A 121,896-nucleotide genomic window follows, 5' to 3' on the forward strand; every position below is an offset into this window, starting at 1 on the left:
AATACAGGTTGCAAACCCAGATTCCTGCAGTGCCAGTGGCTCAGTAAGAGAATGCATGGCTGGTGGACAAGGCACAGACCCTGACAATTCTGCCATGAGGAATTTGGTTCCAGTGTGTGGCCAGCACTTCTAATGTTTTATTTATTATTATTATTATTATTATTAGTTTAATGTTTATTTATTTACCGGAGAGTGTAAGCAGGGGAGAGACGGGGGGGGGGGGGGGGGGGCGGGGAGAGAAGAGGACCCAAAGAGGGCTCCACACTGACAGCAAAGAGCCCGATATGGGGCTCGAACTGACCAACCGTGAGATCATGACCTGAGCCAAAGTCGGATGTTCAACTGACTGAGCCACCCAGGTGCCCCTGATTTTTTTTTTAAAGAGACATACCACAGGGGTGCCTGGGTAGCTCAGTCAATTGAATGTCCAACTTCGGCTCAGGTCATGATCTTACAGTTCACGAGTTTGATCCCTGCGTTGGGCTCTGTGCTGATGGCTCAGAGCCTGGAGCCTGCTTCAGGTTCTTGGTCTCCCTCTCTCTGCTCCTCCCCAACTCATGCTCTGTCTTTCAAAAATAAGTAAATGTTAAAAGAGAGAGAGAGAGAGAGACATCCCAAATCCAGGTTTTCAAACAAAGCCACCAGTTTGTAAATATTGCCTCAAATTGTTTAAAGTACTGTTTGAGCCAACAGAATATGTCTGCCAGAAACATTCAGCCCAAGACTCTCATTTTGCTGCCTCCTCTTCAGCCTCCCTTAGTTTCCAGGGCAGTAGGTGATGGATTACAGAAGTACTTGAACTGCTAGTTTATCAGAACTTAAAAAAGGAAGAGGAGAAGTGCCATTTCAGAAACACACACACACATAGAAGCACATAGTCTGATGAGAAGATCCTGTTGGCCTTATCCTAAAAAAAAAAGAAAAAGAAAAAAAAAGAAGAAAAGAAAAGAAAAAGAAAGAGAGAAAAAAAATTGAGAACCATCACATCTTGGAGCAGATTAGGCCTACTATCAGACCCCAGCATCCAGAAAACACAACCCTCTTCTTGTGCTATTGCTAAATTAAGCAGAGCTCAAGGACAGTTATGGATCCTAGAACTTGACTTAAGTCTTCAACCCGCAATTACAGTGGTCCCCCCTCATCCACAGGGGATACGTTCCAAGACCCCCAGTGGTTACCTGAAACTGCAGATAGTATTGAAACGAGCCTATGTATACTGTTTTTCTTTGTACATTCATACCCATGATAAAGTTTCAGTTATGAATTAGACACAGTAACAGATTAACAACAATAACTAAGACTAATTAAAACAATATTATGCTAAGTGAAATAAGTCAGAAAGAGAAAGACAAATACCATATGATTTCACTTATTTGGAGAATCTAAAAAAAAAAACAAATGAACAAATGAAAAAAACAGAAACAGACCCATAAATACAGAGAACAAACTGATGGTTGACAGAGGGGAGGGGTGGGAAGATGGGCAAAATGGGTGAAGGGGAGTGGGAGACACAGGATTCCAGTTATGGAATGAATAAGTCACGGGGATGAAAGCCAAAGCATAAGGAATATAGTCAATGACATTGTAATAAGCATTGTATGGTGACAGATGGTGGCTTCACTTGCGGTGAGCACAGCATAATGCATAGTCCTGTAGAATCACTGTATTGTACACCTGAAACTAATGTAACATTACATGTCAACTATATTTCAATTAAAAAATAAAACTATAACAAAAGTTATGAGAACATGGTCTCTCTCAAAATATCTTACTGTACCCGGGTGCCTGGGTGGCTCAGTCGGTTGAGCATCCGACTGTAGCTCAGGTCATGATCTCACAGTTCATGGGTTCGAGCCCCGCATCGGGCTTTGTGCTGACAGCTCAGAGCCTGGAGCCTACTTTGGATTCTGTCTCCCTCTCTCTCTGCCCCTCCCCCACTCGTGCTCTGTCTCTGTCTCTAAAAAATGAATAAACCTTAAACAAATTTAAAAAAATATTTTACTGTACCATACTCACCCTTCTTGTAATGATGTGAGATGATAAAATGCTTACATAATGTGGTGAAGTGAGGCGAGTGGCATGGACATTGTGACATAGTCTTAGGCTATGACTATTGGTCTTCTAATGATTCTGCTTCCAAGCCACGAGTGACCATGTGTAACTAAAACTGTGAATCAGGGGGAACTACTGTATCAAGTAAGAAATACTGCTTGGAACTTGTTGCAGTACACGGTCTTCATTATTAATGTGCACATGCTTGTTTACTGGCCATGGATATATTTCATTCAAACGTGTGTTCTTCACTTCCTGGGATTTCTGATGACAAAGTGTTACTGATGCACCTTCTAGGTGTGTAGAGCACTCTCAGATTTTCAGGCCAAGTATGTGGTTGCTACTCTTTCATCTGTAGACTTAAGGGGATGGAAATTTAGATCCGATAAACCCCCTGAAATCTCACATGTCAGTATGGAATGGGGAAAAGCCCCAGGCTGGAGACTCAGCTTTTCCAGAAACTATCAGGTGACCATGGAAAAGTCAGTGACTCTTCGTTGGCCTCAGTTTCCAAAGCTATAGAACAAGGAAACTGATTGTGAAATGGCTTGCAGATCCCTCCCTGATGTGACAGTCTCTGATTCTATGACTGCCTCGTCACTGCCAGTGTCACTTGTGGGCTTCTGTGATGCCTACCAACATCTGCAAAAGTGGAAGCAGTGGAGAATGAGTGCAAAGATCTAAGGAAGAAGAGAATAGGATCAGCTTCCTCCGCATCCTCGCTTAACCATATCAGGCTTTGGGAGAGAAATTTCTGTAGTAAACCCTTGTCAGGTGCACCCACCTATTTGTACCGCGACCTCAGAGCCACAGCTGTCACCTTGAAGGAAAAGAAAATTGTTCTGAACGATTCTGGGAAGGGTGCTGGGGAGGATTATTTGTGATCACAGACAAACTCAGAAATATATTTGCTTCTTAATCCTTTGAATAAATGATTCATAGAATGCGTGCATTTTAAGGAATTGAATGCTTTTTGTTGTTTTCCCGGAACTCTCCATTTCTGAACAGTCTCTAGAGGCTAGTAATAAATATACACAGCCATAGAGTGAAGTGATCATGAGCATGCCCTGATGTGTCTGTTACATTTGCTTTAAAAAAATTCATTAATAAATAAACATATTCCATAAATATGCCAGATAAAACAAAGGTAATGAGATTCACTTTTAACAAGTCAATACTAAGAATAACAAATGATGACTTTTTCAGGGATTTTCCTGTAAGTTTCCTGAAAGCCTCATAAATCTCTTCCATCACCTACTTTTATCCTACTCCTGATTAAAAATTTACCCTCCTAACAATTAAAAATCCACAGTCAATTATGCAGAGTTACAGAAAGACATCACAGCAAAGAATCATGGGAATGAGTCTTCAGATAGTTCAAGCTCTCTTAATGTCCCAAATGACACAAGGCTGCAACCCTAGGTCTCTCCTCAGGCCGTGGTGTGGAGGGGGGATGGGCAACAGAGACGAAGTGTGATTTAGGAGAGTTAGAAATGTGTTGTGCTGAAATGACTTCCCCACCAGTACTGTCCTCTGCGCCTGCAATACCCCCAGTGTATGGTGCAAAGTAAGGACTCAAAGGAATGAATTACTTAAGTCAAAGTACAGGGTCACACTTGTTTTCTCAAAGTATATGGAGTATAGGACAAGGATGGAGAAGGGGATCCCATTAGGCTTCCACAGCTTAATTAACATACCCTCTAAACTTATAGCAGCCATGAGAAAAGAGAACAGATTTAGAATCTTTCAGACCTGGTTGAATCTAAACTCCATACTTAGAAACCAACTGTGTGACCTTTCACAAGATATTTAATATCCCTGAGTCTGTATTATATTCTCTTCCACCAGGTGGCTACACTAATGGCTAAATCACATGATGTTTGAGAAGTATAATAAAACATCATATGTAAATTACTTAGCTCAGCACTGAACGTAGTAGATGTCCAACACATGTTTAGGTTTTCCTCTCGACTCATCCTGGCACACTAACCTGTTGGCTTTTATTTTAATCCCGGTTCCTCTAGTAACCCAAGTAGGAAAAAAAATGTTTAACAACCTAATGAATTTTTTTCTCCTATTAATTTCATTGCATAGTGATTTACCAATTAAAGTTTGTGTTATTATTTGGTTTTGGAACTTGATGGTTAGAATCTAGAAGAAGGAACCATTCTAATATACAAAGAGTTTCTGTCTATACTGTGGTTCGGAGATGTGCATTCACCTTTTTAAAGACTGATCTTTGCTTTGGGAAAATCTTTAAATGGCCCTTTAACTGTGTGGATCTGAAGGAAGGTACACTATTATTGTTCCTGGTACTTCGAAATGACCATTGACCTGAATGCAGTGTTCAACACTGAGAGACATTTTGTTTGAAGAATTGAAACATTGCTAGAATCAACTGAGCCAAAGCCATTTAAGATTTCTTGCCTTTTTTGAGGGTTTTGAGGGAAGGGTACTGGGAATGTTTCTTAGCTCTGTGTAACTTTAGAGGGCATTGTACACATTGCTGCATGTAGTCTGGAGATTGCAAAAGAATCTAGATTGAAGAACTAGCAAAAGATAGAAAGGAATGGTGCTTCCCAACAAAACAGTCCTCTTAGCAGAACAGAATCCATGGAAAGAACTCAGCCTGGGCTTGACATAGTCCAACTTGGACCTGAGTATCAACTCTCCTAAATGATGTTATTAATTAATAATTAACTATTAACTCAGAATATACCGATATCAAACCTTTACACATCCTTGTGCATAGGAGTGGGATTTCTCTGAGGGAAGTGGATATTTCTCTGGTTAATTATTGAAGGAAGAAGAAGTAAATTCTGGGACAGGAACCAAGGACTTGGGAGTGGCGCTTAAACTTGAGCCACTGAGCAAAAGGCTTTTGCTCTCTCTGTGCCTCATAATAGCCTGACATAAACTATCCTACCAGTAATTCTTGGAATAGGGTCTCTTCTGGAGTCATGGCAGAGCACGGGAGCAGGCCATGAAGAACCACTATGTCCAGAGCAACAGCCAGGATCAACTGAAACAGTCATACAGTAGCTCTGAGAAAGATGCTGCCTGAGAACAGGAGAATTTATTTAAGAACACAAGCCAGACAGCACCAGGGGATGGCCTTGGCCTTGGGAAGGCTAAAAGCTCTTCATGCATAAACTGGAGGCTCAGTCAACATCCTTTGAGTAATAAAGGAAATCTAACCACATCATGTATTCATAGACTGCTTAGGCTTGGATATTTAGTCGACTCATGAATCACTTCCCTAACCATGCTCATTTCAACTGACTTGATTAAAATAGTTTCCAAACTAATTCTAAAGAGCAGAACCTGAACAAAATGGAAACCTTCTGTACCTAATCACCCAAATCTGGCATCCCATGTCAGCCCACCCAGTGAGCAAGCCTAGAGTTTTTGTGCTTGCTTTTAAAAGACTTTTCCCCCTGTGTTCTGCCTTTTAACACAAAGAACAAGAAAGGAGAAAAAAATATGTGGAGCCCAGTCCAGTCACGATTTTTATTCACCAGATACAAATTATTTATGCATTATAAATTCAAACCTGAATTATGCGTTAGAAGCAAAACTGGCCCTGTGTTTTATTCATAAGGGGAGATGGTGAGATCCCCCAACCCTAGCTCAGTTAGAAAGAAGGACATTTCTGCGAGGCTGTTCATCTTTTGCCTAATCACATTTGCAGACACCACCTCAGCAAAATAAAGCAGAAGAGAAAATCACTTTGGAGGCATACCTAATGCACAAGATAAACACAAGCTACTGGAAAGCTGGGTAGGATCAGAAACAAGGAGAGAAAAAAAGAAAGCACAGTACAGTTGGAACACAGGGAGGGAACCACACACCAGTCAGCAGGGGAAATCACTGCATTTCTTTGAGGCAGGTGCACTGAACATGTTTGTGTATTAAATCATTACTGAGATTTCAAGAGCCTATGTAAGGCAATGCCACAGATTGATTCGCATGCTATTTATAATTCCTTAACCATGTTTGATGTTTTGCAGTCAGAAAAAAAGATCATGGGAATAGTTCACTGAAAAAAAAACACAAAACATATTTATTTAGTTTTCTGCTGAATGAAGTGGCACAACTACCATTTATACTTTTCTCCAACACCATAAAAATGTCCCCATTTGTTATGCATGACACTGTATAAAAAACAGTAAGAAGACAATTCTTGCTTACCCCCTTGTGCAAGAGCAGAGGAAATGGGATGACAATCAGGCTCCCCACTAAACTTGTTCTGAGGTCCTATGCAAGACTCTGAGGGAGGAGACTATGGTAATGAACCTGTGAGCCTTCAGACTCACCCTTAGCAGCAGCCTCAAGACTGGGAACGAGATGCTCAAATTGCCCTTAAACCCTGTTTCTAATAAGCTTGGCCTGAGCTTCTTCATAAACTTTCTTGGAAATGGAAGTGAGAATGTAGAAGCCCTGCCTAGCACTCAGGAAGCTGGAGGCCTACCAGCTGACTCTGGCTCCAGCTCCCTTTGGAGCCCTGGCAGGAATTCCTAATTCCTGCCTTTAACAGGGGTGTGTCTGAGACAGGAGCCTCTGAAATTTCACAAAGCACTTCATTCTCTACCACAGCTCTGCAAAGCTTGTGGGAGCTCTGCACTACAGGGTCATAGCTGCATTTTCCCATTGCTTCTGGACAGAGTTGAAGAATCCCTATAGTGGCAAATAATCCCCAATCTTCAACCACCACCTTTGCTTGTGGACTCAGACGAGTGAGTTACTTCTTCTGGAACTCTTTTCTCACAAAATGGAGGGATTGTTCTGGGCTCTCTGAGGTTCCTCCCAACTTTGAAACCCTACCCCTCTAAGTTTTAGTATGAAATAAATCATCCATCACACTTTTATTAAAGTTCTAGGTATGTCTGCACATAATTTGCATATCCACACAGTTATGCATTTTGCACCAGGTACTTGGCCATATTTTCCCCTGCATACTCTCATGCAGCAAGTTAATACACTAGGGCATCACCAACTGCCTTAGAGGAGAGGTTGTCTTTGGGGGATTTCCATGACCGAACATTATGGGAAGGGTCACAAGGTATGTCTGCTAGCTCTGACTTCCATACCTTAACAAACACGACTAAAACAAATCTGCATGTGTGCCCACTTCCCAGATGAAGAGAGACAATGAAAAAATTGATACTCCAATAACATCATTCAGACAGATATTTGGAAATAGCCGGATATTTGATTTTATTCAGACAACCATTGTTGACAGGTTTTTTCACAGTATTTTGGCAAATGTTTTCAAACTCTTTCAAGACTAAGCCCCATGGAAATGACTGCACCATTCCCAAGCTAAACCTTTTAAGAAGTAGCTCTTCACATTCAGTAATAGTCCGTTTTTTTCCTCTCTGGTTAATTCTGAGTTATACTTTGTGTCACTATTATATGTAATGTCTTATTCTCCACTACATGCTGAAGTTGATTAACGCTGGTATGGTGCAACACTGTCCATCTTCTACCCAGAGGCTTGCTGAATTCTCAACCAGTTCAAAGTTTGCCCAATGGTTGCCAAAGCAGAAAGCGAGTATCCAAAAGTCCAAAGACTAGAGGTGAGCTTCCTGGGTTTTAATCCCAGATTGACCATTTAATTTTGGAAAAACTTTTGTCGGTATGCCTGCAAATATTTTATCTCCTCTATTTTGCCTTTTCACTATTTCTGAGTCTCTTGTCCTGATATTTGTTTCTACTTCTCTATAGCTTTGCTTGTTTCTCAATCTATCTTTTTATCCCATTGTGATGTTTTTAAGAGAATTTTATTTATTCAGCTGTATCAATTCTGTTATTCAACCATCCACTAATTCCCTTATTTCAACAATTATATTTTCAAAGTCAAAATTTCGAATTGATTCTTCTTTACAATTGCTTGTTCCTGTGGCATTTTTCAGTAGTCTTCCATATCTCTGTGGTGATGTTAATTGTACTTATTTTATACTTGTATTTATGTACTTGATCAGTTTTTGAGGTTTTTTTTAAGTGGTTAACATCTTTACTGCCTTGGAGGTGTTGGGGGGGCAGGTACTCAGGAGCTGTTGGTGGGGCAGGCAGCTTCCTCTTCACTATCACAGGCTTCTGGCTGCACAGGGTGGCACTGGCTCTGTGGACCGCAGCCAAGTACAGATCTGGGTGGTACGTGTTCTCCTAGGTCATATGCCTGAAGTTGAGGGTGGCCAGTGTGTTGTTGAAGGTGGTCTGCACCAGGAAGTCACAGGGTTTCACTGGCCAGATCTCTGCATCCTGACCACCACTACACCTCTGCCATAGCCCCAACTCCACGCCCACAGTCTTACAGTGAATCAGCCCATTGTAGTGAAGGAGTTGCAGCCTTCAGATGACTGGGGTTCATGCTGTATGACTGCTTATTCCTCTTGATCAGGAAGCCAGAGCAATTCCACTGGAGACCATCCATCACAGGTAGGCAGACATGGCGGCAGCTCCTCTCACTATAGTGGCCAAGAGGGAAAGAAGATTTTTAATTCTGCTTCTTCTGGGAGAATTTTGCCCATTTGTTGCCTTTTTTTTTTCTTTTTTTCATTATGCTTGTACTCGTCAAATCCCTGGCAATTTCCCCTATGATTTTATTTTGTTTCCTCTTAGGACTAACAATTGCTTTAGTTAGTGGTGTCTACCCAGAGAAGAAAACCTAGGATCTAGTTCCTGCCTTATGAGAATAGACTCAGGTCAAAGAGACTTTAGAATTGTAGGGGCGCCTGGGTGGCTCAGTCGGTTAAGCGGCCGACTTCGGCTCAGGTCATGATCTCGCGGTCCGTGAGTTCGACCCCGCGTCAGGCTCTGTGCTGACAGCTCAGAGCCTGGAGGCTGTTTCAGATTCTGTGTCTCCCTCTCTCTGACCCTCCCCCGTTCATGCTCTGTCTCTCTCTGTGTCAAAAATAAATAAACGCTAAAAAAAAAATTAAAAAAAAAAAAAGGGACTTTAGAATTGTAATTTCAGTTCAGACATCCCCTGTTCTCCTCAGGCATCCTACCATTCTCCAAGGAAACCTCATAGTTACTCAACCAAGCGTCTGCTCTCTGTAGCCCTGATTTGTAGCGTACCATCTTCTGTGTCTGTGATAATGACCTTGCCCTTAGGGAAAGTAGGGAAATTCCCGGGCCTGCCAATCTCCTGTACTTATCTACTGACTTCCCCTCCCAGCTGGGCTCCTGAGCTATCCTAGGGTAACTAATCTTACTACGTCAGACTGGCTTTCTTGCCACAAGGTTGCAATGGGGTTGACAGAGATCCTTCCAGAGAAGGAAAGGAGTTACTACTAGGAAGTTGTTCCCAGCACCTCTCCCATTCATAGCCATGGCCCTCTCCCACCCCAGGCCACCATTCATGCAACTGTTATTCTTCCCATACAGAAATCACCCATCATTTATCTCGACAAGTTTCTTGATGGTTTGGTCACTTGACCATCACATAATTTGTGCTGAAATTCCTTAGATACATATTAAGACTTCATTAATGTGAACAATGCAAAAGTGGTCTTGAATTGTTGTTGCATCTTCTGGAAGGTTTCCTTACCTCCAGTCACTGGCCCTACTCACCCACCTTTTCATGCTTGATATCACCAGCTAAGCCATTCTAACACATCACCTCCATCTGGGCATCTGCCCCTCAAAAATGTTTGCCCCTCAAAAAGGGCACTTTGCTGTATATGTCGTGAACTGAAAGTTTTGCAGGCTATCATATCAGGCCCTCCCCCAGTGGGTCTCATCCTAATATCCCAGACTTTTTTTTCTCCAGTCCCCCAAAACAAACTCATACAATTTTCCTTCCATTGTGGATTTCCTCTTCAGGACTATCCTTTTTTCTACATCCTACCCACATGCCACACAACTTTGTTCAGTAAATGGTTGCCTGAGTCTTCCCCATTGGGATTGCTCTTTCTGTCCCTTGGCTTCTAAAGCAAGGATTCAAACACTATTAATTGGGGACATATCATTGACTGCTCTTTAGTATTTTGAGATGTCCTCAATTAGATTATGCATTCCTAGAAGGTAGGAGTTTTTGTCCTGTCATGTACACCTCCCTTAGTCTTGAACATGGTGTTATGTACACACAAGGGAATCAATGGCTATTTTTCATTCATCAATTGATGGAGACCCTCAACAAATTCCACACATCACATAATTTGGAAGCCCGTAGGCCAGATAGAGGTCAGATCATTTTTTTTCTCTCTGCTCTCTCAGCATTACACCCACTGCCAAGATACTTGAAGCGCTATGTAATTCTATCCTTGACATCAGAACAGCTTCACTTCTATCGAAATCTATGAATAAGTAATGCCTTCTCTCTGGCATCTCATAATAAGAACCCCAAATAATGATAATTCATTTGTTGTGCCCTGCACTAAAGAAAGCAGTGCCCTTCAGGAAGGTAGATGTGTTTTAAAGAAGGTAGACTGAGTGAAATGACCTTGCTTTATCCAAATTAGCAGACAGGAAGCAAACAGGAATTATCCCAGATGAGACTAAGCTTGCAATTTTTGCTCAGTAGCAGATAAGCTCTTGAACAAATCTAATTACTTGATATCTAATCTGCAAGCTTCCATAGGTCACCCTTCATTACTTGGGAGCATCTTAAACTTACAAGACAATTGGAAATGCTGAAGTCCTGAACATCGTGATTACTCACAAAATACTTTATTATAGGAAGTTTACTCCTGAGCAACTTGAACTTTTCTATTTACAATCCTGATCCCTGCAGTTTCAAAGTCAAAATACAACATCTACAACTTTTATGGGCCTCAAATACCAATACTTTGAACCATAGATTTGACTTCAAAATCATACATGTGAGAGTTTAAAATAGCCTTACTTGAAAAATCATAAACACACAATTGCATTAACCATTTCTATCTTGGACTTCTGGTATGTTCAGCCTTCTCAAATACACAGGGAGAAAAGTTGGAAAATGTTAATCACTGTTACGTAATAGGAAAGAAGGAATCATTTGGAGCTAAAGGGTCTAGATTAAAATCTTATTTTGACAATTTTCTAGCTGTATAACTTGGGACATATTCTTGAACTCTCAAGGATCTATTTTCCTTTTCTGTAAAATGTGAATAATAATGCCTATCTCACAGGATAGCTGGGAGAGATAAATTAAATAACAGATATGGAAATGATTAAATAGAGCACTTTGTAAACTAGAAATTATTGCACATATGTTGGTCACCATCATCACTTTTCTTCATTTAAAAAGTCATAATGTCAATGTATGCATGACCCTAAATTAGGTACCCTTAATAGGTCAGGAAAGAGTCCCATTAAAAAACATTTATTTTAATTAATATACTTTATAATTCATCAGAACACTGTCTCTAATACTCAAGGACACTGATTTTCCACTTACCAGTATAGTACAAAACATTCAAAGCACTTAGTCCCCAAGGAGATTGTCTAGAAATCTTGACATGGTCACCTAAGAATAATTAAATAAATGAGCAGTAGAAGCCACAGCAGCAGTAGCTAGAGGCTTCCCGAATGTTGCCAAGTAGCAGGCTTTTGATGTGTAAATTTACTCTAGACTTTCCTTGTCAGGTTCATTGATACTTCAAGAGAAAGACCTCTTACTTTATGCAGAAACCACTTCAAAATTATCTCAGAAAGGCGAGAATGGTACATATTTTTTCAAGTGTAGGAGGAAATAAATCTTGCATCCTCACTGATCCTGCTAAGCAATCCACGTTTTTTTTTAGGGAATCTGCTTTGCAAAACTTCTTTAAGAAAGAAATTCCTATGAAAGAATAAAAAAATTATATTTCAAAAAAGGAGAATAAAAGAACAAAAGCTATGTATTCTGCGTGTAGAGTAACTTTATATGCAGAAACTTAGGAACAATTCCATTCCCTCTGCATACTTAGATGATTTGGACTTCCCTAATAAGCTGCTATGAGTTATTTCTAAATTACTATCTGATAAAGAGAAGTAAAAAAACATATTTTCCACTGTCTCATTTGATGTCAAAAGTGAAAGTAAGCAAATTAAAGACATAAAGTAAAATTATAGATTATGGTTAGGTATCTCCAATGGTCCGATGGGTTGTTCCAAGGTATATTTTATTTAATTCTCCTGGATGCTACTGAGCTGTTAAAACCAAAATTGTGCATTAAATTATGTTTCTTTCTATGTCCACCATCAGAATTCAAGTAATAATAATTCATAGTAAGAGTTACAATTTGTCATTTATAATGAGCCAGACAGTATGTTAATATACTTTTTTTTAATGTTTATTTATTTTTGAGAGAGAGAAACAGAGAGAGTACAAGCAGGGGAGAAATAGAGAGAGAGAGAGAGAGAGATACAGAATGAGAAGCAGGTTGCAGGCTCTGCGCTGTCAGCACACAGCCCAACATGGGGCTTGAACCCATGAACTATGAGATCATGACCTAAGCTGAAGTCAGACGCTTAACTGACTGAGCCCCCTGGGCATCCCTGTTAACATACTTTCTAGTATGGAAAATTAAGTGATGTGCCTAAGATCACACATCCAATAAGTGGAAGATTCCAAGTCATGTTGGTAACAATGCAAACAACCTGTACACATGCTGCTATGCATGAAGAAAGTGCTTAGATATTCACTGATTGTGGTTTGATGGAATACAATGGAAGTATACTTATTTATAAAAAGTCACCTGCCACATGGCTTCATTTTTATAGACTTGAGTTAAAAACCTGCCAAAATTGAAGCTTTATTGCATGTAGAATATTTGATTAAATACTTCCAGATAGTCAAACTAAACCTAGAATAGGAGACTTGAACCTAGATCTATCTCTAATAAGTAATTTCTTTTCTAACATCATTTTACTGTTGAACAGATAGATTACGTAAGGGACTGGTACATGAAACAAGGTACTAAGAAAATCTGGTTTTAATATGCAATGATTAAAAGGTGAAATAGCCCTAACCCTGAATTCCCTCACAGCTTTAGCTATGCCCTGAACATTACATTTATGCTGTAATTTTGTTTCATTTTGGTTTAAAGAAAGAAGCTTTTATGGGCAATGCCAATTGAGCTACTGTGGTCAAATATTTATTAAAAAGAAGATATTGATTTGCAGATTATAACTGACCACATATGAACCCTTCTTTCCAGTGACATTCTTATTTAAGGTATTGATTAAAGGCTTTTCATACAGAAAGCATTTTTCTTGTCAGTTCAGTCATGCTGGCTTTTGTAATAAGCTAATTTGATTTCCTTTTTTAACCTTTGTTTGATTAGGGGAACAGACATTTGCATTAAAATTCAAGAGAGATGAAGTCTATCATCGATCTTGACTTCCTCATGGACCTCTTGTACTCAGCGAAAGATGATTTAGAGAATGTCAAGAGTCTTGGAACAACCATAATGAGAGAGGGAAAAAAAAATCACTTCAGACTTACAAACCAGTAAGGGCTTATTTGACAGAAAGGGCAATTGCATTTGGTGGATATATTTTAGAGAAATCAAATTCAGGAAGTTTAATTTTGTTCTTAAGCCAAGTCATTAAGAGATCTATGAGATGAACTGCCATTAATAAAGTACACGCCAGTTAAACCAAAACATTTCAAAACATCTGAAGAGGTTAAACAAAACACGTACATTGTTACTTGCCACAAAGAAAGACTAAAAGTAAATTCTAATATGTCTTTATAAACATGGTCTTGGTGAAACACTAACTTCAAGACGAGTTTGTGATTTAATCCTCTATTGCTGTCTATTGCTGAAAATTGTAGGGATAAAACCTGTATCAGCCACAGTCCTCCACTAGTGTACCCCAGAATTAATCAGTTGCCTTGTACAATAAGACTCAAATCTATCTGCAAATTGTTTTGGTTAACCTGGCCTCTGGATCCTTTTCCTAGCCAGGAACCAATGTATTCTGGGGCCTCAATAGGTCAGATCCATTGCTCATTCTGAAATCCCTCCCAAAGATCTGTATCTGGATCTTTTCTGGAAGAGGAGGCTTCCATTTTCTGAGGAGCTCCATTTTCTGTGGGGATAGTTTTAATGCAATAAGAATTGAGCACCTACAATGAACCTAGTAGTGTAGTAGATGGGCAGTGGGATACACCGAAAGTATACCAGGTTTGTCCACCCATCCTTCGTTCTTTTTGCTATAGCTATTCGGAACATTTTCAGCTAATACAATGCAACAGTGAGCAAAACCAAAAGACAGGAAAAGGAAAAAAAAAAAAAAAAACTTGGCTAGAATCTCCCAACAATTGGTAGAAAAATTTCTGGTTCCCAGGATAATCGGACTATGTCTCCTAACTCCACTGAATGAATTTTCATGATTCTAGGTTTCTTGGAAGAATTTCTGGAGTCAGCAGCCATTGGTAATTTCTTTCTCTCTCTGGAAGGGTCATTGAGTTTATTTACCAGAAGTGACTTTCTATTACCCACAATTCTAACAGAGATGGTTTATCTTTCGTACCAAATTTCTAAATTTCACAGCTTACAGTTGTGGCTTGACTATCTTTTTATATTAATTTTTAATTAATGTAAATTAATGTTTTTCACCTTTAAGTTAACATAGGCAAAGATTCTAGGAAACTAAATTTTTAAAAACTTCATCCAATTTAGAAGTAGAAGATACTTGATATTTGGCATTAGAAGTAAATCTAGTGTTTCCTCTGTGAGTAATATTATAAAATTACATATATTTTAAGGACCACAGATGAAATGAGATGGTTTATATCTAAAATATTTTAAAATTAAGAAAACAATACAACTAACATACTTTTCAAATTCTGTGAAGTTGGGCCCTTTTACAGTAAAGATGGCACTGTTTTATTTGATGTCTAACAAATAATAGAGATGAAAAATATTCCATTTATGGCAACAAGTCTCCAAACTGTGTTAGTTGTATGAAACTCAAATATCCATAAAACACGGCAAAAGAATTTAAGGGAAGCATTTTCATATGTCCCATATGGGCAAACCATTAACTGTTCTTTCACGTTATGAATCCAAAAGTATCTATGTTATATTTTATATTGTGTTAAAATCAATATAATGTAATATAAAATTCATCCAGAGGATAATATATTTATGTATTCCTAAGGCATTTTTAGTTGAGGCATTTACTTGGGCTTTAATTTTTAAAATAATGCTACTCAGCTCATACCTGTATTGTTCCTCCAGGCTCATGGCAGGATCAACAGTCCTGGCACCTGGGAAATCCATCAGACACATCCCAATGGAGGTTTAGAAGGCAGACACGTCGTTGTTTTAGTCTTCGGTTGCCTTTCAAATTCATTGAACAGAATTCCTTATCTCATAACAAAGATTTTACTAGAATATTTTATGTGTAATTTATCAGAATAGCTGCCAAGATGTTCAGTTTCTTTTTAAAGGCAGGAGCTTTAGGGCAGACAAGCTTGAGCCTTAAAAAGCCTGATTTTGCATACTCTTTATTTTCCCTGTGGTCTCTGAAGTCTAGTTTATTGGTAACCGCCATGTTACTGTTCCTGTCTCAACTGGCTCATTACTCAAAGCCAATAATAATTGCTAAATATGACTAATATCACGTGGAAGGTCGCAAAGTTCACTGCTAACCTTCATTCCAGCTCAAAATGTTTTCAAGGTTAATAGATTGATTTTGAGCTGAGATATGATGCATTTATAAAATGGAAGAAAATGAAAAATTTGGCATCACCAATATGCGGATAGTTTTAAATGATTCATTTGTTACATTTGGACTATAGCCATGAAATTCATTTGATATATATCTCATAGTTATATTCTAACCTAGACACTAGAAAATAAATTAGTGATACATTTTAACATTAGACAATTTTACACACACACACACAATCCAGGATGAGAATTAGGGCACTATAACTTATTAAGTATTTCAGCTGAGGAATATCATGTATGTAAGTAGAACCTAACCACTTTTAAAGATTGAGACAATGCTAAAATACAGTTCAGTTAAAACTATAATTCTAAAAGGCTGGATGCTGATTGCTTCCCTTGGTCTCTTTGCTTGGAACAAAGACAAATAAATTCCTGATTTCATCTCAGTTCTGTGCTTCTTATACTCTGTGGGACTCTGGTTTTGGTCCATAGAAATCTCTTGTTTTGCCTACACCCTTGATTGGGCCTGACAAAGACTTCGGGATATCAGAGGGGTCCTTATCACCAGCCCTTCTCATCCCACCCAGTGCCTGGTTCTGGGCCCAGTCTTGTGACCAATTCCTGAGCTTGATTTCAGTTCCAGTTTCATGAGTCTGAGGATCTCTGGCCTCTGGTTCTGACCTGGATTTATGGTTTGACCCAGCTTTGCCAGAACCTGGCCCACCAAATAAAGGCAGCATTTCCTGAGAGTTTTCCAATTCTCTTTAGGCTTTATGGTCCTTATTAAGAGGAAGTCACCAAGGCCTGTAGTTTCTTCCTTTCAAATGTTGTTCAATTCACCATTCCTTTTAATTCCATAAGGTCTAGATTACTAAATGCACCTTTATTTATATACGTGCACTTAGTGTACCTTATATAGATTGTCTTTATTTTAAAGCTCTTCCTATCTCAATTCCTGATTAATTAGCCCAACCATGATTAATACCATGGTGGTCTTCCCCCCACCCAGCACCACCAAAAAGTCACCAGCGACTTCCCCTTTCCTTACACAACAGCACACAAACCTTGGCTTGGCTTGGATCCTAACTGTTGTGCCACATTCTTATTCTCACTGTTTTAGGAAACAGGTGGATCTGTGATCCGCTCTTGACTCAGCTGTCCCCCTTGCTAACTGCAAATAAGGAAAATCACTTAATTTAGCCAAACCTCCATTTTTCACCTCTGTACAGTGATGAAAATAAAATCTTCCTTACCAGTTTTTGTGAGGATTAGTCATGCTCTGCATAAAATTCCTAATGAGTTCCATGGCATGTGGCAAGGGCTCAGTGTACTTGTAAGAAGGCTTTGTTATTGGACTGCAGTTGTCACCCCTTCTAGAAGACTCTTTGCCTACTCAATGCGCACTCTGTCTTTAAGACCATGTCATATTCCACACTCTTCACAAAGGCCACTATGATTAGGCCAAATGTAATCTCAAAATACAGTAGTGTTTGATCACTTCCTATTCTTATCATTTCCTAGTCTTTCAGGTATGATAGTCTTGTCTTCCCAACTAGATTATAAGCTCCAAGAGGGCAAACTAAAAATTTTATCCTCTGTCACTATAATTTTGCTGCATTTTGGTCTTGCCTGGTTCCCTGCATTCAGTGTCCCCTTGTTTCAGGTATTTCTAGGGACCTTCAGAATGTGTCTCCAGGGTTCTTTAATATTTCCCTTTCGTGGTGTCTAGCCTTTGTGGGGCATAGCAATACCTGTCCAAGACAGCCTCATCCATACATTCCCATGCTGCCTTCAGGAAGCATATCCACAGGCACCTGCTTCCGCTGTCTGCACCGTCATTCACGTCATGTCTGCTGAGCACACTCACTGCCCTCCCTGAAGGTCATCATGTCCACTGATCATCAACTCATTACACTGGAGCCCCTGGATCTGTTCCCTGTGCCCCCTCCCCCCCCCCCCCCCCCCGCATCTTATGAGAATTTTTAGGACAACAGTCCTTATGTAGGGAAACATTTTTCCTGGGATATGAATTTAGTGGAAAGCAGCCAAGAATAAAGCAGAGTGAAAGACTCAGTATTCCCCTCATCCAACTTGTAATAAGGCTTTATTACTGGGTTAAGTCTGGATCCCATTGCTTTTTTCCTTAGGCTGGTTTACTTCCAGGAGCCCTCAGTACCTCAAACAAGTAGACACCTAATGAGCCCCCCTACCCACTCACCAGCCAGGTCTTATTTCCAACACCAGCATCAGCTTAGCAGCAAGATGGAATCTGCTTTAACTTCTTTAATAGCACTCTGCTGGACACACACATAAAATCCAGCTAAAGATCACTAGGCCAACTATCTTAGCCCAGTTATATAAACAAAATAATTTGGAGCATTATGTTGAATCTGTACCACAGAATTTTATTATTTTTTTAATTCTTGTTTTGAAACTGTTTTTCTCCTGTCTATATTTATTTTAAGTAAGAATAAAGGGAAATAATGTCTGTTATTTGAAACATGCATACAGAGGAATTTATAGCACAAGTTCAAATAACCAGGCTGAGGAAGACTAAACTTTGCAAAAGCACATGTTCAAAGAAATACTGATTTTTGCTTTATGCACTTTAGCCAGCTGACACCAAAATACTTCCAACTGTAGAACAAGAAGTGATCAAAGAATCTTGCTTAGGGTACTTCTGAATCTACAAAAAGTCTACTGGCCTGAAAATTCAAAACTGCTTCCTCACCATTTCGGTGTTATCCTTAGCTTCCCCTGGTCCCAGTTAGCTTCCTCTCCAGTCTGGTACACTTCCGGGTCTTCTGTTAACTATCCTTAACCTTCCCTGAGTGGATGATCGTGATCTTTGTAGGCAGCAGTAGAAGCATGGTGCTTAGAGGCCTCTCCAGCAGCACCGTGGTCTATAGGAGACTTTCTCAGATTCTGAAAGAGAAGCCAGAGAAGGGGATGGGTCATTGGAAGAAAATTTTTAAAAAGGAGAGAAAGAAAAGTACTAAGTTTCCCTGAGCCTGACCCTCTGGTTTTTAGTCTCCTAAACACAATGGTTTTACTTGGTTACTTTAAGGATTTCAAATCTGAATACAGCACCCTACACAAATACATATCCTAGACATGCATATACACACATAGGCACAGACTCTTTCAGAATTGAAAATAGTAAGACAAACCAACAAGAGATTAATTTCACAGTTATGGCCATTTTCTAGTGACATAAATTAAAAGCAGTAACAATGGAATTGATTTTCCAGATGATAGGATATACAGATGTGGCATGCACAGAACATTAAAGCCAGAAGTGACCTTGGAGATCACCTAATTTTACTTCCTCAATTTGCACATGAAGAAACTGAGGTCTCAAGTAATGAAGTAATTTGTTCAAAGTCAGGGATATGTTCAATATTGAAACTGGCATTAGGACACAGTTTTCTTTAAAATCTACCTTTTTTTTTTTTTTATTCTGTCCTCATTTGCCCAGTTTTGGGACTTACAGCTAAAGTTGTCTTCTTAACCCTGATTTTTGTAGTAGGAGGTTTGCAAACAACTAGCCTGCTCAAGTGTAAACATGTTTTGTTGGTTTCCACACATCCTATGCGTAATATGTTATACAATAGCTGAAAGACTTGAAAGAAGTCTAATTGATACTTTCCTTATTTCTAGTGTTTGGTACTTTCATTTAAGAATTCTCTCTCTTTCTATACATGCCCCTGCCTTGTCCCCAGTTTTGTGGAGGGGTCATTTCTGTGGCTTGAAGTTTTAGTAACTTAGAGCTATTGTCAGAAAGCTTATGAAAAGCAGTAGGAGGAAGCCCATTACCAATTGCCTGCTAGCCCTGGCAAATTACATGCCTGTTGCTTTTCGCTGCTTAATTTCATAAGATCATCCCTCTAGCACTCACCTTGGGCAGAAACTTAGGGAGACAATAGACTATCTAGGCAGATTCTGATGCCAAGGGGTAGGAAAAAATGGATGGAGCGGACAAATTACAGCGTTGCCTATTCAGTCATGAGAATGGAAACATGTCTGTGAATCAATGTGTGAAAAGGATATTTAATAGGATGGGAGAAGTCACTTTAACACCTGTTTCTTCTGCAATTGAATGTGCTAGTGCCAATCACTCAGTCTGGATCCACTCTCCAAGCAGAAAATGACCTCACCTCTTATTCTTTAAGGATTGAAGCAGCAGTACAAGGTCTATTTTTAACCAAACTGGGAGCAATAACCACGGCATTGACTGCTGGGAAAGTCTGTCTTAGAAGGTCTGGCCTGAGGCATTGAGGAATCAGAGCCAGGAGAGAGGTTGTGAGCTTGTATAAATACAACCACATGAAATGAGGAGTGCAAAAAATAAAAAAAAAATCTGAATAAGGAGTGAACTCATTTTACCCTGAAAGTTACTAAACCTAAAGTCATAAATGCCAAGATAAAGAGAGAAGAAGAGGCTCAGCCAATGCTTTTTATTACAATCTGTTATGGTAATGGAAAGTTTTCTTTTGAACTCTAGCTGTCTGTGTTGACTTTGGTAAGGTGGAAATTCAGGCCTATTTATTGGGAAAGAAGGATTCCGAGTAAGTCTCAGCAGGGCTCAGCTCAGAGCTTTGAACAGTCCCCCATGGAAGGGCACCCTTTGCAGGGATCATGCAATGAAATGTTAATATAAGCTTATTTCTTTTCTGCACTTCTCCAAAACTTGAGGCTTCCTCCATGAAAATTTGTGGAGATTGCATTTCATCAGAGGCTCTGCCTGAGCTCGGTTTTATTCTTTTCCATGCACCTGAACCAGCACTGTGGTGAGCAGTGCAAAGAACACAACATCATGATTATCTTGGCCTCAGAAATGCATTACTTACACTTTTAGTTTTTATATTTCTCCAGAGATGAATAATGCATCTAGAACACATTTCCAAACAGCTTACAACTTTTCTTCAATAAAACTCAGTCTTTTTATTGATTCCAAATTTTGGCTGATTCCTTTTTTTTTTTTTTTTAAGAAGAGTTCTCAATTTATTCATATAGCTTGACATGTACATCTTTAAAAATGCAGAATAATATCAGGTATGTCATATCTATCCATTTAGCATAAAGGTAAGTTCTTTTCATTTCTATTTTCATATGACTTTGTTTACTTTTCTTTCTTTTTTTTCTATTTAAATTCAAGTTAGCTAACATACAGTGCAGTCCTGGTTTCAGGAGAAAAACCCAGTGATTCATCTCTTACATATGATACCCAGTGTTCTTCCCCAGAAGTGTCCTCCTAAGTGTCCATCACCCATCTAGCCCATCCTTCCTCACCTCCTCTCCAGCAACCCCGGCTCTGTTCTCTGTATTTAAGAGTCTATTGGGGCGCCTGGGTGGCGCAGTCGGTTAAGCGTCCGACTTCAGCCAGGTCACGATCTCGCGGTCCGTGAGTTCGAGCCCCGCGTCGGGCTCTGGGCTGGTGGCTCAGAGCCTGGAGCCTGTTTCCGATTCTGTGTCTCCCTCTCTCTCTGCCCCTCCCCTGTTCATGCTCTGTCTCTCTCTGTCCCGAAAATAAAAATAAAAAACGTTGAAAAAAAAAAATTAAAAAAAAAAAAAAAGAGTCTATTATGGTTTGAGTCTTATGTTCACTAAGAGTTTCTTCAGTGAGACAGTGACAACCTTCAGGACTCCCAGGTGTAGATTCACTCAGTTATCATTTTACAGCACAGGGAAAAGACATGTACGCAAGCAAATAAGAAAGATGCAACATAGTAAGTTATGGTAAAGTAATATATAAGATATTTTGGGAGTGTTAGGAAGGTGGTAATTAATTGGGCCTGCAGGAGGGAGTTCAAGGAAAGTCTCATAGAAAAATAGCTGTCTGAGCTTGTTCTTATGTGTAGGGTGAGTTGGTGTTTCAAACAGGAAACATTTGCAAATGCCCAAAGGTGTGAAGATATGTGACACATTCAAAGAATAGCCACTAGTCTGATCTGGTAGGAGTGTTACATGCATGTGGTAGGGAAGGTGGAGGCTGGGCAGTGAGCAGCAAGAGGTGAAACTAGGTAGGTTGGAACTGAACCGTGAAGAGCTCTGTACCAGATGCCAAGGGCTCAAAATTTCTTTTACCAAAGAGCAGAGAACTCCTCTGACTTAACAGTTGCATTCTTCTTCGCGGTAAGTAGACATCACTCAATTCTTACCCGTAGGGGTTTCCTCTCTACAAGGCTTGGTAATACATTCTTCAAACTCATACACCTGCTTCTTAGTCTTCCAGGAAAACTGAATTGCACAGTGTCCCATACAGTTATGTGGAGCCATGTGACTGAGTTCTATGACACGTGGGCAAATGCAAAAGACGCCACTACCAGAAACCTCTGGTGGAGAACTCTGGGACTCCAAAGATGGCAGAGTCACAAGATGGAAGGATGGGGGGGATGTGCCAGAGTTGATGCATGGGAGGCCACCACCAAATAGACTATGATTCCAGTGAAAAATAAACTTTCTATGCCATTAAAGCTACAAAGAGTTGGATATCATCCATCCTGTAGTTAATCTATGCTAATTCAGTGGGTGAAGAAATTTTCAGGGAAAAACTAGCTGCTTGCACATGGTATATTCCACAGTATGAATAAATACCAATGGTGCTGGCTCGCTTTTCTCCAGAAGGACTCCCAGCGCATATGTCTAGCCCCAGATTACCTCTGACTAACTTATTGCCAATAGGTTTGCAGTGGTTACCTCATTCTTGCCGCCCTGATTGGCTACCTCCATAAGGCAGGGTAGAACCAGTTCCATAAAACCAAATCACTTCTCTCCTTGCTCCTCCTATCTTGTACACGTCATTCAGGGTGTCAGCTGTGTTTTATGACTTTCCTCAAGGCCATTCTTGCTTTTATTTTAATTTTGTTTAATGTGTATATAAATATATTTATTTAGGGAGTGTTTGGGACCTGCAGTCTATAGCAGGTCTGATCTCCATGCCTCTCTGGAGATGAGCCTGAATGAAATTTACAAAAAATTCTTCTTCCAGGAAAATCTGAGCCAGTTCTGAAGAAAGGAGAGTAGGAAAAGGATGAAGGGTCAAGGACAAAAACACCTCTCTTGGAATTCTTGCTACAACAGGCTTGTAACATATGGCTTTAATTGCTGTTTTCTGACCATGTTATTTAAAAAAATTTTTTTTCAACGTTTTTTATTTATTTTTGGGACAGAGAGAGACAGAGCATGAACGGGGGAGGGGCAGACAGAGAGGGAGACACAGAATCGGAAACAGGCTCCAAGCTCCAAGCCATCAGCCCAGAGCCTGACGCGGGGCTCGAACTCACGGACCGCGAGATCGTGACCTGGCTGAAGTCGGACGCTTAACCGACTGCGCCACCCAGGCGCCCCTGACCATGTTATTTGAAAAGAACTTTTGAATCCAGAGACTTGGGCTAATAATGACTAATATTTTAAGATTTGTCACAAAATATTTCCTTAACTGAGTGTAATGCTCAGGAATTTGAACTCATTTCACTATTTGATACCTTAAGTTTTTATATTCTCAGAGTCTAGGTGAGAGTGTAGCATAGCAATTCTGAGAGGGAGCTGAGAGCTTCTCTGAAGAGATCCAATTATTCAATATGCTGCCCTAAGAGTACTGTCATGTTTTCAGTATTCCTGCATTGAGCCTTATGATCTCACAAGTTACAATTGGCATCAATTTAATGAATTATTTCTTGAAGAAATCTGTCACAGCATTTTTACAAAAAGCGTTATTATTCCTGTATTTGAGTCTTCCACGAAAATTGTTTTCATTGGAGCCTGCTGAAAATTTAGACAAGATGATACAGATTGTTCGACAAAAATGAGAGTTCCCAGAGGAAGAGTCTAGAAAATGATTCAACATCATGGAGTTAGACTCCCTAAGATGAAATCTTGGCTCTACTACTAAGAAGATAGAGGACAAGGTCCAAGAGAGGTCCTCAAGCTCTCTGTGCCTCAATTTCCACCTCTATCAAGAGAGTTATAGCAGTATCTACCTCATGAGGCATGGATTTGTATCATTTGTTCACAATTATCCATTTCCTTTTCATCTTTTCCAGTTTTCCCTGTAGACATCCTCATGCCACTGATTGGATATGAGGGCCTTGTGACTTGCCGAGATGGGCCATAAATAGATGAACCATTTGCCTCATCTGAGCAGAGGTTTTTAGATGAGCTCTTGTGTTCTGACCTCCACCCTGAGACCATCAAGTCTCGTGTAGTGGCTACTTCTTCATCCTGGGTTCGGGAACGAGAAGACACAGGGAGCATTGCCAAAAAGAGTCCAGCAGAGCTGCAAATATCCAGAAATTTCAGAACTTTTAGGATTGAAAGTTGAAACTTTCTTATTTCTAACAAGTTAAAGAATCTAAAATTCAGACAAAGATTGTTCACAGATCCAACACACCCTTGGTCAAGTCTACTGATTAGATTAACATGGCCTTAGTAAATGATCTCAGTTAGACAAATGGCTCAGGGAAAAGACACTAAAGTTGCATCCATCTGAAGCTTGATAAGATCAAAGTATCTATGAAGGTATTTCTTGAAAAGTTATGGGTATGGTTATTGACTCACATGAAACTTGTTGGGATCAAACTGATTAAAAAGAAAAAAGAAATTTTGTAGAGAGCTGTTGCCAAAGTACTCCCAGCCTGGATTAGAAGAGACTACAACTATTCAAATCATAAATAACTCTTGGGTCCCTAGTCTTCTACAGGTGTGAAGCAATCTGAGATAGCCTGTCAGTCACAAATGGCATCTTTTCTGATACTCACTTCAGAAAAGGCCAAGGAGGATAACGGAAAAGGAAGAGTTGTCCAATCAAACATCGTGGAGAACACAGACTAAGAAATGACTCCCAGCAAATCAAGGAACAGTCCCTACCATTAGTGTAGAGGAACTTGCAACTTCTGTTCAGTGGAATATCAGAACTGTTATTCACCAGTGACTGGTATGTACCTCCAATTCTTCCAATTTTAAAAAAAAAAAAATTATTTATTTTTAGAGAGAGACAGAGAGCAAGAATGGTGGGGGCAGAGAGAGAGGGGGAGAGAGAACTCCAAGCAGGTTCCACGCTGTCAGTGCAGAGCCCAACAAAGGGTTTGAACTCACAAACTGTGAGATCATGACCTGAGCTGAGATCAAGAGTCGGATGCCCAACTGACTCAGCCACGCAGGTGCCCCCATTCTTCCAATTTTTTAATAAATTGTCCCTACTCCACTATTGTATTATATTGGGTTTAGGAGAATAAGAGGACTGACATCTTTTCACTTTACTCATAGGTCACTGAATCAAGAAGAGCAGCCAGCAGACATGATATATATTCACCAGATTCTGGACATCTGAGCCCAATGCCTGGTATTTTTGGGAAATTGGGGAGAGGTGAAAGCATCTTGTGAGCAGAAGAACAAATTGGGGCAGACTGCATGATTATTCATAATTATTTGTCTTCTCACTGCCATTGCCAGTCTTCTCAGTAGATGGAGTACATTTGTTCACTCCACTGGCTCTGGGTGTGGCTATGTGATTTGCTTTGGCCAAAGGAACCAGAATGAATGAGATGTTTGTCATGACTGAAAACATGATTTCAAAAGCACTGCAAGTTTCCATCAGTCTTTTCGCTGTCTCGGAAAGTGGCTTTAACCTGGTTTTCAGAATGAGAAGACATGTAGGACCCAAAACAGACCAGCAGTGTTGCAGCTGACCCCCAACCTCAATATAATATGAGCCAGAAATCAATATTTCTTGTTGTAATCCAAAAAAAATTATGTATTACAACAACAGAAGTTAATACATGAGAATGTTTTGAGCATTTGATGTGATAACACATGCTTAATGCAATGGCTGGCACATCCTAAATTCAAAATAAATGTTCAGTTCTGTCATTGGTGTCATCTCTATATCCCCATTCACCTATAACAGCTCTAGAAAGAGAATTGGCATTCTTCAATATTTGTTGAATGATTGACAACGGATTATTGAAATGTATAGCTTTTATAAAGTTAAATAAGGTGAATGAAATACAGAATCACTTTTCCAGTTCTTGTGAATCTAGTGATATACCCTATAAAACACAAGGGACATACTTTCTTGATATATATTTGAAATACCTTCACTGAAGAAGTATATGATATGAATGATAATTTTAAAACCCACCAATAAATATTTTGGGCCAATATGTTTTGCTCTTCCAAAATAGGAGAGTCAGGTTTTCTAGTATGAATGAGTTCTGGGACTGTAAGAAATGCTTCATTAGTTGCTTTGGTGACAAATACCCAGTAAACCTGAAACAGACTCAGATTCTGGTTAATGGGGCTTTCTGAGAACATCATTCCAGAGCAAGGACATAAAATTCTTTCGGAGATTTTTAGAGTATTCCCTCAAGCTGACTTTTGGAGATACTGTTGATGAGTTCTAAGGTCATTTATTTTTGGAACTTAAAAGATTCCTACAAATAATGGACAGCTCACTTTAAAGCTGCAGTAGCAAGGAAAGAAGGGTGATAAAAGTGGATAATAAAAATTATAAGGGATTTATTTGGGGCTCTTTAAAAATTAAGATGACTCCTTGGAAGGGCACATCCTTTTAAAATTTGAAATGTCCCCTTGGAAATAAAAAGATAATCCAGAGTGAGTGAAATACTTTCTTGAACCTCCCTCCTTCTGAGGCCTGCAAAATTTTTAACTAAGATGGGCGTAAAGAGTTGGTGATTTTCTTTTTTTCAAAATAATTACATTATTATTAATCATGACATCACCTAACATATAGTGAATTCAATTTGAAGTACTTTCGCATCTTTTTTGTCATTGTTCTCCGTATCAACCCCATGAGTCAAACTACACAGGCTTTATTACTGTCTCTATTTAACAGATAACAAAATACAGGCTCAGAGAGCTTTGAAGACTTGTCCAAAGTTGCATAGCCAGTAAGCAGCAGAGGTGGCTCATTTTGCCTCAGGACCATGTTCTTTTATCTATTATTAAATATCAATTAAAAAGTAGCAATTGATTTCCAGTATTTAAATGACAGAATAAACGTATAACTGCCCCTTTCCTCTGTCTTCCAGAAACATGAGAAGCAGAGCTGAATGCTCAATCACAGTTATCCCATCCATACATCAGACAAGATGGAGGTGAAGTCCTGTGCATGGCACACAGTGCTGCCAGTCTCTGTTGGGCATGAAGAAGTCTGAAAGAGCTCACTCTTGTACATGACTCTGCTGGGAGGATCTTTCCTATGACTTACAAGGTTCTCTTCCTCCCACCTAGGTACCACCTGCAATTGCTGGTCCAGAATGCCCATCCTAAAGAGAAATGATAGCCAGATGGAATCATCCTGGGATGTAGTATACAAAGATACTACAAGAGAAAAGATGGAAAGGGACAGAGCATGGGGGCTAGGGAGCAGTGGTGTGGTGACAAATTAAAAAGCATCAGAAATATGCCAGAAATGTGGCACTACAGCCCAGGCAAAAATTAGCATCAAGTCCATGTATCACCAAGAATTCACAAGGTAATGAAGCTATAGATTGATGAAATAAGAATTTTTCCATTGGGTTATGAGGGCCCAGGGAAGATAAAGTGAAATAATAGGTGGAAAAAACAAGCCCTTAGGGAAATATGAGGTTTACTTTGGAAGCAGCACCAAGGAGAATAGACACTGCTGAGAACACATAAGGACAGTGGATGACAAGAGTGAGAAAGTGAAATGGCAATAAACAAGAATTGGAAGGGAATGTAGATAAATGATCAATAAAGAAGACACATTCATTGGATCCAGAATTAATGAGAGAGGACTCTAAATCCTAAATGGCACATCTTATTCAAGGGAATACAAAGTTACATCAGATTGTCAACACTAAGACATAGCGTAGTGAAGTCCTGAATATCCAAGATAGAGATTTCCTAACAATGGAAACATTATATAAATAGCACAATTCAAAGAAAAAAAAAAGGAAGGTAATGTAAGGGTAGAGACTTCCTTAACTTTCATAGCCAGGCAGCAAAGCTGACAAACCAGCTAATACAACTTTTTAAAATATACAAATATAATAGAGTAATAAAAATCAAAACCAGCTACTAGAAGGAGTACTAAGGAGAAGTGGAAATTGCTGATTTCACCATTAATATGGTAAGGAGTCAAAGAATGCTGATCAAAGAAATAGAGGTCTTAAGTAAAGTATACCACATGCTTATTAAAACAAACCACTAGAGAAAAATTTATATTTTTTATATAATCAGCAAAAAGCAAGAAAAAACACAGACCACATAGTGAAATGTAGAAATAAAAAGGTCAATAAAAAAATAGAAGTGTATCATTAATTATGACAAAAAAATAAGATCCATCAAATCCACTTTAAGAAATGTATCTTCCAAATATATTCATATATATGTGAACGAGGTATGTACAGAGATGTCTACTGCACAGCTGTTTGTAACAGCAAAAGCCTGGGAACAATTTAAAAGTTTATTAATGGCAACTGATTCAATAAATTATACCACAAAATGGAATACTATACAGCAGACAGAAAGATTGACACAGCTTCAAAATCATAATGTTAGGTTTAAAAATAAGGTATAGAATACACAACCATTTGTACAAAAATTATATGCACACATAACATATAATCTGTGTATCTGCGTATGGTAGATACATACCATCTTTGGAAGAACAAGGAAATTTGTAAAAACAGATGTGACCAGACAGGGAAATTGGGTCAGTGGAAGATAAAGGCCAGAAGAGTACTTCTCATGTACTCCTCTACACTTCCCAAACGGTGTATGTGTGCAGAATCTGTCTAACCAAAATCATATCAATTACCAAATTGTTGACCCTATTATGCAAGTGCCAATTTATAATAGGTTGGGCATCAACATAATTCCCTACCTAGAACATCTCTGAGTATCCAGTTTGCTTGTGTCCCATTAAAAGATAAGATTTTATTTTGCCTTGGACTCACTTTTAGAACTTGACTTAGAAGGGACTCAAACGCAGATGTCACCATCATCTAGATAGAAATGGTCCAGATCACCAGCTAACACCTGCTTCAAGGGAAGGGTAGAGAATGCCCATCATTTGTGAGCATGCTGATCAGACACAAGGAAACTGAGTTAAATCAGATTGAAGTCATAGTTATAGTTAGACAGAGGGGTGATGTGTCCAGGAGCAGTCCAGGACAAGCTGTGAAGCTATTGTTAAGTACCCTTCAATTTTTAACTTTATAACTGAAGGTCCACTCCCACTGAGAATGCCCTCCTGCAGACATCATTTGAAGTGAGAAAACATTTCCTGCTTTACCTGTATTTTGTGGATTTTTTTTAGCTTTCTTCTCATAGATTATAATCTCTAGACCTACACCTGAGGGACAATTTACACAAGATTATCCACACAGAATGATCTTCCACAATTTGCTGTTTCAAGGCATGAAAAAAAAAAAAAAAGAATCACAACTGCCTAGGGAGAAAAAAGAATCATAAGGCCAGTCTCCCTCTTGAGAGTTGAATTTGATCCTTTAAGGCAAGCAATTCAATCTTTTAAAAGGCACATCTCTGTTCTAATCAATCAAGCTTTCATTTCCAATGGCAATAAGCTTCCCTAGGCACTCAAGAAATCAGAAACTAGAGCCTTAGTACATGAAAAGTCAATACAGTATTTTCTACTAAGTTGACTTGGTCCTACAAACCTACCCAGGATTTTCTCAGCAGGAAATCTGGTGTTTCAATATATCATGTGATGTCAACACCATCTATCAGTGCCAATCTGTCACATTAAATGGAAACGATGTGGTTTGCATCCAGGACTTCAGGAATAGAGTTTCTGATAAATTTGTGAAGAACCAAAGACAAGCAATAGCCCCCAGTGTGTGTCCAACCTCACATCTTGGGTTATATTGCTTTGTGAGGACTGTGTCCGAAGTTGACTGATGAGATATTCTGGGCATTAAGGGTTCTGATTCTAGTTACTTATGATAGCAAGTGGCTTTGCAGATATCATTGGCCAATAAAAGAGTCAGAAACCATGGGCATGATTCCAATCCTCTTTTTCTTCATTAATAAAGTTTTGCGTGAAGTGGTAGGAAGATTCATAAAATCTAAATGACTCACAAAGTGAAATTTATAGTACAAGCATTTCGTAATGCTTTTTTCCCCCAAGATGCCACATTAGAAATTTGCTCAGGGAACACTCAAATTTTCGCAAGACTAGAAAAATAATCTTCTATGCAAACATATTCCAAGGGCTGAATAGTCAATATGACATCCTGATGCAGTTCATATCTTAACACACTGGTATATGGGTAGTTAATGGAAGAAAAGTTCTAAGGCCTGGCTTCAGATCACAGGCCCACCCCATACCACCACCACCACAGTATGAGGCATGTAAGAACTGGAGGCTTTTTAACTTTCTAAGCCTGCAAAACAGGCATCAGAAGAGCTGGTCCACCTTTCCACATGCTTCCTGGGAGAACTGTGGCAATGAAGTTTGTGCTTATCTTTTGTGTGCGTTAGAAGGGATGTCATTGTTTTTTAGGTAGTTCTTAGTGGTGGTAATTCTGGACTCTTCATGAGCATTCTGCATCTAATGCTTTATATGGCAGTTTCCTAGTTGGATCTAATTATCTTTAAAAAAAAAAACATGTTAGGGGTGGGTACCTGGTGGCTTAGTCAGTTGTCATGATCTCACTATTCATGGGTTTGAACCCCACATTGGGCTCTGTGCTGACAGCTCAGAGCCTGGAGCCTGCTATGGATTCTGTGTCTCCCTCTCTCTCTGTCCCTACCCCACTCATTCTCTCTCTCTCTCTCTCTCTCTCTCTCTCTCTCTCTCTCTCTCTCCCTCTCTCTCAAAAACAAAAATAAACATTAAAAAAAATTTAACCATTTCATTGGTGTGCATAGTTAATGTATCTAACTTGATGAGTTTGGAGATAAATGCACACCCATGAAACCATCACCACAATCCATGCCATAAGCATGTCCATCACCTCCAGAACTTTCCTCCTGCCCTCTTTATTTATCTACATGTATGTGATAAGAACACTTAACATAAAATCTACCTTCTTAACAAATATTTTTAAAACATATAATACAGTATTAACTGTAAACTCCATGCTGTACAGTAGATCTCTAGGACTGATTCATCTTGTAAAACTGAAACTTCTGGATCTAATTTTTAGCTTAAAATTTCCCACCACTACAATCATGAAAATGTTTTATAGCTCAGGTAGAAACCAATCTTCTTTATGTGTTAACAGTGTTATCATAAAATAAAGGTAATAATATTGCATTTCATGACACTTTTAGATTAGTTCTGATCATTTCCTCAGACATGCAGTTATAAAAGTCCCTTGTTACACCTATGAATGTAGACTTTCTTTACAGAATCTAAACCTTCTCCTGCTGCTTTTTGTTCAATTAATACACAGTTACTTTAAACTGGTAGAACTGTTTAACAATCTAGGTAGCATTTATTTTCCAGATCTTTAATAGGGCAGATTTCATCAATGCCATCCCTCTGAACTGCTTGACTCGTGTAGATATGATATTTTCATTTTGCTACTGAGTCCTCCCACCACGCTACGCAGGCTGGAGAGAACGAATGCATAGTGGAGGGACCCTTGTGTGTAATTCTGTGGAAGGAGGCAGACTCTGCTGCTGTGCTGGCAAGTCACCCAAGGTGCACACAGCAAGGAAAATGAATCCATCCTGTGGCCAGAGTTGGAACTACCTAGAAATCCTCCCTGATTCCCTTAACAACTCTGATTAAGACACTAATAGTAGTGACTTTTCTAACTGTTCAGCAGCAGTGTGAGACTGGGTGCCCCAGGATTTCTTTCACTGGGTGACAAATGTCAAGAGACAGTCAGAGTCACAGTTGTTTTAAGGTCCCAACAAATCATTTAATCCGCGAGCTGTGTGGAAGAATGTCGTATACCCCGGGACACCAGTTTGTGGTTTTCAAACAGGACAAATGGGTGTGGGCTGAAAATGTGGCATAACCACCAAGATAGAACTGAAATTGCCAAGCAGGAGACACAACTACACGCCCTGATTATAATCTGTTGCTTGGTTGCTTCCTACAATATGAGTTCATGACAGTTATCTATAGCATGTGTAGCTGAAAATAAAGAAGGGTTTAGTGCATTGCTTCATCTACCCCTGCCAGTCCAATGACAGCAAAGTGTGCCAAGAGATGTGCTAGACAGACGACCCCAGAGCCCCTGTCCTGGCAGTATCATTGACAAGAGCAAGTCTTGCAAATGTTCTGGGCCTTGCTACCCTCGTTCATAAAATGGATATAACAATACCAGCTCCGTCTGCCTTGTAGAATTGTGCTGAGGATGAAGAAAACCAGTCAACAAGTATCCAAGAGCTCCCAGTGCTCCCAGAAGTGTAGACCCCAAGGGGGGCTTAAAGAGAGTTAAGAAAATACGTGGCCCAGAGTGTTTCACAATAGATTTTGGAAGAATTGGAACTAAAACCTGTGAAATAATGGTAAACCGTAGCGTAGTATTTGCACAAGTGTTCAGTTACAGAATATAACCTATAATTCCCCTAAGGTTTCACAGGCAAGGGAGGGTATCCATGGAGGGGCTACGGCTGGGCTGGATCCTGAAAGATGAAGCAAAGTTGGCTGGAGAAAGAAAGGAAGGACAGGCGTTCCCCATTAGAGAAACTGCACCAGTGAAGACTGGAACAATGAGCAGGGCTATTCAAGGGTCCATGAAGAGATTGGCACAAATGTTCAAGAAGAAAGGGAAAAAAAATTTGCAGGTAGGAAGAGATCTGATTAACGCAACAATGCAACCAGGTGAAGGAGGTATGTAAGCAAAAAGAGAAATAGGGGTCCAGGGGCTTTTCAAGCAACAGTGACCCAGTGTTTAAGGAAGATTGTATAGCAATTATTATGTAAGCTGGTAAGAGCTAAGAAGATGGAAAGTAATATGGAAAAGATTCTATTACCCACTCTTAGTAGTGGTAATGGAAACATGAAGGAAGAAACTGGAAAGACTAGCTGACTGGATACAATGGATACAGGTGCATGCTTATAGAGATACAAGGGATTAAAGCTCATGCAAGTGGTCAGCAAAGTCATGGGTCTTTGAAAGACAGTATACACTGACAAATTTATCGGAGGATCATTTCAAGTAATTGTTCCACAGAGAATTCTGAATGCTATCAATTCATCAATTACAACAATATTTCCTCACCACAAACAGCTATTCATTACATGGTTCTGTAAGTGGGTTTTTTTAATTCTTTCCAGCATCAACTCCTGCTCTCCAGTTTTGCAATAAATGTTTATCATTGTGTCCTTTTTCTGTGTGTTTTTTCCTAATGTGTGGATCTCTGAAGCTTGGAAGCACAATTGTTTGTAGAATCCATCCATCTTTTTTTGAATCAGTATACGATCTTTATGAATTTTAGTTACTGGATCTTAGTGGCAAAACACAATTCCAACTTAGTACACTAGATGGCAGAGAATAACTACTTTCTCTCCATCCCATTAAAAAAAAAAAAAATGAAAGCCACAGTATGGAAAAAAAGAAGCATTATGGCTCACATATTTCTGTTTGTCCTCAAAGCTTATATAAGAAAACTCAACTTTTATACATAACAGCTATCCACATTCCACTGAAAGTGATTGGGGGAGCGAGGGGTTCAGTATACTCAGATCTGAATAAGTATGCTTTGCTTTTTTGGGGTTTGGTGGTTTTGGTGGTTTTTGTTTTTGTTTTTTCAAGTTTTCTGTTTAATTAACTTTGTTTTATTTTGTCCATGTAGGAAATGGTGGAGGGAACAGATAATGAAAGTGGTAATGAAGACATTATGAAGTGAGACCATATTGATTATAATGCATTATTTATTAATTTATTAATTTATTAATTTTATTAATTTTTGCAGGGCAGGGTAGAGGGAGATCGGGTAGGAAGGGCACAGTGGGAATTTATAGGTGGAAGGTACACACGATCATGATGAATAGCAATGAGATTATTACCAAAAACCACACACTATCACCACCAAAGAACCTTTGCCAGCCATTCAAAAGTGCCCAGACACCCCAGGGTTGAGAAACATTATCAAAAGTTACTTTAAGGAGACATTTAGGTTATCTTTCTGCTCCTGGATACAACTGTACTTAATCAACTTAGTAGAAAGAAACTAACAGTGAACTTCAAACCTAATTTTAAATCACTTGGAAAAGTGGCTTTAGTCAACATCCTTTGTAAAACTAGGTTTAGTCAACATCCTTTGTGTCTATTTTGTGCAACACACTATACAGTGAGTCGTACCTTTACATTGTATAGTAGCTATCACATCTACCCCAAAGGAACTTAAAATCCACTGAAGCCTGTGAGACATCTACATATTTTTCAATAGTTGAAGAACATTCAATGTCCTCCTGCATGTTTTCTAACTGTATCTAGAAAGTAAAATAAATATTTTATTTAGCATAAAATTCGGGTGAAAAAGCTCCTAATGATATTTTTAGTTATCCAGTTTTGCCTCCAAAAAAGTCAAGGAAGAGACAGCTATTTAAAGCTAATAAGCTCCTATTGAAGACTTATTTCTACGCATTTCCTAAAATCTCTGGTCGTTGTGAATAAATAGCTTTTTCCTGACCAACTCTACTAGGAAAAAGCCTCCAGGTTATTTCAAGTTATGCCTGCACGCAATGGGACCTCCACATGCTTGCTGTCCCCCTTTGAACTTCCTCTTTGTGCTCTATTTCAAGTGGAATGGCTGTTTCTTAGATGAAGGCAGTGCCATGAGGCCCTACTAACAGGCAGCACGGAGTGACAGCAAGCTCGCTGAGAAGAGAACCGCCCAGCCCGCTGTGACACTTCGGAGCTCGCGCGACCCGGCTTGGATCCGGCGCGCAGCTCGGCCCCTGAGCGCGCGCTGCTCGGCCGCGCCCCGCCACCCGCCGTTCGCGCGCCCTCCCGGGACCGCGGCCGGGGCACGCGGCTTTCCGGGGAAGTCGGGGTCAGTCTCCCTGCTTTCGTAACCGACTCTCACCGTTATTAGAAGACAAACTACCGTGGCCTACGGTCGTCTCAAGTTTTGGTGTGATTTCACTTTCCAGCTTTCCTAGCAAGGCAAGATCATCTCTGTGAGCAGTATTACCATATATAGGGAGAAAAGTGTCTGGTGAAAAAAAGAGCTCCAGAGAAGCCTGAGTCAGTGGCATTAAGTAGGAGTGCCTGCTGGGAGGGACAGGACGAAATCTGCCCTTCAGCAGACATGATTACTAACCGTGTTAAGTCTGCAGATGATTCAAAAGACAGATCAGAAAACGGAAGTGTTGCAAATGCCAGCGCACTCAGGGAAATCCAACTGGCATGAGTTATAAAACAGTCAGTTAAAGTTATTAAAATTCTGGAGAACTTGAAAGATAGACTTTGCTCAACCTTGATTTTTAAAAATGATAATTGTTACTACCTTTATCCCTATGTTCGTTTCACTTTTTATTGAAAAAAAAAAAGAAATATTCTAAATAGGAGCATTCCAGCTTATGATCTACGACAAAATGTCTGTGCCTTTGAAGCATTGCTATACGTATAAAAATAATGCAAATATAGCCCTAAAACAACCTTGCTGGCAAGTCCAAACGTTTATTATAAATATGTATAGTAATGGCTTTGATGTTTGTGAGGTGATAGTTACTGGCAAACCAAAAACTAGAACTACCAAGGATTTTGACCAGAATGTTCTCAAGAGGAGGGAAAGGACTTTTGGATGAATGTTTGGAAAAGAGTAGAAAGCTTTTATGTCTGTCTGTTCCTGACTCTTCTGTTTTGCAAGCATGTGCGTACCTCACACTACCTCACTTTTCCACTCATAAAATGGTGGTAACATCTGTCTCTACTTATTTTTTAGCACTCTATTAAAATATGTAATTATGCCCCTAGGGTTTTTTGAACCCCTTGGAAGCAATAAATTCTCATTTTTAAAACTTACATATAGTTATATTATCAAGTGATAATAATTAATATACAGGTTGCATATACATATTTATATGGCTATATTGATTATCAGATTATAATAAGTCTGTCACATGGGAAGTTTAAACATCATACTAAATAGCCAGCATGAGCCCATGGGTTTATTCTTGGATTCCATAAAGCTGGGAAAAAAGGAGTATTTATTCTGTGCAAATCAACTAGAAAAATCCTTCTAAACCGCTGATAAGACTGAGTAAGGTGACATACATAGGAAGCCAAATAATCACCCAGTGAGCATCTTTTTTTGCATAAAATAGGGAGGAAAAAAATGTTTTCCTCTGAAACAATATTTTTCCACTACATAGACTATCTTTAATTTTTTAAACAGAAGTTAACATTCTCATTGGGGGAAATTTTAAACAATTCAGAAAGGCACAAAGATAAATGTGAGTATCACTTTATAGTTCCACTCTCCTGGGAGACCAGAGAGAGAATATCCTGCCAGACCTCTTTCTAAGGATAGACACACACTCCCCCACACACATGCATGTACATTTCCGTATGGTCATAAGATAATGTTCTGCAATGAATTTTATGTAACTTTATAGAGTAATATATATAGATCAACCCCATTCCTTGTATTGACTGCAGCCATTGACAGAATACACCACAATGTATTTAATCTGTCTCCTCTTGAAGTTTTAAGAGTCTCCTCAGTGGTTTCCCTGTTGTGGGAAATGCTGCTGTGAACATCTTTGAATTTTTGCTTACCCAGGACTAACTATCCCCGCAAAGGTAAATTACATAAGAGAAATTTCTGGGTCAAAGTTTATACACTTTAAAAATACTGTTATAGTTTCAATTGCTCTTCCTCCCTTCAAAAATATTTCATGTACCCACCTACTACATTGTATGTGTCTGTTTTCTGTAGCTGTTGTTTCTGCTCCTGGAGCCATTCTGGTTAAGGTATGATTGACATTTTAACCATTTAGCATTATGTTCTTATGATCAAAGACCCCTCCCCAAATGAATCATCTGATCCAGCCAATCAGTTCCCTTTCCATGGGCTTCCCCTAGCAGGCAAATGGAAAACAGTGTTCCCTTTGCTATTTGCTACACAAGCACCTAAATACAGAACTCTGGAAAAGCTGGTTGGTATCCAGAGCGTAGTTTAGACATGAGCCACCCTCCTCGCACCCAAATCTGAATAGTGGGGTTCCCACCCGCTTTTCTGACTGTGCTGAAGCAGTAACAAGCATGCAGAGAGAAGGCTGGCAGGGCCTCCTCAGGCCTGGAGTCAGGTTCCCTACCAGATGCAGGAAAAAGATAACGTGGATGAGATGAAGCCAACCATTTGTTCATCTAACAGCCAGTGCTTCCTCTGTCCACAAGTACATTTGGCACAGACAACTCTTCTGGAGAGGAAGCTAGGAAGGCCATGGTTGACAGCAGGTCAACCCGAGGGAGCACTGCAGAAATTCCCCCTCCGTTAACGTTGCTTCCTCCTCCTCCTCTCTTGATTGATTCTTTGTTAGACCAGGTTTCATGTGTTCTTTTTCTCTTTTTATTGGCTAGCAGTTCTACATGTTATTTTAATTCTACTAGTAATCATTATTATATTTTAACAAAGAAATGTGGGCCCACATTTCTCTGTCAGATTCTAACATCACATCAGAATTATGTTCTCTCCTACTTGGAGACCTCAACTGGGACATTTTGCAAGCTTTCACTTTTCCCTCCCTCCCTTACATTTTCCTTACATTTTCCTTACAGTTTCCTTTTCCAGGCTTTACTGAATAATCTGCCCAATTTTCCAGATGCTTTAATAATTATTTTACAGCATGACTTATTTTTCAAGATTACTTTAACTGCAACATACTTCATTTATCAAAAATTTAGATTTGGAGCACCTGGGTGGCTCAGTCAGTTAAGCATCTGACTTCAGCTCAGGTCATGATCTCACAGTTCGTGAGTTCGAGCCCCACATCAGGTGAGCTTGAGCCCCATTTTGGGCTCCATGCTGAGGGTGTGGAGGCTGTGTGGGATCCTGTCTCTCTTTCTCTGCCCCTAGTGGGATTCTCCTTTTCTGCCCCTTGCTCACTTGCACCCTCTCTCTCTCAAAAATAAATAAAAATGTAATAATAAATTTTTTTTTAGATTTGAGTTTTATTGAATTTGTCCTAGTGCTGCCCTTTCTTGTATATTGTAACTTTTTTATTTCCTGGGATTTTTACTGTGATTCAGTTTTTATTTATCCAAAAAGTGTACCTGGTTGGTATACTATTACATTGTGAATCTCTGAATATCTAGGATTCTGAATTATAATTCTTTTCCTTGTTAACTTGTAGCCCTGGTAAAACCTGGCATCCCTCATAGTTCCTGATATTAAAAATGAGCTTTTGAAAAACAATTCCATCTTTGGTTGGTGAACATTTTCAGTCTGCAAACACAATCCTTTCTCCAGCTCTGAAGAATTATATTTTATTAGTTCATTAATTACTCATTTTCCCTTGCTTCCTTTCCTTGCATTTAGAACTCTGATTATTTTTAAATTAGACTTCCAAATCTGTTCTCCAAGATGCTCCTCTTTTCTCGTGATCTTTCTCCTTATGTGTGTGCTCTGTCAACGTCATTTGGTTTTTGGAATTGTTTCTTCAGTGTCATTCAGATTTTCACTTTGTTAATTATGGTTGAAATTTTTTTCAAAGAACTATTTCTTTTTTTTTTAAGTTTATTTATTTTTGAGTTTGAGAGTGTGAGCAGGGGAGGGTCAGAGAGAGAGAGAGAGAGAATACCAGGCAGGATCCGCACTGTCAGCACAGAGAGAGAGAGAGAGAGAGAGAGAGAGAGAATACCAGGCAGGATCCGCACTGTCAGCACAGAGCCCAACTCGGGGCTTGAGCTCACAAACCCTGAGTCCACGATCTGAGCGGAAACCAAGAGTCTGATGCTTAAATGACTAAGCCACCCAAGTGCCTCTCAAAGAATTATTTCTTGATTTCAGAGCTTTTCTTTTTCAGGAAAGTGTGGTTGGTTTGATAGATGTACACATGTAAGTATGTATGTAGGCTCCATGCCCAACGTGGGGCTTGAACCAAGAGCCCTGAGAACAAGAGTTGTGTGCTTTACCAACCGAGTCAGCCAGGTGCCCTGGTTTGTTTGTTGTAATTGATGTGATATCCTCTCCAGTTTCACTGTGAATATGAATAAGAATGTTTCTTCCAGACTCTCTCCTGGTTCTTTCATAGAGGTTCATTTGTTCTAAACAATCACCTTGGTGCTTTCCTTTTGACCAGATGATTCTACTTATGTAGTTAGCGATTTGGTGCTATTGTCTAGCTTATTTAGTATTGTTAGCTGGTATGAGTCTCTGGTACTTTCATAATTCTTACAGCAGATTGCAAGATTAAAAGTCAGAGAAATGTGCTTCTGGGATTTCCGAGGAGGAAATGGTCTGAGAGTTGACAAATCAGAGTAATTGAGCCTTTCGTTAGATGGATTGGTGATGACAGCAAGGTGCAGGTGGTTTGCCTTCTAAGTGTACAGAGCAAACTGGTCTGGCATGCTGATTCTTTTCTATCAAGACAGGAAGCAATGGGGTCAAGGTGACAACTGGAATTGGATCTATTCTTCTGGCCAACTGGAGAGATTCAGACCGTTGAGGGCACTCCTTTAGACAATGCTTCTGACCACAGAGTCCAAAGGCTTCCCATAGGAGAGGTGAACAAAACCAGATGGTCTTTCTTGTAACCTGACTCTCCCGTGTGCAAACTCTGTATTAGTTTTCTATTACTACATAACAAATTGCCACAAACTTAATGCCTTAAATTAACACATCCCATTATCTCATAGTTTCCATGGGTCAGGATTCCGGTCATGGCTTAGGTGGATCCTCTGCTGGTCTCACAAAGCCACAATTACGATGTTGGCCACAACTGCCGTTCTCATATAGGGCTCTCGGTCCTCCCGCAAGCTTAGTCGAGTTTTTGGCATCATTCTGCTCCTTGCAGCCATATGACTGAGGTTCCTATTTTCTTGCTGGGAAGCACTCTCAGTTCATAAAGCCCCTTGTGGTCTCTTGTCGCATAGCCCCAAAAGGCAGTTCACAATCTGGCTATCTGCATTTCTCCAGGCCCGCAGAAGCACGTTTCTCTGACTTCCAGTCTCCTTCCAGTCTCTATAAGAGGGCCTTATAAAATGTAATGCAATCAACGGAGTGACTCTTCCATCACCATTTGCCATATGGCATCATTTAACCAAGGGAGTAACTACCCATCATATGCAAAGGTTCATTCCACATTCCAAAAGAGTAGGGATTATCCAAGCCATGTATACCGAAGGTGGGACTCTTAGGGGGAAACCCTCTTAGAATTCTGCCTTTCACTATCTCAGACATGTAAGAATCCTTTCCAGTTTCCACTGGAGGGGATGACATTTCTCCTTCTATGTTAGTTGAGTCATTTTAGTAAAGAACAGGACTGTAGGGGGTAGGGGAAAGGCCAGTTGTCAAGGTGTGTATTCAACATCATATTAAATTATCCAAATAATCATCTTAGCTTTCTACCTTATGAATTGATGTCTTTAACTTTTGTTATTGTTTTTACCTTTTAAAAAATGTTCTTCATACATTTCAACTAATTTGTAATGTAAATAAAATCACCTGAGAAATCTGAAGCAGTATATTTGTCCTAATTAATAGGCTTAATTTTTAGATCAGTTTTAGGTTTACAGAAAATCCAGCATAAAGTACAGAGTTCCCATATACCCTTGTATTTACCACTCTGCTCCAGTACATGCACAAACACACACACAGTTTTCCTAACATCTCAAATTAGTAGTGTGGTACATTTGTTGCAGTTGATGGGCCAATACTGATACATTTATTATTGACTAAAGTCCATAGTTTACATTAGGGTTTACTCTTGGTTTTGCCAAACACATAATAAGCATTTACACGTATGCACATACCTGACATGTATCTATTATTAAATATCATACAGAACAGTTTCAGTGCCATATATATATATATTAATGTTTATTTATTTTTGAAAGAAAGAGCGTGAGCCATGGAGGAACAGAGAGAGAGGGAGACACAGAATCTGAAGCAGGCTCTAGGCTCCGAGCTGTCCGTGCAGAGCCAGTATGGAGCTCAAACTCACCAACTGTGAGATCATGACCTGAGCCGAACTCGGACACTTAACCAACTGACCCACCCAGATGACCCTCAGTGTTGTATTTTTTAATAATTTTTATTTTAAATCAGATTTTTGTCCTGTGTGACCTTTCTGACCATTTTAGGCAAACATAGGGTGTACAGACAGCCATGTCATGGGCTAGGTAGGGTATAACAAGAGACTTCTGTGCCTGCACAGAGGTTGGCCTGAGATCGATGCTATTCAAACTGATTACTAGGCATGATGTATTTCAGTCTGTTTAAGAAGAACATAATCTTTGAGAAGGGAATTCCAAGACAAAGAGCAGTTTTGGTAATAATACCAATTTCGGTCCATATCAAAATCTAGTGGTACAGAAAGACAATGTGTTTTCAGAAATAAAATTATCTTGAGAATGCTCTTTTAAAAAACGCTGTCAAGGGGCGCCTGGGTGGCGCAGTCGGTTAAGCGTCCGACTTCAGCCAGGTCACGATCTCGCGGTCCGTGAGTTCGAGACCCGCGTCAGGCTCTGGGCTGATGGCTCAGGGCCTGAAGCCTGTTTCCGATTCTGTGTCTCCCTCTCTCTCTGCCCCTCCCCCGTTCATGCTCTGTCTCTCTCTGTCCCAAAAATAAATAAACGTTGAAAAAAAAATTAAAAAAAAAAAACGCTGTCAAGATAATGAAAGGACTAGGAGAAAAACATTTCTTAAGACTTATCTGATAAAGGACTATTACCCAAAATGAACAAAGAACTCTTAATAATCAACATTAATAAAACAAACCAATCCAGTTAAAAAATAGGCAAAAAAACTTGAACAGACACCTCACCAAAGATATATAGAAGATATATAAGCATATGAAAAGGTGCTCTACATATATGTCAGGCGGGAATCACAAATTAAAATAATGAGATGCCAATACATATCACCAAATGCTGGTAAGGAAGTACAACAGGAACTGTCATTCATTGCTGGTAGGAATGCAAAATAGTATAGCCAGTTTGGAAGACAGTTTGGAAATTTCTTACAAAACTCAACATATTCCTACCATACGATCTAAGAATCACACTCTTTGGTAGCAAAGAGTTTAAAACTTATTTCCACACAAAAAGAATGAGCTATCAAGCCATTAAAAGACACGGAAAAAATTTAAATGCATATTGCTAAGTGAATATGCTAAGTGAATAAGTGCTAGTTGAAAAAAGCTACAAGCTGTCTAATGCCAATAATATGACATTCTGGAAAAAGCAAAATTATGGAGACACAAAAAGAATGGTATACATGTATAATGGCATACAGTGGAATATTATTCAGCTCCAAAAAGTAATTCTATCACAGACTATACCAAGGATGAACCTTGAAGACAATATGCTGAGTGAAATAAGCCAGACACAAAAGGACAATTATTGTATCATTGTATTATTATTTGTATGAGACACCTAGAGTGGTCACATTCATAGGGACAGAAAATAGAATGGTGTTTCCCAAGTGCTGGGGAGGGAGTTCCATGTAGTTATTATTTGATAAGTACAATGTTTCAGTTTGGGAAGAAGCCAAAGTTCTGGTCATGGATGTGGTGATGATTGCACAAATGTTTATATACTTAATGCCACTAACATGCACACTTACAAAAACTTAAAGTGCTAACTTTTGTGTTCTGCACATTTTGCCACAATAAAAAATAAATAAATAAAAGGAAAGAAGATTGGGCAGTGGGAATGGACACCTGGCTTCCAAAGCCATATCTGGCTGTTCTTACTTGACATTTAGCTGTGGGGTCTTTGGATTTTCCCTTCTAGGACCTTAAATCTGTAGTCATTCACTCACTCATTCATTCATTCAACCCATGTTTAATGTTTATTAAACACACACAAGAGTTTAAGTCACTCTAAAACTGAAAGAGTTGGAAACTATTGATTATAGGTCAGATGCTATAGATCTTACTAAAATCATCAATGAATAGGAATAATTGAAATTGCTTTTCTATTAAAACAGTGTAATTATTTGCTATCCTCATTCAGATTTTTCACATTCAGGTCTAGATTTCATTCTTAAAGTGCCACAAATTTTAAAAACTAGCTAAATGACCTAACCTAGTAAATTATTTAGCAAGACAATTTTGTTTTCAAATATAATTCTACAGAGGTCACTAACATAAGAAAATATTAAAACTGGTACACTGCCTTCTTGTATAGTCTAAATTTTCATAATTGGGCCAAAGACATATCCATGGTGGAAGATTTAAGCATATTCATGCCCCTGACTTCCGAGGTTCACCTGAGCTTCTAGGAATTCAGAGCACAGCTTCAAAATCCATATATACTCCTACCCCTTCATTCTACATATTTAAGTGATCTGTGCCCAAAACACAAGTTTTTTCATTGTGATTTTCAAAAAGTAGTTCTAGGTTACAACTGAAAACTTGATAGTTTGTTCCTTTATTCACAATGTTTTAAATCTTGAGAACTGGAAAAGTCTACATGTCTATGAGGGCGGTATGGTAAATATGGTACAAGACTATGAACTTGGAGTCCAAAAATCTAGATTCTAGTTCTAGCTCTGTTGGTCACAAGATATGTAACTTAGGAAGAATCAGGTAACCTCTCTGATCTCCATGTTGTGTTATGTTTGACAGTAAAGAGGGGCGGCTGGGTGGCTCAGCCGGTCGGGCGTCCAACTTCGGTTCAGGTCATGATCTCGCGGTCCGTGAGTTCGAGCCCCGCGTTAGGCTCTGTGCTGATGGCTCGGAGCCTGGAGCCTGTTTCAGATTCTGTGTCTCCCTCTCTCTCTGACCCTCCCCCATTCACGCTCTCTCTCTGTCTCAAAAATAAATAAACGTTAAAAAAATTTAAAAAAAAAAAGTAAAAGATAGTGAGTAGGAGTAACTGGGTGACTCAGTTGGTTAAGCATCTGATTCTTGATTTTGGCTCAGTTCATGATCCCAGGGTGGTGGGATCAAGCCCCACATCAGGCTCCGTGTTGAGTGTGGAGCCTGCTTGGGATTCTTTCTCTCTCCCTCTCTGGCTGCCTCTCGACTGCTCACACACACTCTCTCTCTCAAATAAACATTATATAAAAAAAAGACAGTAAGTTAGGTTCCTATTTTTGACAATAATATTTTGAGTTATAATAGCTATCACTAAACTGAGTTTGAGTTTCAGTAATATGGTATGTACATCTAAAGCTTTATGTTAATAAATGTTCAAATTTTATTAGCCCAGGTGTTTTTAATTTATAGAAAAAAGTGCTCCCTCCTTCCCCCAAAAACTAGTCAAGTACAATCTGTCAACAGGTTCACTCGGCAGGAATTCCTACAGATTTAAAATAACAACTACCTGGGGAGCCTGGCTGCCTTAGTCAATAGAACATGCAACCCTTGATCTCAGGGCTGTGAGTTTGAGACCCACATTGGGTGTAGAGATTTCTTAAGAATAAAAAAATCTAAATAAATAAAAATAGCAGCTACTCTATTATCTCATTAGTCAGGGAAATACCATTTAATTTCCACAGTCAGGAAAAGATAATTTAGTGGTTCCTCAAATTTATGATCCTGCCTACTTGTCACAGTTCAGATTCCATAGCTCTTTTTTCTTAACCAAATTTGTATTTGAAATCCAAGGTTTTAAAACATTAAATGATTTTTTTATTGAAGTAGTTTTATTAACTTAAAAGTTTTAAGCTGCGTGCCTTGAAAAGTTTATTCCTTTTCTACAGTGAACAGACGCACAAAACAGACAAAAATAATTCCTATTTCATACCGATTGCTTTTGTAACCATCAAAATAATTAACATAGAATACACTCATATAAAATGTGAAATTCTCTTGCTTTGTCATGGGTGTGGAAAAAAAAATGCCTGTAATCAGAAATTTAAAAAGAAAACAAAAAACAAAAAAAACCCACAAAAAACAGTGATCCAAGACAGGGATTGGCAAACCAAGAACTGCCAAGTAAATCTGGCCTACTTCCTGTTTTTAAAAATAAAATGGTATTGGAACACAGCCATGCTCATTGTTTACATATTGTCCACAAGCGCTTTTGCACTTCGACCACAGGGGAGTAGTTGCTTCAGAAACCATATGGTTGCAAAGCCAGAAATATTTCCTAGTGGACCCTTTATAGAAAAAATTTACCCACTCCTGATCTGGGGACTAAGTGAGGAAAAAGAAAGTAGGTTCTCTCCTTTCCTGTAGTAAATGTATAATCAGAAGCTTCTAAAATATATTTTGTACTGAGTTGGAAAACAGGGTCCAGCCTAATGCTAATGAAAGCCTTAAAGGTCACCCTGTGGTCGGTGTTCTTTACTGCTGGATGACAGGAAGTGAGAGTTAGGTTCCTCTGTCTATGGGAAAAAAGAACAAGTAGCTCTGTTCAGATTTCTTTTACTTTTATTTTTTCTTTTTAAGGTTTTCATTTATTTTTGAGAGAGACAAAGCGTGAGCAGGGGAGGGGCAAAGAGGGAGAATGCAGAATCTGATGCAGGCTCCAGGCTCTGAGCTGTCAGCACAGAGCCCGATGAGGGACTAGAACCAATGAACCATGAGATCATGACCTGAGCCGAAGTCAGACCCTTAACCGACTGAGCCACCCAGGCACCCCACTGTGTCCAGATTTCTTAAGCAATATGATTTTTTTAAAGGACAACAGTAATATGCAAAAAACAATGATATATAAACAACAGAAACCAAAATGATGTATATCTTTGCCACAAATTTTTGGATGGGTTTTTGGACTGACTACCACTTTTATCCTGAGAAGTTGCTTCCTTCGGACCTCAGGTTTTGAGACTACAGGAGGTTTGCAGGGGTATTATCGAGGCATATTGCCTATGTCCCTCCTCTTTGCAGCCTTGCGACACGCTCTCCTTTTGTAGAAGAAATGGTTTAATACCTCCTGTACAGGCTGACGCCTTGGCCCCTGGATCTAACCAAGTGTGATGCTGGTCTGCTCTCTTCCTTACTCGCTTCGTAAGCCAATCAGTTCTGTTTTATGCTCCTACTTTGGGTTGGGTTTTATCATCAAAACAATGCTTATCATCAAAACAATGCTTCATCTGAATGGTCTCTTCAGCTCTAACATTTTGTGATTTTTCACTCCAGAAAGGTCATCTATGTGGGTGTGACACATGGTATTTAACATGAGATCTGCATTTAAATCTCAGTTCCAATATTTGTTAATCCTGTGAGCTTTAGATCTTCAGTTCCTACCTCTATAAAACAGAGACAATAATACATGCTTTCAAGACCATTGCAATGATGAAAGGCAATTATGTATTTGTAAAGCATCAGGAAGAGAAGAAAGGAAACAATAAATATGATAAAAGTGTTCGTCCAGTTCTTCTCCTCAACCAAATCAGGACTCATGGACTTACTTCTTCCTACTTATCCTAAGCATACTCATTCTTCTAGAATTAATTCAATTGCATCTGAGGAGTCTTCCTGCTACCCACCACTTTACTAAGCAAGATGCCAATTCCCAGTGATCTTATAACCCTCTGAGATTAGCACTTAATACTATTTATAACCCTTAAGAATAACTTTTCACTTTATTCAAAACAGCAGTACATGTTCATTACTAAAAATATGGAAAATGTAGAAAAGTACAAAAATGAATATAATAAATGAACAAGTCAGCCACTTCCCATTCTTACAAGCCAGAAATAAGTGAGAAATAATTCCTCCCCTTCCTCTCTCTCCCTCTCTCTGAACCTACACGTATTATTAGTGTGCTTTTAGTGACAAGTCAGAAAAAATCTGGACTCAATATTCATTTGTCTTAAAGAATATGAAATAATTGGCTCACACAAATCCAGAGATAAGGTGACTTCTTAGGCAGTGTAATGCCCCCGATTTCGAATCCGAGAGACCACCAGGGAGCCGATACCGATGCAAATGCACGAGGGTTTACTTGCAAGCTCAAGCTTGGGCCCAAGTATACCCGACACAGCGGAGCAGGGACTTGGACCCCTAGGCTAAGAGGCGTAGCAGTTTTATAGGGGCCGGTGGCCAATGAGATTGTAACACACACAGAAAGTTGCACAGTCATGTCAGTCCACACACAGGTGGCCAATTGAATTACAATTTATCCTATAGTAACTGTTTGAACTAGCCTATCACTCTGGTCAGAATTGGCATGCAAGTTTGGCGGGCAAAAGGCAGGGTTTACATTCTTTGGCGGTTAGGGGTTCCGCATTCCTATATGAGCCGGTTTCCAGTAAGGGTGTGCTCAGCGGCTTGACTAGGGTGGGGGAGCGTCCTAAGCAATAAGTAGGTCATGTGGGGGTTATACATGAGATGGTGGGTGTAGCACAAAATGGAGTTAGTCTTGCTCTGCTTGTCCAGGGATAGGGGATTTTTGTTAAATTCCTTGGGTCCCACAGCAGGACTATTCATCAATAACTATTGAAAGTAGTTTCAAGTTAGAGCAACAAGGAACCGGAACCAGGACAAATTTAATATTCCTTAAGTGCTATTATGAAGACAGAATGAAAAGCAGTCAACTATATCTAAAGAGTTAAAATAAGTGAATAAATTCAGCAAATTGGCCACATGGGGAACAGATTATAGAGGGTGGGCATTTGGTGAACTGCCGTTCGGCCACTGACCTACAGCTAATGACGCCAAGGCTGACTGATCAGATCAGCAGTGCTGCTATCTCTAGGGCCTTTCCATCTTCCTGTGTTCTCCTGGCATGTCAGCTCAGCCCCAGACACAGTGGCTGCCACAGTACACTCATCATTTGCAGACTCACGAACATGTTATAGAAGGATCTTGGTTTCTGGTGTCTCTTTTCAAGATGGAGGAAAGCCTTTCCAGAAGCCTCCCTACCTTCAAGCCACCTCACTGGGCCGAAATGAACCACATACCTACCTGTGCTCAACCAATTGCAGCCAAGGGAATTCACAGCCACCGTTGAGGATTCTTTCCTTTGGGTAGGGCTGGCACCTGCCTCCCCTGAAGCACACAGCAATGCAGAGAAGGATAGAAAGCTCAACAAACTTGTGTTGTTAGGAAACAGGGAAATGGTATGAGTAGGAAATCAATGGTTTCTGCTACCACATCTTTTTTATTTAACATACATTAATTTCCCCATGACAACGAATAGATTGAAGACCTGATTTTAACTGAAAACATAACTGTATGAAAATATCATAGTTTATTTAACAAGTTCCTTACCCTATTGTTAGACATTTAGGGCAATTCAATTTTTCACTATTATAAATCACTCAGTTCTTAGTCCTGTCAAATTAATCCGTATAAACCCATTGCCTTAAATAATGCTGTTCCTCTTACTGAAGTATTATCACTTACAGTTAAAGATGCCCTTACATTTAGTCACATGTCATCAATGAATCAGTAAATGATTGTTCAAGAAATAGGTTTTTTGTGATGCCTGGGTGGCTTAGCTGGTTACACGTCCAACTTTGGTTCAGGTCATGATCTCAATGGTTCATGAGTTCAAGCCCTGCTTTGGGCTCTGCAGTGACATGGGGAGCCTGCTTAGGATTCTCTCTTCCTCTCTCTCTGCCCCTCCCCCACTTGCTCTCTCTCTCTCTCTCTCTCTCTCTCTCTCTCTCAAAATAAATAAACTTTAAAAAAAAGAAATTCTGGATTTGTAATATATATAGACTCTTTTAGCCTTTATAGTTGCTGCTATGTTGCCTCACTTTTTCCTCTAACTAGCAGCACTCTTGGCCAATTTATTTCAACAAATATTTACTGATAATTTTGTCAAGCCTCATGGAATGAATAAGATCCAATGTCTGCCTTTCTGAGCTTGCAAGTAAGTTTTTCCCGGGTTAACTCTCAGCAGGTAAAGATCTTCAGATTATCAGAACTCTCTGATCCATGTATTTGTCTGGTATTTATTACTTATGATGTGCCAGGCCCTGTTCTAGGATCCAGAGGATGCCCTCATTAAACTTAGGAATATTCTTAGGTACTGAGAAAGAAGTCCAAGTGGATCTTTCAAAATTGTTGCTCCTACCTTTTGTTCCCAGGCCCTTTGTCACTTGGAAAGGAAACATCTGGCCTCCCTGCCTTTTTCTGAATATTCGGAGGAATAAATTCATGTGTATTTTCTCACCTTTGGCCTTGTCACTGATGTCATAGATAATGTGGCTATTTCAACAAAGGGCTCTGCCAGAAAATATAATTTGACAAACTGTATTTCCTGATGCAGTTTGTAGCTCACACACAAGGCAGGAAGTGCTGCTGCTCCCTTCGAATTTTTCTGGCTGTGGTTGTGAATGACAAGGGAGCATTTGAGTGCTGCTGACCCAGGCATTCTCTGGGGACTCTGGCTATACTTGGTCATGAGAGGCCACAGAGAACTAGGCTCTGGCTTGGGTCTTCTGGTCAGTTTGGAATTTTTCAGGATAGAATTTCATCCTTGTAAATGGGAATTTAAATGTAAACAGTTCTGCAGTGGCCCAAGTGAACCTGATTAAAAAATAAAAGATACAGGGCACCTGGGTGGCTCAGTCAGTTAAGCGTCAGACTCTTGATTTCAGCTCAGGCCATGATCTCAAGGTGGTGAGACTGAGACCCATCTCCACTCCAAGCTGTGAGTGGAGCCTGCTTAAGATTCATTCTCTCTCTCTCTTTCTCTCTCTTTCTCACTCTCTCAAAATAAATAAAAGATATAAACATTTCATTTTTAACGAAATAAAATTATAAGACTCTTTGTACCCTTTTGTAGTCCACCTAAAGCTATACGATTAATAAATTCCTATTTTGGCTCAAAGCAAGTTGGTTGAACAAAAAAGATCATGAGATGTGGAATTTTAGAGTTAGAAGGGCCCTTGAAAATTGTGTAGTCTGATGATAGTCAAACCTGGTGCCCATCCAAATGACATGGGGAGTTTTTCAGAATATAGATTCCCACCCACCCAACTGAATCAGATTCTCAGGGTATGGGGGCCCCCAGCCAAAAAACATTGGTCCAAACCTCTCGTTTCACAGATGAGGAGGTTTTGAACCAAAGAATAGTCTAGAGTCACACAGTCAGATTATGGCAAGAAGTATAACACATTTTGTTCATTCAAACATCAACTTGCTTTAGTTTATTACCCAAAAAAGGTCAGTGAAGACGGGGGAGAGGCACTCCTGGGAATCTTTTAAATCCTTGTAAAAAGATGAGAGGTCAATAATGAACAGCAGAGGGGAAAAAGCAAGAGCACATTCTGCAGAATCTCTCAAGGAAATGGTCAGTAGAGGTCGAGGAGGGGCGGGGGGTTGTCTGGGCTCACCGGTGCTGCTCCAGGACAAGCCACCCACCCCATCAACCCCACCCCAGCACCCGCTCCCACTCCACCCCCCTCCTTCCCTTGCACAGCACTGCAGAGCTGGAAGAGCGCCCGCGAATGGGATAAGCGGGACTGTCAAGTCATGATATGGGGGCAGGATCTGATGAATCAGTCCGCTGCCAAGAGAATCTGACTCATGACTTTGTAACAGCGACTGTACGCTCCCCACAGTGCTCCCAGCTCAGCACTCCCAGAAGGCAGTACCAGCGAGCAGCCCAGGGCTGGTGGAAACGCTGCGCCCGCGGGAGGAGACACACCCACAGCTGGAGCTCAGGCCGGTAGCTTCCGGCTGCTCTTTTCTATTTTGTGCATTTACACACAGACCCTGGTGCAATCCTTGCCCCCACCCCACCTCCAGCGTGAGGCTGTTTTTTTTTAGTAGAAAATCAGCAGAGGACGAATTATTTTAATGCACATTTTTAAAAAACAATTCTTTATTTATTTTGAGAGTGGGGGAGGTGCAAAGAAAAGGGAGAGAGAGAATCCCTGCTGTCAGGGAGAGGAGGATCTCTGCCTTGTCAGACACTTAACCCACTGAGCCACCCAGGTGCCCAGGCACATTTTTTAAAAGTCAGTCTTTTTTTTTTTTTTTTTTTTTTTTTTTTACCGTTTATTCATTTTTTTGGTAGAGACAGAGAGTGAATGGAGGTGGGGCAGAGAGAGAGGGAGGCAGAATCTGAAGCAAGCTCCAGGCTCTGAACTGAGAGCACAAAGCCTGACGCAGGGCTCGAATTCACGGACCATGAGATCATGACCTGAGCTGAAGTCGGATGCTTAACCGACTGAGCCACCCAGGCGCCCCTAAAAGTCAGTCTTAAATATGATTTATAAGGAGGATAAGTTGCTGGAATTGAGTTCTCCTGGGCAGTGGTTTCTGGAGCTTACACTTGTAGAAGGGAAATCAAAACTCTCTTGGTAATTAATGAACAAGTATAAACTTTTTCTGGAGTAAGGGCTTCTTGATGTTTATTGAAGTCTCTTTAATATTTAAAAGGGAAGCAATTTCATCAAATGAGGATACCTGCAATAAGATCGTGTCATTCTAGCAAATAGGAAGGATGTATTAGGTTATTTTCACTCTTGTGTGGCAAGTTACAATGCCTTAAAGCCACACATTATCATTGTGAAAAGCAAAACTTAGTAGTCTGAGAAGCAAAATCCACAAACTATAATACTCCACATTTTCTAGAAACTTTCTTTTAGATTTATTTGTTTATTTTGAGAGAGAGCGAGAGAGCGTGTGTGCAAGGGAGAGAGAGAGAGAGAACACACAGGAGGGAGAGAGAGAGAGAATTCCAAGCAGGCTCCGCACTGTCAGAGCAGAGCCTGACAGGGAGCTTGAACTCACCAGCCGTGAGAGCAGGACCTGGGCCCAAACCAAGAGCTAGATGCTTATCCGACTGAGTCACTCAGGGGCCCCTCCACATTTTCTAAGCCTTGTGTTAGTGTAAAAACTTACTAGTATATAACTTTAATAATATTACCAATAGCTACAATTTACAAAACACTATGTGCCAAACATTGTGCTAACATGCATTTTTAAAAATGTAATCCTTACCATAAGCTTTTGAGGCGGCAGATCTTGGTATCCGCATTGTACAGACATGATAATTGAAGCACAGAGGGGTTAAGAAACATGTCTAAGATGACACAGCCCTAGAATCAAATTCAAATCCAGTTAGTCTGATTCTCATGTTCCCATTTTTTTACAAATAAGCTTCCATGCCTCCACAGACATCCTTGGGACTCTGTCGGGTACTATAGGTGGGAAAAGCATAGTGTAATGGTTAAATATCCAGGCTTTGGTGTCAAGCACATGTGCTTTGCCTCCTGGTCCTGCTGCTGCAGAGCCAATAGCATCCGCCTCACTGAGCTTACCTGGCAATTACAAAATAATGATGTTAAGTGCATGAAACAATTCCTGGCTTTTAGATCTTGATTAATATTAACCATGATGACTATGGGCAAAAAGATGATGGTGGTGGTGACTACACAAGAGCCAGAACCTTGCCTGTTGAGAAAAGTCTCTTATTTCCACCCCCCCCCCCCAATTCTGAAGTCTGAGGTCCTAAGAATAATGTCATAATGTCATCAGATTACCAGTTTCTTTCTTCACTCACCATCACCATTATCAAATCAGGAGACGGCAATGTCATGCTAAAGAGCCCATGTTCTTTAGCCCATGCTAAAGAGCAAGGGCTCTGAAGCCTGGGTAAGGTGTAAATCTTGGTCCTGACACTTACCTGATGTGCACCTTTGGACTAATCATGAAATGTCTAGGGGCGCCTGGGTGGCTTGGTCGGTTAAGCGTCCGACTTCAGCTCAGGTCATGATCTGACGGTCCGTGAGTTCGAGCCCCGCGTCGGGCTCTGTGCTGACAGCTCGGAGCCTGGAGCCTGTTTCAGATTCTATGTCTCCCTCTCTCTCTGCCCCTCCCCCACTCATGCTCTGTCTTTCTCTGTCTCAAAAATAAATAAACGTAAAAAAAAAATTAAAAAAAAAAAGAAATGTCTAAACCCATATTTCTCAAGCTGTTTATGGAGAAGAATCCATTTTTTTCTTTTCCTTTCCTTCCTTCCCTCTCTCCTTTCTTCCTTTCTTCCCTTCCTTTCCTTCTTTCTTCCTTCCTTCCTTGTAATGTCCAATCCATTGTGGACCAATCCTTTTGCAAAATACAACAGAAATATCTTAGCAATGTCAAATTGCTATGAACATTCCTAAATGCCAGCTCCTAATTTCTGTCCTAACTTCACTGAGGACCATGAACAGTTTGCAGACCTCACTCTGAATCATGCTACTCTAAGTTTTTGTTTCACAATCTATGAAATTGGGACACTAATATTTATTTCATGTGGTTATTTTAAAAAAATTTTTTTTAACATTTAGTTATTTTTGAAAGACAGAGCATGAGTAGGGGAGGGGCAGAGAGAGAAGAAGACACAGAATCTGAAGCAGGCTTCAGGCTCTGAGCTGTCAGCACAGAGTCCGACACGGGGTGTGAACCCACAAACCGTGATATCATGACCTGAGCCGAAGTCAGATGCTTAACCTACAGATGCTTAACGCCATCCAGACGCCCCATCATGTGGTTATTATGAAAAAAAAAAAATGAAATGAAATAATGTAGATAAATTGCTTAGAACATATGTGCCTGGCATATCATGAGCGGTGAAGAATTGGGACTCTCTAGGAGCTCATAATCCTGGCCTGTGCCAGAAACAGGAATAGAGAGGCACAGGAGAGGGCTATAAAAAGTGGACACCTCGAGGGTACCTGGCTGACTCAGTTGGTAGAGCATGAGGCTCTTGATCTTAGGGTTGTGAGTTGGAGCCCTACATTGGGCATAGAGCCTACTTTAAAAAAAAAAAAAAGTAGACACCTCAAAACTTAACTACGAGTTAATTTTCTCCTTATCTCTTCGGGCAGCCCAATCTCTGTTTGGGAGATATATCCCACAAATCCAGTTCTTCTCATGATATTTTAAAAGGGGTAAAGTGACTAGCCTGGGCTAAGCCCTGAGTCATGCCAAAGGCTTGTCCAATCTGAACTGTCAGCCTGCTGCCTGTGTTGCTCAGTATAAACATTAACCCTGGAACATCGCTAAAAATAAGCAGTATGGACATCAATATGCTGTCCAAAAGCAAGTGCATTATGATCAGGATTTCAATTGTGGCTCAGAAGTTAAATAGCTCTCCCTGTAATGCCCAGCTAAATTAAATTGAGAAAATACTGTTGAAGTAACATATTTAATAACTGGGTAATTACTCCCTTGGTGGTATCCATTTGGCTTTAGGAGTGGGATAACTAGAGGTCCCAAAAGGGCTGGGGAGGAGCTGGTGCTGCCCTATAATGCCACCTAGCAGGACAATTCATATAATGTACAATAATAGGAAGATTAGGAAGTACAGCTGAATCACAGCAACAATTGTCAGCAGCCTCCAGGCAACATTCAAAGGCTCGGTCTCTAAGTGTTCAAATCGTGGTGCCAACATGAAATAGGACAAGGTCTCCTTGCTCGTGGTATTTAACTGAAGCTGACACAAGCTGTGATCAAAGCACCAAAAAGAAAAAAAAAAAACATAAAAAAAAACATAAAAAAGGAAGATGACAAATATCTCCAACATTTGTCTGATGACTCAAGGCCTGAGTAATATCCCCACAATTATGAAGAAAAGTAACTTCATGAAAAAAGCAGTTGAGGCTTGCCTAAAACATCAGAGTAAAAGTGAGCTCTCAGAATCCAGATTTATATAAAAATTGAGTTTATATCAAACTATATCCAATAAATACTAAATATTATTTCATCTAATAATATTTGTTACATTGCTAAATATTTAAAACACTTTCCATGGATTATTTATATTAGATAAGAAATCCTGGGGCACCTGGGTGGCTCAGTCAGTTAGGTGTCCAACTTTTGATTTTAGCTCATGGTTCATAGGTTCCAGTTCAGGCTCCATGATGACAGTGTGGAACCTGTTTGGGATTCTCTTTCTTCCTCTCTCTGCCCCTCCCCCACTCATTCTCTCCCTCCCTCTCTCTTTCTCTCTCTCTTTCAAAATAAATAAATAAATCAATCTTTTTTTTTTTTTAATTTCTTTTTTTCAACGTTTATTTATTTTTGGGACAGAGAGAGACAGAGCATGAACGGGGGAGGGGCAGAGAGAGAGGGAGACACAGAATCGGAAACAGGCTCCAGGCTCTGAGCCATCAGCCCAGAGCCTGACATGGGGCTCGAACTCACGGACCGTGAGATCTTGACCTGGCTGAGGTCGGACGCTTAACCGACGGCGCCACCCAGGCGCCCCAATAAAAAAATCTTAATGAAAGTAGTAATTTACCTTTCAGTTCTGACATGGAAAGCTACAATATTGAAGAGCATCTGAGATATTTCTGTCAAATAAGACCTAAAAACACTTCGATATGAAGTCTGACTTCAGCTAAGATCTCACGGTTTGTGAGTTCAAGCCCCATGTCAGGCTCTGTGCTGACAGCTCAGAGCCTGGAGCCTGCTTCATTCAGATTCTGTGTCTCCCTCTCAGTCTGACCCTCCCCCACGAATGCTCTGTCTTTCTCTCTCTCAAAAAAAAAATAATAAAGTAAATATTAAAAAAAAATTTTTAACTAAATCTAGCCAAGCCCTCTCTTACAGCCCCTACATAAAGATGACGCTGTAGGTTGGTCTCAAGTCATAACCACGGATCTCAAGTCTAAGCAGCTCTTTAAAAGCTATTACTTTTTCCTTTGTCCTTTAGTGTAGAAATTTTGCTTTTCACCTTCTGGTTGTTTCCTTTTGAGCCATCCTGTATGTCTTTTGTGCTTTGGGTTTTGCCTGTCACTCTCATTACCCCTTTTGAATCACCTCTATATTAATTTCCCCTTTCTCCAGCCTAATTTCTCTGCCTCTCATAGTTGACTTTCAAGTCTTCCAAGTTTCATAAGTTGGAAAAAAGAAGAGTTATCAGTATATCTATATTTTTAGTTTATAAAACAAAATATTATTAAAAGTCCTTTAAGGAGAAAAAAACTAGGTGATGTAGATTGCATTTTCTAAGCAAACATACAATAATATCCAAATATAAAATTTGGAGTTGAAAATTCTTTTAAATCTCTACTGGCAGTGTGGCAAGCTCAAAACCAAACTGCAAATCTACCTGTAAATAGAGTCAATATCATCTTATTTTACAAATGACGTTATGATTACAGAGTGCGGGGAAGGAATTTTTTCCACTAGTTACAGAAGGTTCACAATTTCAAAATATAAGTGCAGGTTAACCTGACACTGGTAACATCAAAATCTAATCACATCTAATCAAAATATAATCAAAGTGGAATAGCAACAAAGCTATTTCCTTCCTACCTATTTTTGCATAACATCCTGATTTACCAGCTGCAAGACTTTTAACATGCTTGAGACAGCAGTTGTAATTTACATCACAGGCCTGTCTCAGATTAGTCAACCTGTTGATAATGCTGTGGGCTCAAATACATGTAATCTTTTACAAAAATAGTCATTATTTCTTGTAACATCTGAAAAAAAGCTTTCTGCTTTGCCATCCTAGTGCTAGCCAAAATGTTTCTTTTTAATAGCCCAAGGGAAAGAGCACCCATACTTCTGAAAATCAAAAGGCCTAGGGAGGGATAAGAAACCATTTAACTTGTGCCTCAGGCTTGAAGTATGAATTGACTGCTTGGAGGCAAATAAGAATATAGCCTGTTTGTAAAGATCTCCAGAGATGATTATTTCACTTCAGTGACTAATTCCTATTGTTAAACAAAATTCACAGGAGTAAATTTTAAGATCTTAGTGGCTTTATAGAAGAATTCATGAACCAGGCAGCATTCACGTGAGCAGATAGAACAGAGCTTGAATAAGCTGTACAAAATGAAAGACTTTTATAGGCAGATGGGAGCAGGGAAGTTACGCGAGACAAAAAAGCAGACTGGTTATGGCAAGGTCACTTTTCTTTAGGACATGGCAGGGGTCTCTTGGGCAGATTACCTAACTACTGGTGATGTGGTGATTTTTGATTGACTGGTTTAAGATTCCATTTCTGGGAGAGCCAAAACTGTAATCAAGTCAAATCTGGGTTTGGTGACGTGGGGCTTAGCATAAGTGACTCTATTTGGGGGCCTGTTGCCTTGTTTTTAACACTACTCAACAATTCTTTGTTTTCTTTAACCAGAATCCAAGGGCTGGGTTTATACTGTGCTTCCCCACTGGGAAGCAGCCGAACTGTACATCACCCTGGACATCACTGCAGTAGACTTGACATTCACGAGATGTATGTCAGAGATGATCTGGGTATTCCAGTAGCACTAAAGCATTTAATTTTCATCAGGTGTTGGGTGTTTTCTGGCCATAGACACACAAAATCACCAGCCATTTAACTATCCCTGAAGCTTTATCTCTCACTTGAGCAATTTTAACTGGCGAGGGCATTTGCTTTTACTTTCTTCCCTACAGAACTACCTTCCCCCTCACACACCAACAATTTTACATCAGGATGTTTAATTTATTGTAAACTTCCACTTTCTGTAAAAAATATATATATATTTTTGCCTTTTACTGAAGTTACTGTTTTCAGTGACAAAGGGAGAACAACACTCAGGCTGTGCTGAGCTGCGGCTGCTGACTCAGTCCTGAACACTTGCCTGCAGGAATCCAAATTTCACCTCAGCAAATTTCACCTCCAGTTTCTAGTCTAGTGGCTAAACATCAATGAAAATTGTGAATGTTAAACTGGGAACACCAGTAAGTGACTCTGATATCTCTGGAGTCAAATTTCCTCACAACTGAGGCGGGCTCTAAAGAGCAAAGACAGCCACTAAGACCCCGATTTGATGTATTCCCATTTTTTTCTCACCTCTCTCCTATTTTTGCTTCCTGATTATATTCAAGTATAATCTCTTGAAAGATATGCTCCTCATGTGCCAATTTCGGTGTGTAGAGTGTGGTCCCCAGGGACAGTATGGCATATGTATCATTTTACACAGCACCAAAATGGTTGAGTGCCTCTACTTTACATAACAGCCCAGTGGAACTTGACAAGTATTGTCAGTAACCAGCCTCCACTCCCCCTGGTTCAATAAACCCATTTGCTCTGTTTTTCATTTAGCTTTTAGTCCTTTAACCTTCCCAGTGGATCCTATCTGAACTTTCACCAAGTTAACTGGGTCCCACTGCTCTGACCTGATCAGTGTTATAGATAGCTTTCTGAAAGGACCTAACCAGACCATACACACAAGTCATTACAGGACAAAACAAAGACCTCTTCAGCATTCACGGTACTGAACAATGCCCAAAGATGGTTGCCACTGCCCAACCAGGTCAATGAGACCGGAAGCGAGGTACATTTGTTGTATTCCAAGAGGATTTAACAAAAAAAAAACAAACAAAAAATTTAATGTTTATTTATTTTTGAGAGAGAGACAGAGCACGAGCGGAGGAGGGGCCAAGAGAGAGTGGGAGACACAGAACCCAAAGCAGGCTCCAGGCTCTGAGCTGTCACCACAGAGCCCGACTTGGGGCTCGAACCCACGATCCCGATGTGGGACTTGACCCACCAACTGTGAGACCATGACCTGAGCTGAAGTCTGACACTCAACCAACTGAGCCACCCAGGCACCCCAATATTACAAGAGGTTTTAAAAAGAAAGGAGTTTGGGATGCTTGGGTGGCTCAGTCGGTTAAGCGTCCAACTTCGGCTCAGGTCATGATCTCACAGTTCATGAGTTCGTGCCTCACATTGAGCTCTGTGCTGATAGCTCAGGGTCTGGAGCCTGCTTTGGATTCTGTGTCTCCCTCTCTCTCTCTGCTCCTCCGCTGCTTGTGTTCTTTCTCTCTCATAAATAAATAAACAATAAAAAAAATAAAATAAAGGGAGCTTAAAAATGTGCCAGCATTACTATATTCATTACACACAGTATTTCATTTAATGATTACATTACACATATTATCTCATTTCATTTACTGTCCATAAGAACCTTGAGAAGGAGGTCATTATTCTCTTCATTTAACAGATGAAAAAGCTAAGGCTTAGAGAGGGGGTGTTAAAAATCAGAATGAGAGTCCAGCTTCGTCTGACTTCAGAGTGCAAGCTTTCATACTAAATCATGCTGTATTGCATTCTACAGTGGGCAAGGAAAGACTTTTCCACCCCAGAAACAGCCCACTGGGGTACTCTGGTGTCCTACTTAAATTATCGAAATGGTATATGAATCCCCATAACTTTGCAGAAACCCACAGCTTCTATTTTACCTCTGCTTCCCCAGTTTAGTATCACTTGGGAGCGTGGGAGAGGGGAATGAAAATACACGACAAGGAAGAGAGAAAATTGATATGGTACCAAAGATATAAAGCAGAATTATTTTTGAAAATAATTTTGAGATGCATGAATGGGATTTCTAGGAGGCTATATTCGAATTAGTAACTTGTGCATGTGGTTTTCAAAACTTAGAAATCTTGATTATAGAAAGATTTGGCTGCAGTTTCTATATTAATGGAGCGTATAGGCATGCCATTTTCAGATTGCATTTATCAATGGCTCTACACTGTCACCATTCACCCATCTCTATCAAATCTGTAAACAAATGGTCTCTGTCTTGAGTTTATATAAATTATCTTATGCTGATGTTGTCATTTATTTTTTCCTTTTTTATTATAATTTTGCCCTCACTTTCTAATACATCAATATGATTTTGAGATCAATCCTGTTTTCCACAATGTTAGCTATCTACACAGATTACCTATAAATTAAAAATGAATCTTCAGTACTGCCTCAGTCTGACTCTTGTAAAAACATTTACATCTATGTGGTTGACTGAATCCCTCCTCACAGAAGGAAATTCAACATTTTTTTTTTAATTACAGTATAGTTGGCACACAATGTTACATTAGTTTCAGGTGTACAACACAGTGATTCCACAACTACATGTTATGCCATGCTCACAAGTGTGGCTACCATTTGTCACCATACAACACTATTACAATACCGCTGACTGTATTCCCTACGCTGTACTGTATTCCCTACGCTGTACCCTTCGCCCCATGACTTAGTCTTTCCTTAACTGGAGGCTTTCAACATTTTTAAAAAACAATTTTCCACTAATTGTGTACATAACTCATAGTTTATACACCATAAAATGTAGTCTCTTTTTTCCAAAAACTTATATTTTATAAGGATGTCATTATAATCACCAGATATTATTTAATGTCCAGAAGGGTACAATTGGTGCTGCATTGATTTGCTTCAGTCCAAAAGCCAGGGTATTGGAGAGAATAAGTTTTTTTCCCAGAGATATCAGAATTTACTCTCTTGAAAGAGGAAATTTATTTTGAAGTAGGTACTTATATTCAGTTTGGGTGGGAGGAAGAAGATGAAGTGATCAATTTATATTTTTATGAATATGTAATTTTAATAACTAAATTTAAAGTAAAAAAATTGCCTTCCTTATTATTTTCATTAATATTTATTTACTCTGATTATGGTTAAATTAAAATTAAAGCTCTTTGGTGTGTCCATTAATTTAAAGAAAAACAACAGAAAAGATGAAGTGCAGTGGACAAATCTACTCAAGGCATAAAGTTAGAATAAGATTGGAAGAAAATCCAGGAAAATAAGGGGAGTTTTATTTGTTGAAATGGTGTAATTACATGTTTCAATTTAATAATACAGCATTTGTAATATATGATAATTCTAAATTTATAAACACGCACAAAAGCAAGCCTACTATTTTGAATAATAATGTGTGTACTACCTAGGTTCAATAATTAGTAATCTTTTGTCATGCTTACTTCATCCATCTTTTTCTTTCTTTTCTTGTATTTTAAGACAAATCCCTGAGATATTCTATTATTTCACCATTTTTTCATGTCCTGTCACTCTTAAATATTTCCCTAAAAAAAGTTTCTTACATAATCACAATAGCAGTAACATGCCATCAAAAGAAATATTAATTCTTTAATATAATCCTCAGTCTACATTCAAAGTTCCCCGTTATCTTAGAAATATCTTTTTATACTTGGTTTGTTCATCAGGATCCAAATAAGTTCCACTCTGAATTTGATAGTTAGGTTTCTTAAATCCCTTCACCTTTTTAGGTTTTCTTTTCAAGATCTTTCCTTATAAAACTCAGATCAGTCATCCTGTAGAATATACCACAATCAAAGATTTTTCTGATGCTTTCTTGTAGTGTCATCTAAATTGTTTTTCCCTCCCCTGTATTTCCTATTAACTTAAAGTAATATCTAAATGTGATTAGATTCTGCATCATTTTTTTTCTCTTTTTTTTTTTGGCATAAATATTTTACAGGTAGTGCTCTGTACTTCACAATATATCACATTAAGGAGCACATGTCTGGTCGACACACTTTTAGTGATGCTAAGATGGACCTCTGAGTTCAGATGAAAGCAGTCAATGCTTCCAGTGTGTAGCTCTCCATTAAACGTTACCCTAATAGTTCTTAGACGAATCAATTATTTCAATAGAGATTGTCAAATAGTAGTTTTCTACTTTAATCATTCCTCTGTAGTTCTCAGCTGTCATTCTTCTTTAAAAAGAGCTTTGCTTAATAAACACATCAATTTAGATACCTTGTCAATTAATTTATACAGGAAAGGGAGGATAAATGATTAACCCTTTTGTTCTAATTACGTTTCCAGACTAAGAAGTTAGTTCTCTAGCCACCTCCAATGGCCTTTTCTTTTTTAAAAAAAAATTCTTGTTTGTTCAGTTTTTTAACTTTCCTGTTTTTTTTCTTTTTTAAAAATAATGAACTCATAAATTTTTATAAATTCAGTGTGTTTGAATCAAGTAGTCACTTTTCCTTTGATGATCAAATTGTCCCATTTGTAACAGTTGGAAGGGCCTTTTTAATCTGGCTCCTATGTCCTTTTGAAAAAACCCAACTAATGCTTGATAGTTTCTTTGGTTTCTGGTATGCACACAAGTGCACACACACACAAACAGTCTCACAATTCATCTCCTATATTTGCTATTTCAGGTTTGTAATCAATCATTTTCCAAGCTTCTAACTGGTTGGGAATTTCCAGTAGATAACAATTTGGATACCGGAAGTATTCCTTGCTTCCAACTTATTACTGTTTCTAGGCATGTCCAGTGTATTGAAGTAGGAAATACACATTTAAAAAATTGTGATGGGGCGCCTGGGTGGCTCAGTCGGTTAAGCGTCCGACTTCAGCTCAGGTCACGATCTCATGTTCCGTGAGTTCGAGCCCCGCGCCGGGCTCTGGGCTGATGGCTCAGAGCCTGGAGCCTGTTTCCGGTTCTGTGTCTCCCTCTCTCTCTGCCCCTCCCCCGTTCATGTTCTGTCTCTCTCTGTCTCAAAATAAATAAACGTTAAAAAAAAATTAAAAAAAAAAATTGTGATAAAATACATATAAAATTGACCGTTTTAACAATTAAAAAAATTTTTTTCCTAATGTTTATTTATTTATTTTTGACAGAGAGAGAGAGAGAGCACAAGTGGGGGAGAAGCAGAGAGAGAGATACACACACAGAAACCAAAGCAGGCTCCAGACTCCAAGCTGTCAGCACAGAGCCCAACATGGGGCTTGAACCCATGAAGTGTGAGACCACGACCTAAGCTGAAGTTGAACACTCAACCGACTAAGCCACCCAGGCGCCCCTTAACTATTTTTTTAAAATTTTTAAGTTTATTTATTTATTATTGAGAGAGAGAGAGAGAGAGAGAGAGAGAGAGCGAGCACAATCTGGGGAGAGGCAGAGAGGGAGGGAGACACAGAATCTGAAGCAGGCTCAGCTGTCAGCACAGAGCCTGACTCAGGGCTCAAACCCACAGACCCCGATATCACAACCTCAAGCCAAAGTAAGACACTTAACTGACTGACCCAACCCAGGTACCCTACCCCTTAACTATTTTGAAGTGTATAGTTCAACAGTATTAAGTTCATTCATATTGTTGCATAACCAACCTCCAGAACTCTCATTATCTTGCAAACCTGAAACTCTGTTCATTTGTTGTTGTTTAAACTCCCCATTTCCCCAGCCTCCTAGCCCCTGGCAACCACATTTCTATTTTCTGTCTCATAAATTTTACTCTAGGTACCTCATACAACATTTGGTTTCTTTGTGACTGGTTTCTTTCATCTAGCATGATGTCCCTCAGGTCCATCCCTATTGTAGCATGTGTCAGAATTCCTTTCCTCTTAGGACTGAATTAATATTCCCATTGTATTATGTATTATATACCATATTTTGTTTACTCATTCATTCACCAATGGACAGCTGGGTTGCCTCCCCATTTGCCTGTTGTGAATAATGCTTTTAACATAGGTGTACAAACAGCTTTTGGAGACTCTGCTTTCTGTTCCTTTAGATATATAGATATATACCCAGAAGTGGAATCACTGGATTATATGGTAATTCTATTTTCCACTTTTTAAAAATTTCATTTATTTATTTTGAGAGAGAGAGAGCGCTGACGGAGCAGAGAGGAAGAGACAGAATCACAAGCAGGCTCTGCACCATCAGCGTGGAGCCTGATGCAGGGCTCGAGCTCATGAACAAGATCATGACCTGGGCCAAATCAAGTCTGACGCTTAACCGACTGAGCATCTATTGTCCATTTTCAAAGAAACCACCATACTTTTTCCATAGCAGCTGTACCATTTTACATTCCTGTCAACAGTCACAAAGTTTCCAATTTTTCCACCTCCTTGCCAATACTTATTTTTCTTTTTTAGTAATAGTCATCCTAATGGGTATAAGGTGGTATCTCATTGTGGTTTGATTTACATTTCCTTAATGATTAGTGATGCTGAGCACGTTTTCATATGTTTGTTGGACATTTGTATATCTTCTTTGGAGAAATGTCTATTTGATCTCTTTGCCCATTTTTTATTGGCTTGCTTTTACTTTTGTCGAGTTGTGGAAGTTCTTTTTTTTTTTTTTTTTTTTCTGATGTTTATTTTTGAGAACGACAGGGAGACAGCATGAGCAGGGGAGGGAGAGGGTCAGAGAGAGTGGGAGACCAAATCTCCAGGCTCTGAGCTGTCAGCACAGAGCCCAGCGTGGGGCTCAAACTCACAAACTGTGAGATCATGACTTGAGCCAAAGTTGGATGCTTCACTAACTGAGCCACCCAGGAGCCCCTGGAAGTTCTTGATATATTCTGAATATTACTCCCTTATCAGATATATGATTTGAAAATATTTTCTCCCATTCCATAGGTTGCCCTTCATTCTGCTGATTGTGTCCTTTGATGCACAGAAGTTTTTAATATTGATGTTGTGCAATTTGTCTACTTTTACTCTTATTGCCTATGTGGGGTTTTGTTTTGTTTTTTTGTCCAACTAGTCTTTGCCAAATCCAATGTCATGAAGTTTTTCCCCTATGTTTTCTTCTTAGAGTTTTATAGTTTGGGGTCTTATGTTTATGAATCTTTGATCCATTTTGAGTTAATTTTTTATATAGTGTAAAGTAAGGATCCAACTTCATTATTTTCCATGTGGCTATCCAAATTTCCAAATACTATTGGTTGAAGATACTGTCCCTTCCCCATTGAATAGTCTTGGCACCCTTGCCAAAAATCATTTGGCCATATATATGAGGATTATGGTCTCTCTAGTCTGTTCCATTGATCTATATATGTCTGTCTTTATGTCAGTACCACACTATTTTGATTACTATATCTTTGAAATCAGGAAATTTGAATCTTCAACTTTGTTCTTCTTTTTCAAGGTTATGTTGGCTATTCAGACTCCCTTGAAATCCAATACTTTAGGATGAATTTTTCTATATAAAAATTGCCATTGGGATTTTGATAGACATTTTGTTGAATCTATAGATTACTTTGGGTTGACATTTTTACAATATTAAGTCTTCCAATTCATGAACAAGGGATGTCCTAAAATTTAGTTGTGTCTTCTTTAATTCAGCAATGTTTTACAGTTTTCAGTGTATAAGCCTTTTACCTCCTTAAGTTTACTCCTGAGTAGTTTATTCTTTTTAAAGCTATTGTAAATGGAATTGATTTCTTAATTTCCTCTTTTGGATTAATGTATATACATACAAAAAAGATACAACATACAAAAAACATACAACTGGTTTTTGTGCATTGATTTTGTATCCTACAACTTTCCTGGATTTATTTGTAGTTCTAACAGGTGTGTGTGTGTGTGTGTGTGTGTGTGTGTGCATGAGTGAGAGAGAGAGATCTTTAATGTTTTCTACAAATAAGATCATGACCTCTTCAAACAATCCTAATTTTACTTCCTCCTTTCATTTTGGATGCATTTTATTTCTTTTTCTTGCTTAATTACTCTGTCTGGAACTTCCAGGACTGTATTGAATAGATGTGGTGGAAAAGAACGCTCCCCTGAACATTCTTATCTTGTGATCTCAGGGGAAAAGTTTTCAGTTTTTTACCACTGAGTATGGGTTTTTCACAAATTGCCTTTATTTTGAGACGATTTCCTTCTATCCCTCGTTTGTTGAGTGTTTTTATCAAGAATCACATGGAATATTTTAAGGAATAAGATTAAGGATGAAAGCTACACTAAATAATTGCTTTTTAAGATGTTATTTTAATGTTGCTTTGTAATCTTCACAAAGTATTGAAATAACCATAATATTTGTTGTTAATAGTAAATAAGCATTTACTCATTCATTCAATTGTTTACTCTCTGCATGTGTCAAGTACTTCTGGGAACTGGGTGAGGTAGACAAAGCAGTTACTCTCATGGAGTTTGGACCTTAGGGGAGGAATATAGAAAATAATCAAAGAAAAAAATAAATAGAAAAATATCAGATAGTGACTGGTGCCATGTGGAGAATTAAAATATGACAATGTGATGGAGAGGGTCGGGGGGAGACTATTCTAAATTTTAAGGTAGGGAAGACCTTCTAAAGAGGTGATAGTTAAACTGAAACCTGATAAGAAGGAAGTAGACATATGAAGAGAAAGCATTTCAGAATGACAAAGACAGAAACTCCAAGATAAGAACACACCTGGTGAAGTCAGACTTCACGAAACAGAGAAGATCAACGTGATCAAAGTACAATGAGCAAAGGGGAGATGGTTTAAGATGAGGTCAGAGAAGAGTGGTAGTTATTTTACCTTAAATGTAAACAGAAGCAATATAATCATATATGTAAAGCCCTATGTTAAACACAAAAGCACTTAAGATATACTCACTGCCCTTAAGAAAGTTAGAATCTTATAAGGTCTCTAATAAAAAATATGTAACAGACCAATATTGGAATGTGTTTGAATAATCTTAGCTATGCTTAGATAAGCTATGCTTATATGCTTGTTTACATTGATATATAACAATTAGAATCTCATGTCACCCTTTCCTTTTTGATATGTACATATCAAATATGTATATTTGATATATATTTATATAAATATAATATTCATATATTATACAAATATATATTAAGTTATTTATACTTATACATATAAAGAGATAAACAAGAAGTAACAGAGGGAAGTAAAAATGTCACCTTACTATTATTGAAAATGCTGGTATTGAAGAACATGGCTTATATCTAGAATTACAGACTTATCTGCCTGGTCACAGCAGAGATGTAACTAACAGGGAAGACAATATCTCTATAAAGTTACACAAGGGATCAGAGATAGTAAAGTACAATGAACAAACATGTGAATCCTAGAGCCAGACTGCCCAGGTTCCAGTCTCGGTGCTCTTTCTAGTGTTTCAGTGCAACCACTTGCTTCCATTTCCTCACCTATAAAATGTGGAAAATACTAATGTTACTTCTTATAAGGGATTATGCCATAATATGTTCTGCATCTTGTTAATAATGCACACATAATCTATATCAAATATCTTTACATATCCATACATTCAGGTCCAATGCATTATTTTTTTTTTTAAGTTTATTTATTTTTGAGAGAGAGAGAGAGAAACAAAGTACAAGCAGAGGAGGATCAGAGAGAGAGGAAGACACAGAATCTGAAATAGGCTCCAGGCTCTGAGCTGTTAGCACAGAGCCCAATGTGGGGCTTGAACCTGCGAACTGTGAGATCATGACCTGAGCCAAAGTCGGATGCTAAACCAACTGAGCCACCCAGGCGCCCCCAACGTATTGTTTTTTTTCTATGCTGCTGATTGTTATATTCCATGGATATATTAGAATTTAGTTAATCAATTTTGTCTTTTCCTGAATGTTACATAGTCAGAATCATACTGGAGGTAACCTTTTTAGACTGGCTTCTTTCACTTAGAATTTGCATTTAAGTTTCCTTGGCTTGATAGTTCATTTCTTTTTAACACTGAATAATATTTCATTGTCTGGATGGACCACAGTTTATTTATCCATTCATCTACTGAAGGATATCTTTGTTGCTTCCTGGTTTGGGCAATTACAAAGAGTGATTATAAAACATTTGTGTGCAGATTTTTGTCTTGACATAAGTTTTTACCTCCTTTTACCTCTTTGGTAGACACCAAGGAGGGTGATATGGGCAGAGTATGTTTAGTTTTGTATGAAACCACCAAATTGTTTCTCCAAAGTGGCTATACCATTTTGCATTCTCACCAGCAATGAATGGAAGTTCCTATTGTTCTATATCCTCACCAGAGTTTGGTGTTATCAGTGTTTGGATTTTGGCTATTCTAATAGGTCCATAGTTGGGACTTGTTGTAATTTGCAATTCCCTAAAGACATATGACATGGAACATCTTTTTCATATGCTTATTTGCCTTCTCTATATATCCTTTGGTGAGGTATCTGTTAAGGTCTTTGGTCTAATTTTATTTTTTTATATATTAAAACAAATTTTATTTTAGAGAGAGAGAGTGCACGAGTGGGGGAGAGGGGCAGAGGAAGAGAGAGAGAGAATCTTAAGAAGGCTCCATACTCAACACAGACCCCAATATTAGGGCTCCATCCCACAACCCTGGGATCATGACCCGAGCCAAAATCAAGACTTGGATGCTTAACCAACTGAGCCACCTAGGCGCCCCTGGCCTATTTTTAATCAGGTTGTTTGTTTCCTTACTGTTAAGTTTTAAGGGTTCTTCATATATTTTGGATAACAGTCCTTTATCAGATATGTATTTTGTATGTATTTTCTCCCTGCTGGTGAAATTGAAGTGTTTCATTTCCAGAGCCAATGATCTGAGTACAGAAGAAAAACAGCTTAGTTGACATTTTAGGCATGTGGCAGCCATAAGCAGTTCTAAATAGGGAATTCTTGTGATCATAGAGTGAAAAGCCTATGACATCAGCCAGAAACAATGCAGAAATCCTAAAGTAGAAAAGCCACAGGGCTTATTCTTCTGAATGTTATATGGAAAATATTCCTAGGAAATATAATTAAAGTTTATTTAGAATTGTTATCTAATTAAAAATTTACGATTTTTGATTAGGAAAATTTTTAGATATAATTTGAAGGCATTTAAGTCCCAGTAAATAAATTGGAGATTTGAAATAACAAGGTTCTAGTTTCTCTTTGAAGGATCATTTTACCTTAAAAATTAAATACAAACACTCTTTAGTTGTATGGTTTGGTCACAAATGATTCTACTTTTTCTGTTCTACTTCCTACAAGTTAGATAACACTGCAGTGAATATCTTGTTATAACAAAATATTTGGACATTTATCTGATGATTTAAAAATTAGATAAGACTAACCAATATTCAACTCAAAAATCTAGGGCAAAAAAAAAAATTAGTCTCTTGGTCTGTAAAAGGGACTGATTGCATCTGGGATTAAAAAACTGATTCTTAATGTTTTGAGGTTAAGATCCCATTAAAACAAGAAATATCTGCAAAAATACAGAGCTGTATAAGTGAAATTCTATCTACAATTTTGGGAGTTAATGTATTCATGGGTTGCCTGTGTTGACATATCAACAACTCTGTCTTAAATAATATGTTATGGGGATTAATCTGGGGGAGGAGGGTGCTTTTACTTCCAAACAAATATACCTTATATACCTTTCTACCCCTAATGAATCTGGCCTAAAATCAAGCTATTCTTAACTCAAAATAGCAAATTTTCTCGATACTCAAAAGTAATTAAATAAAGAAAATAACACTTTTATAGTCACTTGCCATAACTCACTGGTAGCACCACCATTTCCCCGCACTGAATGACCCCGGTTCCTAAAAATAACTCCAGTGCTGTTCAACTGCTTATATTTGGCATATTCTTCATTCTTATTTGGGAAAGCACATTCCCTTCTCCAGCTGAAGAAACTCATGAAAAGAACTGCTTAAAAACACTGCTCCCTCTGGGCTCTTAAAAATGTTCAGCATCTGAATGCTGGGAGAGAATGCTCACACCCAGCAGAGGCAATACTGGATGGACTGAGCAAGAGAAAAATGGGGATGCTATATATGGAAGACAGGAAGCAGAACTAGTTGAGGAAGACTCACTCGTAAGTGACCCATCTTTACAGTCATGACCCAGCAACTGTTATCTAGAAAAGGAAAAGCTTGGGGCGCCTGGGTGGCTCAGTCGGTTAAGCGTCCGACTTCGGCTTAGGTTGTGATCTCGCAGTCCATGAGTTTGAGCCCCACGTCGGGCTCTGTGCTGACAGCTCAGAGCCTGGAGCCTGTTTCAGATTCTGTGTCTCCTTTTCTCTGACCCTCCCCCATTCATGCTCTGTCTCCCTCTGTCTCAAAAATAAATAAAGGTTAATTTTTTTTTTTTTTTTTTAGAAAAGGAAAAGCTTTAATAGCTAGCCTAGGTTATAAGGGACACATTGAAAATCAGGCCAGACTGTTCTGACATGTTCCACCCTACTTTTAAATAAGCAAAAAGTAAAGAACTAAGTAAAGCCTCAGGACAGGACAGTCAAATACACAGACACACACCATGTATACTGATGGTAGCTGTCTTGCTTCATGGTTGCTCTGGCAATTAGGGTACTGAGGAGTGTTGATGAAATCAAAGTCCCAAAGCCAAAAATACAAGTTGCAAAATAAATGAACTTCCAGTTTCTCTGCATTATATGATTATTTGCATGTTATTTATATATTTGGAGACAGAAAAAGAAGGAACTGGAAGGTCTGTCTCACTCTTTCTTATTTTTCAAAAAGCCAGTAATTCCCATGGCTGTTTTGTTTTGTTTTGTTTTGAACCAAAGCACACAGATTCACATTTTAATAGAGAGATTTTAGTTTCCTAGGAAAATAAATGGAGTTATTTGTGATTAACCCAGGGGAGCGTGGGTGGCTCAGTTGGTTAAGCATCTGACTCGATTTTGGCTCAGGTCATGACGTCATAGTTCATGGGATTGAGCCTGGCATTGGGCTTGGTGCTGACAGCACAGAGCCTACTTGGGGTGCTCTCTCTCTCTTTCTCTGTCTCTCTCCCTCCCTCCTTCTCTGCTCATGCTCTCTTTCTCTTCTTTCTCTCAAAATAAAGGTGTTTTTTTTTTTTTTAAAGCACTTCCACATTAGCATTTTAAGACATTATCAGAGACTTTTTATTCCTTCTCTCCCCATCCACTCATCTTTGTCCTTTTTGTTTTTTTAATGTTTAAAGAGAAGTTACGATCTAAGTGGCTGGAGATGACAAATGAGGAAAATATACCTAGGTCACTCTGTAGAAACAGTTCTTAGAAAAGTAAATGAAGACTCACCTAGCCGTTGTCCATTTGTTCCAGAAGCCACCACATACATTTATCATGGTATTTAAAACACAAGTCTTGTTGATCAACCAGGTTACTGTCAAAGATTTTCCTCAATTAAAGTTACTAGTAGGGCATTTTCATCAATACAAACTGCTTCATTTACCACACTCATCCCTACACAATTTTCCCTCCCTATCATTAATGTTAGAATTGGTTTTCACCTATAAACCTGGAACGTGATTTGCAATGTGTCCCTATGTATCCTCTTTGAATTTCTAAAACTATTTCTCATTCCTTATTGTCTGGACATTCTTATTTATTGGGCAACCACAGAATCTATCATCCATATCTTGGATGTACTTTTGGGAATTATGCATGGACAACAAACTGTGACTATCTTGGGCACACCAGGACACAAAGTCTCCCTGCTTATTTAAAAGTGATCGGGGGTTGGCGGGGGGGGGGGGGGGGGGGGGGGGGGGGGGGTGCCTGGGTGCCTCAGCTGGTTAAGCATCCAGCTCATTTCAGCTTAAGTCGTGATCTCACCATTCTGAGATCAATGGAGCCCCGTGTCCAGCCCTGTGCCTGCTTAAGATTCTCTCTTCCCCAGGGGCGCCTGGGTGGCGCAGTCGGTTAAGCGTCCGACTTCAGCCAGGTCACGATCTCGCGGTCCGTGAGTTCGAGCCCCGCGTCAGGCTCTGGGCTGATGGCTCGGAGCCTGGAGCCTGTTTCCGATTCTGTGTCTCCCTCTCTCTCTGCCCCTCCCCCGTTCATGCTCTGTCTCTCTCAGTCCCAAAAATAAAAATAAAACGTTGAAAAAAAAAATTAAAAAAAAAAAAGATTCTCTCTTCCTCTCCTTCTGCCCCTCCCTGGCTCTCCCACATGTGCTGCTCACTCTCTCTAAAAAATTTAAAAATAGAGGCAATCTGGTATATTGTGTGAGAGTGTGCCAGTCAGTAGCCAACACCAAGAAAAATTTGGTCTTAGATATACTTCTATTCCTACAATGCAGGTATTCATCCTTTGTTCTAATCCCGCAGGATGATTAGATGCACGTTGAAAATGATGATTATTGCATGTTGAAAATGATTTATCGATGAACATGTACTAAACTATTAGCCCACAAAAGTTTATACTATTTAGGGTTATTTCTACTCTCAAAGATTGAAAAGCTGTCAAGTTATCATGGGATGCCTACTAAACACATTCATATGTGAGAGGGTAAGTCCCAAGACTGCTCAAACTGCAAGGGAAAGACAGCTATCCACTCCTGAAGCCAACATCGGCTTACTCACTCCCAATCCTGTACTTTATAATCACGGGATTAAATACAACCTGCTAGTTCTAAAGGTCAGTAATCAAATTGTGATCCTGCTGCTTAAAAGAGATAATCAAGTTCCTAGAGAACCTTTAGTTTCTTTTGTGCCTCACTAAATATTAGTGGTTCCTTTCATTTATGTAAGCCTATCCTTTAATTATACATAGAAGTAGGATTAAATGCTGATTGAAAGGAACCTGAGTATCCAATAGTCTTTGCTGGTGAGCAACACTGAAACTTCACTTTGGAAAACAGGGTGAATAAAGATACATTTCAAAGAACATATAGTAGTGTGGTGGCAAAACTAAAGAAAAGGCCAACTTTTAATTATCTGACATAATGACTTATGAGATAGAAGACAATTCACAATAATTGGGAGACAGTATAGGCACAATATAATTTGAAACATAAGCTACCAATAGATGTTCTATCATGATTTGATCTGGCAATGTGACTTGCACTATTCCTACTTACTAGGATTTCCTGTTCAGGATGGTAAGACTTACCAACCCTTTCGTAGAGTAATCATAAATTTTATAGTTAGCTATCAATTGATTAATATTTTATGAAATCACAAGTAGAGCCATACTCTTGACCAATCACTGCTTTTCTCAATTACCATATTTCTTTAATTTCTCCTCTTCAGGGCTCATAACTTCTGTACATAAATTGCTACTCACACTTCAGTTTAGCCAAATGGTCTAACCTATTCCAAGGGAGAAAAAGGACCTTTTTATTTATTCATTTATCATACATTAGCTGAGCCACTATTATGTGTCCTGGAATAATGTTTGACCATGGGATTAGAGAGATGATTAAACTGCCCTTGAACTCATTTAGTTTAGGGTTGTACAAATCTAAACCTCATAATTTTCTTTTTTTTTTTTTTTTTTTAATTTTTATTTTAGAGAGACAGAGAGAGAGAGAGAGCATGAGTGAGGGAGAGGGGCAGAAGGATAGAGAATCTTAAGCAGGCTCCATTCTCAGCAGGGAGCTGTACGAGGGGGCTTGATCCCACAACCCTGGGATCATGATCTGAGCTGAAATCACAAGTCAGACACTCAACTGACTGAGCTATCCAGGCGCCCCTAAATCTCATAATATTCTTGTGGCAAAGAGTGCCTCCTCAAATCACATAAGAAAGAAAATTCTGGGAAATGTAGTGCAAAATCAGGCATTATCAATTATGCTTTATCTTTGAACTTCAGTCTCCCATGTTGAGACTAGGCCAATTCTTAGTAATTTTGAACACTGGTATAACCAAGAATCCAAGATTCTTTAAATCCAAGAATGTTGAGGTCTTGTAGCAGCTTTACTCTTGGGATAACAATAAACATCATTTAGCCTCATCCATTAAGTGGGAAAAATCAACCTCATCCCTTCGAGGTCTTCAGAGATTATCTAATCAACAGATTTGAATTTGCTGGTGAGCAATATGCAAACTTTCCATAAGTAGAATTATCTTATTTTATCTTATTTAAAATTGGCAGCCAAGGGGCACCTGGTGGCTGAGTCTGTTAAGCATCTGACCCTGGATTTCAGCTCAGGTCATGATCTTCTGGTTTGTGGTTCTAGACCCTTGACAGGCTCTGTGCTGGCAGCACAGACCCTGCTTGAGATTCCCTCTCTCTCTCTCTCTGCCCCTTCCCCATTCGCGCACACACACTCTCTCTCAAAATAAACCTTTTTTTTTTTTTAAGACTATAAAATTCACAGCCAAATGGGCATATCAGCTTCTAATTTCCCCCAAGTGAAACATTACTCAGTTTCATAAATCTCATTTGAACTCTATTCCCAACAGGGTGTTGCAGCTGGCCGGGCGGCATGGCTGTGACATTTTCTGTTAACAGGATGGCGGCCTGCCAGCAGCACACTCTGAATTACTAGGTTTCAATATGATGTTGGTTGGTACAAGTTCCAAGCCTCTTATCAAAATGTGTCCAGCCATTCTCACAATGAATGTTTCCCTTCCATTTTAAATGTTCCTCCTCCAGCCCTCCTCTCCACCTACTAAAAAAAAGTGAAGAGAAACAGACACTGTATTCTTATGGATGGAACTTTCCCTCCTTAGTCCTGTTCCCCATAAACGGACCTCCAGATTAATCTAACAAAAGCAGATCCCCAACTTACCAGTTTTTTTTTTCTAAAACCTTCCTAAAATCCATCTTTCTTGGCATTGAACTCCTTCCCGTCTTCACCTTCTCAAAGACCCAAGTCAAGCAAACTATCACTCCAGAAAACAGTATTGGTTTTAGTTAACTGCATTCCAAAAGTTAAACGTTTTTGGCCCCACGAAGCCTTGTAGGGTGGGTGACTATCTCGATTTGCCTGAGGCTGAAGGGGATGCCGGGACAATCCAGGGCAAAAGGGACCCTTGGGTGTGTCCTGGGGGAAGCAGAACCTAAGGCCGAAAAGGAGTCCAGCCGCAGGTTCCCTGCGGCCCATCCAGCCCTCCCTCTTGGTAAGGTATTACGGCTTGCCGGGGCCGCGCAGAGCTTTGGTGCAACACCAACGCCTCCGTCCCTAGGCATAAAAGGAAACTGAGGCACAGCAAAGGCCCGGCCGAGTCCTCCGCCCCGCCCCGCCCCCCGCGGCTCCCCCAGGCCCGCTCCCGCCCCGCTCTGCCAGCTCCTTTGTCCTGGGCCGCGGTCTTCCTGCCTCCTCCACCGCCTCCGCCGCCGCCTCCTCGCCTCGGGCGCGGCTGACGCGGCGGGGTAGGAATGCGTTTCCGGAGGGAGAGGACGGAGGCAGCGGCTTGGAGGAGCAGGATCAGCCGCGCAGAGAAGGAGGTGCCGCGGGGGTCGTTTCCTGCCAGGGGGCGGCTCTGGGCCGCCGAGTCTCCTCCTCCCGCCCCCAGGAGGAGGAGGAGCCGCAGCCGCCGCCGCCCGCCGCGCCCGAGACCCGGGAGGCCGCGCCAGCCCTCGGGAGAGACCCTGCGGGAGCCGCGGAGCAGCAGGCCCGAGCAGACCGCGCCGGGGCCTGGACGCCGCCCGGAGAAGGTAGGCGCCTTGGGGGGCGGGGCGGGCGGCGGCCTCCGGGCTCCCGAGCGCGGCCGGACCTCGGGCGGTCCGCCGCGCGCCGGGCCCTGCGTGTGGGACGTTGGGGCCGAGTGGGCCGCGGAGGCCGGGGCGGGGGTGCGAGCGGAATCCTGCCCGGGGCCGGAGAGGAAGTCTGGGCCGGCGGCCGCGCTCCCGGCTCCTCCCGGGGCCCTTCCTCCCTTCCCCCGGCCCGGGCGCCCCCAGGGCGCTGAGTCGACCCAGCGGCGCGGCGAGTGGGAGGGTCGTCGGCCTGGGCGCTGTCACGTCGGGGCTGGAGTCCGCGGAGGACCGGGGCCCGCGACCGGCCCCTCGGACACATGCCATTCGTAGCAACCCTTGTCTGATTCGTGGCCCGGACCCCGTTGAACGAACTGACCTCACGCGGTGCCCGGGTTTCTGTCCGCCGCCTTGGGCGCGTGCAGGTGAGAAGGCGAATGGGGGCAGGCCTCCCAGCGACTCGACGCTTTAGGACTTTGAACAGTCCTTGACGGTTCCCCTTTGTCTGGATTTCAGCGTTCGGTTTAGTAATTCGCTTCCAACTTCAGAAGTTGGGCCGTGGCCTTCAGGGCCTGTGGCCCGGGATGCATTGCCGGGTGGGCCCAAACAAAGTTGGCATCGTGGAGCCGCTAGGAGAAGAAGGCGCAGTGTTGGCATATATTCTTTTCCACTTCGTGTTTATGAAGGCCGCACTTGAGTGTCGGCTCCCTCTGCAGTGAGAGTCCTGGGCCCGGGCTCCCTGCCGCTCCGCAAGTTTGAGTGCCCGACCTGCCCCTGGTGCCTGTCTTACTACGTGTCAGTTCCTTTGCTTCCTAACGAGTTGTAGTTTTAAGAATATCAATATTTTATGCCCAAGTAGTTTTTATTTCACCAAATTTGTGCTTTTGAGTCAAAACCTAGCACCAGTAAATTACCCTCTTTAAGCTTTTCCCATCTGTAAATGGGATACAAGAATACCTACACTATAATAAAAGTAACTATTATTATAATAACGACAGTGTCAGCCATGCTTACCTGTAAGCACTTTAAGTCTATTTTCTCATTTTATCCTGGAACCGATGCAGTGAGGTAGGTGCCATTTTCACCCCCATTTTACAAATGAAGAAACCGAGGCACAGGGAGCATAAGTAATTTGCCTGTGATCATCCAGCTAGCAAGTAGAGAACCCAAGGGGGTCTAGCTCCAGAGCCCATGTTTGAGCCACAGGTAACTTTCCATAACTACAATATAGTTGTGAAAATCAAATGTAGTATGGAAAACAATTTAGAGTAGATAATAAATACAACTCCTTTTCATCTCTTCTTGGTGTATTAAAAATATATATATTTTTTTAAATCTGGGGATGTAATTAATAACATAATTAGCAAGGTTTCTTTGGGTCACATTCCACATAGATACTCATGTGGGTAGAATTACTGGGTTGTTATTTTTTGTTGTTTTGATGGTACAAAAATAACAATGCAGAATGAATTTTGATTAGGTGTTTTTCTTAAACTACACACAGCCTTTAGGTTATATTAATAGACTGCTTTTAGAAATGATTAGGAAATTTTAGTTGCAGTTTACCTCTTCTGCATTTGTGGAGAGCTAGGCTCAGAGGGGGTAGGACCAACTTAAGCGTTCCACTGCAGTGTTCATATTTTTAAATACTTTGAGTTCATTGATCAGTATTAAATGAGTGACGTAAGATAATGAAGTGGTACATAGAAAACAGAGGAAACAAGTCAGTATTTTGGGGACAGGTCTTTGAGGAAAAAGCCATTTACTTATCCTCTAGAATTTGGTGTAAAATGGAAGATGTTATTAGAATGCTGGTTAAGAAGACAGGGGATGTGGTTAATACTTCTGCAAATGGAAAGCAAATCAACTCCAAATTAAGGCATCTGTGTTGACTTCACAGATCTAAAATTTTAAGTTTTTGTAATGTTGACTCTTTTTAAAAAGAATGCTAAATTCTATATTATTATCATTTTGTAAGACTCTCAACATTCTGTACATGAACAAGTAGAGAATCAACAATACTGAAAAGTGCTAGATATAGTAATTTTAACAATCAGGTGCCTTTTTTCTTAATTTTCTGGTCAGTATAATTAAAATCTGGCTCAAATTTCCATCACTAAATGGATATATAGTTCTCTATATTGTTACCCATAAATTCCTAATACCAGGAGCTTCTCTGGGGACATCTTGTCACTTTGTAATAGAATTAATCAGTTTAATGTGATAATTTTAATGGGATGCTTGCCACATAATAGCTTTATTGTTTGACTTCTTGCCAGATAAATTGTGGCTTACAACATTAGTGGGGGGGGGGGGGTAGGGTAGTGTAATTTTCTACCTCCAGAAAATATTTTCTCATTAATATTCTGTTAATGCACTGGTTTGCTCTTAACTATACTGCTAGAATGATAAGATGAAACATCTTCTACTTGGTGAAAGTTGCAGAACTTTTGAATTCGAGATTTTCAGTTTCTGAATGTGTAACAAGTTGAATTTATCTGAGGATTTATACAGGCCCTTGTTAAATTTTAGGTTTCCCCACTCTGTGTGGAAAGTTAGGATGTGTCAGGTTGTGGGTAGAATCCTACAAGATTCTATTGTGCAAATATGTAAATATCTCTTGTTGTATTAGCAGGTCTGTTCTAACTTTGGTTATATATTGTGGGATTTTGTCCTTTTTTGTTGTAGTGGGGTGGATGGATTGACAGGGATAGGAGTAAGGGAGAGTGCATTATTCTTCAGGATCGTGAATGGTAGCAGTATCTAGAGATGTAGAAAGCTGAAAAAATATTTCAGTATGTACTTGGGTTAAGGGAGGTACAGTGCATAAAGCCCGGAACATGAGCAGCCTTAGCGTATTTCAGTGGGTAGGTGAAAAAAATGTGGTATCTCTCCTCCAGGAGCCATGTGCAAAAGGAGCCAAATTATACTTTGTCAATTTCTTGTCTTTTTAAAGATGGATATTATAAGACTTACAGAATTGTTTTATTTATGAAATAATATTGAGTGGGTGTTTAGAAGTCAGCTACCTTTAAACTTTTTGGTTTGTGGCCTTTAGTAAGGTTAACCATATTTAGCAGTATGCTAAAGCATTTGTATATCATCTTGAAATATGTATGTGTGAGTAAAAAGAAAGGGCTTCAAATGCCTACTGCATACCTATATAAACACATACACACATGGATATATATATATATATATCTTACTTATTGGACCAGTCTCATGTAGTCTCCAAAGTGCAGTTTCCTAGACTCCGGGGATGTGTAAAATAACTTACTGGAGCGTGGGAAGAACATATTAGATTTAATATTTATATATATATATATATATATATATATATATATATATATATATATTTTATTTAAAGTTTAAAATTTTTATCATGACTTACAATCTTAACTGCACTGCTGTAGAAGTACATGAATTTTAATATATAAATAAATATGTACATATTTTAGGCATATGTTTGTTCAAAAATCTTTTCAGTAATAAAAGTGAGTGATGGAAAAGCTTTGGAGATCATTGGCATAGGGAATGATTTGGATGGGGTACAAGCGCTACTGTATTCAGGAGGGGGAATTGAGATTTGGTTTTCAAGGTAAGAGAGGTGAAAGAAACCCAAAGTGACACGGGTTTTTGGGTAGGTGGTGTCATTTGCCAAGATAGGCAGTATGATCACAAGGGGGTGGTACAGGTTGACTGGAGGGAGAGGAAATGATGAATTATAATGCCGAGTGTTTTTATAAGTGACTATGGGACGTTGGTAGAGATGTCTAAGAGTGTAGTTGAACACACAGATTGGGAGCTCAAAATAAGAAGTCTGGCTGGGGGCTTCAGATTCTGGAATTCTTAGTCTACAAGGGCTAGTTGAAGCGATGGCCTGCAGATGAGACTACCAAAGGAGAGTGTGTAGAGTGAAAAGGGGCTGGACAGAAAGCCTGGGAACACTTACAAACTGTCCAGGGCTGGGTGGAGGAAAAGGAATCCAGGAAAGCATTTCCTGTCCTGTTTCTTCTCTTAATTCCTAATTCTTTTTGTGTGACAGTTTAGTGAGTGACTTGAGAATTCACAAGTTTTTCCTGTGGTTGACATTTTTGAGGTAAAGACAAAATGACTTAGTAGTCATTTTAGACTCATATTGGAAGAGCAGTTTGATGTAATAAAGGCTTTGTAATTGAGAGGTGGGAAACTTGGGTTTCGGTACAAGCTCTGCCACTGAATCCCTCTGTGACCTTTGTTGGAATACTTCACCTTCACCTTCCAGGGCTTTGGTTTCTACAGCTGCACCATACAGAAGTGGTCAGTATGTTTCCATCATTCTGTCATTCTGTGAGTCACCCAAGCAGTGTGGAGGGCAGCTCTCCTCCCGTGAGCAGCCATTTTCTTGTATCATAACCAGAGAGGACAGGTACTGTGCCAAATTATTGCTTTAAGAAAACCTGCCAGTGTTGACCAGCCAAATCTATGACTGTTAGTTCTTTGTGGGATGTAACTCTGTAGTATGTTACATTTTGATCTATCTGTGTATGGAGAGCCAGTTACCTGGAAAATGCTGTGCTGAGTGGAGGTGGAACAAGCAGTTGACGTGGACTTTGCTGTTGAGTGTATTGTCTAGTTAGGACAAGTTGTGTTTATTCTAGGGAAACATAACAAATACCAAAGAATACTTTACTCATTGTACTGTACCAGATAATTTTCTGTAATAGATTTTGGGGAAAGATCAGCATTGGCTTAAGTGGTTTTGGAAGGCTTTATAAAGGAGCTTGGAATGGTATGAGCACAGAAATGGGTGACAGATGGGTGACATATTCCAAGGACACTGCAGGTATAAGGCAGAATTCAGTTTAATTTAGCAAAGTGTGTGTGTGTGTGTGTGTGTGTGTGTGTGTATCTGTATCTGTTGAAGGCCTGGATTTTGTCCTCCAACTTTTGTCTGGTGTGGTTCACAGACGTGAGTATAGTTATAATAGACGTTTGAATTAAAACAACATGATATTGAGCATCACTGAAGGTTTGTTATTTGCTGTGCTAGAAACTTAAATAAAGAATCAGAAAAGGAGTAGTTCTGCTTATTGTGGTGTGAAGAGATGAAGAGCCAGTGAAGGCCAAAAAAAAAAAAATTAGCATTTTATTTTGTTGTAGGGAATATAGTTTCAGTGGATGAGGAAAGTATTCACATGAAAAACTTACTGGGAATGTACCATTTGAAGTAGAGAAGTCACATTTGAGTGTATAAATGTTTATTGAATGTGAGTAACTTAAGCTTTTGTACTCTTTGTGAAATTCAGAATAATAATTAGCTCTCCAATATCTTACAGTTAATGTACGATTTTTCTTTTTTTTAGAGAGAGAAAGAGAGTGAGCATAAGCGGGAGAGGGGCAGAGAGAGAGAGAGAGAGAGAGGGAGGGAGGGAGGGAGGGAATCTTGCAGGCTCCATGCCCAGCGTGGAGCCCAGCGCATGGCTTGATCTCATGACCATGAGATTGTGACCTGAGTTGAAATCTGGAGTCGGTCAGGTAACCGGCTGAGCCACCCAGGCACCACTGTATGACTTATTTCATATTATGATTTCAGTGCTTCCTAAAAGGGGTCATGGTAGGTCATATTTGATTGTTGGAGAAGGAGGTTGTAGTTTGAAAAAGTGCATTCAGCATTATATTAGGAAAAACAACAACAAAAAACACAATAGGAATGGATTTGTACTTGCTAAAGAAGCATGGATTTAAAAAGATTGAAAACTGTTTATTAAGTAGTCACTCGGGTTCTTATGTTTAGATGCCTATGACTAGTGAATGTGTTGGAGAGCAAGAAGAAAATTCAGAAATTAAGTAAAATGTAATCTACAGATAATCATAATGATGTGTGTTGCTAAGAGCTTTTACATTGATCATTGTATTTAGATATTATTCCCACCTAGTGCTGAGTACAATGGGAAATTGATTTCTCCCTTTGTATAGTTTGTTTTAAAACATGTGTTATATGTTTAAAATACATGTAGTGCTGTTCTTGTTCCACTCCACTACAGGGCAGAGATGAGCTGTGGCAAAAGATATGGTCAAAATTTATTAGAGTTTTGATCAAGAAAGAATGTTAGAGTGATCTACCTAAAAGTAGGTAAAATTACACAATTTGGGAACATAATTTACAATTCCCCTTAATGAAAATAATGTGGAACAACTGTTACTTTCAGTGTTTATTGATGCTATTATAACAGGATGGTTAACATTTCACTTTCCGCTAGCTGCGTTCACAATTATCTTTCTAAACTTGCCCCATAGTTAAATTCTCAAACAAAACTCTTACTAACTTACTCCTTTCTCCTCCCAGGGAAGGGCCAAATCTATAGCCACAGGGAGTGTAGAGAAGGAACAGCTTATTAGGCTGGTTTGAAAAATATCTTTTTTTTTTTTTTTTAACATTTTATTTATTTTTGAGACAGGGAGAGACAGAGCATGAACAGGGGAGGGTCAGAGAGAGGGAGACACAGAATCCGAAACAGGCTGCAGGCTCTGAGCTGTCAGCACAGAGCCTGACGCGGGGCTTGAACTCACGGACCGTGAGATCATGACCTGAGCCGAAGTCGGCTGCTTAACCGACTGAGCCACCCAGGCGCCCCAGGTTTGAAAAATATCAATTGCTAGGTAATGTTTTCTCTTTTGAGTGCAAGGAGGATCTTGGAACAATTCATTTCAGGCAACTTTCCATGCTCATTTTGTTTTGTTGTTTTTTTTTTTTTTTTCCAACGTTTATTTATTTTTGCGACAGAGAGAGACAGCATGAACGGGAGAGGGGCAGAGAGAGAGGGAGACACAGAATCGGAAACAGGCTCCAGGCTCTGAGCCATCAGCCCAGAGCCCGACGCGGGGCTCGAACTCACGGACCGCGAGATCGTGACCTGGCTGAAGTCGGCCGCTTAACCGACTGCGCCACCCAGGCGCCCCATTTCCATGCTCATTTTGGATCAGCCTTTAATAATACGGCTTAACAGTTTTGTTAAAGTCTTTAGTTTCCTGCTTGTGTTTAAGTTTGTCCTTCTTCAGTCTTCGAGTTTATTACATGCCCCCTCAGCAGTTTTTTTTAGTTTAATGCTTGATTGTTTTTTGTTTGCTTGTTTTGTCCTTACCAGGTTAACAGTTTATTATAAAAGGATATAACTCATAAACAGCCTGGTGGAAGAGATGCATAGGGCAGGGAAAAGGGAAGGGGCAGGGAGCTTCTTCCATGCCCTCTCCCTAAATCTCCACAGTTTACCAACCCGAAAGCTCTGAATTCTTTTTTTTTTTTTTTCTTCATTCTCACATAGGCTCTCCTTTTGGGAGGGTGGTGGTAGTCTACCAGTTACCTGTTTCCTAGATCACTATTGGCTCTATCGTAATGTGTCTGATTGGCTTGAATTATTTTGAATTCGGTGTGGTTTTTCTCGTCCATGCTTTGCCTGCCATGTTGATTCTGTTGCTCATATTTAAGAGTTCTATAGGGATTTCAACTTAAATTTCCTCCCTGAGTTCTCTATGCTTTTCCTCTAGTTTTGTTCTTAACTGTTTTTGACTGATTGTTAGAAGACCTATTTGAGATCTTCTAAGTCTCTTCAAGAACATAATGAATTCATCTAGATTTTCTCCTGGAAGATTCTTCACTTCCTTTAACTTTTCTTCTGTAGAAGTTTTTCCTGAATAAGTTCCATGCCCTTACCTGCCCACCCTCCCTCCCCCCCCCCCCCCCCCCGCCAGCTGATTTATCTTTGAGGCTCTTTATGTGCCAACATGCAGTATATCCATTCTTTATCTTTCCTGTGCACTTGTGGACTGGGTGGTAGGTGATGGTGATCCATCTTCCATAATATTCATGTTGCCTTGGAGAAGGTGGGTAGAGTACTTACTAGTGATGAATTTTGCTTCAGTCTATTCAGTTATTGTCATTTTCTTAAAGCATCTAGTCCCGTCATGAGCCGTTCTCAGGTTTCAAATCATTTTGTGAGCCTGTAGCTTTGGAGCAGACTAACCTTTGTTGTTGGAGCTCATTATCTTCAGGTTGATGCCACCTTTGGGTAAGAAGGGGTCAGTGCTCATAAAAAGCACTCTTTTATTCTGGGCGGGAGTAGTGAATTATAGAAAGGTTTCTAGTTGAGACTACTGTTCTATTTCTCTGCATTAGGCAGAAAAAGACTTCTAGTGAGGTATTAGTTGCATCTTCACATTGGAGTTTTTAGCCTTTTCTCTTTCCTATTTTCTCTCTCTTTCTTTTTTTCTTTTTTATCCTTTCTGCTAAGTTTTTGTTGATCATTAATTTTGGCTTATTGTTTGGGTCATAAACACTTTCATAGTCACCAGCACATACATCTTCCTGCCAGACAAAGGGAAGTAAAATGTTGACTTTCAATGTTCTTCTTGTAGGGGAAAGATGCTCTTGCCTCGGAGGAATGCATCCTCCCTCTCACCCTGAAATTTGATGGAATAGAGATCAGTAGCATTTCTGAGCACCTTCCATGTGGACTTCCCCATCTGTCTGCTCTCTGTGGGGAGATGTGGGAAGAGCTGTATGTGAGTTCTCTGAGGCTTGCAGTTTGGCTCTGTGTTGTTTTTATGGTCTACATTGATATTTAATACTATTCTTTTAGAATATTTTAGATTTTAGAAAAATCTAGATTTAGATTTTAGAAAAATATTTATTTTTTCCCTTTTAAAAAGCAGATACAGAAAATAATGATGGTGGGAGAGACTTGATGAATACAACTTTCTTATGTTTTTAGGAGAGATTCATGATATACTGTAATGTAGGTATCCTCATCTTTTCTACCATTAAGGGGAAAAGATTTTAAAATGTTATGGCATAGGGGCGCCTAGGTGACTTAGTTGGTTGAGCATCCTACTCTTGATTTTGGCTCAGGTCATAATCTCACCAATCTCATGGATTGTGGGACCGATCCCTGTGTCGAGGCCCATGTTGGGTTCTGTGCTGACAGCAGAGCCTGCTTGGGACTCACCCTCTGCCTCTCCCTGGCTCACATGTGTGTTTTCTCTCTTTCAATACATAAACAAAAAGTTAGGACATAAAAAAGGAAGTAAATTCTATTGTCTGAAAGAGCATTTGAAAAGTGAAAACCCTTAACTTTTTAAGTTTTATTTATTTATTTTGAGAGAGTGCATATGTAGGGGAGGGGCAGAGAGAGAGAGAGAGAGAGAGGGAGAGAATCCCAGCAGACTGTGCATTCAGTGTGGAGCTTGAAGTGAGGCTCGAACTCCCCAACCCTGAGATTAACCAACTGAGCCACCCAAGCACCCCACTCTTAACTTTTCTTATTAGAAACCTACTTATATTGAAAGCTTGAGCTTTTGAATCAGACCTAGGTTCATATTCCAGCTGTGTCTAGCTTTATCTGGTATAGTAGATATGTAATAAATGACTTGAATTTAATTGGTTGTATTGAATAAAAATGTACCCTTTGCAAATATTTTATAGGAAGAAATCTTTTGTGGATGACTTCTTTTTGTACTATTTGGCTTTGGGCACCTTATTTTAAAACTTGAAATAACTGTAACTCACCGTATTTTTAAAAGTAATTTTTCTGTAAAATGTAATTGTTTAATTTCTATAAATTTAGTACATAAAAAGTTACTGAAGATGTTATATGTAAATATAAATGCCAAATGAGTTATTTGTGACAATGTTAAAAACATTAAGTATATATTTAGAAGTTTGAATAGAACATAAAATCACACTTAATTTGGTGGATAAAGGTGAGTTTAGAGTGGAGATTAAAATAATTATGTGCAGTTTTTGACAATGTATGCAGTTCAGGCTATTAACCACGAAAATGTTATTGTTTGGGGGAGATGTTTAAGATGATTTATTGTTTAAGGAATGAATTATGACCCCTTAGATAAACTTGAATATGGTAAAAAAAAAAATAATACTAGGGTAAAATGTCTCCACAGAAATAAGATGCAAAACCTGTGGGTACACTCATGAAATTTGACAATTAAAATAACTTGTTAGCCTCCATTCAGTTTGAAGCACTGAGAAATAAACTCACAGAACATTATAAATCCTTTCCATTTCTATGCTTTGAGTCAGTTCTCACACTGGACAGATATTCTTTTTTTTTTTTTTTTTTTTCAATAATGACTTGAGTAGACCTTCAAAAACTTAGTTTCATGAAGCACAAATCCAATCTCACAGCTTGTGATTCAGACAGTCTGATCTCCATTATACCTGTGTGACTCTGGAGAAGTTATTTAACCTCTCTGTGGTTTGGTTTCCTCATCTGTAAAGCAAAGGTAATATCATTGCCAACCACAGAGTCACTTGGGACAGATAGCTGTTATTATTTTTTATCATTATTATTATTATAATCATTTGAAGGTGAATTAAAAGTGAGATAACTTTGCTACAAATTACCCTAAATCATCAAAACTCAGTGTATTGTGTTATTCTTGTCTGTGCCTGCTGTATACCTACTCTGACCCTGTAAATGAACAAATAGATCTTCCTTTTGTGGAACTACAAACAGGACTACAAACAGTCCATGAATGAAATCCCACTGGTGTAGAGCATTCAGATTCGTGTTTCTACTGGTAAGATGTCTTTTCAGGGAAGTTTCCTTCTTTTAGCCTCTCCTAGGTTTGCTTCTCCTTGACAGAAGCCTCAAGTCTTCTATTTGTATTAGGTATGTTCTCTCCTACCCTGATCTTGTGTAAGGTAATCTGTGATACTGATGTTCATAAATAACCTGTATTTTGCCTAATGTAATATAAAAATTGAGATTTTGCTGCTTTTATTATTTTACATATAAATTGTTAGGAATCCAAGTGTTAGAACGTGTATTTAGTAGAATAATCCTTAGATGTGGAACCTAAAATAAGTCATCTAGTTATATTTAATTAATATGATAATTAGTATCTAATATTAAAGCTTCTGATTAAACCTTATTGTTAAACAGCATAGAAAGGTTTTGATAAGTCTCTGGATATAATAATGAACATTTATCTGTTCTTGGCAGTCGTGTTATTTCTAACTCTTATCCTTTCTTCCAAATCTTGTTTCCCCCCTAATGTGGATCAGTCAAAATTTTTCTGGTTATAATTATGAATGAAAAAAAGCAAAATCTTCAAACATAGTTCAGAAATTTGGAGCTAGGCATTCTGTCCATTCTCTTAACTCTGTGCTAGCCTGTTAGTGAAGTGCTGGGCATAACACACTCCTTGCCCTCCTTAAGCTTAACTGGTTTGGGTTTTGTTTTTGGTTTTTGGGTACCTCAATATTTTCAGTTACCTTTACCTTTAGTTTCTTTACTAAATATGAAGATACTGCACTTCATACAAAGAACGCCAAGCACTGACTTCCAGGAGATGGGTATTTATAAGACAGGTTAGCTTCACACAGCTAGTAGATGGATAAGAGCTACATGTATCTTAAATACTAAATTACAGTGTTTTTTTTTTATTTATTTATTTATTTATTTTGAGAGAGAGTGCACGTGTGTGCCATTTGGGGAGGGAGGGAGAGGGGGAGAAAGGGAATTCCAAGCAGGCTGTGTGCTGTCAGTGCAAAGCCCTATTCGGGGCTCGATTGCACAAACCTCAAGATCATGACCTGAGCCAAGCTCAAGACTCTGATGCTTAACTCACTGAGCCACGTAGGCACCCCTTCAATACTAAAATTTTAAAACAGATTGTTTATATTTGATTTAGTACATGCATGTGTGTCTGACTTAAAAACCCTCCACAGTTCTTGCCATCATCAGGGTCTTCAAGAGTTCATGCAGATAAAACTCACACTCTTTTCTAGCTGTTCTCTTGAGTCTTTCGACTCCAGTGGCCTTTGAGCACTGAATTAGAGACCCCTTCTGTCCTCACCTCCTCGTGGCCTCTTCTCTGATTGCAGCCAGTGCTGCTGGGAACAGTTCGTTTTATGACTCACTTTTGGTTGACTGCAGCATGCCTCAGGTTCCTCATGGGACCTCCCTTGTCTGTCTGTGGGGTGAGAAGCTGGTGTAGCCTTCTGGGCAGATGCACTGTAGTTCTTGGAAGTGTGGGGGAATTAATACTCCTTGGGGCAAACTTTTACCTGTGGGGACTAGAATTAATTAATGTACTTCTCCACATTGACCCTCTTCTGGACACAGTTTCTGTATGCTTCTCAAAACTTCTCAGCCAGATCAAGCCCCCAGGCACCCCCATGGTAAATAAGTCTCCTGAATTGGCTGTCTCCATTCACTCTTTTTAGTATCTGTGTCTTTCCCTGGGGTCACCTCGGTGATAATAATCGCCTGCACTCCTGTTTTTGTCTCGACCTCTACTTTCAGAAGGAACTCTGGCCAAAACAATTGCCCAAAGCTGTAGCATCACTTAGACCTTTTTACCTAAGACTGCCTGTCTCTGAAATGATAAACCTGTCCTTATTTTCCAGCTCTCTTCCCTCCCCTGTTTACATGAGCCCCTTTTCTCTCACCTACCTGTTGTGCTCTTTGTTAACTCTTTGTCAGCAACTCCAAGGCCTCCTCAGTGCCTGCACTTGTTCTGTAAACCAATGGATTAATGCAGTGATTTCGAAGTGAAGTCTGAGAACCCAAGGGAAGTAGTCTCAGTGATTTGAGCTGTAAGAATTTGTAAAACAATGTTGTGCTTTTGTGCTAATAATTGTAACAGTATGCAACCAACATCTGGATTATCTGGTTGACTACCTTGTAACAGAGTAATTATTATTTTAGTGCCTAGTTTGTATTTGCATATGTAAATTTTGGTTCATAATGTGTGAGAGCCAGGACTACAAAGCATTTTATGTCTAGCTTTAAGTTGGCTGTATATACTTAAATGAATTGAAAATTGGTATCACTAGGGTGTCTACAGTAACTATTTTCTACTTAGAGAGGATCTGCACATTAATTCTGAGAACTCTTCTGGGCTTCTGAGTAATGTCAGAGAAAAATGTCATACAATTTAATATATAGTTCTGCAAAACTTTCTGAGCATTGACTTTGTGCCAGGTGCTTCTAGGTACTAAAGCTGAATAAGACACACCAAGCCTCTGTCTTCTTGGAGCCCGGAGCCCATCAGGAAAGATGGGTGTGAGCAGGTAGTTTCGAGTGTTGCAGATGGGCCTTTGTAAGCCCTCAGCTCTGTGATGCTGCTATACGCATTCCTAGTGTCCTCCAGCCTTCAGCCCCACCTACTCCTGCCCTGCCCCTCCTGCAGAAGGGACCTAGGCTGCCCTGCTCTGCCCTGACTGAAAGAAGCCCCTCTCCTTGGGCTCCTACACCCACCCACACTCTGGATGCTCGCCCTCTCCACACCATCAGTTACCCTCTCCTGTGTCTTCACCTCTCCAGCTCGCCTCTTTTCTGGAGTGTTCTTTCCTTCACAGTCTCCTCTGTTTCCTAGTTTCGGTTGTGCCTCTATGCCATCCACTGTTGGGTAATCATCTCTGACCCTGACCTACCTCCTGAGATGAGGATCTGTGTCTTAACTTCCCCGTAGGTGTCGTCCTCCCTTGCTTCCCCTCAGGCTTCTCACCTTTCGCAGATCTGTAGCTAAGACATTTTTGCTCCTCTAACTTCATTCTCCTTCTGCCTTCTTTTTCAAAAATGGTGATTCTTTTCTTTCTCACACTTCCTTTTCTAAGCATCTGTCAGGCCCCACTGGGCTACGTCCTAATCGCACGTTTGTCTTCTTGTTCATCACTACCGTGTGAGTTCATTTAGGCCCAACCTCAGCAGTGAGAGCGGTGCCCGTTTGTAGCTCTTGTCTTGACCCTCCTCCCCTCCCTTGCTGATTTTCTGCCATGAGTGTGGTTTTTGTGTGTGTGTATGTGTGTGTGTGTGTGTGTGTGTATGTGTGTGTATGTGTGTGGCATGTGCTGCTCCATCCTGTGGTGTCTCCCTGCTGTGTATCGGGTAGTATCTCAACTGGGCATGGCTGGCTGGCTGCAACCTAACTCCTCCTGCCTTGCTGTCCTCGGTTTCTCTTTTTCCCATCTCATAACTTAAGTTTCAGAAATGCATAAGTATGTTAAGATTCTTTTTGGCCTTTATGATTTTTTAAGATTTTAACATAATTTGTACTTTAGAAAATTACAGGGATAAAAATATTCCTTCCCACAGACTAGATTTAGCTTACAAATAACATATAGATACATGTTTTCTAGTCTTTCTTCTGTAAAGCTAGAGCGAGACAATCCCAGTTGGGTGGTGAGGGTTGGGGAGTCACCCAAACATGTATGTTTAGAAATAAGATTGGAAAGAAGTTATCTAATTCTTCTCGGGACTCCATGACTTTGCACGTACTAACCTCTTGCCTCGAACACTTCTCTCCATTTGCCTGCCTGGTTCCCATATGTCTGCATTTCTAGTGTTGCCAAACTCATGAAGCCACTGAACGTGGCTAGGCAGATTTTGGTGTCCTCAGTGCACTTTGTCCTTATTTTCATTACAGAAACCATTATATCATATTGTAATCATTTGTATTTTTGTCTTGGAATGGAAAATTCCTGAGACAGCAAATTTTGTATCTCCATATATGGCACAAAACCGGACATAGTTGGCAGAGGAGGAACTTCCAGAGCAGTGGGGGAGAAACCAGGAGAGCCCGAGGACTAGAGTGCATTAAGAAAGAATGGCGATGTGTATTAAGTGCTTTGTGTGAATTCTGTGGGTGGCAAACTGATGTATCTTGCAGAATACGTATTATAGGCAGTCAAGACATTTTTGAGTGAATGAATGAATGAATAAATGAATGCAGACAGTAAGATAAGTCCTGGAGGGTTCTCTTTTGCAAGAGCAGTTTCACATGCACGGTAGGAAATGGACACCAGTTACAGCTGGTTGAGGAGGGAGTAGGGGATTACAGAATGGAGAACAGTGTAGATAACTCTTTCTAGGCCTTTGATTTCAAACAGGAGACAAAAGATAGGATCAGGATAATGCCTGGAGGCATCTCTCCCTGTTGGCCCCTCATACTGAACTGTTCTGCATGGAATGCCTTTGGTAGGAAACTCCTTTGCTTGGGAATCAGTGGAGCACAAGCCTCACCTACCGAGCTTGTGGTTTTAGGCCCTGGTGGGCATCCAGGTAAATCTAAAGTGGATACTTACAAGGCCACACTTGGAGAAGTGCTTCCTGAGGAGGTTCTGAAATGCTGCAGGAAGCTCTTGGAGTGTCCTTCTTCTCCCCACCCATGCAGGAGTATCTAGTACCTTCAAGAGCTGGATTGACGGGGAGGCTGCTGAATCTTCTGTGCCATTTCCTCCGCATGTCCTGCTCTCTATGGCGTACTTTCTTCCTGGCCACTTCTAACCCGGTCTCTTCTCAGCCTTGTTCTCACTGCTCTTTACTCTTCATTGCTGCCTTCTTCTGTCTCCAGTGGCTTCTCTGTTTCCTTGAGGGAAAGACTGGCCTTTTACAGGCGTAACCAGCCAATGACAGTGCCTCTCTGTGTCTTGTGAGTGTGCTGACCAGTCACAGGAGAGTTGACAAGTGTCCTTGAAACTGTTCTCAGCTCCTGTCCTGTTCTCTCAGCTGCTCTTCAACACTAAAGCCTTGTTCTGCCTTCTGGGTCTGGAGCTCTTCCAGAAGGCTGATCTCTGGCTTGTCAAGGTTTGCAGAAGGAAAAGGACAGGGTGGTTAAAGTAATATTTTAAAGGTACATAGCATAAGGTTGCGAGGCTGACTAATAATAGAATGTTTCTGTGACCTAGTAACTTTAGCTTAGTGGTAACCCTCTGAATTGTGTAATATTTTAAAAGGTTTTTCAAAGCAGTCTAGTGGTCATGAAGTAGCCTGAGGAATATCCTGAGGAAACACATATCAGCCCATATATGGAACAAATATTTGTTCTGTTCACTTTGTGTAGAAACTGCCCAGATGGTCCATTCATCACAGTCTTAATGTTCCAGGCCCTTTTTGTCATAACTTTGGAATTGATAACATTATGCAAATTGCTTAGAATTTTAGTCTATGTGGATTTATGGCACATAAACCTGTTGGATAGGCCATAGAAGGCAAACTGCAGGCATGGCCTGTTTCCATGACACTCTGCCTCTGTCGGTCTTTCGGATGCAGTTACAAGTGATATGTAAGCAAAACTATAAGCTCGTGGCACAGCAGAACTTTCTGGTCTGAGCACAGTGTAGAGTATGTAGCTACGCAAGTTATTCTTACTGCTCTTCTCTGGGAAGCCAACAGAGAAAGCTTAAACAGCATTTAACAGCAGAAGAGGCACAGGAATCCTGGGGTGCTCTGAGCACAATTTTGAAGCACTCTCCCAGAGCAGTGGGAATAGCATCCTAGAATAGAAGCTTTTGAAGCTAGAGGTTTGTTTGTTTGTTTTTTAAGAAATGTTTTTCCTACTAAAGGAAATTTACCAAGACAGAAGAAAATCCAACACAGTTACGCAGCCATAATTGTTTTTATGAAGAAAGTGAAAAGAAGAAAACACTATGACAGTTTCAAGACAAAGAAACCTATTATTTTTATATTATGTGTATGTACTTTATGTTTGTACACTGTAATTTTTACATACATGTCATCTGAATATGTACTTTACATTCAAAATCATTTTAAAAGCATTTTTGGTCTATACTGTATTTGGTTTTTGTATTCTTGTGGGAGAGGCAGATATTCATGCATAATTGGCTCCTGGTCCAAGAACAGTAAACAGTTAAAGGATAGGGTTAGTGACCTGTGGCGAGACCCATCTTTGACCAGCTCTGCTAAAGTGTAGATTAATATTATGAAAATGGAAAATAGTCCTATACCTAATGGGTGCAGGTTGGGATAATTCTGAATAATATACAGGATAATACTTAATTTATCTTTGGAGATTCTGGGAGACATTTAAGCCTCTGTCAGGTCTTCTTAAGCTACCCTCCCAAACTTTTTCTTTTTAGGTCTCATTTGTAGATCTAGAAATTACAGGGAATTGAATGGAATATTTCACTAATCCCATGCATAGAAGTTGATTTTATTTAAAAAGATAACTAATTCTAGGAGATCAGACTCAAAAATTAAGTCAGGCCTTCCTTGTATAGGATGTTGGTTTTAGCCTGAGGAGAAATGGAAATTATTGAAAAGTTGTAATCAAGGGGGTGAACCGTGAGGATTTCGACCGGTTCACTCAAAATTCAGTATTGAGGTAACGGAGGCATCTGGATGTGGCTGGCTGTGTGGCCCCCATAGGAGCCACAGAAGGTAATAGGCATAGAGAGAGATTCCGTGGAACAAAGACTGTTAATAGCTTTTATGGTGTTAGCGAATACTTGGCACTTTTTTGAGCACTGTTAATTAGATGTTAAAATATATTTGATAGGGAGAAAGGCAAGAATGGATTCAGGGATCTGGCACGGAAACTATTGTAGAGTAAGTGAAAGATGAGGTAACGGGGAAGGGGAGGTGGTGGGAAAAAGGATATAAAGAAGGATGGCAGAAGAAATGGTCTGAGAGGTATTATGTTTATGAAATCACCAGAAGATAAGGTGACTGGGAATGTTTTGTGTTTAACGTGTTATCTTTTTTGTTATTTTCTTAATATTTAGCCATGTACATTTTGTATTTCAGATGAATTTACAACTGATTTTCTGGATTGGACTGATCAGTTCAATTTGCTGTGTGTTTGGCCAAGCAGGTAAAAAAAAAAAAAAAAAAGTTTTCTGGTTATCTTTTCGTTTCAGTGTCTTGTATTACTTCTTGATCAGTTAGATTCCATCATGCTGCTCCTTCTGAAAGCCCTGCAGCGCCCCATCTCACTCAGGGTGACAGGCAGTGTTCTCACAGGGGCCTGCAAGGCCCTTCGGCATCCGGCTCCTCTCGCTGCTACCACCCAGAATAGAGATAAGGCCAGTTGGCTAAGGAAATGCCGAAGCGACAGGAATACAGTACGCTGCAGAAAGGTCTTTTAAGATTGTAACAGAGGTTTAAGTGAGCAGAGAGAAAGCAAAGGTGTGTAATGTATTAGAAAATAAAGTAAATGTGTAGGATGATGGATTATGAACAAGCCATTACTATCACAACTCATGTTCTAGAAGATGTTCTCCCTCTTTGATCATAAAATCTTGGCAAAATGTTGGCATTATCTAGAAGATGAATAAAAAGTAAAGCTGAAAATGTATTTAATCCTCTTACAAACCATGGTGCACCCACCTCTGGAATAATGGATGTGTAGTTCCCTCCTCCAAATCTCAAAACATACATTACATGTGACATTTATTTGATCTCAGGACAGGAAGGAGTTACTACATGGAAAAATGAAGGAAGAAACTTTAAAGGAAATTAATCATAATGTTGATTTACTTAAAACCAACAACAACATAAAATCTCAAAGTGTGTAGATGTCAGAACACCATCATCTTCTCAACAAGATGAGAAACTCAATAAAGGTTTAATTTCATTAGCATGTATAGAGACCTAATAAAAACAGATGAATGCCATAGAGGAATCATTTGCAAACAAAATTTACAAAACAAATGGTCAGTAAAATATGGTAAGAATGAAACCTTAAATAAGTGACAAGTGAATTGATACTCTAATTTATATGGATTAAATGAGTAAAAGATTTTTTATATTAAAAAAGTACTTGGAGGCGTCTGGGTGGTTCAGTCGGTTGAGCAGCCGACTTAGGCTCAAGTCATGATCTTTTGGTTCATGAGTTCGAGTCTCTCATCAGGCTCTTTGATGACAGCTTGGAGCCTGGAGCCTGCTTCGGATTCTGTGTCTCCTTCGCTCTCTGCTCCTCCCTGCTCCTGCACACTCTTTCTCTCTGTCTCTGAAAAACATAAGTAAACATTAAAAACAATTTTTTAAAAAAGTACTTGGTGCTTGCTGACGGTTTGGTGAACATAGTATTTTGTATACTGTTTGTGGGATTATAAATTAGATATATTACTTTTGGATAGAAGTTAGTGTATATTAAGAATATTAGGGGTGCCTGCATGGCTCAGTTGGTTGAGTGGCCGACTTCGGCTCAGGTCATGATCTCGCAGTCCGTGAGTTTGAGCCCTATGTCGGGCTCTGTGCTGACAGCTCAGAGCCTGGAGCCTGCTTCCGATTCTGTGTCTCCCTCTCTCTGACCCTCCCCTGTTCATGCTCTGTCTCTCTCTGTCTCAAAAATAAATAAATGTTAAAAAAAAATTAAAAAAAAAAAAAGAATATTAAAAACATTAATAGTTTTCCACTCAGTGTTTCTATTGTTTTTCATCTGTGATAAGGAAATCATTAGAGTTTTACATTGTGAGAATGGTCACCACAGTGGGTACATATATGTGCATATATGTTTATATTTGTGTTTGGAGAATTTGTGTGTGCACGTGAGCAAGTGTGTGAATGATGCACTTATGCAATTGAAAAAAATCTAAATTTGTCCAACATTAAATAGGGTACATTAATATAGTGTAATATATAACCATTAAAAGGCATATTTTTGAAGATTTTTTTTTTTAAAGTTTATTTTGAGAGAGAACATGAGTACCTGAGCGGGGTAGAAGCAGAGAGAGAGAGAAGAGAGAGAGAATCCCAAGCAGGCCCCATGCTGTCAGTGCACAGCCCATCATAGGGCTCAATCTTATGAACTATGAGATCATGACCTGAGCCAAAATCAACAGTTGGACACTTAACCGACTGAGCCACCCAGGCTTCCAGTTCCAAAGAACTGGAAATGAAACAGGATAAAGTATAAAAAGTAGTATGCAAAATATGTATTCTCTATATAAATAATGTCTCTATGTGTGGTTCCTTGCTATTTTTGTTTTTTAAATCTGTCTGTATAGAAAAAAGACTGGAAAGAAATATACAAAGGTGTTAACAGTAGTTATCTCTTAGGGAGTGGATTATGGGTGATTTTTTTGTTTTTTATGCTTTTATATATTTTCCAAATTTTCTATTATGGGTATATGTTAGGTTTATAATTAGAGAATACACATTGGAGACAGACCATGTTAGTGCTTACCACATGAAAGGCATGCTGATCCTTAGGTAGGGTCAAAGAAATGTGAGACATACTTTGGACATAGAGCTTGAAAAATCATGAGATTGTGGACTGGATGAATTGGGCTTTTCAAGTATTTACATACTAAAAATAAAAGGAAAGCAGTTGCAGATGCTTCTGGAGTTATGGATATGGTAGTATGAGTTAATTGAAAATAAATAATATCTTACCCAGTTGTAAGAAAACTGACAATTATGACCATCAAACAATAGATCCTGAAATTATGCCTTTGAGGAAAAGAATAAGCGTATAGATTACTGGTACGTAGTCTGCTCTAGAAGACAAGAAAAAGATCACTATTTTTTCATGGCTCTCTATGCCAAGGTAATCTGAAATCACCAGTCTTTGGAGTACATCTGGATCAGTTCAGTAACTATTATGTAACGTAACGTAACATAACATAACATAACATAACATAACATAACATAACATAACATAACATAACATAACATAACATAATGTAACGTAACATGATGTGATATGATATGATATAATATAATATATAGTACTATAATATGTAACAATATATGACATTTTGTTATGCATATTTAATGTTTATATATGTTGCATTTTAATCATTTTTCATTATTTTCTCTCTTGAAACTTCAAGTAAAGTTGTCTGTTCTTTGTTTCTCCTGACAGATGAAAATAGATGTTTAAAAGCAAATGCCAAATCCTGTGGAGAATGTATACAAGCAGGGCCAAATTGTGGATGGTGTGTAAATTCAGTAAGTAAGATTGCTCAAGGCATTTACTCTCTAGTCATTTACTGTTGCCCAATTTTGTACCCTTATGAAATGTTAGATATGATTTTCACTTAAATCAGTGTTTATCGAATAAGTATCAATTCTGTGTCTAACACTATGTGATGGTCTGGAGGTGTGCTATTTAAACACAGTAGCCACTAGGCACATGTAGCTATTGAGCACTTTAAATATGCTCCAAGATGTTCCAAATTGAGAATTACTGTAAGCCCCAGATACATCCCAAAGTTTGAAGACTTAATGATTAAAAAAATCATTAATAATGTTGAAATGATAATATTTTGTATATATTGTTAAAATTAGTTTCCTGTTTCTTTTTATTTTTTCTTTTTGTGTGGCTACTAGATAATTTTAAAGTACGTTGGTAGCTCGCCTTTGTGGCATGCATTATATTTCTATTGAATAGCCTCCCATAAATCCCTAGCCATTTAATTTGACTGTTGTAGATTTTTCTCTTTTTTTGACAGGAGAGGTAGAAATTAACCTTCCTAATTATATTTGAATTAAAACTAAAATAGAATTGATTTGCATCCTAATAAAAGCCCATTGAGTTTAGGGTTTAAATTTTATTCAGTGGTCATCTCTGTACAATGCTTACTTGATACCTTTCAGAAAGCTTACTAATGTTAAATGAAAAAGTAAATGTATGAATGAATGAATCAAAACAGAATAAAGGGAAGTCATTTTGAGGATTTATAATTTATTCAAGGGTAAATAATATCAGAAGGTCAAAGGTTAATTGCTTGATTTTAGTCAGACATTTGACCCCACACATTTCAACTGCCTGTTTGTAGCTGTACGTAACTGGTCAAATATCAGATATTTTGTATGGTTTAACCATATGAAAGGGAAAATCAGAGGTTTTTGTTTTGTTATTTCAAAGTTTTCCTAGTGACACTTTCTGTTCTCATAAAAATGGTATTCTGGAATTCAGTTGGAGACAGTGGAAGAAATAGGGAGTGCTCTGAGTTTTGTCTCAGGTAAGGCTTACTTGCCAAACTGTTCTTAAGCCTTTGATATTTGTGGCATAATTCTTAAATTATTAAAGCGTATTTCAGAATGTGTTTAGTGAAACTTTGAGTGTTACAGTCTTAAGTTTTCCACGCTAGGCTCCTGTGCTTTGGTAGTATTTTAGGTTTGATAATACAAGAAAGTAGTTCAGCTTTGAGTTGTCTGACCTTTGGTATTCCCTTCCAGGTGTTTTTCTAGTTACATAAATGCTCTTTATGTAACTGATCAAAAAAAGTAACTGATCGAAACCATTGTATATTCTTTGTATTTAAATATCCTCATTACACAGCACTGTGAGATTTGTAGATAGTAAACAAATACCATATGAAATTGAAGATAAAGTGACCCAAAATAAAAGGCATTTCCTCATTTTCCCAGTGTCAAAATTAAAAAACAAAAAAAACAAACAACTCTGGCCTAGTACAATTATATACAATTTTTAGGGATATATGTGAAATAGTCAAATATAATAATTGATTGTTATAGGTACACATTTTGAAGTGACACATACCCACCCATACACTAAGGTCATTGTTTTTCTCCTCTCTCAGATTTCATGAAAAACTTTCATTCAGAGATGTTACATGCATCTTAACAGCAGTGTTTTTGCTTTCACTGAGATACTTCTTCAGTCATCTGATAATATTTTTATTTCCATCTAATTTGTTTGAGGTATAACACATTTTGAGGTCATATCACTACTGGAAATTTTACCCCAAGCCACAAGTACCATTTATATACCATTCAGACCTTTTTTATTTTTATTCTTTTAAAATGCACTCTGTGGAAATATATTCATGACCTTGTCAGGTAATCAAATTTTACTGCGATTATTGTTTTGTATTGTCACATAATCACCACCGTGATTATTGTTTTTAAAAATAAATTTTAAAAGGCTTATTTAAAATACTAGCCAATACTTGAAATTTTTTCAAACCTCTAGGAATACTTACTAATTCTGTGTTAAGTTTCTTGGTCTCATTTTTAAAAATTGTATCATTAATTGAGACATCTTCAGGCTAATGAGAGACTTATATAAGATTTTTCTAAGGGAAATTTTGGGAAAAAAATACTTATCCAGTATTTGGGTATATACATTATTAGTGGCCATTAAGCATTCTGAATAAGTGATTTCACTGAAGAAATTCCTTTGATTAAATACTTATAATTTGAAAGTGGGACAGTTAAAATGTACATTTAAGTCAGTCCTAAATATTACCAAAGTAATAAATTTTTAATAATATATTAACAAAGGTATTACTTTTCTAGAGAATGAGTTTGTTTGTTTTTAAACAAGAGCATATGATTTGGGTGAAGAGGGTATTTTGTTTAAAAACCAAAAATGAGGGGCGCCTGGGTGGCGCAGTCGGTTGAGCGTCCGACTTCAGCCAGGTCACGATCTCGCGGTCCGTGAGTTCGAGCCCCGCGTCGGGCTCTGGGCTGTTGGCTCAGAGCCTGGAGCCTGCTTCCGATTCTGTGTCTCCCTCTCTCTCTGCCCTCCCCCGTTCATGCTCTGTTTCTCTCTGTCTCAAAAATAAATAAACGTTAAAAAAAAAACAAACAAACAAAAATGAAGTGTGTTAGTTGTGTCACTTGATTTTTGCATTTAAATATTGCATGTTTGCAATTATGATTAAACAGAATGTTTGGCTATTATACTTACTATTTATACCTATATTTTGTATGTCACTTAGACATTTTTACAAGAAGGAATGCCTACGTCTGCGCGATGTGATGATTTAGAAGCTTTGAAAAAGAAAGGTTGCCATCCAGATGACATAGAAAATCCCAGAGGCTCCAAAGATGTAAAGAAAAATAAAAATGTAACGAACCGTAGCAAAGGAACAGCAGAGAAGCTCCAGCCGGAAGATATTACTCAAATCCAGCCTCAGCAGTTGGTTTTGCAGTTGCGATCAGGTACAGAAATCTAATTGCATGAATACCTTTATTTCAACAGGAGCTTTTTGACAACTTTATATTTTCCATCAAGGAGTTTTCACATATGGACTGGTACTCACATAGAAATGTGGAATGTGTCAAAGTTTAGAAATTTGTAGCAGACATAGCAATCTGCAAGTCACATATACTTGAAAGGTTGCCTTTCAACCAATAAAGGTTGCCTCGGGGCGCCTGGGTGGCGCAGTCGGTTAAGCGTCCGACTTCAGCCAGGTCACGATCTCGCGGTCCGTGAGTTCGAGCCCCGCGTCAGGCTCTGGGCTGATGGCTCGGAGCCTGGAGCCTGTTTCCGATTCTGTGTCTCCCTCTCTCTCTGCCCCTCCCCCGTTCATGCTCTGTCTCTCTCTGTCCCAAAAATAAAATAAACGTTGAAAAAAAAAATTTTTTTTTTAAAAATAAAAAAATAAAAAAAAATAAAGGTTGCCTCATGTTCAAAGCAAATTCTGTTAAAGAGTCAGAAAGTATTATATTTAATGGGTTTTAAAAATAAAAGTATCCATCCTGAGGTATAATTACTTAATATACAGACAACATTCTAACCTGTGTTTTTCCTTGTGTGTGTTTAATGTTGTGAAAATAGTAAGTTTTTATGAGAATCTGTGGCAGTCCTGCATCTGAAAAAAGAAAGAAGAAAACAAGCCTTCTTCCTCCACTTCCCAGTTTCCATCCCTTTTCTCTCAACAGAATGGTGCACACTTGTGGTCTCCATGACTTCCCCTCTTGAGCACTTTTCAGTCTGCTTCTCTACCTGTTTTGGCAAAGCTCTACCATCACTTTGAACCACCAAACCTAGTGGATCCCTGTCAGGGCCTTTTTTCTTCTTTTAACCTTTCTGTACCGTTCCTTGAAACTTCTTGAAATGCTCTCCTCTTGGCTTCAGCAGTAGCACTCCTAGTTTTTATCTCTTAACATTACTTTCCAGTCTCCTTTTTGTGTCTTTTTTCTTCCTTCCTCTTTGTAGTGCAGTTAATTGTTGCTTTTCCCTCGTAACTTTAAAGCCATTTGTGTGCTGTAACACAGCATTTCTCCTAAGCCCCAAACACATTTACTCAGCTGCCTACTAGAAATCTGTATAGAGAACATCCACAAGTTAACAAACAATGAGTTTTCACCCAAACCTTCTCTTTCTTCTGTGTTTTCTAAATGCATTTTACCTTCTGCCTCTTTTATCCCTCGCCTCTTCTTCTTCCTCATGGTTTCAGTTCAGATCTTCATGTCTTCCTCAAGGATTTTTGCAGTAGTTTCTTAACAAGGCTCTTTGTCTCTACAGTTCATTTTTAAAACTTTTTTTTTTGCCAGGTTTTCTGAAGTAAAAATCAGATGATGTTTACTTAACATATAAACAGAGTACAGAATGTCTTACACCTTCACCCTCTAGAAGTCAGGTATACTCTCTAATGTGCCCTGCCTTACCCACCCCAGTTTAATTTATGCAGTTTCATCTATCTCTTGTCCTTGGTCATAGTTATAAATCTACTGTTTGTCTGTCTTGCCCATGGGAGTATTGTCTTTTTCATCTTGAATGCCCAGTGCTTAGCATGGTAAGTATTTGTTGAATGAAATGGAGTATACACTCATTTAGTTAACCAGTGAAATTCCCAGGTTTTTGTAAAGATTATGGCAGTGGGGTGTCTGGGTGGCTCAGTCGGTTGAGCTTCCGACTTCGGCTCAGGTCATGATCTCATGGCTCGTGAGTTCGAGCCCTGCGTTGGGTTCTGTGCTGACAGCTCGGAGCCTGGAGCCTGCTTCGGATTCTGTGTCTCCCTCTCTCTCTGCCCCTCCCCTGCTCATGCTCTGTCTCTCTCTCTCTCTCAAAAATAAAATAAACATTGAAAAAAAAATTCAAAAAAAAGATTATGGCAGTAATACATTTCATTTTATAGTGTTTATTTTTTGAATCCAATTTGGTTTTTCTCATTTGCTTTTGATTGCTGGAAACTAACTTCGTTTTCTAATCTCTGTTTAATTAGGGGAGCCACAGACATTTACATTAAAATTCAAGAGAGCTGAAGACTATCCTATCGATCTCTACTACCTTATGGACCTCTCCTACTCTATGAAAGACGATTTGGAGAATGTCAAAAGTCTTGGAACGGATCTGATGAATGAAATGAGAAGGATTACTTCAGATTTCCGGATTGGTAGGGATATCAAGAAAACTAATAATTTTCATTTGTCTAAGTCTTGGCAATTTTGTTCTTCATCACATACTTATGAAATAAACAGGCCAGTTTTTAGCCTTTTCTTTCTGAAAGGAAACCTAATCCTGTCACATATCTAGTAATCTTTGTCCCTTCTTGTTCCTCTGTTACTTTATGCTACCATGTTACTTAACACACATTATACCACCATAGATAATGAAACAGGGACTTATTCCATTCATGTGTTGTATTATAAACATGTTGAGTACTCAAATTGTAATTCGTTACTAATTAATGACTACACCTGTCAGTACAGCCTAATCTCATTTTACACCTGGATTTTTTGTGTTAGAATGATCTTCTTTCCAAACTTTATTATTAAAACCTTATTTCTCATTAAAGAAAAAGGTTGACTTCTATGTGGTAACATACTTTATTCTTTTTAATGCAAGTTCATGTCTGTCCAGCCATCTATCCTTCTCTCTACATGCATTTTTCCTTTACAGGATTTGGCTCATTTGTGGAGAAGACCGTGATGCCTTACATTAGTACAACACCAGCCAAGCTCAGGAACCCTTGCACAAGTGAACAAAACTGCACCAGCCCATTTAGCTACAAAAATGTGCTCAGTCTTACTGATAAAGGGGAAGTATTTAATGAACTTGTTGGTAAACAGCGCATATCTGGAAATTTGGATTCTCCAGAAGGTGGCTTTGATGCAATCATGCAAGTTGCAGTTTGCGGAGTAAGTGCATTCATTTCCTGCAAAGGGCTATTGTATGAATTTTAGGTGTGATTTTACTCTCAGTACAGAAACATTACCTACGTACCAAATCATCCTTCATTATCCCAGAGAAGTACAGAATGGGATCCCTTAAATTCCCTCCAGCTACACAAGTGTTTTGTAAAAGCATATTTAATCATTACGTCCTTATTTCAACCAGGCAATTACTTCTTTTATACGGGATTTTAAAAGCCAGAATGCTCACCATTTGAAACAGTGGGGCAGTTTAGCTATGCTTGGCTAGCATTCTAGGTGTTTAGAAGAGGCACAGGTGTCCTGACTTTCTGGCTTGTGCCAGAGATGGAATTGATCTTGTCCAAGGTATCACCAGGAGAATTAAAAGAGCTCAAATGGAATTGTATCTCCAATACCATTTTCCTTTGATCAGTTTTCTTCTCATTGTCTTTGAAAGATGCCTTCCTGTGTCTTAGTAATTCAAAAAGAACTTTTTAAATTCTGCTTTGTAATCTATATGAACATATATATTTTGAGAAGCTCTACAATATTAATAATTGTATTTATTTTTTGAATTTATTTTTGAGAGAGAGAACACATGAGGGGGGGAAGAGAGAGAGAATCTTAAGCAGGTCCCATGCTCAGCTGGAACCCATTGTAGGGCTCAATCCCACAACTGTGAGATCCTGTGAGCCAAAATCAATAGTGAATAGGATGTTTAACTGACTGAGCCACCCAGGCGCCCTTATTAATAATTTTAATTGTAAGGTTTTTAGTAAGCTCATCTCCATTAGACTAGTGATAGAATTCTATGACCCATTTAGCAGCTGAAGATTTTGAGATGACATTTTCATGACATGGCTGAAGCTGAAACCAGTAAGCATTGTGAGGTATTAAATAAGATTTGTCTTTTTTTTTTTAATTTTTTTTTTCAACATTTATTTATTTTGGGGACAGAGAGAGACAGAGCATGAACGGGGGAGGGGCAGAGAGAGAGGGAGACACAGGATCAGAAACAGGCTCCAGGCTCTGAGCCATCAGCCCAGAGCCTGACGCGGGGCTCGAACTCACGGACCGCGAGATCGTGACCTGGCTGAAGCCGGACGCTTAACCGACTGCGCCACCCAGGCGCCCCAAATAAGATTTGTCTTAAGACCTACTTCTGTCTCATTTTTCCTCTTTTTTTTCCTTATAGTACCCGTGTTCCCTAGAACACTCATATATGTTCCCTGTTCCTTGATTCCTGAAGCTTCCTAATGGTTATTTTTCGACCAGTTTTTGCTAAGGTGCTATATCTTATATCCAAGATATCCAAGATAATGATATGGTGTAGCAGTATGGTATAGTGTTTAAGAGAATAGACTGTTCGAACGTGGTTTCACATTTTCCCATCGCTACTGATGCTAGACAATTTACTTAGCCACACTCGAGGACTGTATCCTTCTCAGTATGAAGGGACAGTAGTAGATATACCTGATAGGACTGTTAGGAAATACAAATACAGTAATCCATATAAAGTGGCAGTAAGCACTCAGCAAATATTAAGTACTATATTGTTGTTACTTTTGATTTCTCCCTGGGGCAGTTGTAATTTAAAGATAGTCTCGGCTTTTAAAGGGGAAGAAAGATTAATATTCCAGGTAGTGCCTAGCCTGCCACCCTTTCTCACAATCATTTATTTGTGATCCTGTTGGCAGCTCCCTGTGGAGAGAACATTCTTTGGGCTGCCTCCAGCTGTGCCTCAGCCTGTGGGATTAGAGCAAGCCATAGCATCCATGGCCTCTACTGTCTTTCCATGGTTATCATGCTGACTGAGAGTAACTGTTCCACCAACTTCCCTAGATGCAAGAAACACTTGGATTGCCAGCATTAGTAAACTGAATTCATATCTTCAAGGAATTTACAGCTTTATGAGGATATATACAAGATGTATTGAGTAAATTTAGGCAAATGTATTTACAAATTTACCATAGAAGAGGATTTCATTGCTGCTTTTTTTTAAATTTTATTTTTTAAGTAATCTCTACACTCCGCATGGGGCTCGAACTTACAACCCTGAGATCAAGAGTTGCACACTCCACAGGCTGAGCCAGCCAGGTGCCCCTTATTGCTACTTTAAATTCTTTGTTGAATAAAGAAGAGAATAAAATAAATGAACAAATAGTACCTATGAAGTAGACTGGATGGAATTAGGTAGGGCAGGTGTTTGGAGAAGATGATTTCTTCTGTAGTTAAAAAAAGGAAGGCCTAATACAGAGGGCTGATAAAGGAGGCATATACTATAGAAGGTGGGAGCAAGGATGGAAGGATGGATGAGAACAAGGCAGCAGCAGTAGGTAAAGGACGGAATGGGCTGAGACATTTCTGTTTCCCCAGCAAATATTCATTAGGTACCTACCGTGTGCTGGGCCCTGTGCTTGCTACTGGAGAAGCAGATGTGCTCCCTGCCCCCCCCCATAGAGTTAGCCTACCTTCTAGTGGGGGAGGGAGACGTTGATTTTAAAAGATACAGTTTTTTATTTTTACTATTTTATTTTTTAAATATTTATTTTGAGAGAGCATGCACAAGTTGGGGAGGGGCCAAGAGAGAGAATCCCAAGTAGGCTCACACTGTCAGTATAGAGCCCGACGCAGGGCTTGATCCCACAACTGTGAGATCATGACCTGAGCCAAAATCAAGTCGGATGCTTAACTGACTGAGCCATCCAGACGCCCCAAAGATAGTTTTCAAAAACTAGCTGAGAGAAATGGGCAACCTGGCAAGACACAGTTTTCCAATGGGGTGGAGGGCCTTTAATGCGTGGGCTCTGTGCATTTATTGGCAAGAGTATTAGCACTGCAAAAAAAAAAGAAGCTAAAAAGATACAGAATTAGGTTAAAAGTACAATGGCAGCCTATATGAGGGTTAAAGATTTATGTGCAGTGATCGTGGATAGTATTTTTAAATTGAAATCATTTTCTTTTCAAGTCATTGATTGGCTGGAGGAATGTTACACGGCTGCTGGTGTTTTCCACGGATGCTGGGTTTCACTTTGCTGGAGATGGGAAACTTGGTGGCATTGTTTTACCAAATGATGGACAGTGTCACCTGGAAAATGATGTGTACACAATGAGCCATTATTATGTAAGTGCTGAATTCCTTATACATTGAATGAACTCATGTGGAATTTTAGTGTTTAATACTAAGAGTATTGTGGGTGATTAAGCTTGTAGGTTTTACTAGGTTTGGGGGTTTGTTATTTTGGTAAGTGTGGGCTCTAACCTAATGTGCAAGGAAGCTAGTGTTGCTGTTCTGAAGATGTGGCTTTGTGCTTGCTTCCTGCTGCTGAGCCAAGGGCCTCCACCTGTGAAAGGAGCTGCTTGAACACTATTTTTTTTTTCCATGCCTCAACCTGTCGCTGTGGCTTTTCTCACTTGCTCATATCATTTGGTAGCAAAGTTGATATTATTCCTAAGCAAATAATTTGTATAATCATATACTTCTCATCTTATTTCTATAAGATTTTTGAAAGTAGGCACTCTATTTTTACTGAAAACAAAGATTGTCAAGTTATTCAAGTTCTAGAAGAAATCTAAACCCTGGCAAAATTTGGTCTTTTTCTTAAGTGATTTATGATACAGCCTTTAATTATTGACAATTCTTCAATTTAATTGTTCTAACATTTAATACACATATGCCTTGCTTTTTAAATTCTTTTTATTGAAGTTTTTGTACATACATAAAGATAGAAAATTAGAAACCCATGTGCACACATCTCCCATGTCTGCAGTTGTTTGTGTTATTTCAAGCAGTCTTGTGTAAGTAATCGTTATATATGCAGATCATTATTACTTTCAAAAGTATTGGAAAACTGGAATACATTGGATGTAATTACTTACAAATTTTATTAATTTCTTAGGATTATCCTTCTATTGCTCACCTTGTCCAGAAACTAAGTGAAAATAACATTCAGACAATTTTTGCAGTTACTGAAGAATTTCAGCCTGTTTACAAGGTAACTATCTATCTGTATATATATATATGCATATATGGGTTAAAAAGAAGAACCAGTTTCTAGACCCTTTAAGTTTAGTCATTAGAGGCAAAATCATATGTCTGAGTTGAGATGTGGGAAAGTGTCACTAGCCAGACTGGCTGGATTTTACATAAGTGGTTTATATTAAGTTTTAATCACATACAAAATGAGTTGTTTTTTCTGGTCTGACCCCTTATGTTATTTAGGAAATGGATAGGGAACTCATTAAAAATAAATACTGTATACTCAGTAGATGCTGATTGGTTGAATGAATAGTATTTGTATCTCATGTGTTTTATCTTTTAATTTCAGGAGCTGAAAAATTTGATCCCTAAGTCAGCAGTAGGAACTTTATCTGCAAATTCCAGCAATGTAATTCAGTTGATTATTGATGCATACAATGTAAGTACATATTAAATAAGCTCTGTTTTAGACAATACCCTGTTGAGAATACTTTGCTCAAAGAAGGTAAAACTCTCTTCATATGCAATTTAGCAAGCCCAGAGGACAACACAAAACTAACATTCTGTGTATCTGGAGGAAAACATCTTACATTCTCTTGCTAAAGCATAATTATTTACATAGCCTCAACAAAGCAAAAATATGATGAAGACGTGGGGAAGATTCTAAATATTCAATGTCATTAAATAGGTTTCCTTATCGGAAAACAAGTGGAACATAACTTACATTTAGATTTACAGGATTACTTCAGTCTTCTCTTCCCCTTTCTCAATCCTTTGTAGATTGGTTGTGATGAATTATTCTGGAAAAGTTTTTTGCCAGTTCTTCTCTTGCCATGTATTCAGAGATGCAGTTTTCTGTTCTCAAGGGATACACAGACACTCACATATATATGTACCATAAAATATCTACACATATAAATATATATATGTGTGTGTGTGTGTGTGTGTGTGTGTGTATATATATATGCTTTAACTGTTTTAAAAAGATTTATAAGATTTTTTTCCCCCACACATGAAGGGAAGTTGAATTGTCTACAGCTAATTCTGATGCTGTTAAGCATTGATGAATAATCATTTTAAGTAGTCAGGAGACATTTCTAACATTATGGTAATCAATGTGTGTCCACCCTCAACCTTTTGACAGGTTGAATTTAAGATACTTTTCACCTCATGTTAAGGTTTCCTAAAATGTTTTGGAAAGACCCTACGCAAAGAGACAGGTTTTTGTATTACAGAGATTTTCAAGATTCCTTTTGGTTCATGTCTTCCCCATAGTTCTCCACCCAACAGAATATTTTAATATTTTCCTTAGTCACATGCATGTAGGCATGTGAACAAGAGACAGCTTACCGCTGAGTCTTCTCTTTGTCCTGAGCATTCTGATATTCTAAAAAAACCAAAAACATTGGCTTGAATTCTTCGTACTTGGGGTTTTGAGTTTGGTGATGTTTTTGTTTTTTGTTTGTTTGGTTTTTTTGGCCTGGTCTATAATGGCTCTTAAGCATATGTGTTCCCAGACTGTGTATAGTCAGTTGTTTACCTTAGTCCCTAGTTGGCTGGAAGTGGTAGGGCCAGAGAAGAGCCATATTGCCAAATGGGGACAGAAAATGTTTGTTCTGAGGTCTTAGGACTTTTCATAATTTATATTAGGCCTTTTCTGCACTGTATGATCATCAATAATTAAAGCACAAATAATCTTATTATATTTTTTTAGTTTATTTATTTATTTTGAGAGAGAGAGAGAGAGAGTGTGCAAGCAGGGAAGGAGGAGAGAAGGAGGAGAGAGAGAGAATCCCAAGCAGGCTCCACATTGTCAGTGCAAAGCCTGATGCAGGGCTTGAACTCATGAACCGTGAGATCATGACCCAAGCCGAAATCAGGTGTTGGATGCTTAACCGACTGAGCTACCTGCATGCCCCAGTACTCTTACTTTTTAATCATGTACATTATTTTGAAAAATTTTAATTAGAGCCTGTTTCTTTGGAGTCTGTGTTTTCTAGTCACTCAGAATTTGGCTCCAAGTCTTTTATTTAAATGATACTATTTTCTTAATAGTTCATTTTGCCCATTGGTTTTACGCAATCATTGTACTTTATAGTAGCATTTTGTTTGCCTTTCCTGTGTGTGATTAGTCTTTCTTTTAGTCCCTTTCCTCAGAAGTCATTTTGGAAAACAGCAAATTGCCAGAAGGAGTAACAATAAATTACAAATCTTACTGCAAGAATGGGGTGAATGGAACAGGGGAAAATGGAAGAAAATGTTCCAATATTTCCATTGGAGATGAGGTGTGTTGTATAAGCATTTTCTGAAGGAAAGAAAAAATTGCTTGTTTATAATCTAGTTATAGATTTGAGAACGGTTTATAATTTGAGAAACAGTAAAAGAAATTAGTAGCTTTTTTGAAATACTTTTTAGCAGATTCAGATTGCTTAGTTAGTTGTTAATTTAATTGTTTTTTTTTCCTTCAAGGTTCAATTTGAAATTAGCATAACTTCAAATAAATGTCCAAATAAGAATTCTGAAATCATTAAAATTAAGCCTCTGGGCTTTACTGAAGAAGTAGAAATTATTCTTCAGTTCATCTGTGAATGTGAGTGCCAAAATGAAGGCATCCCTAGCAGTCCAAAGTGTCATGAAGGAAATGGAACGTTCGAGTGTGGAGCTTGCAGGTGAGCTGAGGTTGTTGGAGAGTGACAGAGAAAGATCTAGGTTTAGAAAGTTATAGACAGGCTGCTTTGAGACCTCCAGGAGAAAAATCTCTATTTGGAGGAAATAAATTCTTTGTTCCAATCACTGTTGCTCATCACGTTACCAGTTTGACAATCCTGTGTGATATTTCTAGAAAGTTCTTCGCTGCCCCCCCCCCTTTTTTCCTTAAGAAGACTGCTCTTTGAAATAAAAGGTTTTATAGCCATCTAAGACATATATTTAACAAATTGTTAAGGTAGCCTTTGGGTTTTTCCCTCATATAATAGCATAGCAGCCTGTATTTTCTAGAGCTAAATAAGCTCAGATAAAATATGTTTACAGAAAAATGTTTTAGGGGGCGCCTGGGTGGCGCAGTCGGTTAAGCGTCCGACTTCAGCCAGGTCACGATCTCGCGGTCCGTGAGTTCGAGCCCCGCGTCAGGCTCTGGGCTGATGGCTCAGAGCCTGGAGCCTGTTTCCGATTCTGTGTCTCCCTCTCTCTCTGCCCCTCCCCCGTTCATGCTCTGTCTCTCTCTGTCCCAAAAATAAAAATAAACGTTGAAAAAAAAAAAATTAAAAAAAAAAAAAAAAGAAAAATGTTTTAGGAAAATATATCAAACTTAACAATGGTGGTTTTATCTAGGAAATGGAACTAGGAAGCACTAAAGGGTGTTCACCTTGTGCATGGACCTCTGCATTGTTGGAATAATTTTTTTAAAAATGTATTTGCAAAGAACACTATTTTCTGAACATAGATCTATTACTAACAAAACTTTAATCAAATTATTTTAATTTTTTTTAGACTATGATATTTACCTCTTATCTAAAAATTAAAATTGAGTATTCTCTGAATACAGCTTTCTCCTTAAAGGATAGGAGGAAAGAGAGAGTATTTTGATCTAAATGTCAGCCCCAAATGACTTGACTTTGAAGAGTTTTCAATTGTGAAAAATACTGTATTTCACCATCAGTTATTAGTTGTCTAAGTAATAATTAAAATGTTATATTTTAATTTTTTATGTTGCACATATCCTGATTGAGTCATGTAAATTTGTTTTATTTTTAAATGATATTTTTAAATGGTATGTTCAATATGTTTTTCTTCACCTTCCATGATCTTTTTGGGGTGTGTTTCTGGTACTTTTTAAAAAATATTTATTTAAGTAATCTCTACACCCAACATGGGACTTGAACTTGACCCCGAGATCCAGAATTGGCATGTTCTTTGGACTGAGCCAGCCTGGCACCCCTTATTGTACTTTTTTAGATTAACAATTGGACCATTGCTTTAAATTTAGAGTTACTTCACCTATACTACCAAATGTAATAGCATATCATTTGAATACCACTGTTACACTCTTTTAAAGTAAGTTGATCCTGTGTTTCCAAATGTTTTGTTTACCTTTTCAATGCTAGATTATATTTTCATCTTGATCAAAATGGTTATTTTTCTGAAGACAGGTTTTATCCCATGCCTTTGCATATATTCCATATGAACTTGACTGGTGCGCCCATGTGTGTATGCGCATATAGGTACACTTTTGTACACGTCTGTGACGTGTGGCATGAACACTCCCATGTAATAGAATTGTAGTTTGAAGATACTGTTCATAGTCTTATTTCCTCTCCCATTCTTTCTCACAGTATGACTTGTTATTTTATGTGACTGAAATTTTGGATTCTTTCTTTAGGTGCAACGAGGGACGTGTTGGTAGACATTGTGAATGTAGCACAGATGAAGTTAACAGTGAAGATATGGATGCTTACTGCAGGAAAGAAAACAGTTCAGAAATCTGTAGTAACAATGGAGAGTGTGTCTGTGGACAGTGTGTTTGTAGGAAGAGGGATAATACAAATGAAATTTATTCTGGCAAATTCTGCGAATGTGATAATTTCAACTGTGATAGATCCAATGGCTTAATTTGTGGAGGTGAGAAAGGGTCTAAGAATGGTCATAAAATGTGATCCTATCTAATGCAGTAAGAAACGTCTAAGAGTTTGCTTGATGAATAAGTAGAAAAGGACAGCATTGAGGGGTCTGTCCATCCTTAGCTACATTTTCTTCCACATTACTGCTGATTTTTATTATTAAGTCAGTGCTGCAATTTTATATTTTGACCATTGTTATGACAAACGATATTTTTAATCACAGGAAATGGCGTTTGCAAGTGTCGTGTATGTGAATGCAATCCCAACTACACCGGCAGCGCCTGTGACTGTTCTTTGGATACCACTTCATGCATGGCCACAAATGGACAGATCTGCAATGGCAGGGGCATCTGTGAGTGTGGCGCCTGTAAGTGTACAGATCCGAAGTTTCAAGGGCCAACTTGTGAGATGTGTCAGACCTGCCTTGGTGTCTGTGCTGAGCATAAGTAAGTATTTCCTAGTTGCTTGAAGTAGTTGATACTGTCTGTTGGCCTAACTAGGTTTTCTCTCTACAGCCAGAACAGTACTGATAATAAGTTACAGTGTAAATATCTGACACTGTAGCCCACTCTAAATCTTAGAAATTCTTTCTCATTAGGGAGTGTTTGTCATATGATACATAACGTGTGTCATATGAAAATAGTTGGTACCATTATTTTGGTCTGAATTTTCTGTATAATTGAATCCACATAGTAACCTTTGTTAAATTAGTGTTCTAGCTGTTTAATTATTATCTTTTCACTAAACTAAGCAAAATTGAAGGTTTTTGCCTTCTGAAGAACTATTGTACCAACAACACGTTGTTTAAATTCTTTTGATTTTGTGTTTTATATTTATAATGTTTGATAGGGCTAGTTTTATTTTACTACTCTGTTTTCTTTTTCTTTTTGGATTTTAGTTTGAACTGTACTAAATCTATAATTTCACTTGGGAAACTGCATCTTTACATTTAGTTTTCCCATCTAGAAGTGTCATGCCTCTCCATTTATTCACACAAAATAATCTTTAAGCAAATATTTAATTTTTAAATAAATTTTTAATATAATTTGTGTTTTAACAGAGAATGTGTTCAGTGCAGAGCCTTCAATAAAGGAGAAAAGAAAGACACATGCGCACAGGAATGTTCACATTTCAACATTACCAAGGTTGAAAATCGAGACAAATTACCACAGCCAGGCCAGGTCGATCCCCTGTCCCATTGTAAGGAGAAAGATGTTGATGATTGCTGGTTTTATTTCACGTATTCAGTGAATGGGAACAATGAGGCCATTGTTCATGTTGTAGAGACTCCAGGTAAAAATCTGATCATTTCAAAAGTCTTTACATTTTCTTTTATGTCTTGTTTTTACTACTACTTAGGCCTCTTGGCAGTTTCCCAGACAACCCAGAAACAGCCTCCAGCATTCAAGTTAGGGCATTTTTAGTCTCAAAGCTTAAAATAGTATTTAGTTGACTGTATAAGAAATAAGGAAAAGAGAAAACAAGTTTTGAGTTTTATGAGTGGAGAGTTTGAAAATTAAATGTGTGAATACACACAAAACATTTGGCATTCTGCCTGACAATTATTTAAACAGATACTAAGAGTTATATCATTATTGATAATATTTAAGTTTGAGCTTGATTTAGGCTTGGACATTGGGAAAAATAACTTGTTAAAGGATATTATAAGGCATGAATTTGCTCAGCTTCTCAGAAGGTGAAACATTTTTTAATTTGGTTTTTCTAGGCGCCTTTTTATATATTCTTTGAAATTTTCTACATTTGTGTACAGATTTTTGTGGGAATGTAAGTTTTCATTTCTTTTGGATATATAGTAGGAATGGATTTAGGGGGCATCTGGTTAAGCATGTATTTAACTTTAAAGAAATAGCCAAAATGCTATTTTGAAGTCTCTATTGTTTCAGATAACATGTTTGGCAAATATTGTTTCCTGGTTTATGCTTCCTTGTCTTTTCCCCTTTTTTAAAATTATTATTATTTTTAGTGTTTAGTTTTGAGACAGAGCATGGGCGTGGGAGGGGCAGAGAGAGAGGGAGACATAGAATCTGAAGCAGGCTCTAGGCTCTGAGCTGTCAGCATAGAGCCCTACGTGGGGCTTGAACTCATGAACCCGCAAGATCATGACCTGAGCTGAGTTGGATGCTTAACCAACATCTTTTCACTTTTTTAAGTGTTTTTTAAAGTATACATCTTTTAAGTGTATTTAGGTATTTTGCAAGAGAGAATGCAAATGGGAAAGGGGCAGAGAGGGAGAGAGAGAGAGCAAGAGAGAGAGAGCACACAGCCCAATGCAGGGCTCAAATTCGTGAGAGCATGACCTGAGCTGAAATCAAGAGTTGGACGCATAACTGTGACTGAGCCACCCAGGCGCTCCTTAACAGTGTTTTCTTAAAGAGTATCGAAGCTTTAATTTTGATGAACTAGAATTTACCAGGTTTTTCTTTTATGGATATTGCTTTTACTTTTATTATATCTAGAATTTCTTGCCTAACTCAGCTTCATAAAGCTCTTTCTCCTGTATTCCAGAGGTTTTTTAGTTTCTGGTTTTCCACTTAGGTTCATAGCCCATTTTGAGTTATTCTTAGAATGTGGAATAAGGTTCAGTTTTTTGCATATGGATGTCCTGGAGTTCTAGCACCATTTGTGGAAAAGACTGACCTTTCTCTACCTTTGCTGAAAATCAGGTGATCTTATGTTATTTCTAATTCCAATACTTTCTAAAATTATTTCTTTTTATTCTGTTCCATTACTCTGTGCATCTGTCCTTTATAGCCAGTATACCACACTGTCTCAGTTACTGTCACTTTACAGCTAGTCTTGAAATCTGATAATGTAAAATGTCCAACCTTGATCTTTTCCAAAGTGTTTTTTAAACACTTGCCTAGTTCTCTGCCTTCCTTATACATTTTGAATTAACTTGCTGATATCTACAAAAATCTTGCCAGCATTTTGATTGGTAATGCATTGAGTTTAAATAGATCAAATTGGAGGAAAATTGACATCTTAATAATATTGAGCCTTCCAACCCATGAACATGGAATACCTCTCCATTTTTTCAGGTTTTCATTGGTTTCTTTCATCAGTGTTTAGTAATTTTTAGCATGTGAATCTTGCACATATTTTGTTAGATTTATGCATAAGTATTTAATGATTTTTGATGCTATTGTAGAAGGTACTATTTTCTAAATTTCAGTTTCCAATATGTAGAAATAAACTTCTGTATAATATATAGAAATACATATGATTTTTGTTTATTGGTTATATATCCTATCTTGTTAGTTCTAGTCTCTTTTTTATACTTTTGGATAGTATGCATTTACTTATCTTGGGTTTTTATTCCTATATGTTTTGCTAAGAGACTAACCAGGACTTTGTAGTTTGGGCCCTACTTTGCTTATATCAATCCCTGTGTGCTCATTCTTTCCTTTCAACTTTAACTTTACAGAGTGCCCCACTGGTCCAGACATCATTCCAATTGTAGCTGGTGTGGTTGCTGGAATTGTTCTTATTGGCCTTGCATTACTGCTTATTTGGAAGCTTTTAATGATAATTCATGACAGAAGGGAATTTGCCAAATTTGAAAAGGAAAAGATGAATGCCAAATGGGACACGGTAAGTTGAAAAACATGTAAAAAGCAAGATGGTTCACAGAGTAAATGTAACACTTCTAAGACTCATCTGTTAACTCTAAAGTTATTAAAGTCCTCTTTAAATATTTTATTTCCCCAAAAGTTCACTATCCAGAGAACAGGCATTTAGCAAAAAACAGAAGACATCTTAAATATGTCCCATTAAAATAAAACATTATAAGAAAGTATCCATTGGATACTGTGGTCGGTGTTTTTATTTCCTTAATTTTGATCTTGAATCTGCTCTTCTGCCTTTTCTTCTAATGTAAAATACAATTCTAAATATTGTCCGTATAGCAAGATACTCAGTGGAAAACATCTCTCTCTCTCTCTTTTTTTGTTTTTTTGTTTTTTTTTTGTTTTATTCAACAAAGAACCTTAAGTCAAAAGGAGCCATACTCAAAAGGCTACATATTGTATGACACCATTTATATGACATTCTGGAAAAGGCAAAACTATAGGGGCAAAATTGTGGTTTCCAGAGGCTGGAGTGGGGGGAGGGGAGCATTGAGGGATCTTCTTGGGGTGATCTTGATTGTGGGCATGTTTATACAACTCTCTACTTAAAAAGGGTATTTTTAATTCTCTGCAAATTATAACTCAATAAAATTTGCTTTGTAAAAATTTTTAAAAGCTGAAAGTGAAATGTAATAGCATTTAATGTGCTTTGAAATACAAAGTCCAAGGGTAGACTAGCCAAATGTTGGCCTTCATGTATTATCTTTTGATGCAACAAGGCAGTCTTCGCTATTTTTAAGTTGTAAATGAATTTAGTCGTTTGCATTTTACTACAGTTGGCTTGGGTTTTTTTTAAAAAACATGATATTCAGAAGTGCAAAAATAGTAAAAATTCTCTTACAGTGTTTAAACACTATACATGTCAGTTTTTTCCTGAAGAAATCATTAGAAACTATTTCTTTTACTTTAGCAAGAAAATCCGATTTACAAGAGTCCTATTAATAATTTCAAGAATCCAAACTATGGACGTAAAGCTGGTCTCTAAGTTGCCATTCGTATTTTCTTTCATTTTCTGTGTTTGCATGTGAACTTTTATCCCTTTTACCTGCACTGTGTGTCCTTTATCACAACTGCTGTTTTTTTTAAGTCTGGCTTTATTTATATGGCCATACCATGGCTTTTGTGTGTGTATGCGTGTGTTAATTTAAAGTGTTTAGAAGGGCTTTAAAACAGGCTTTATGGTAAAGAAGCAGCAGCTGGTTTGTAGTAAAAAAGAGGATGTGCTTTGTGGTCAGACAGACCTAGGGTCAGATCCCAGCTCTTCAACAGCACTGACTCACTTCCCTGTTTAGACCTTTTAGTTGTTCATATTTTTAATTATTTTTTTTAACATTTACTCATTTTTGAGAGACAGAGAGAGAGCTCAAGCAGGGGAGGGACAGAGAGAGAGGGGGAGACACAGAATTTTCAAGCAGACTCCAGGCTCTGAGCTGTCAGCACAGAGCCTGACGTGGAGGTCAAACTCACAAACCACAAGATCATGACCTGAGCCGAAGTCGGAAACTTAACTGACTGAGCCAGCCAGGCGTCCCTAGTTTTTCATATCTTTAATAGGGTGTTATTAATAATATCTGTGGTGTGGGTCTGGGTGTTTTGGCTGATGAACTACAGTATATGATATCAGCCTGTCAGTTTTAATTTTCACTACAGTCCTGTGTTTTAAATGGTATTATCTTTATATACAAATTACTGTATGCAGATTTTAGGGTGAAATAGGGAAAAGTGAAATCTAAATTGCAAAATAGAAAAATAAATGTAACCTGGTGAAACATTTATATATTATACAACTCCAGTATCATTGTTACTGCTTCTAGAACTATTTTGAGATTCTTTAGTTCTTGATTTAAGTTGAAATTCCATTAAAAACAGAAGACTTAGGTGCCTGGGTAGCTCATTTAGTTAAGCGTCCGATTCTTGATTTCAGCTCGGGTCATGATCTCATGGTTAGTGTGTTTGAGCCCCACAGTAGGCTTCCCCATTAACAGTGCAGAGTCCCTCCCCCACTTGTGCTCTCTTTCACTCTCTCTCTCTCTCTCTCTCTCTCTCTCAAATAAATTTAAAAAATAAAAAAACCTAGAATATCTTTTACATTTATTTTTTTTTCTGGTTATTGAATGATTCTGATATTCAAATCTAACATTGAACTTTTAAAAAAAGATAACAGACTTTAAAGAGAAAGTCCTATTTACAGTTTTCAATAAAAACTTCGTTGAAAATTTCAGAGCTGTATTGAGGCCTGCCGATCACTCTTCACTAAGCTAGGATAAGCTATTTGTTGAATGTTTATTTTACCTGAATGACAAATTTATTGTCTTTTACTAGTGGACGGGATTCTACCTTATATCTGAATTTTCATGAAATGCTTTTAGCATATTTTAATATAATCATGTAAGTCCCTAAAGCTGATTGAAAAGGTTAAGATAAGAACACATTTTCCTGGCTGGTGATCTAGAATTCCTCTTTCCTTTCCCCACAACTTTTATTTTTATTTCACATATTAGAAAACTGAGGCACAGAAGGAGTAGGTAACTTGACTAGGGAGTGGAAGAGCTCAGATGTAGACTCAGGCAGTTTCGACTCCAGAGTCTGTTTTCTTACCCACTGCAGTATGCTGGAAGCAATCACATGTCTTCAGGGGACTGTTAGTGGTTAAGAAGAGGTAGCTCATTCTCTATAGAGAATTAAGCCTTTTTGACATTTGTAGTAACTTAGAGTAGTATTACCGCATTGGACAAACATTGTAACAGAGTTACCACTTCATGACCTAGAAACCAACACTACTGTTTTTCTCATTTAGTGGGAGTGTACTTAAAATATAGGAATGTTTAATATTTTTAAGAGGTAGGAAGGCCCAATAATAGAAACCATTACTTGTCAGATTTTCCTTTTATTTCTGAGCAGGTTAAGACTTTGGCAATGGCAAAATTAAATTTGATGGCAGAAGATTACAGTTACACTCATATATGGGCAGGCTGTTATGGTTTTGAATTCGTCTGAGACTTGATGCATCTTTCATTTTCTCACCTCACCTAATCCTTACCAGAGTAGTTTATTTATTTATTTAATTTTTTAATTTACATCCAAGTTAATTAGCGTATAGTACAATAATAACTTCAGGAGTAGATTCCAGTGATTCATCCCCTATAACACCGAGTGCTCATACCATCAAGCATCTTCCTTACTGCCCCTTACCCATTTAGCATATCCTCCCACCCACAGCCCCTCCAGCAACCCTCAATTTGTTCTCTGTATTTAAGAGTCTCTTATGTTTTGTCCCCCTCCTTGTTTTTATATTATTTTTGCCTCCCTTCCCTTATGTTCATCTGTTTTGTATCTTAAATTCCACATATGAGTGAAGTCATATGATATTTGTCTTTCTCTGACTAATTTCACTTAGCATAATACCTTCTAGTTCCATCCACGTAGTTGCACACAGCCACATTTTATTCTTTTTGATTGCCAAGTAATACTCCATTGTATATATATACCACATCTTCTTTATCCATTCTTCTGTTGATGGACATTACCACAGTATTTTTAGAAAGAAACTGACTTGCTAGGGCCTGCCTTCCTTCGTGCCTTCGTGCCTTCCTGCCTTCCTACCTACCTTCCTTCCCTCCTTCCCTCCTCCTCCTCCTCCTCCTCCTTTCTTTCTTTCTTTCTTTCTTTCTTTCTTTCTTTCTTTCTTTCTTTCTTTCTTTCTTTATCAGAAACAAACATTGGCAGTTCCATACAGTTACTTCTCAAATGAGATGAATTTCTATGTATTCTATTGAAAGGTGAAATTTACACCTTTACTATACATTTAATTGTACTTTGAAGGAAATGATCAATAATTAACAGTGAAACTTAATGTTTATATCATTAAATTAATTTCTAGTTGAAATGTTACTTCCTCAGCCAAAATAAAAGCCTTTTGGATAACTCGAGAAGCATGAGTTTGGTTAAAATTTTATTATTCATTAGTGAAATCCAGGCAAATTAATAGCTACGGGTTAGTCTGAGATGTTTTCTTACAAAAATTAAAGTAGAAATAAATAATAGACATTAATGAATGAGCATCAAGAAATGAAAAAACAAATTACGGCTCATAAAACACTTTTCTGACATGAGACCAGGGTTTGCCAGTCAGTAAGTTATGTCATTAACATATTTTGGGTAATGAGCAGGCACTGTAATTATTTTACTGCATAAGACTATCATGTAGGTACATTTAAAAAATCAAATTATCAACTTTATAATTTTAAGGTAGATTAAAAAATTGTCTAATTTCCCTGCTGTTATGCACACTTAAATGTGGATTTCTAATCTAACAGTTGTGTGTTGTATATCTAAAATGTTATAGAGATGATTCTGTAGCCACCATTGTCCGTGATTCCAGAGTAAGCACAAAGATGATGTTTTACTGAATACAGAGGACTTCATTTCTGAATATAACCCTGTTCTCTTGATTTAAATATGCTTTGATTTTTTTCCTAGAGATAGGGGTGGGGTTGCACTCTGTACAATGGAAACTAATCTGATTTATTTTAGTTTACGTCCATTTAAAATGATGCCTGGCACAGATAGTTTAACTTTACCTCTAACCTTGCATGTTAAAATTTTGCTTGGATGTAATAATGAATATAAATGTTTGTGTATATGAAATGGCAAACTTCTCCCAAGGTAAGTTTCTGCCTTACATACTTTGGAATCATCAATAATTTGGGTATTTTTTTCTTCTTTTGTTTTTTGTTTTGTTTTGTTTTGTTTTCTGGGGGTAGGGGTGTTGTGTGTATGTGTTTACTTCCCTTATAATTCTTAAGTATTAAATATATATCTAATGTATTGTTTTAAACTTAAATGGTAATTTGTTTTCTCAGTATATTTGAAAGAATGCAAGTTCTAGCCTCTTATGCTGACGAGGAAGATGGAAATAAAGAGTGTAACTTATTTGTGCTGTATAACTTGTTAAGAATGTAGTTGCTAGGATGCAGTTTCCTGTTTCTTATGAAATGTCTCCTGTAATGTCTATATATTTGCTTCAGTTGGACTAGAGATCAGAAATTGATATGGTTTTTTTTTGTTTTGTTTTGTTTTTCTCCTATATGTATGTCTCTGAGGGATCCTGAGTTCCTCCATGGTTCTGAAATGACTGGTTCTAAAATGACAGAGTTGTATACTATGGGATGGGGTTGAGGTAGGGGTAGGACATATTGTCATGTCTTAATTGGAATTCAGACTAACTGCTGAGCTGAAATCGTAATAGTTTACTTGGTGTGTTTCAGGACCACTCCGCCCTTTTCATGCTCAGCTTTTTCTCAGTGATTTCCCATCTACAGCATAAAATTCAGTCTTTTTAGCATGGCATACAGGACCTTTTATGATTTGGCTCTTTCTTCTGTCTTATGTCCCCCTCCCTTGCTCACACCTCAAAACATACACTCACACATGCACCCTTAAAAACTTCAAAACTCTGTGTGTGTGTGTGTGTGTGTGTGTGTGTGTGTGTGTGTGTGTGTATAAATGTTTATTTTTGAGAGAGAAAGAGAGCGTGAGTGGAGGGTGGGTGGTGGTGGAGGCTGAGGGAGAGGGAGACACAGAATCCAAAGCAGGCTCCAGGCTCTGAGCTGTCAGCACAGAGTCCGACACAGGGCTTGAACCCACGATGAGTGAGATCATGACCTGAAGTCAGACACTTAACTGACTGAGCCACCCAGGTGCCTCTATATATATTTCTACATAAATATGCCATTCTTTTCCCTAGAGCTTAACTTTGCACATGACCTTTGACTTTGCATGTGTTTCTACTCATCTTTTAATATTTTATCTATAGTCAATTTCTCTGTGAAAATACCCCTGATCTTCTCAAAGTGCATTCCTTTTTTTATACTGTTCCCATACTGTGTACATAATTCTATTTTGTGCTCTATCAGAGTGCCTTAACTTATTTGCATGTCTATCATCCACCAAACTGTACCCTCCTAGAGGGCAGAAGTTGTGGCAATACAAGCCATATCCAAATATAACCTGCAGTGAAGTAAGTGTAAATAAAATTTAAAAGTAAAAATTACTATTTACATGCTTCCTATAAATATTTTTTAAAATCACCACAAATTTCTCTATAGTACAATATAAAACCAAACAGCATTCCAAAATCTTAATTTTTGTCTAAAAATGTAGTATTTTAAGTTTTAATTTAACATTTACTGATTTGTGCTCACTGTAAATTTCCTCTGATATAGATTATTTGGCTGTATTTCTTACTTGGCTTTCAAGCCTACTTTCAGTTCATAAGGATAGGAGAAATAAAATGTTATAGTAGATATTTAAATGTATCACTTAGCATAAGATTTTTTTTTTTTTAAGAAATTGGTAGTGTGCAATTGTATGTTATTTTCCTGCTTAAAACATCAATCTCAGGCTATTTTTGGATCTTGAAAGAATTCTTGGGTTTGTGGCTTGGAGTCATTTGCTGGGCTTGATTTCAGTACTCTTTACTAAAATTTAGTATTGCAATAAAAATGAAACACTTCATCAATATGATACTAAAAAATAATGGAGAATGGTAATTATCTTTGTTAACATTCTAAGTAAATTTGGCAACGCAGTGCCTTGTGGAGGCACAGTACCCTCAGTGACAGTACGACAACCTTATCCCACAACTCTCCATGTCAATAACTTCTGTGGTGGAAGAGCCTCTGGAGAACACTTCCCTCACAGAGTTGACAGCCAGGGATTCCTAGTAATTATCAAGAACCTTCTTCACCACAATAAAGGGTTAAGAATCAGACAGTTAATGACAAAAGAGTTACTACTTCTTTAAGGGCATTCAAAACTAGTTTAAGGAGAGAAGCCATAACAGCACATTCTCTGCTGTGGAGGACATTCTGAAATCAGTCCCTGTGTAGGAAGGACTCAGAAATGAAATAATGCCAAATTTACAGGGTCACCTTTCGATTTGTAGAGAGCAAAGATTTCATGTTTCATTTTTGTGTAACTTTTTATTGTCCTTTTAAAAAGTGGAGTGTGATATGAACGACTTCTGAAAATGACCATAACTTTCAACATTGTCTTATAAAATAATATTGCATGATTTTAGTAGAGTGATAATTTTTCTTTCTTTTTTTTTTTTTTTTAGGGTGAAAATCCTATTTATAAGAGTGCCGTGACAACTGTTGTCAATCCGAAATATGAGGGAAAATGAGCACTACCCATGCAAATTTCACAGCACTGAATGCAAAGTCGTAGTTTTCATAGTCACAGTAAGGTAGAGCTAGGGCAGTATCACCATGGTTTTTCTCATGTGCAGGTTTTGAAAATGTACAATATGTATAATTTAAATTTTTTTTTATTATTTTGAAAATAATGTAATAATGCCAGGGACTGACAAAAAACTTGAGACAGGATGGCTATCCTTGTCAGCTAAGGTCACATTGTGCCTTTTCGACCTTTTCCTCCTGGACTATTGAAATCAGGCTCTTACTGGATGAAATGATATTTCTAGAGCGATTGAAAGAGAGTAAAGTAATGAGTATGATGAGAGTTTCTATTAATCAAGCATTAAAATTGATTTTTAGCTTTACAGACATGTCAGGTTTTAGTTATACAGAATCCAAAGTAAATATCCTACTTAACTAGAATTGTTTTAAATTTGTTATTTTGCTATTTGCCTATTACATGAGACTGATGACACGTGAGTATGTTGGGAATTCCTGATGTAAAATACTTTTGGAATATTTGATCTACAGAGGCCATTGGAAAAAGTCACAATTAGGAAGGGAAAACATAGCTTTAAAACCTGTGTGCCATTTTAAGAGTTACTTAATCTTGGTAACTCTTACGCCTTCTCTTTAGAAAATCAAGCCTTGGATAAAAGTATCGGGAAATTTTCTGCAGAAAAGTCCTTAATTTAGCATTATTTACATAAAGGCCTTACTTTACATAATTGCCGAATTGAGGACCTTTGGGTGAATTTATTCATTTTATTTTGTTTAAAGCCTGGTGCTTTTTTATCACCTCTTCTAATCATTTAATGTATTTGTTTGCAATTTGGGGTAAGCCTTTTTTTTTTTTTTTTAACGAATACTTTTTTTTTGATGTTCCAGCTGTAAATTTGCCTTTTTAATGAACATGTGAAGTTGTCCTGTGACTTTCGCAACAGCTATCACTTACGCACGTCTTACTTTCAGCGCTGTAACAGACCACTGTATAGTTCCTTCTCACCATTTGCCCATGTTGTTTCATGCGATTCACGTTCTTGTGTTAAGTGCCTTTTAATTTTAACAGTTCACTTTTTACATGCTGTTTACTGAAGTTATTTATTAAATAAAAATGCCTAAAATATTTAAATTGGATGTTTTTGCTCTGTATTGATATATTTTATCAATTTCTGTGCGTGAAATTTTTATAGCTTAGGCTGACAATATTTCTGGTTAATGGATATTTCACTTAAGAAACTAAAATCTATTTCTTAAAAAAACAGATGTGCCATGGGCATAAGGAAAGTGGTATGGTTAAATAGATTTGTCAGACTATCTTTGGGCTCTTTAGATAATATTGTATAGATCCTCATCCCTCCCTCCTCCATGCCACTCTGTCCCTA

The 121,896-nt window shown here is 38.7% G+C and overlaps 1 protein-coding gene and 3 long non-coding RNA genes across 7 annotated transcripts; 2 read left to right on the plus strand and 2 right to left on the minus strand.

The window, feature by feature from the left end:
• Window positions 1–7,244: 7,244 nt before the first annotated feature.
• On the minus strand, window positions 7,245–18,573 carry LOC147579424 (uncharacterized). Its single transcript, XR_015253924.1, has 2 exons — window positions 18,382–18,573; window positions 7,245–8,522 (listed from the first exon to the last, which is right to left on the minus strand). It is a non-coding gene; the product is annotated as an uncharacterized LOC147579424 (long non-coding RNA).
• Window positions 7,703–28,145, plus strand: LOC147579425 (uncharacterized). 2 transcript variants are annotated; one of them, XR_015253922.1, is made up of 4 exons: window positions 7,703–8,493; window positions 24,415–24,585; window positions 24,918–24,993; window positions 26,702–28,145. It is a non-coding gene; the product is annotated as an uncharacterized LOC147579425 (long non-coding RNA). The 2 variants fall into 2 exon arrangements; XR_015253921.1 differs by lacking the exon at window positions 26,702–28,145 and having other exon boundaries at window positions 24,918–25,520.
• Window positions 28,146–74,171: 46,026 nt separating this feature from the next.
• On the plus strand, window positions 74,172–121,643 carry ITGB1 (integrin subunit beta 1). Of its 3 annotated transcripts, none has more exons than XM_086714612.1 (17): window positions 74,172–74,452; window positions 92,038–92,104; window positions 95,102–95,187; window positions 97,929–98,151; window positions 100,161–100,331; window positions 100,838–101,076; window positions 104,039–104,194; window positions 104,970–105,065; window positions 105,399–105,488; window positions 107,194–107,334; window positions 107,519–107,718; window positions 109,428–109,666; window positions 109,889–110,111; window positions 110,726–110,958; window positions 113,111–113,277; window positions 114,223–114,303; window positions 120,433–121,643. In XM_086714612.1, exons 1-16 carry the CDS (start codon window positions 74,174–74,176, stop codon window positions 114,295–114,297), a joined length of 2,685 nt encoding a protein of 894 aa, XP_086570738.1. In that variant the 5' UTR covers window positions 74,172–74,173; the 3' UTR covers window positions 114,298–114,303; window positions 120,433–121,643. The 3 variants fall into 3 exon arrangements, with proteins under 3 accessions (XP_086570738.1, XP_025786076.2, XP_086570739.1); XM_086714613.1 differs by lacking the exon at window positions 74,172–74,452 and adding an exon at window positions 74,849–74,913; XM_025930291.2 differs by lacking the exon at window positions 114,223–114,303 and having other exon boundaries at window positions 74,174–74,452.
• On the minus strand, window positions 82,202–90,065 carry LOC112867304 (uncharacterized). Its single transcript, XR_015253927.1, has 3 exons — window positions 89,577–90,065; window positions 86,944–87,084; window positions 82,202–82,927 (listed from the first exon to the last, which is right to left on the minus strand). It is a non-coding gene; the product is annotated as an uncharacterized LOC112867304 (long non-coding RNA).
• Window positions 121,644–121,896: the final 253 nt, after the last annotated feature.

The sequence above is a fragment of the Puma concolor genome, chromosome B4 (assembly GCF_028749965.1).
Source record: "Puma concolor isolate L17-30 chromosome B4, mPumCon1.1.hap2, whole genome shotgun sequence".
Taxonomy (NCBI): Eukaryota; Metazoa; Chordata; class Mammalia; order Carnivora; family Felidae; genus Puma; species Puma concolor.

What these genes read in the sequence shown, in the direction of transcription:
- ITGB1 (XM_086714612.1), top strand. Translation starts at nt 74,174, where the DNA reads ATGCGTTTCCGGAGGGAGAGGACGGAGGCAGCGGCTTGGAGGAGCAGG. An exon ending in ATATTTCCATTGGAGATGAG is followed by an intron (nt 107,335 to 107,518) that starts GTGTGTTGTATA and finishes TTTTCCTTCAAG; the next exon opens with GTTCAATTTGAAATTAGCAT. An exon ending in CAATGGCTTAATTTGTGGAG is followed by an intron (nt 109,667 to 109,888) that starts GTGAGAAAGGGT and finishes TTTTAATCACAG; the next exon opens with GAAATGGCGTTTGCAAGTGT.